Source organism: Thamnophis sirtalis, unplaced genomic scaffold (genome assembly GCF_051295495.1).
Source record: "Thamnophis sirtalis isolate CommonGarterSnake01/CBP01778 unplaced genomic scaffold, rThaSir2_p1.2 scaffold_4, whole genome shotgun sequence".
In the NCBI taxonomy this organism is placed as follows: domain Eukaryota; kingdom Metazoa; phylum Chordata; class Lepidosauria; order Squamata; family Natricidae; genus Thamnophis; species Thamnophis sirtalis.
Genome location: NW_028261384.1, coordinates 125,167,559 through 125,288,517, shown reverse-complemented (window position 1 = coordinate 125,288,517; position 120,959 = coordinate 125,167,559). Strand labels below are relative to the sequence as shown.

General features: G+C 42.3%; 5 protein-coding genes and 4 non-coding genes across 12 annotated transcripts in view; 7 read left to right on the top strand and 2 right to left on the bottom strand.

Annotated features, from left to right (window-relative positions):
* Positions 1-9,168: 9,168 nt before the first annotated feature.
* TRNAP-AGG (transfer RNA proline (anticodon AGG)) lies at positions 9,169-9,240 on the top strand. The gene has a single exon. It is a non-coding gene; the product is annotated as a tRNA-Pro (tRNA).
* Positions 9,241-22,719: 13,479 nt separating this feature from the next.
* On the top strand, positions 22,720-22,791 carry TRNAP-UGG (transfer RNA proline (anticodon UGG)). Its single transcript has one exon. It is a non-coding gene; the product is annotated as a tRNA-Pro (tRNA).
* Positions 22,792-23,388: 597 nt separating this feature from the next.
* TRNAT-UGU (transfer RNA threonine (anticodon UGU)) lies at positions 23,389-23,461 on the top strand. Its single transcript has one exon. It is a non-coding gene; the product is annotated as a tRNA-Thr (tRNA).
* Positions 23,462-24,959: 1,498 nt separating this feature from the next.
* On the top strand, positions 24,960-25,031 carry TRNAP-AGG (transfer RNA proline (anticodon AGG)). The gene has a single exon. It is a non-coding gene; the product is annotated as a tRNA-Pro (tRNA).
* Positions 25,032-25,328: 297 nt separating this feature from the next.
* Positions 25,329-47,846, bottom strand: LOC106549926 (ribonuclease). Of its 2 annotated transcripts, none has more exons than XM_087714121.1 (3): positions 47,774-47,846; positions 27,087-27,581; positions 25,329-25,423 (listed from the first exon to the last, which is right to left on the bottom strand). In XM_087714121.1, exon 2 carries the CDS (start codon positions 27,555-27,557, stop codon positions 27,108-27,110), a length of 450 nt encoding a protein of 149 aa, XP_087570247.1. In that variant the 5' UTR covers positions 27,558-27,581; positions 47,774-47,846; the 3' UTR covers positions 25,329-25,423; positions 27,087-27,107. The 2 variants fall into 2 exon arrangements, with proteins under 2 accessions (XP_087570247.1, XP_087570246.1); XM_087714120.1 differs by lacking the exon at positions 47,774-47,846 and adding an exon at positions 30,795-30,991.
* Positions 44,086-71,822, bottom strand: LOC148046398 (C-type lectin BpLec-like). Its single transcript, XM_087714716.1, has 6 exons — positions 71,758-71,822; positions 71,618-71,672; positions 70,527-70,615; positions 47,776-47,912; positions 44,950-45,069; positions 44,086-44,328 (listed from the first exon to the last, which is right to left on the bottom strand). Exons 1-6 carry the CDS (start codon positions 71,820-71,822, stop codon positions 44,261-44,263), a joined length of 534 nt encoding a protein of 177 aa, XP_087570842.1. The 3' UTR covers positions 44,086-44,260.
* Positions 71,823-77,701: 5,879 nt separating this feature from the next.
* Positions 77,702-83,926, top strand: LOC148046397 (C-type lectin LmsL-like). 2 transcript variants are annotated; one of them, XM_087714115.1, is made up of 7 exons: positions 77,702-77,858; positions 78,934-79,011; positions 79,178-79,269; positions 79,401-79,541; positions 81,409-81,480; positions 81,832-81,946; positions 83,630-83,926. In XM_087714115.1, exons 1-7 carry the CDS (start codon positions 77,768-77,770, stop codon positions 83,695-83,697), a joined length of 657 nt encoding a protein of 218 aa, XP_087570241.1. In that variant the 5' UTR covers positions 77,702-77,767; the 3' UTR covers positions 83,698-83,926. The 2 variants fall into 2 exon arrangements, with proteins under 2 accessions (XP_087570241.1, XP_087570242.1); XM_087714116.1 differs by lacking the exon at positions 81,409-81,480.
* A 14,454-nt stretch (positions 83,927-98,380) lies between these two features.
* Positions 98,381-104,652, top strand: LOC148046396 (C-type lectin LmsL-like). The gene is made up of 6 exons (XM_087714119.1): positions 98,381-98,537; positions 99,624-99,701; positions 99,868-99,959; positions 100,091-100,231; positions 102,550-102,664; positions 104,351-104,652. The coding sequence occupies exons 1-6, from the start codon at positions 98,447-98,449 to the stop codon at positions 104,416-104,418; spliced, it is 585 nt and encodes a 194-aa protein (XP_087570245.1). The 5' UTR covers positions 98,381-98,446; the 3' UTR covers positions 104,419-104,652.
* A 13,932-nt stretch (positions 104,653-118,584) lies between these two features.
* LOC148046395 (C-type lectin LmsL-like) overlaps positions 118,585-120,959 on the top strand; it is a 6,273-nt gene continuing 3,898 nt past the window's right edge. For both annotated transcript variants that reach the window (XM_087714118.1, XM_087714117.1), the window contains exons 1-4: positions 118,585-118,741; positions 119,832-119,909; positions 120,088-120,179; positions 120,316-120,456. In XM_087714118.1, the coding sequence (XP_087570244.1) occupies positions 118,651-118,741; positions 119,832-119,909; positions 120,088-120,179; positions 120,316-120,456 (402 nt within the window). In that variant the 5' untranslated portion in view covers positions 118,585-118,650. The remainder of the gene's footprint in view (positions 118,742-119,831; positions 119,910-120,087; positions 120,180-120,315; positions 120,457-120,959) is intronic.

The following is a 120,959-nucleotide window of genomic DNA, read 5'->3' as shown; positions in this document are numbered from 1 at the left end:
AGACACTAGAAAGAGTGCAGAGAAGAACAACAAAGAGGATTAGGGGACTGGAGGCTAAAACATGAATGATTGCAGGAACTGGGTATGTCTAGTTTAATAGAAAGAAGGACTAGGGGAGACATGATAGCAGTGTTCCAATATCTCAGGGGCTGCCACAAAGAAGAGGGAGTCAAACTATTCTCCAAGCACCTGAGTGTAGAACAAGAAGCAATGGGTGGAAATTAATCAAGGAGAGAAGCAACTTGGAACTGAGGAGAAATTTCCTGATAGTTAGAACAATTGATCAGTGGAACAACTAGCCTCCAGAAATTGTGGGTGCTCTGATCACTGGAAGTTTTGAAGAAGATGTTGGATAATCATTTGTCTGAAGTGGTGTTGGGTTTCCTGCCTTAAGGTACCTTCCAATTCTGTTATTCTATTCTAAAGAGAGAAAATGGTTGTGAGATTTCCCGAGCAATTTCTCTCCAGGTTTCCAAACTCTCCAACATGTCAGTTCAAGAAAAAAAGGGTTATGTTTGTGTTAATTTGCCAGATTCCATACATAGATAGTCCTCAATGTAGAACCATTTCAGTGGTGGGTTCCTATCAGTTCAAACTGGCAGCGGCCCAGACCTGCCACACCCCTGAACCAATGTTCCCTCTAATTTTTTTTCAGTGTGAGCGGAAAAATATAGTGTTTGAGCGGCATATTTTCATGCCTGAGCACCTGAATTTTTTTCACATATGTCACCTAAGACAACAACAAAATCAGTATTATTTGAAACTCAAAAGTTATGTTTATTCAAGGTACCCGCTTAATTAAAAGTGTTATATAATATCAGTATCACTTAACAACGCTCCTGCTTAGCAACCAAAATGTTGGCTCAGAAAATCTGGCATTTGAAGCACACAAGTCTTAAAGCTGTTGTTACAAGACCCTTGCACCCCTAACCCTTTAGGGGGGAAAAAAACCCAGGGGTCTTCAAACGTGACAGCTTTAAGACTTGTGGACTTCAACTCCCAGAATTCCTCCCTGAGGGGAATTATATATTTGGACTGTTTCATAGTTACATTAGAGAACTACATTGTTAGAACTTAGCACAAAAGATAGCTTTTATCTGAAAATCCAAATAGAGTAAACCTGCTATTATCCCAGAGCACTAATGTCATTTGTCCCAATCTGTTTTACGAGTCTGTATTAAAATAGATAGAAATATTTTCACTAAATTTTATAGATCTATATTTCAGGAACCTATCAGAAGTTAGGGCAAGATAAGAGTAGAAGAATGAATTTTGTTGCAGGTCATGGGGATTTTTTCAGCATCTTAAAAGTGGAGCGCATGTGCATTGAACTAGCAATACCCATTTAATAATAAAAGGAAATGGCTGAATTAAATTTGATAAAGTTGCAAGCGAGCTGTAAAAAGCTTGTGGTTTTTAAAATCATAGAATCAGAAGGGATACTGGAGGTCTTCAAGTCCAGCCCCTTGTCCAAGGCAGGAGTCTTTATATCATCTGAGACAAATGCCCCTCCAGTCTTTTGAAAACCTGTAGCAAATGAATTAAAATTCCATTGATTTTAATTGTTCTTACTGTCAGATTTCTCCTTATTACCAGCTTGAGTCTCTTTCTGACAAGTTTCCATTGGTTCTTGTCCTGTCCTCAGGTGCTATTGCTGCCTCCTCCTCCTCCTCCTCCTCCTCCTCCTCCTCCTCCAACAGCACCAACACATTTGCTTCCCAGCGCTGCGGCTGAGGTGAAGCCGCCAAAGCTCCCGCTGGCACCCCTGCAGCGTTGGGCGGAAATCCAGCAGTGCTGGAGGAGGAGGAGGCGAACCAGCCTGCCACCACTGGCCACTGCCAGCCCCGCCGCTCTTCCCGCACCCTTCCCAGCCCCACAGTCCAGCGGTCGCAGCAGAAGCAGCCCTGGGGCTCCGCTGCCACTCCCCGCATTTTCTGGACGGGGATCCCTTGGAGAGGGGATTCCTTCCTGCAAGACCCCGTCCAGAAAATGCGGGGAGCGGCAGCAGAGACCCGGGGCTGCTTCTGCTGCGACCGCTGGACTGTGGGGCTGAGAAGGAGGCGGGAAGAGCAGCGGGGCTGGCGGTGGGCGGTGGTGGCAGGCTGGTTTGCCGCCTCCTCCTCCAACAGGCAACAGCACTGCTGGATTCAGTTGTAGCCGCCTGCAAAGGACTTCCACACGTTTCCTTAAGAAATCTCTGCGCGGCAGATAAAAACTGCTGCGCGGGATTTTCTTGCAACGTGCGCGGCCACACAGGCGTGCACCTTAGAGGGAACAGTGCCCTGAACCGGTTCTCGCGTAGGCGGCACCATCTTGTTTTTTTGCTTCTGCACATGCACAGAGCAATTTTAGTTGTGCTGCACATGCGCACTCAGTGCAAATCAAGCACACACGTGTGGTGAAACAGCAGTAGTCTCTGCCAGAACCCACCCCTGAATCATTTGTTTAGTTGCAACGGCATTTTTTCACACTTAACAACCATTGCAGAATTCCCACGGTCATGTGATCTAATTTCTTGGCAACTAGCTTATATTTATTTATATTTATGACGGTTGCAGTGTCCCAGGGTCATGTGATCACCTTTCGTGGCCTTCTGACAAGCAAGGTCAAAGCCAGATTCCCTTAACAACCTTGTTATTAACAACTGCAGTGATTTACTTAACAGCTATGGTAACAAAGGTTGTAAAATGGGGCTAAACTTACTTAACAAACTGGCTGAGCAACATAAATTAGTTTACTTTATGGTCACTGGACCGCGTGCAACTAAATTAAATGCCATCTTCAGTGTACATTATAACTATAAAAATCAAACACAAACACACATCCTTCACATACTATACAATTGAAACCCGATATTGCATTAATATTGCACCGTACCGTAGAATTCAATATGGTTACTGCCCTGGGATAGAAGCTGTTTTTCAGCCTATTTGTCCTTGTTTTTATTATCCTGTACCGTCTGCCAGATGGTAATAGTTAAAAAAAAAGGGTGGCCAGGATGAGATGGCTCTTTAAGAATGCTTTGAACTTTCTTAAGGCAGCGGGAGTTATAAAGCTCTGCCAAGGGGAGGAGAGGGCAACCAATGATCCTCTGGGCAATGACGACCCTCTGGAGTGCTGTCCTATCTGCCACTGTGCAATTGGCAAACCCTACGCAGATGCAATAAGTTAAAATACTCTCGATGGTGCAGCGGTAGAAGGTCACCAGCAGTTTTCCATTCAGTTTCTGTTTCCTGAGAAGTCTCAGATAGTATAATCTCTGCTGGGCCCTTTTGACTAGTGATGCAATGTGAGGTCAGCTCCTCTTTTATGATAACACCCAGAAACTTAAAACTGGCCACTTGCTCCACTCGGTCTCCATTGATTAGCAAGGCCTGGATGTCTGATCTGTAGTCCACTATAAGCTCCTGAGTCTTATTGGTGTTAAGGACCAAGTTATTGGGGTTTTTTTGCACTTAATTGTGGTCATATGTCAAGGACATCCTATATTTAAGAGCTTCAACCACTTTCTCCTCCTCCCCTTCTTCAAATAAGGAATTATTCTCTCTGCAAGCTCTTGCATGTTGGACAATAATTCAAAAATTGCCCCTCACTTCCCTGAGGTTTTCCAATAAGAGTTATTTATTTTTTAATCTTTTAACTTGAGAGGTGCTAATCAGGAGCAGTGGCTCAGTGGCTAAAGTCGCTGAGCTTGTCGATCAGAAAGGTCGGCAGTTCAGCTGTTCGAATCCCTAGCGCCGCATAATGGAGTGAGCTCCTGTTACTTGTCCCAGCTTCTGCCAACCTAGCAGTTCGAAAGCATGTAAAAATGCAAGTAGAAAAATAGGGACCACCTTTGGTGGGAAGATAACAGCGTTCTGTGTGCCTTCGGCGTTTAGTCATGCTGGTCACATGACCACAGAGTTGTCTTTGGACAGCGCTGGCTCTTCGGCTTTAAAGTGGAGGTGTCTGGAATGACTTGCACATATGTGCGAGGGGAACCTTTACCTTTACGTAATCAGAATGAAGGGATCCATAAGGAACCAGTCTAGAGGAAGTCATCCCATGTAGGGTGATACACCTTTCCTTTTTTCAGATCCTGATTGATAGATGTTTTCCCCAACTGCTGGGCTTGTAAGGCAGGATGCTAAAGAATGAAACCTTGTTTAGAAGCCTACAAAAGCTTATTCAGTCAGAACCCACCTTTCAACTGAGACTTGGGGGAGATCCGTGGGTTGGCAAGGGGAATTAACATTTCATACCATCTGACTTGGGCGGAAAGTAGAGTTTTCTGAGATGCATCCATACTGCAATCCTCTGATTTGTGGCTAATAATAATAGCTTGGTTTGTCCAACCTGTGAAATCAAACCCTGGTTTATACTATGCTCTACTGGCTCCGTTGTTACTTCCTCTAACCCCCCCTAGCTTTAACCTTAACTGATTATCGCGGACCTCACACCATTCCTAAGAGATCCGTAAAGGGAGCGTGCATAAGTGCACCAGCATGCCTATCGTCCCTGTCCTACTGTCCCCATTTATTTGCACACATTTCATGTGCTCATGTCCATGTTTATACTTATACCTTGTTATCTCATTCATGTTTGACAAAATAAACTAACTAACTAACTAACTAACTAACTAACTAACTAACAATAGCAATAGCACTTAGATCTATACTGTATATGCAGTCCTTTACAACCCTCACTAAGCAGTTTACAGAGTCAGCATCTTGCCCCCAACAATCTGGGTCCTCATTTTACCCACCTCGGAAGGATGGAAAGCTGAGTCAACCTTAGCCCGTTGCTGGCAGAACAAGCCTGCAATACTGCATTCTAACCACTGCACCACCATGGTTCTTACAAACCATAATGTTGCAGTCTCAAAGCTAAACGAGACCTACAACAGTTTAACAGGGTCAGCTAAGCTTCAGAAAACCTCACCTGTCAGATTTGTCCCTATTCTTCCCCTTTCTGAGAGCATGAACCCCCCATTGAATTGTCCCCTGGAATGATGAGACTTGCAAACTGAGCTCGAAGAAGCTTTCTTTGATGTAATGTTTGTTTATTAAATCAACGGACATGGCTGTTCACTGACACATGACTGAGAGCAGCATTCACAAATGAAAGCAATACAGAATCAATAGACCGTATTTTTCAGAGTATGACATACCTTTTTCTCTCAAAAAAAGAGGCTGAAAATCTGGGTGCATCTTATATGCTAAAGACAGCATTTTTTTGCCTACTGAAACCTCACTCTCTTTGCAAAACTGGCCATGCATAGCCTTTAGGAGACTTCCAGTGTGCTCCTGGGAGCTGGGAAGGTCAAAAACGAGTGAAAAACTGGCTGTTTTTGGCTCATTTGTGCCGCCCCAGCCCTCAGAAGCACTCTATAAGCCTCATAAAGGCTATACGTGCCCCCGCTTTTTTTTGACAAAAAACGTTTTGGGGAAATCAGCAGAGAGCAAAAACTTTTTAAAAATTTTTGCCTCTTCAAAATCTTGGTCCATCTTATAATCCGGTGCATTTTATACTCTGAAAAATATGGTATATATAAGTGTGTGTGTGTGTGTTTGTGTGTGTGTGTATGTGTGTGTGTGTGTGTTCCAGCATAACTCTGGAATACCTCAGGCAATTTTAACCAAACTTACACAGATGATTTACTCTCTGGGAAAAAAATACTATGGGGATAAGATACCACCCCCCTAACAACCCTCAGGGTGTGTGTTCTGTTAAGATACAGCCTGTTGTGCCTTAAAATGGCTTCTACTGTACTGCCATCAAATGGCTTCTACTACACAGTGCAGTGGAGTTGCCATGTTAATGGCTTCACAGTACTCCACAAGCGGGCTCCATCTGGTAAGAGGGGAAATCCAATGTGAGAAATTATGCTTCTGGGGACACAGAAGAGACACCTGAAGGAAGTTCTTGTAATAATGTTCAACTTTCTGAATTTCCATTCAGAAAATGGAGTTGAATTTATTCTCTGCCCTAGAACCAATGAATCATTAAGTCTGGTTAGATAGTTAGAGAAAATTCCTGATTGTGTCAATTGAGGAACTTGAAGAGTTGATGAAATTGAAAACTTCAGGACCTAGCTCCAGGCTTAATTCATCACTGAGACTTCCTTGTGGGGCACAGGACCATATAGACACCTGGAGGGATGTCATCCAACTACTGAAATCCAGTCTTTAAGAGAAGATCCCAAAGGTACTTTTTTCAGGAGACAACTTTTTTTTGAAGACATTTTACTTCTCACTCAAGAAGCTTCTTCAGCTCTGGCTGGATGGTGGGGAATGGAAGGATTCATATTCCTTACAGACAGATGGTATTTGCATTCTCCACTATCCTGTCAGAGCTGAAGAAGCTCCTTGGATGAGAAGCGAAATGTCTTCAAAAGAAAAACAAGAAATTCCAGTTGCCTCCTGGAAAAAGCACCTTTGGGACAGCCATAACCTGGATGACTGAGAATCTCTACAGACTTTTAAGCTATGCAATTTGGGATGAACACCCTTTGAATGGTGTGGGAGTAGGAATAATGGATTTCCAGAGGAAAAATTGCAGACTACAGGAATTACAGGCAACTACTCAGGTGACCCTGAGGACAGAGATAAACCTCCAAGTGCTTCAAGGACCCTCTAAAAGGATGCAAATGACCAGCTGTCTGCAAGGAATATAAATCCTTCCATTCCCTACTATCCTGTCAGAGCTGAAGAAGCTTCTTGGATGAGAAGCAAAACATCTGCAAAAGAAAAACAAGAAAGTCCAGTTGCCTCCTGAAAAAGCACCTTTGGGACAACCATGACCTGGATGACTGAGAATCTTCCCAGGTAGTGGAGATTTATCAGTGTGATGACTCCAAGATTTTTAAGAAGGATGGTTTGTCCAAGTAAGAATTATTTTGGAAGCTGCACCATGCCCAACACCAAGAGCACTATATCAAACTTCATCCCACCCATCACCGCTTTCTGACAGACCAGCCTCTAAAGTGGAGATACCACCCCAAAATAAAGACCCATTATAAACCAGCCTAAAGTCTACAAATCTTGGGCCACAGAAATCTCCATAAACACCATTACATTCCTGGGTAATGGTGTTGTCACTGGCAAATCCTTTCAACCCAGAAGCAACTTTTGGTTAACTTTGTTGGTGCTTCTGACACAAATACAGACAATTGCTATTCTAGTAACTGGGTGTGAGAGTGGATAGACCTGTTTTAGGCCGGGAAGGATACCGAAGTCATGATTTTTATAGTACTCACTTGCTTCCCAAAACTCAACAGCTGATCAAGACACTATGAGTACAAAATGCTGTTTACCACAGGCCCCACAGACATTATTGAACGTTTATTTTCCCCCAGTGGACATTTTTTTACTGGGCAGGGTATGGTGGGATAGGATTGAAAATATAAGATTCTATGACCTTTGCCATAATATGGGAAATGGAGAGCAATCACAAACATCTTAGGATCTACCCAAAGCAATACAGAATTGGCTGGAAAGATTGCTGGGAAAGCCTGCCTTGGCCCAGAAAATGAAATATTTTGGGGGATATTAAAAGAGGCAGAATATTATATTTCTCAAGCAGCCTCAAGCGAAGTCTTTAGAGAGGGACATTTTGTGCCCATTAAGAAATCAGGGTCAGCCTATTCATAAACAAAAGCTCCCACAGAAGGCTGGAGCTGATGGGATTTAAAATTTACATCCCCACCCCACCCAAATTCTAAGGACAAGACATGTCCTTTATGACATAATAGGATTAACCCACCACCATTGAAATAGTAAAAGACACAAGGCTCACTTCATTGCACAACCCCCCTGGAGCATCTCAAACCTCAGAACCATATAAAAACCCATCCAATTACTCAGCTATTTTGTCAACCACCCCAGAAACATTCTGCTGTCACTGAAGATTCTGGAAACCAAATAAACAGAGACCTTATTTCCTTGTAGCCAACCTGATTTTTTTTAATTTCCCCCATCTTGGAACCAGACTGGATTTTTTTCCCCCCACGAGATCATCTGGTCCAACGATCAGCAATTTTCAGGAAAACCAATATCCTTTTGAGGTGGCTATCCAACTTCTCTTGAAACACCCCGGAGATGGAAGTATCTAGAACATCACAAGACTGTTCCACTGCTTTATGGGTCATATAATGAGAAAGTTTTTCCTTATATTTAAGTAAAATTAGGGAACAATTCAAATTCTACCCTATTTCTCTGAAAATAAGACCTCCCTGGATAATAAGCTCAATTGGGCTTTTGAGTGCATGCACCAAAATAAGCCCTCCCCAAAAATATTGCAACTCAGCAGCAGCCATGAGGTGACCACGCTGGCTGCCTCCTGCACCTCAAAAATAATAAGACCTCCCCGAAAATAAGGCCAAGTGCTTACTTTGGATATCAAAAGAAAATAAGACCCTGTCTTATTTATGGGGAAACAGATACTATAATTTTTGCCATCATGGAAAATAGTTCCTGACCATCTTTGGTATGACGCTGATATCATGTCCTTGTTCTCTTTCTTTCCCTTCAGCGTGAACATCCCCAGGTCCTTGAATTGGTCCTCATAGCTCATGTTTTCAAGTTTTTCTATCCTCTTTGTTGACATTCTCTACAGCTTTTCTAACCTTTCAAAGTTTTGCTGGAAATACAGTATTGAACGGAGAATTCTGGGAGTTGAAGTCCACATATCTTCAAGCTCCAGAGGCTGAAGAGCACGAAGCACTAAGATAGTGGTGTGGTTCACTCAAAGTGAATGACAAGCCTGAACATGGTTTGAGTCAGGAGATAACCCCTTCCTTCACTCATCAAATCTGATTCGGCCAAGTATAAGCAGTAATAAGCAACATTGGACTGGCAACATTGTTGCTCTCCAATTGCAGAAGTAACCCATATATCTTTAATATACTTTAATGAGTAGAGAAAGAAGGAATTTGGAGTCGTGGAATTTAGAAGCTGTAAGGAGTATGCCCCAAAAGTAAACAATTTTAAAAAATGATTCGAGGTACCATTAGAATAGATCATGATTGAATGGGAGAAAAAGCAAATTCTATGCAATAATGCATTTGTACCACTAGGTGGTGTAACTATCTGCTACCTACAGAATGCTTGTTCTACATCCCAACGTGGCATATAGTGATTATTTAATGTACAGTAGAGAGTTGTATGAAAACTTTTTTTAGTGTCAGCTGGCTCGTTGGTCTAGGGGTATGATTCTCGCTTAGGGTGCGAGAGGTCCCGGGTTCAAATCCCGGACGAGCCCTTTTTGAAACGGCAATACAAATAAATAAATGAATAAAATGCTGTAATCCCATTCAGATTTTGAAACAACCTTACATAAACACAGCTGTTTTACAGAACTTTTCCTCCCCACTTAAGGATCTACATTTTATATTTTGTATTATCATTTTCTTTTAAAATTTGCAAGTTTGGGGACAGCTTGACAGGAAGCGCATTCAGCATTCATCCCACTTATTTGGATAGATTCAAGTGTGGATTCAGCTGGTTCAGATTGGTTCACCAGTTCGGTAGTTGCAAGGACAGGCTGGCCGCACCTACCCCACCCCCCACCTTCTCAGGAGTCTCCATGTGGCCCATTTTGTAAGCCAGGTAACTGCAGGACCCACGTGGATGCTCTGGGAGGGCGAAAAATGGGCCTCCTGAAAACGGGCCTGTTTCTGGCCTCCCGAGGGCTTCTGGAGCCAGAGGGAGCTGTTTTCACCACCTCGGAGCCTCAAGGAAAGCTTCCGGAGCTTGGGGAGGGCAAAAAACGGGCCTCCTGGGAGTTCTGGAAGTCTGGAAATGGGCCTGTTTCTGGCCTCCAGAGTCCGGGGGAGCCATTTTCTCGAGGAACGCCTCTGGAGCCTGGGGAGGGTGAAAACTCTCCCCCCCCCCAGCATGGTGCAGGAGGCCGAGTAGGCCACGCCCAACCAGCAACTGGGCAGAGAACCGGTTGCTGAAATTTTTGAATCCCATTGTTGTTGTGTCCAGGCTCTGAAGACGTGATGCTGCAAGCTGTGGTGATTGGCTGGAGGCATATCACCAGAAACGGGAAATAAAGAACTCCCATTGGCTGCCCGTTTGACAGCCAGCGTATAAAAGAGCTGTGAAATGGGCGGCGTGTTCGTTGCCGTTTCAGAGCTGCTGTTAGCTTGTTACTTGTTGTGTTAATAAACGAAGCTGCATTAGATCCGTGTTGCCTCAGTCCTGTTGCCTCAGTCACCCTTCAGAACACCCAAACCTGGATCAATTCCAATCTGTTGTGTACCCTTCAAAGGCAGACGTTTTAAAATGCTGTACATTCACCTCCTGCTATCGGAAAAGCATCAAAAAGCAAGCCAGTTCCAGTTGTCACTTCTTCAACAAACCATTGAACAGTGAACATATGCCGAGTGCTTTCCTACTGAATTCAAGTCTAAAAAAAACACCCCAAAACCAAGAAATTAAAGATTCTCTGTCAGTCATCTTTACAGGATTGGAAAAACTCTCGTGTAGCATAGACCGTCCGCTGTTTAAATAAAAATATATCCTCAAAATGGATGGGTAGAAGTCATGGTTTAATTTAAAAGCTGTAATACAACACACACACACACACACACACTTAATATGCACTTTGAATTGTTATTCTTAGACTTCCCACTAAATGCTAGTATCATTATTGGGGGAAATGTCCATCTGGGTTCAGCTCCAAGTGGGGAGAAAGACACTGGAAAATTGGAAGCTGTTTGGAAAGATGGTTTAATGGTGGACAGGACCACATGGGTTTGAGGCCCTGGGCAATCGAGCACATGGGAGAGAGATCGAGAGATCTATACCCGCTCTTGGGCTTTGAAATTGCTTCCTGTTCCTGTGAAAGTAATGTATTCTGATTGGCTGTCAGACTCCCATGGGGCCATGCTGGGGTAACTTTGTAGGTTGTTTTGAATCCCAGTCTTGGTTGAATCTTGCTGGGTGATGATGATGAAGGGGCTTTGGGCAATTCCTACTATGCCTTAATGGCTTTGTCCTGGCTTGGATCTTGAGTGAGGGCTAATCCTATCATCTCCTGAGGGTGAAGTTCTTCTGTTTTGTAGATAAGATGGCCCAGCCTTTTGTATTGTAGATAGGTTGGCATCAGTCTTTCTGGGGCTATTAAACAAAGATGGGGACTGCTTTCCAAGAGCATGTTTCTCTTTTTCCAATTCAGGGAGGTATAATATTCTGCCTTTTTAATATTTCCTAGAATATTTCATTCTTCTGGGAGAAGGGTGGATGCTAACTTCCTACATTATTAAAGCAATTCAGAAGTAGAAATTTTAATAACTTTCTCTTCGGATGAGTTAGCCTGAGGAAAAAGGCTTTTTTCCTGTTTCCCCAAAAATAAGACCTCACTGGATAATAAGCCCAATTGGGCTTTTGAGAGCATGCGCTAAAATAAGCCTTCCCCCCCCAAAATAAGCCCTCCCCAAAATATTGCAACACAGCAGCAGCCATGAGGTGACCAAGCTCACCGCCTCCTGCACCTCAAAAATAATAAGACCTCCCTGAAAATAAGGCCAAGTGCTTATTTCGGGGGGGGGGTGTTTCGAAAGAATATGATCCTGTCTTATTTTTGAGGAAACACGGTTCTAATAGAAAGAAAGAGAGAAAAAATGTTTGCTTTTCTTTGTTGTGTGGGAACACTTAGAAGGGAAATCCAGTCACCATGTTAGTAGGAATGATTACATGATCATCTTTTCTAGTGCTCCCTGCTGACTTCCTATAAGTAAATCAATGGGGAAGCCAGCAGGAAATCAGAAGTGCTCATGCTTCTATTGCTCTTTTGCCTACCTGTAGTCATTCTGTTTCTTTGTTTAGGTAAAGAAATATCTCTGAAACGATTTACCCTATGAATCATGGGCTAACTAGTTACAAATAAAACCAGACACTTTTAAAAGTACTTCGGTTTAACAGATTAGGATAGTGTTTCTCTATCTTGACAACTTGAACAGAGGTTGTATTCTGTCGGTTCTGACTGGATTGCCTGAACCGGTAGCGGAAATAACGGGTGACCCCACCCATGGACCATGGCTCTAAGGCATCCCATTTAGGTCCTTTTTTTAGGCATGCACGGAGGTGGCCGTGCGAGTGATGTGAGGGCGCGCACATGCTCATATTTGTGAATCGGTAGGGAAGGTGAGCCAATACCACTCCTGAAGATGAATGGACTTCAACTCCCAGCATGCTGACTGGTGAATTCTGGGAATTGAAGTCTAGGCATCTTCAAGTTGCCACTGAAAGGCTGGTTCAGGAGAGCCTCAGCTGTATAAACAAGCAGCCATGTGTGTTTGAATCACCCTGAGGGCTGATACTGTTGCTTCGCTTTTGCACTTAGAAAGTTTCTTTCTCTCTCTCAAGAGAGGCTTCCCATGGGGCCTACTCCAACTTTCCCTTGACCAACAACTGAGCAATTCAATTGCAGCTCAGCCGTGCCATTAGTCCAATTGGAGATGTTTCGTGCTCGGCTGAGGAGGACGTCAGACTGCTGAGGGAGTTGATTTGGCACCAAGGCTGCAGCCCAGAAAGTGCACAATGCTTGAAACTTTTGCAGGACTTGTCTAGGCCTGCCTGCCGTGAGTCCCCAGAGTCCGTGACGCAGGTGAAGACACGCATACACACAAAATTGTCTCTCTGCTTGCATCCACATTAGGTCTGCTAAATGGCAGCTCCATGATTGAATGGGAAAAGAATCTGAGCCCATTCTGAGGATCTTTTTCTGTACTAAGCTGGACTATCTTCTCTAGAAGTATATTCCTTCCTCTTGTTAAAGTCGTGGCTCGAATAAACCACAGTGGGGTGGATTCACAAAGGTGACTGCAACAGCCTTGTGTTTTACAATTCACCGTGTCTTGGGGGAAATAACATCATCACCTTCACCTCTATGACACATCTTAGGACTCATTTCTCCTTGTTTATTTATGGCATATTTACCGTATTTAGTTATGGTTTAATGCGTCTGAGAGCTCAGCCTTTCAGCACTGAAAGTGGAGCTTAAGCACATAGTTTACCTCTGTTAAATAAGAGGTGAATCTTTTCTCATTCACGCAACCTTCACATCCAGGACGCTGTACATTTTAATACCCCCCAAATCATAACAATACTCAAAGGGCCCCCTTCCAGTGGTGGAATTCTGCCAGTTTGCACCAGTTTGGGTGAACCAGTAGTTGTTAGGACCCACTGCCCCCTCCTGCCCCTCCCAGGAGTCTCCAAATGGCCTATTTCCAGCTTCCGGAGAGCCTCCAGAACCGGGGGGGGGGAGGCCGTTTTCACCCCCCTAGTGGCTTGGGGAAGTCTCCAGAGCCTCCAGAAGGTGAAAATCAGACCTACTGGAAGTCCAGAAATAGGCCCGTTTCTGGCTTCGGAGTCCGGGGATGCCGTTTTCATCCTCCCAGAGGCTCAGGGAAAGCCTCCGGAGCCTTGGGACAGTGAAACCCCCCTCCCACCGTGGTGCAGGAGGCTGAGTAGGCCACACCCACCCAACAACCGGGCAGAAAACTGGTTGCTAACACTATAGAATCCCACCACTGTCCCTCTCCCTAAATTGCAACAGCTGGCCACCCAGAGCTATAGCAATGAGTACAAAAAAGATGTGATTAAACTGGAGAGTTTTAAATAATAATAATAATAATAATAATAATAATAATAATAATAATAATAATAAATAAATAAATACGTTACGACGTCCTAGGCCCCTGGGTGGGGCCCGACTAGTAACCAATGCCAAGTCCGGCGAAACAACTGGCCGCTGTGATACAATTGTATAATAATAAATTATAATAATAATAATTTGTGCAAATTATTTGTGCAAAAATTATAATATTAAAACAGCAACAAACTGGTGGGAACATCAGCCTGAAAAAGTCACCGAAAATCAGATGGTCAAGATCTTGTGGGATTTCCGTATACAAACCGACAAAATACTGGTGCATAATACACCAGACATCACACTGGTTGAGAAAAATAAGGTCACAATCATAGACATCGCAATACCAGGTGATAGCAGGGTCGCCGAGAAGGAACATGAAAAAATCGCAAGATACCAGGACTTAAAAATCGAAATTCAACGACTATGGCACAAACCAGCAGTGGTAATTCCAGTGGTAATTGGCACACTGGGTGCTATTCCAAAAGCACTGGAATTACATTTAAAACAGTTAAAAATTGACAAAATCACCATCAGTCAAATGCAAAAAGCCGCACTGCTTGGATCTGCACGCATATTAAGAAAATACATTACGACGTCCTAGGCCCCTGGGTGGGGCCCGACTAGTAACCAATGCCAAATCCGGCGAAACAACTGGCTGCTGTGATACAATTGTACAACAACAACAACAACAACAACAACAACAACAACAACAACAACAACAATAATAATAATAATCTACACGGCTATGGATGAAGCATGTAACAGTGATACCCATTGTCAATGGGGCACTTGGCACCATGTCCAAGAATTTTACAAGATACATCAACAAATTGCAACTTCCTACAATAACACCAGCGGAACTGCAAAAAATTGCACTACTTGGAACATCTTATAGTTTAATAAGGTACTTGGTTGATACCTAGGATGCTGGCAGCAAACCGTATCAAACATTAGTACCAGTCACTGGTATTGATAATGCATTTTTGAATGTTCAGTTGGCTGAGTTTCATGTTTAATGAATAAAGTATACAATAATAATAATGCAAGTAAAGATTTCAAACCCCAGATGGCAGAATTAAGATAGGGCAAATCATTACAATGAGAACAAAACCTCAAATTGATTTTATCCGGGCTCAGAATCTTGCTAGTTTGTATTCAGATCAGAAAAGCAAAGATGGTTATAATTACAAAGAAGCTATTACGCCACACTAATGAGTTCTCCAGGGATTCCTGGGAACTGAATTTCTTTGAAAAAGATTGGTCTCTACCAAGGTATTCTGAACGCCATTGCTAAGTTACCGAAAAATTCCCACGGTTCCTCTGGGAGAAAGGAACCATGGCAGCGGAGTTTTTTGTTTTTGTTTTGTAATGCCAGGCACACGTAAAAAACATTGTGTTAACAAACTATCTGATACACCCTGCATTGTTTAAATTACACGGTAACTAATAACGCAAATATTTTATTCACAGTACATTCCACAAGAAGTATTTTATTCTTCCTCGCAGATGCAAAAGGGAAAGGAATGTTTTCAACAAATAAACACATGACATTTTGAAGATGAATGTAGACAGATCCTGTCCGATTGCAGCCATCCTTTGCATCTGCATTAAAAATAAATCATAAGGGCTGCACTGACGTTGCTCTGAAACTTGGTGCCCTAGTAAATAGTGTGTGCAACAAATCCCATAATTCCTTGCCCAAAGCCATGATGGCTGCACGGGATGTTTGCTTAAATGTATTTCACTGCAAAAAAAAACCTCTGTGTTGAATTCACACCATCCATGATGTCTTGGATTCCTGGCATGTTAAATCATAAACCGTGATTTAAAAATCACAATGATTGAATTAACCCATCATGCCGTCCCAGAATCAAGCAAATCATTAATCTAGTTCACATCAGGAATGCTAAATTGGTCAACAGTTTGAAATTAGGTAACATTTATGTCCAAAATATTTCCTGAAGACAATTCTGTTCTACATTACCTCCCCACACCAACATGAATTTTCCTAAAGTCGTCTTAGGCAGGGACAGTCCTACCTTGTGGCAGGAAGTTCCCCAAGCTAATAATATTGGATTTCATAAAATGATTGGTTTGTTTGTCTCTGATTTATTGGCTCATTCCAGTAAATGTAACATCAGTGAGTCAGAGAAAATAATCCATTCCTTCTTTCTCCCCCACCCCAACGTGTGTGTGTGTGTATGTGTGTGTGTGTGTGTGTATGCATGCATACATACATACATACATACATACATACATACATACATACATACATATATATATATATATATAAGATAATTACAACCCCCGGTATGCCCAAATATGGGAGGAAGATCACTACTTCCATTCTCTGTCCTTCGGCTCGTTACAAGAGACCATCCAGGCAGAAACCCAATATTTTTACTGTTGCCTTTTTGTTACATTTTGTTGTATTTATGCTGATAAATAAATAAAGGGAGACTAGTATAGATCTATTTCAAGCTATTTAGCTCTCATCAGCTAGCCATACCCAATATATATATATATATATATATATATATATATATATATATATATATATGTGTGTGTGTGTGTGTGTGTGTGTGTGTGTGTGTGTGTGTGTGTGTGTGTGTGTGTGTGTGTGTGTGTGTGTGTGTGTGTGTATGTATGTATGTATGTATTTATTTATTTAAAAATTCTACGCCTGTTGGTTAATTTTTTTCTTGCTTTTGATTGTCAGGCACATAGCTCTATAACTGATTGAAAAGGGAATGTCAGATTTGTGTGTATGCAGATGCATAGATGAACTCCCTGGCAAAGTGATAATTTATTCTCTGTTCAAATCCTGACCCTGAAGGATTGAGCTACTAAAAAACTGCAGCCTGACATGTGAACTTCAACAATTGTGATTTATACCACAAAGCACCCTTAAGCCAAATAAAATTTACCATGATGCTCAATGTCATTTATTCTGTGCCCAAAGGCTTCTTTAAAAAAAAAAATCTATAGCTTGCACTCGTTTTATTTGACTATGTTTCCCTGTGTCAAAAATGATTTTTTTTAAAAAAAAAAGTTGTTTCCATCACTGCTTGAAGGCTCCTCGGGCCGCCTTTTTATAATAAAGAAGTTTACTGTTCGTATTTTCAATTAAAAAATAGCCAGGTTTATCACACTTTGGGATACAATCGGCAATCACTTGAAAAGTGTTAAGAGCTGCAGTTGTTGGCAAATAGTGAAAGCCCTTTCCGTGCTCTGAAAAGCTTGATCTGCTCTGTGTGCTTGTGTGTATTTGTGTGTGTGTGTGTGTGTGTGTGTGTATGTGTGTTTAAAACAGAAAATGAGTCAGATTCAGATTTAGTCCATTTACAGCCAGGGAAAATCGCTGATTGTTTTTGTTATTATTTTTCCTCATCTTCCTCTCCATCTATAATTAGTTTGTTCTGTTAATACTAGAATATTCTTGCTGGGCTTGGTTATTTAATCCAGCAGTCCCCAACCAGTGGTCCGTGGTGGTGCGTGAGAAAAGTTTGGTGAGCCGCAGAACAATTATTTGCATTTTTTAATATTGCACTAAATACTATTTATCTTTTTTTTTTAAAAAAAAAATCATATTAGTGGTCCGCAGGATTTAAAATTATGAATTTAGTGGTCCCTGAGATCTGAAAGATTGGCAACCCCTGATTTAATCTACGGGTAGTTCTCAACTTACAACAGTTCATTTAATGACATTTGAAGTTACAAAAAAACAGTGAAAACAGTGACTTATGGCCAATTCTCACTCTTACAACCATTGCAGCATCCCCATGGTCACATGATCAAAATTCAAACCAGAGGTGGGTTCCTATAAGTTCGGACTGGTTCAGCTGAGTAGGGAGTCACTCGGCCTGCCACGCCCGTGAACTGGTTCTCTCAGTGGCGCCACCTTGTTTTTTTGCTTCTGTGCATAAGCATTTTTTTAGTACTGCGCATGCACACGTAGTGCACATCAAGTGCGCATACATGCACAGCACTTCCCTGAGCGAACCTGAAGTAGCAGCACCTGGAACCCACTCCTGATCCAAATGCTTGGCAACTAATTCATATTTATGATGGTTGCAGTGTCGTGGGGGGTCACCTCTTCCCCTTTTGCGCCTTCCTAACAACCGAAGTCAATGGGAAATCCAGATTCACTTAGCAACCTTGTTGCTAGCTTAACAACTGCAGTGATTCACTTAGCAATGGTGGCAAGGAAGGTCGTAAAATGGGGCAAAATTCGCTTAACAAATGTGTCACTTAGCAACATAAATTTTGGGCTCCATTGAGGTGGTAAGTCCTATGCTCCTTCTCCATGCCTCAGATATATGAACTAGGAGAGAATGCAGGAGGAAAAAGAATAGATAAAAATAAACAAGACATGTTTGTTTGAGAGTCAAAACCAAATTTTATGAAAGATGCAATTCTCAGCTGATTTTTTTAAAAGTTCTCCATAAAGCAAAGGGATATGACCAGATGTTGTCATTGTGTAAGTTTTAAATTATCTTGCCAACTAACTTGACACTGTGCTGTTCCAGCTTGCCATTAACAATGAATCAAAACAAGAGAATTATTCTATAATACATTTTAAATTGGGTATATGTTTATATTTAAGTGCAGCACAAAACCTTTCTCCCTCTCCACAACAGCCCTGAAAGGTAGGCTAGGCTGAAAGGATCAGCCTCCAGTGAGCTGCTGTTGTTAAAAGGGTCCAGAATTGGGTCTCCACAATAACACCCCATTGGTGCTCCTGAGGCACAGGAGCCAGGTGCTAAATTCCATTAGAATTAGAAATCCATCTCTGTCTCTCTCTCTCTCTCTGCAACATGATTAAAGTTCTTGCTTGCTTCGACAGTGAGTCATTAACGCTTGCCTGGATGGGCTGTCCCTGGTGGCCTGCAACCTGTCATTGTGGTTGAGCCATAAAACTTTTGCACACAGAACCCACACGCCTCCTCGCTCCTCCTGAAAATATCCCCAGCGCGGCAAAGTTTCCTGCTAAACTTTGCAAGATTTAATGAGGTCTCCAGGTAGGCATCGAAGTGCCTGCTCAGAGGGAGGAGTAACGAGAGGGGAGCTGATGTTTCCCTTGGGAAGGTGGCCAAAGAGGATGCTCTTAATTGGAAGGCCAATTATCCTCCCGCAACTGCACTCCAGGGATGTCATTAAAACCACCCGGTGTCTCATCTTGTCTCGTGAGGAATGAGGCGACTTGGCAAAGGAGCAGGTGCAATTATGAACTACACAGCTGAGTCTCCGCTGAGCGTACGGTAGTCCTCTGGGGTGGGCAAAAATCTCAGCAGCAGCAAACGAATTGCGATGCAGCTAATGCTGGATACAGAAAAGGGGATTTATCTAGAACCAGGGCCACAGTCGGTGTGGTTCACTTGAATTTGAATCTAGGCCCAGTTTTACCACAGGGAGCACTGGGGGCTTGTTTGTTTGTTTGTGTCAGAAGCATCACAGTTAAAATAAGGCATACTATAGATATGCTACATATGTATATATAGAAAGAGACCCAATATAATTATTATTATTATTATTATTCTGTTGTTTTGCGTGTAGACTGAGTGCTTATGCACCAGAGACAAATTCCTTGTGTGTCCAATAACACTTATAAAGGCCAATAAATAATATTCTATTCTATTCTATTCTATTCTATTCTATTCTATTCCTATATTTTCCAATCTCTGTTCTGTTCTATTCTTATTCCTATTCTTTCCAATCTCTATTCTGTTCTGTTCTATTCCCTTTTGTCCTTTTCTGTTCAGTTCCATTCCATTCTATTTCCATTTGCTATCTATGCCATGCTATGCTATACTCATTCTCAGTTCTATTCTGTTCTGTTCCGTTCCTATTACTATTCTTTCCAATCTCTGTTCTGTTCTGTTCCATTTGCTATCTATGCTATGCTATGCTATGCTGTGCCATGCTATGCCATGCTATACTCATTCTCAGTTCTATTCTGTTCTGTTCCGTTCCTATTACTATTCTTTCCAATCCCTGTTCTGTTCCGTTCCGTTCTGTTCTACTCTATTCCCTTTCATATTTTCTATTCTATTCTGTTCTATTCTATTACCTTTCATTCCAATCTATTCCATTCCATTCGATTCCCTTTCATTCCATATTTTCTATTCTATTCTATTCTGTTCTGTTCTATTCTATTCCATTCCATTCTATTCCCTTTCATTCCATTCCATTTTTCTTTTCTATTCCCTTTCATTCCATTCCATATTTTCTTTTCTTTTCTTCTTTTCTATTCCCTTTCATTCCATTCCATATTTTCTATTCTATTCTATTCTATTCTATTCTATTCCATCTATTCTATCCTATTCTACTCTATTCTATTCTGTTCTATTCTATTCCCTTTCATTCCAATCTATTCCATTCCCTTTCATTCCATTCCATATTTTCTATTCTATTCTATTCTATTCTATTCTATTCTATTCTATTCTACTCTATTCCATTCCCTTTCATTCCAATCCATATTTTCTATTCTATTCTGTTCTATTCTATTCCCTTTCATTCCATTCCATCTATTCTATTCTATTCTATTCTATTCTATTCTATTCTATTCTATTCTATTCTATTCTATCCTATTCTGTTCTATTCTATTCCCTTTCATTCCATTCCATATTTTCTATTCTATTCTGTTCTATTCTATTACCTTTCATTCCAATCTATTCCATTCCATTCGATTCCCTTTCATTCCATATTTTCTATTCTATTCTGTTCTATTCCATTCCATTCTATTCTACTCTATTCCCTTTCATTCAATTCCATCTATTCTATTCTATCTTATCTTATCCTATCCTATCCCATCCCATCCATTCTATTCTATTCTATTCCATTCCATTCCATTCCATTCCATACTTTCTTTTCCATTCCATTCTATTCTATTCTCTTTCATCCCATTCCATTCTATTATATTCCCTTTCATTGCATTCCATATATTCTATTTTATTCCCTTTCACCCCATTCCATTCCATTTCATATATTCTATTCTAATTATCTTCTATTCTATTCCCTTTCATTCCATTCCATATTTTCTTTTCTTTTCTTTTCTATTTATTCTATTCTATTCATTCCATTCCATATTTTCTATTCTATTCTATTTTCTTTTCTTTTCTATTCTACTCTACTCTATTCCCTTTCATTCCATTCCATACTTTCTATTCTATTCTATTCCCTTTCATTCCATTCCATATTTTCTATTCTATTCTATTCTATTCATTCCATATTTTCTATTCTATTCCATTCCATTCTATTCCCTTTCATTCCATTCCATCTATTCTATTCTATCTTATCCTATTTTATTCTACTCTATTCTATTCTATTCCCTTTCATTCCAATCCATATTTTCTATTCTATTCTGTTCTATTCTATTCCCTTTCATTCCATTCCATCTATTCTATTCTATCCTATCCTATTCTACACTATTCTGTTCTATTCTATTCACTTTCATTCCATTCCATATTTTCTATTCTATTCTGTTCTATTCTATTCCCTTTCATTCCAATCTATTCCATTCCATTCTATTCCCTTCCATTCCATATTTTCTATTCTATTCTATTCTATTCCATTTTATTCTACTCTACTCTATTCCCTTTCATTCAATTCCATCTATTCTATTCTATCTTATCTTATCCTATTCTATTCTATTCCATTTCATTCCATTCCATATTTTCTATTCTATTCTGTTCTATTCTATTCCCTTTCATTCCAATTGATTCCTTTCCATTCCAATCTATTCCATTCCATTCCATATATTCTATTCTATTCTATTCTATTCTATTCTATTCCATTCCATACTTTCTTTTCCATTCCATTCTGTTCTATTCTCTTTCATTCCATTCCATTCCATTCTATTATATTCCCTTTCATTGCATTCCATATATTCTATTTTATTCCCTTTCACCCCATTCTATTCTATTCCATTTCATATATTCTATTCTAATTATCTTCTATTCTATTCCCTTTCATTCCATTCCATATTTCCTTTTCTATTCCCTTTCATTCCATTACATCTTTTCTTTTCTTTTCTATTTTTTTCTATTCTATCCATTCCATACCATATTTTCTATTCTATTCTATTCTATTCTATTCTATTCTATTCTATTCTATTCTATATTTTCTTTTCTTTTCTTTTTTCTCTATTCTATTCTCTTCCATTCTATTGTATTCTGGCTGGGGAATTCTGGGATTTGAAGTTTACAGTTCTTAAAATTGCCAAGGTTGGACACCCTTGATTTAGGACTTCTCCAGAGAGCTAAATCTTCGCTTAATGTGTCCGAAATATTATTCTCCCGTCCTCCCGCACTAGTCTTTCCTGCCTAAACAGCGGGTTGGACTAGAAGACCTCCAAGGTCCCTTCCAACTCTTGTTATTCTGTCTCTTGCTCCAAAGGGCGGGATTTCCATCCGATCCCGCCCCTCTCCTCCCCGATTCCTGGCGCAGAAAGATCACAGCTCTTCTTATCGGCATCCTTGCACGGGCAGCAATAGGATTATTGGAAGCGTCCCGAGGCCATCCTCAGCCTGCCAACGTTCACGTCGGGAAAACAGCTTTTGATGCTGCGGGGAATGAAGCAATTGCCCACCTGCCTTTCCCAGATGTTTGGATCTGCGCTTCTTCCTTCTCTTTTGCAAGGGATCCCGGAATGTTCCACTATTTCCTCGGATCACGTTTCTTTGCCTAAAAATGCGATTTCTGCCTGCTTTCCTCATGTGTTTCTGCGGAACTGGAGGCCATCTGCTAGTTTCCTCTCGCTCTCTTTTTTGTAAAAGTAGGATCTTGTTCACTCGTGGAGTAAATAAATAGAGCGCGGAGTTTGCACGTTCTTGGTTTGGAATGGCACGTTCAGACAACTCGATCCAGGTTTTCATTTTCCCAGTTTCTCAGCGGCAGCCAAGAACAGCATTTCAAATGTTATTACCGAGAGGGACAAAATTAAATGTAGTTTTTTCCCCCTCCTCTAAAAATAAAACAAAACGCGAAGCAGCTCATGTTTTCAAACTTGGATAAAGTTGCCAGAATACCGTCCGTTTTCCGCATTCAAAGAAAGCTTGGGAAAAACTTTGCACAGCTGGCTCGTTGGTCTAGGGGTATGATTCTCGCTTTGGGTGCGAGAGGTCCCGGGTTCAAATCCCGGACGAGCCCTTCTTTTTAATACTTAAAATATGTATTAAATGTGAAAAGAACATTAAAGGTCTTTTTTTTTTGCTTGCTTATAAGATTATGGCTGCAACCGTATAGAACGGTAAGATATTTTGAATGAAAAGGACTTGACTAAATTTGGGAATTAAAAAATATTTCCATGCAAAGAAAGGAGCATTAAAACATGTCAAAGGTGTTAATTTGCTTGATTTTCTTTATTTTAGCTTGGTTTGCTATTTCATTTTCGTCCTTTCTTTTCTTTTGATTTTTTTCTTTGAGAAAAGAGCACCTGGAAATATATTTAAGTGAAAACCCCTAACTTCCCCCAATACATTAATATTAGGTAATAATTAATACATTTAGATTAGGCATGTTGCCTACCTTGAGTTAGATATTTAAAAAGGCAGGATGATGATGATGATGCATGAATGTTAGGAGCATCACCATTAAAATAAGGCATATGACATGACATATAAAATTTAAAATCCAAAGCGTGGTAAGATGAAGAGAGCAATAAATACTGTAAGGCGGTACTGAGAAGGTGCGATTTGCCTAGGTAGTTTCTACGCCACTGACTGCAACTTGTATTGAATCAAGCAGGGCTCCATAGCTCAGAGGGCAGAGCACTGGTCTTGTAAACCAGGGGTCGCGAGTTCAAATCTCGCTGGGGCCTTTGTTATGTTGGATCCAGCAAATAGCCTAACCTTAGTTTACCTGAAGTCTTGTTGGATTAAATAAAGGGGTATTTTGCAATTCTCCCAAACGGTTAGGAACCTTTCCAAGCGCTTCAATTGGAACCGGTTACAAAAGGCATCCAAAAGCGGAAGGGGCCTGGGAAAATAATTAATTTGCCTCTTTTCTTTTCCTTTCCTTTTCCTTTCCTTCTTTTCTTTTTTCCCTTTTCCCTTTCCTTTCCTTCTTTCTTTTCCTTCTTTCCTTTATTTCTTCTCTTTCCTTTACTTCTTTTCTTTCCCCTCCTTTCCCTTCCTTTCCTTCCCTTTCAATTCCTTAAGAGAAGCTGGTGCCAAAAGAACTGAGAATCCGAAAGGAAGAATGACGTTTTGTATCCAGATCCCCAGACACTTGGGCTGCGCGATGCCAGGAGACTCTTCCTGACAGGATCGGAACCATCCCTGCCGGGACCGGCTGGAGATGCCAGCCTGACGATGCCAGGGACCGGAGTGACTGCACTGACAACTCTCTTAAAAGTCTCGCTTTGAGGAACCCCCAAACCCCCAGTTATTTTATTTCACCAATGGGGGGAGTCGTCTGGTTCGAAAATCAAGAAGGAGATTATCCGTCACAAGAGAAAAGTCTTTTTTTCTTTTGCTAGATTCCAGGAAACGAGGCTTGGGAAGTCTTTCTTTCTTTCTTTCTTTCTTTCTTTCTTTCTTTCTTTCTTTCTTTCTTTCTTTCTTTCTTTCTTTCTTTCTTTCTTTCTTTCTTTCTTTCTTTCTTTCTTTCTTTCTTTCTTTCTTTCTTTCTTTCCTTCTTCCTTCCTTTTCTCCCATCCATCCATCCTTCCTCCTTCCCTCCCTCCTTCCCTCCTTTTTGTCTTTCCTCCCTCCCTCCCTCTCTCTTTCCTTCCTTCGTTCCTCCCCCCTTCTTTCCTTTGTTCCTCCCTCCCTCCTTTTTTGTCTTGTCTTCCTTCCTTTTCCCCTCCCTCCATTATGTCTTTCCTTCCTTTCTTCCTCCTTCCCTCTCTTTCCTTCCTTCGTTCCTCCCTCTTTCCTTCGCTCCTCCAACCTTCCCTCCCTCCTTTTATCTTTCCTTCCTCCCACCCTCCCTCTTTCGTTCCTTCGTTTCTCTCTCCCTCCCTCCTAGTTCTCTTTCCCACTCGTTCCAATATGTCAAGATTTTTTCCCCTTTCCCCTTCCTTACGGGATTATGGAAGAAGGCAAGGAAAGAGCTTTCGATAAATGCCCAGAAATATATTCTGCTGGAAAGAGATGAATTCAAACTAGAAGGCAGAGATAGTTAAAAAAAACGAACAAACACCTTTTTACTTTGGAAGATGTGAGATTGGTTTTCATGCCACTCCCCTTCTTCTTTCTTTGAGGACGGACAAACAGAAAGGTTTTAATCCCCACTTTTAAATCATGGTAGACATGTTTACCACTAGGTGGCCCTAAAACTAAAAAATGGTGCTGAAGAAAGTTGGTAACGGCGCAGGCTCGTTGGTCTAGGGGTATGATTCTCGCTTAGGGTGCGAGAGGTCCCGGGTTCAAATCCCGGACGAGCCCTTCTTTTGTACTTTGTTTTGAAGAACAATTCTGTTTGCTACTTCAGAAGGATTCTTTCAGCAACAGGAATTGTTCACCTGGGAAAAATAATCAACTCAATTGTTAAAACTGCAGGTTGAAAGAATACAAATGTTGGACCTACATACTAAATATTTCTGGACGTTTTTGCATTTGCAAGTCAAATCAAATCTTTATAACAGTCAGAGACCAGCATATTACCATTCACATTTTTTTTTTAAAAAAAATAGTATTAATGAATAAGAAACAACTCCAAAGCATGCAAAAAAACCCCACCAGTTTTAAGCACAGTTGGTTTTTATTTCCAAGAGAAAAGCAGAGAGACAGATTTTCTTCTTCATGATGAAGTGAGCACAGATGGGAGAGTTGAAACACTGAAGATTGGGAGAGATTGACATGGATATAATCTAAGTATGGCGTCATGAAGAGTTGAAAATAACTTGATGGCATAGAATCAACCAAACAACCTATCAATTAATCATCAACTCTAATAAACAATCATCTACGTACAACTATAATGGAGCCCAAAATGATAGAAATGTTAAGTGACTTTTGTTTGTTAAGTGAGTTTTGCTCCATTTTATGACCATTCTTGCTTACAGTCGTGAAGTGAATCACTGCAACTGTTAAGTCAGTGTTTCTCAACCTTGGCAACTTGAAGATGTCCGGACTTCAACTCCCAGAATTCCCCAGCCAGCATTCGCTGGCTGGGGAATTCTGGGAGTTGAAGTCCGGACATCTTCAAGTTGCTAAGGTTGAGAAACACTGTGTTAAGTTCATAACATGATTGCTAAGTGAATCTGGCTTCCCCATTGACTTTGCTTGTCAGAAGGTCGCAAAAGGAGATCAACGGTCATAAATATGAACCAGTTGCCAAGCCTCTGAATTGATCACGTGACCATGGGGATACTGCAACGGTCATAAGTGTGAAAAGCATCACTTTTTTTTTTCCAGTGTTACTTTTTCCCCCCAAGTCAAGCGACTATCAGGTTTCCAAGTGATGAAAGTGTGGCCTAATTCCAGTTTGTGCCAGATCCAGAATTATAACAGACTTTGCCAATTTGATGTCCACCTGAATAAATTTGAGATTTGTTTTCGAAAATTGGACTCTGCTAATTTCATTTTTTGAATGTTAGGTTTCCAAGTGATGAAACCCATTCAAAAAAGAAATGCGCAAAGTCCATCTTCGAAAACAAATTTCTTTTATTTAGGTAGACATCAAATTGGCGATGTCTGTTCTAATTCAGGACCTGACACAAACCGGAGTTACATCACATAATATTGTAAGTTAGAAACATCCCTCAAAAGTCACCTTCTCCAATAAACCCGCCATCCACATTGCCCGGTGCAGGGGTGGGTTTAAACCGGTTCACGGCGGTCCCTGCGAACCGGTTGGTCGGCGAACCCAGAAGTAAGTAACTTCCGGGAACGGCAAAGGGCGCACCCGCCCGCCCGCGCTCCTTACCCGGTTTTGACGAGTTCTGCGCTTCCACGCATGCGCAGGACGCATACAGCACCTGCGCGATCTTCCAGGAGCAGCTGGAGCATCGCACAGATGCTAGTACGCATGCGTGCACTGCGCGTGTGCACGAGGACGCCGCCGGCCCCGTTCCAACCGAACGGGTTGGAACGGGGCGAGAAACCCACCCCTGGCCCGGTGTCTTCAAACTCCTTCTTCCGTTCTTAGCAGGAGCAGCCTCTGTTCCCACGGGAAAAAAGTTCACCTAGCCAAAACAATCCTCACTATCTATTTGCTCCTTCCCTCCACCTTAAGAATGTGGCAAGCCCCCCAAAAAACCCTTACTTGGTAAAGAGAAAGAAAAAGGAATAAATGAGTATAATAGAGAGCTAAATAAAATGGCTACACATAGGTCAAATTCGGACAGTCACTCGACAGTGACTTTTTTCTAGAGATTTTTTTCAATGCCGTTGTAACTTGGAGCAGTCACTAAATGGATGGTTGTGAGTCGAGGTCTACTTGTAGAAGCAAAGAGGGAGAGAAAAGGCAGATGGCTGAAATGGTTACTTTGGACCCACATTTTTTCATAACTCTTCCAGCTACATATAATCTGGAACTTCGGTTTCCAAGTGGACGGGGCAGCCATCTTCGCAAGCGATGATAATCCTATCGACAGCGCTGGTTCCTACGTAGTTGCAATCTGGAGCCCAAGAGCCCCTCTGAAGCTTGCACAACGTCAAGGGGAAGCTGGAGTTACTTTCCCGGAGGTCTCCTGTGGTTGGTTCTCCTGCCGGACCACAGACAGCTTGGATCTGAGGGACTTCCATGTGGACAAATGTGTTGAGATGTTTACAGTATTTATTGGTCGCCAGGTGCCGGCGTTTCATCATGAGGTTGCAGTACTGTTGGGCATCCGTGACTTCGGTCATTGGGTAGTCCACGTGCTGTCGCAGGAACTTCTCAAAAGTGGCGGCATTGATCATGGCCAACCAAGCCATCAACAGGAGGAGGATTGTGGTTAGCCCAGGAGTTAGGCTCTTGTTGGTCATTCTTGTCTTGGTCTTCCTCAGTAACTTCTCAAGAGAAAGGAAAAGAGAAGAGGGAATGAAATCAGGTGGGCTGTAGAAGGAGGAGGTTGGACGTCCAAAGCAGAAAAACAAAATGGCTTCCTCAGGAAAGGTCAAAGCATAGGCTATTGTCCCTATCTGCACCTAACACAGGACAAATATTTCTAAATTGTTTCAACTCCTACCCTCAAAACGACCCTACAGAGCACTGCACACCCGAACAACTAGACACAAGAACAACTAGACGCCATCATTCTGCTAAACAAATAACTCCCTCAATACTGTTACTAAGTCTGCATTACTATTACTACTAGTCTTCTCATTGTTCCTATCACCCATCTCCTCCCACTTATGACTGTATGTAATTTTGTTGTGTGTATCCCTACAATTTATTTTGATTGTTTCCTAGTATGATTTGATTGCTTAATTGTGCCCTATGACTATCATTAAGTGTTGCACCTTATGATTCGTGATGAATGTATCTTTTCTTTTATGTACATTGAGAGCATATGCACCAAAGATAAATTCCTTGTATGTCCAATCACACAGCCAATAAAGAATTCTATTCTATTCTATTCTATTCTATTCTATTCTATTCTATTCTATTCTACTCTACTCTACTCTACTCTACTCTACTCTACTCTACTCTACTCTACTCTACTCTACTCCCTATTCCCTATTCCCTATTCCCTATTCCCTATTCCCTATTCCCTATTCCCTATTCCCTATTCCCTATTCCCTATTCCCTATTCCCTATTCCCTATTCCCTTTCCTTCTCTATTCTCTATTCTCTATTCTCTATTCTCTATTCTCTATTCTCTATTCTCTATTCTCTATTCTCTATTCTCTATTCTCTATTCTCTATTCTCTATTCTCTATTCTCTATTCTCTATTCTCTATTCTCTATTCTCTATTCTCTATTCTCTATTCTCTATTCTTCTCTTCCCTTCCATTCTCTCCCCTCCCCTCTTCTCTTCCCTTCCATTTTCTTCTCTCTTCTCTCTTCTCTCTTCTCTCTTCTCTTCTCTTCTCTTCTCTTCTCTTCTCTTCTCTTCTCTTCTCTTCTCTTCTCTTCTCTTCTCTTCTCTTTCCTTCTCTTCCCTTCCCCTCCCTCCCCCCTCCCCCTCCCCCTCCCCCTCCCCCTTCCCTTCCCTTCCCTTCCCTTTCCACTCCACTCCACTCCACTCCACTCCACTCCATTCCATTCTATTCTATTCTATTCTATTCTATTCTCATTGATGTTGTCTTCATCTCTGGCTTGCCTAGGCATGAATCAGGTTTAGGTTGTCCCTAGTTTGACTAATTTATGTGACAAACCAACATAATATCTGGCATTGCTTTTTTGGAAAAGAGGAAGAAGTCCATATATTGCCTGGCCCAGAAAGTTTTGACAAGTTTGGGACATTGGCCTTCTTTGCTGTGGCACCGACATTATGGATCATTCTCTCTTGGATATTAGCTCCATCATTTCTGATGTTCTGGAAGTCCCTCAAGAGCTGGTTATGCCATCAGATCTGGGGGTCCCAGGGAAATGGAGACTTGTTTAGATGGTTCCACTATTGAGGTGGATTTATTCCCACCCTCTCTTTTTTAGATCTGTATACATTTTTAGTTAATTTTCTTCATTTTAATGCTGATTTTTCTATTTTTAAATGTCTGTTTTTAGATATGTACTCTTTTTAAATTGACTAGTATACACTGTTCCAGAGTCACCTTTTGTGAGGTGGGTGACTATATAAATTTGAGAAAGAAGAAAAGAAGGAAGGAAGGAGGGAAGGAAGAAAGAAAGAAAGAAATGAGACAAGAAAGAAAAAAGAACTGTAATCATGGGTAACAATAGAGGGATGGGCAGTATTCATACAATCTTGATTTAACTCTTCAAGTTCACACCCCATACCATAAACGAATGGCTGAATTCATACTATGCTAAAGTTAGCACTAGTCAAATTTAGTACTTTCTGTGAAGGCATCCTCTGATCTCTCATCTCTAAGTAAGCTTCTGGTATTTTATTTATTTATTCCTGAAAATGTTCTTTTTTCCCTATCTGCCCTTATATTTAAATATCCCAACATTCTGATTGTCTGTCGTTCTCTCTCTCATCCATCTCTCTCTCTGTCTCTCTCTCTCTCTCTCGCTAGCTATCATTCTCTCTCTCAACTATATCTTTATCTCCATCCATCCATGCATCCATCCATTATCAATCCATCATCTGTCTGTCTGTCTGTCTATCATATCTATCTATCTATCTATCTATCTATCTATCTATCTATCTATCTATCTATCTATCTATCTATCTATCTATCTATCATTTCTTTATCTCCATCCATCCATGCATCCATTATCAATCCATCATCCATCTCTCTGTCTGTCTATCTATCTATCATATTTGTCTGTGTCTATCTATCTATCATCTATCTATCTATCCATCTATCTATCTATCTATCATCTATATTCTCTCATCTCTCTCTCTCTCCATCCATCCATCCATCCATCCATCCATCCATCCATCCATCCATCTACAATCTCATCTCTCTCTCTCTCTCCATCCATCCATGCATCCATCCATGCATCCATGCATCCATCCATGCATCCATGCATCCATGCATCCATCATCTCTCTCTCTTATTTGCATCTCTCACCATCCATGCGTCCATGCGTCCATGCATCCATGCATCCATGCGTCCATCTATCCATTTATCTATCTTATCTATATCTATCTATCACCTATCATTCTCTCGCTCATCTCTCTATATCCATCCATCCATCCATCCATCCATCCATCCATCCATCCATCCATCCATCCATTTATCCATCCATCATGTATCTATCCATTATCTATCTATCTATCTATCTATCTATCTATCTATCTATCTATCTATCTATCTATCTATCTATCTATCTATCTATCTATCTATCTATCTATCTCTACCTACCAACCTACCTACCTACCTACCTACCTACCTATCATCTATCACATATCTCTATATCTCTATATCACTATTGTTAAGCAGGGAAAATCCACAGTGGTTTTCAATTATTTGTTTTAAAAGCTTCTACACTTTAGGTTCTTTAGAAAAAGATGAATTGGAGAAAGAATGTTAATTCTCTTTTTTCCTCCCTAAAGGTCTACTGCCATCTCTTATTCATCCCTTCCACCAAAGGATGGAAACACTACAAATTTACACCTTTAAACAATCCAGACAAATCTCATAACCCACCTTGTGTTAAAATGCTCCTGTCTCCTCTGGCACCTTCTCTGAATATCAATTAAGGAAGCCAAGCGTCCAAAGGGAGATGAAGGGGTGTTTGTTACCAGCAGGAAAGAAAACAACAGGAAATACCAGAAGGGCTTCCATTCAGTGGTAAAGAACTTCCAGAAACTGCTAGAGGCTTTCACACATTGCCAAGTGTCTGTGTCAGCATGAGGACTAGGAGCTTTTTTTTTTTTGTTAAATGACAGCTGGCAAATTCCATTCTGTTCAGTTGTGGGTGATGGCTGAAAAGAGTGACATATTTCCTCCCCCCCCTCAACTTCCAATATGTTTCTGTGGTGGCTCTAATCCAAATTGTTGCTGTAAGGAATAGACTTAATCATTGTGGGCCAACGTTCTCATTGTGAGGTTGAGCTGACTTCACAGCTATGCTGGTGTTGGATGAAATTCCTCCCTGTGCCACGTTGTTTTAGCATGGCATCTTAAACACACTACCAGCAATCAAGCATTGCTGCTTAATGAGCAACCCAAGGTCATACTGTAGTCTTAACGTGCGAGCAATTCATAGATGCACTTTATTAAAGGTTGACTTTGGCAGTGGTTGGCTCTTCAAATTTCAATTTAGTTTCTGAACGTTTCATTACCAGACTACGTAACATCATCAGCAGGACTTTCATGTCCTATTCTCCTTAGCTTATAAACGTCTTGTGTGCCAATGTGGTCAGTTGGTCATGTGACCAACCGGACCTATATTTGAATTCTGAGCAGCTGATTGGTTCTCTTGTTGAATGGTTTCTTATGTATAGATATGCTTCGATCAAGATCAATTGTTCAGGTCAGATAGATACAGGTTAACAGAGTTGGAAGGGACCTTGTAGGTCATCTAGTCCAACCTCCTGCCCAAGTAGGAGGCCCTACACCAGGGATGGTTAACCTTTTCAGCACCAAGTGCCGAAATTGGATCCCGCCTGCATGCATGTTGGACAGCTGGTCCGGTGTCCTTGTGTACCAAGCAGCTGCTTCCTTTAGGATGTCCGTGCCAGCCAGCTGGTCTTCATGCGAATATCTATATATTAAATTTTTGTATTTTATTCCAATTTCATTTTAAACTGTGTTTTGTTCCAATTTCATTTTAAATCGTATTTTATTACAATTTCATTTTAAATCGTATTTTATCCAATCCCACTTTAAATTGTCTTTATCAGATTTTAGTAATAATTTGTGTCCGGAACAGGGGGGATATTCAGCTTGTTCTCTCCAATTTGGGTAAACTAGTAGCGGTGGCTGTGGCTCCGCCCACCTGGCCCGATGTAATGTGTGAGCACTGCACATGCGCAGAAGTGAAGCGAGCATGCGTGCGCGTGCACTCACATTTACGAAGCGGTAGGGAAGGCAAGTGAATCCCACCTCTTGTCTAGAACTCTGCACTTGGATAGGGCCCAAGGGCTAATCAATAAAGTAAACTCATAAACAGAACACAGAACCATCCCATTTCCCCTCCCTCTGGCCAAGCCGGGAAGGTTGTGGATCACTGATTTAGTGAATCCAGCTTCCCCCATTGACTGATTTTGTTGCCCCTGCGAAGATTGTAAATAGTGAACACGTGACCCTGGGGCACTGCAAGCATTGTAAATACATGCCAGTTGCCAAGTGCCTGAATTTTGAGCACATGACACCAGGGAGGTCGTAACGGTCGTAAGTGGAAGCACCAGTCCTAAGTCATTTTTTTTTAGCGCTGTAATAACTTTTGAACGGCTGTTAAAGGAATGGTTGTAAGACAAGAACCACCTGTATTGTGCATAGTTGGTGAAGATGGCAGAATTTCCTGAGATGGCAAAATTGACTTGTTTGATTAGGGAGAAGACAATAAGTACAATTATTAGCTACAGGAAACCCTTTATGGACTTTTTGCTGAAAATGGGAAAAAAAAACCTGAAGTGGTAATTTATGGATCTGATTATTAGAAAGGATAAAAGAGAGGAAGAAGGCAAATATGTGACCTTGACAAGAATAAATGATAAATTTATTTTTAATTGCTCTAAAGATTGGATGCTGCTTCTTTATTTTTTTCCCTTCCCCCATTTTTGTTTCTTTATCTATTTACTATTGTTCTTTTCTCTTTATCTTAAATTTGTATTGCTTTTACTATTGTGTAAATTTTTCATTTCTTTTAATAAAAAAGACCTAGATAACCAAGTTAGAGACAAATCACCATGGAAAAAAAATCAATTCTTTGTGGTTACCAACAGTCAATATTGCTTGATGGCATGCAATAAGTCAATCAATCAATCAATCAATCAATCAATCAATCAATCAATCAATTGTATTTATATGGAGGTAGATAGTTTCTCCTGTTTGATTGATTATTGTGAAGTAGCACATTAGTAGCAGGTACATATCTTTGTAATAAAGATCATGAAAATATACTGTTGAGAATGAACAACAGAATACATAGTTGAATCTTTAGCAGGGGTGAAATGCTACCGGTTTGGATTGGTTTGCTCGAACTGGTAGTAAAATAAAATGCTACTGGTTGGGAGGAATTGGTATTTCTGACTGTCAGCTGTGATATGCGATTTATATTAGCTGGAATTGTTGGATTTCCTGCTTTCTAGCTAATTTAAATTGTGCGTCACAGCTGATCATCGAAAATAGCAGGTCCTGCGCATGCGCAGAGGTTATCCTGCACATGTGTGCGCTCACATTGCCTGAACCAGTAGCGAAGGTAAGTTGGTCTTTAGCTATGTTTTTGTGGTGAGAGCAGCAGGAAGTCTTGTGACAACATGTGCTCCTGAGCCTATGCTGAGTGCTAAAAGGATAGTGAGTCATTGGATAGCATCAGGTCCAATTCAGGATGAAAATTGCTCATAATATTGCTGACTAGGATACAGAGTATGGGCTTAGCATAGCTAAGCAAAGAATATGTATTTTAAGTGAGATAATTAGATCTGTTAAGGAATGTACAGGTAGTTCCTGACTTACCACCACAATTGAGCCAAAAATTTCCATTGTTAAATTCTGCCCATTTTACGACCTTCCTTGCCACGTTGTTAAGCAAGATGTTAAATTAGTACCAAAGACAAATCTGGCTTCCCCATTAACATTGCTTATCAGAAGGTCACAAAAGGTGATCACAGGGTCCTGGGACACTGTGACCGTCATAAATATGAATCTGTTGCCAACCCTCAGAACCACATGACCATGGGGATGCTGCAAAGGTTGTAACTGTGAAAAATGGTCATAAGTCACTTTTTTCAGTCCTGTTGTAACTTTGAACATTTGTTCTTTTCTTTATTTATTCCTGCAAATAAGTTCTTATTTTTCCAACTGCACTTACACTTAACTGTTCCAACATTCTGATAGTATATCTAGGTATCTTCTCTCTCTCTCTCTCTCTCTCTCTCTCTCTCTCTCTCTCTCTCTCTCTCTCTCTCTCTCTCCCTCCCTCCCTCCCTCCCTCCCTCCCTCCCTCCCATCCATCATCTGTCTGTCTGTCTGTCTGTCTTTCTGTCTGTCTGTCTGTCTGTCCAGCTATCTATCTATCTATCTATCTATCTATCTATCTATCTATCTATCTATCTATCTATCTATCTATCTATCTATCTATCATCTATCTATCATCTATCTATCTATCTATCTATCTATCTATCTATCTATCTATCTATCTATCTATCTATCTATCTATCTATCTATCTATCTAGCTATCTATCTATCTAGCTATCTAGCTATCTAGCTATCTAGCTATCTAGCTATCTAGCTATCTAGCTATCTAGCTATCTAGCTAGCTCTCTAGTTATCTATCTAGCTATCTTATATCACTCTGTCACTCCTCCATCTCTCTTTCACATGCACAAACGAAAGTGAAGGATTTTGTTGTGTTGGATCAACTGAATGATGAACCATAAGTTGATTGATGGCCTTGTTGCCTATTATGTTGTGGGCTGAGAGAATGTGATTGACCCAAAGTCACTCAGCTGGCTAAAGCAAGATAAGATAATCTGCTAGTTTTCTAGCCTGGTGCCTTAACCTCTAGGCAAACTAACTCTTTGCACTTTATTTCACAACAGATACCAAGAGTTACACTTGCTTAGCCGGCCAAGAAGGCGATGAAGCCATTTCCCAGAGAAGGTTCACTATGAAGAGTCATGATCTCTATAATTATAGGTTTGGTTGTTAGTATTTTCTGATTAATATAATTTTGGTTAAACAGATGCATGTGAAGATGAAGATGAATTGTTTAGAACCACTTACTGACTATGCAAAATGTTGAAATTTGGGGTTTATTATTTCAGCTCACTTAGTAGAAAAGAACTAGACCTCAGAATCTCAAGAAGGAAGCAGGTGAGATGTCTCATTTTCCTCCACTTCAAGGAGGAAGGAAATATGAATTGCAGACTCAGAGTGGGATTCATGTAATGTCCCCTTGCAAGAGCAGTATATTGATGTATCAGAAACAAATATCAGTTAAAGGTATAAAAACCTTTATTTTCCTGGGATCAATCCTGAGCTATAAATATTCTCCTCTGTTGTGAAGAATATTTATATAGTTCTGGAAGATACCAGGAAAATAAATATTTCCCACCCATCTCCAAATATTACCTGTTAATGGAGGTAGGGTAGGATTGTCTTCCAAGTTGCATTTTCTAAAAAGGAGGGAACATGTCTAAAAACAGCATCAATTGCCTACCTTTAAAGATAAAAATGTCATCACTGGGTCTTTTGGGAAAAGTTCTTCATGAACCCACTGTTTTGTCTCACATAAGTTAGAAAACTTCCCTATGGCCTTTGGGTACCACTTTTAAAAAAGCTCTTAGATAGTCTGGAATTGATTCAGGAAATTAGCTTCAATCAAACTTTTGTGAAATCTTCCCTTTTGATTTTGGGTGACATTCTCCAATCATTCTTTTAATTCTAGCTAGATTTCTGGTTTCCACCCATGGATAAATCAAACATTTCTTTGGAAATGGGTGTTTAAGGCTTGAATGTTTCCTGAAAATGTGCACCCTCTGTGTATATATACTTACCACTGCTGGTCAACATTGGGGGCTTTTAGAGAGGATGCTGATGCTGCGATGACATGACATGTGATCATGGAGCTCCAAGATCACAGTTGATACTTTTGCCGCTGGGCGGTCCTTTTGGACCTAAACCGTCCCGAAGAGACAGTGATAGGGAAGAGTACGTCCTACTGATCTCAGGGACACGGCTAAGTCCCTGATTGATCCAGGAGAATATATTTTTGTCAGTGACAGAAGCAAACCATTGAAGCTGCTGAAGTTGGGACAGCTCCAGAACAGGAGGAAAATGGAAAGAGAAAGTGTGTCCATCTGGTGAGGAAATCCTTTTGTTATAAAAGACTCTTCCACCCCAAAAAATGAAAGCTAAATTAAATTTGAAAACAGAATAAGCGGTGAAATTAAGCCACATTAGACAGTTTGTTATCCTTTTTCCCCCTCTTTTACGGATGGAACTTCTGCAAATGTTTCCTATTCCTTAGGTTGAACGGATTAGTTTTTCTTCTTCTACTTTTTATATTCTTTCTTTTACCTATGGATTAAAATCTTTTTCTTTATTTTTATAATGCTGGATTGGATGGGGTTTTTTTCTTTTTTCTTTGTTCCACTTAGAATTTTTGTTTTCTTTAAGTCCAGAATATACAGAAGATATAAAAGGAATACAAAGAGGGCTGTAATAACAGAGGGAAAGGAAGTAACACTGCCCTTGGAGGCTGGAGGCTTGAATCTTGGAAATATTGTCCTTTCCTTTTTCTCTTTGATCCTTTGACTTTGTATTTCAAGGTTTTTCTGCTTGTTTACAGAGGGTGATAGTGAGAAGAGCATGGGTTGTTTATACAGGTGCTCTTTGGGAACATCATTGGTCGCTGGAGTGGAATGAAAACAAAGCCTTGTCTTGAAAGATTATAAATGAACTTGCTTTAAACCTAATAAAAAGTTTTGAATGCCAGAGTGGCAGTGTTTACAAGTTGGAAGAATGGTGCAACATGAAAAAGAAACCTTAACATTGCAAAAGATTATGTTTGAAATTCAAAAATTATTAGAAGTAACAGAGAAAATTGAGACGAGATTGGAGATCATAGATTGTAGAACCGTAAAATTTGATGGAAAAATTGAGGATGTTCATCAAATGAAGAAAGTGGAGGTCAGAGCTCTAAAAACTGAAGGAAGAAATAAACAAAGAGATAAGAAAATTGTTGATACCGACAGTGAACTGAGCATGGTTGGAAATGGAAAGAGTGGAATATGGAAAGGGGAGAAAGATGGACTGGAGCATTACCCCAGATTTCAAGGCATAGAAGAAGAAAAGAGAGAAGAATTTATGGAACCAATGAGATAAATTTTGTTAGAAGTACTAGTGATAACCAAAGATAAGCTGATTGAAGAAGCAGATAGAGGGTTTTGAACCTATACAAGATATGCAACAAGCAACAAGTTGCGAAGAGAAGTACATACAAAATTGACTAAGGAATTAACCAGAATACTAATGCCACAAATGGCAAGAGATGTAACACTGCACTATTACTGGAAAGACACAGGTTGATATATGAAAGCTTATTATAAAAATTAAGCCAAACTTAGTTAAATTTAGAGCATTATGTAAAAAATGAAGTGATAATGGATATAGTTAAGTAAATGATTGATAATGAGAATAATGTATACATATGCATTGGTTTGATAAGAGGAAATTTGATATAAATTGCAAATGGTGACTACGAAAGGAGGTTTAGAAACTCTGTTATTAAATATAACCATTTTTTATTTAGAACATGTTATAAAGATGTAATGTTATTGGATGATATTTGGAAGAGTTAATGGAATGCCATTATGTGGTTTTGCTTTAAATCTGGAATATTTTAGGTAAAAGGACGTAAAATAACACACACACATATACAAATATATTTGATGTAAAATATATGATTTGACATGAATTGTAGGTGACGATGGTGGAAGGGATGCACCAATTGACACACTTTCTGCAATTTGTAATGGAAGATGGTTTTGTGGGTTTTTTGTTTGTTTTGTCTGTTTGTGTTTATTCAAAAATGTTTTTAAAAACCAGTGGGAGCTTTTAGATAATTGAGCTGGAGATAAAACCAGTTATAAATGAAATTAATTAGAGAGCCCTGCTCTGAAGGACACGAGCAATTAAAAAATGAAAAACATCAATCAATCAGTCAGTGAATCAATCAATCATCCAGTTTTCCATTACAATATGTGCATTCTACCTTCATTGGTAAATTTTAAAGAAATAAATCTTGGTTTTACTAACAATGGTCTCAAACAGGCAAGGAAATTTCTTTAGAGTGACTTGTGAATTAATCACCTGATATACAAAGGGAGTAAGTGCTGAGTAAATAAACATTTGTGATCTAGATTTGGAAATATTACATAGGCTATCTTTGTTTATGATTTTGACCGAGCCGTATGATTGAATTAATGGTCATGAGCCAGTTTTGATAAAATACCTAGCACTGCTATTGGGTCATAATTTAGAAGCTTCCTTGGTATCACTACAGTCAGTGAGTGCAAGATGTAGAGTAGGAGGGCCCCTAAGCTAAAGAAAGCTTGGAGGGCCCATTAATAAAGAAATGTACCAGAAATGCACCTGAAGTATAGCTAAACATATACACATACAAAAGTATATATACATACACACATAAACGCATACATGCATGAATATAAATATAAACTTTGTGTGTAGGTGTGTGTGTTTTCTTTTTGAATAAGGGATCACTTTATCTTGACAATATAATAAAAAAAGTTCATTGCAAGCAGCCTCCCAATTCTATTTTTATGGTAAATACGAATGGTGGGGAAAGAATGGTTGTAATAACCTGGGTTTTTAAAAACCAAAATGCAGTTTTGTAGTCCAAATTTTAAACAGCTGAATCTTATATTCTGCTACTATATACATAAAATTTCTACTGCACTCATTCCCATAAATTGCGTATGATATGATGTCTTGCAATTTTTTAAAAATTTAATTTAATTTAATTTTGTAGCAGTGAGCTACAAAAATTTTCACTTGACCATTTGAGGGAAATTGCTTGAACTTGTTAATCACAGCCAGTATCTAAGAACTGCCCACTTCTAAACTCTTCCAGCTAATCTGTATAGTTTGTCATCCCAAGAGGTTACTTAACTTTTTAACATATGTTCATGTGTTTTGTCAACAGAAAAGGCGATGGAGATGGGTTGATGATTCTGCCTTCAATTACAATATGTGGAGGGCAGGTGAGCCAAATAACGCATATGAGGAAGAGCACTGTGTGGAGCTAACATCTGATACTAGTAAACCAACACTTTCTGGTGGTTCTTGATGAACCATGTTTTCAAGCCAGGGCCATCAGGAAAACAAGGTTTTGTTCATTTAACTTTGAGTTATCCCATAAGTCAGAGGAATGGAGCTCATATATTTCATGGAGTTTTCCATAATTAGCTTTCATTGAAGGCAAAGCTGGATAACTATTCTCCAGATGCAATTTAATCTTTCCAAAACTGGTACCCACCAGATGCATTAGAGTATACCTTTCAACATCAATGGAGTACTGAGAGTGGATGTCCAACAAACCTGGAAAGCAACGGAATGGAGAAGACTGGAGAAAGATCCCACTCCTCCACTCATCTCCTCTTCCCTGAATCTTAGATCTCTTTCTATAATGAACTTTACAATGACAATTCATTTTTGGGAAGTGGCAGGAGGGAGAATATCAATAACTGTGTTCAGTTCTCAATTTATTATCCAGATGTCAGTTGCTTTGCTTTTCATGGGAAAATCCATTGGAGCCAGTGGAAATTTCTCATGCAATTTAAAGAATGGTAATATTCTCCAAATTGCTGTTGAAGGAATTAAGGAGTTACTTCCGTCATCCTTGGCATTTTAGGTTTAAAAAAGTGGAATGGTTGGTCCTGTGACAGATTGAATGCCTACATCTGTAAGTACCAGCTGTAGAACCATCTGGAAAAACAGCGGCTGGGATGCAACTAGAATCAGCTACGAAATGCCTGCAGATTTGATTGACACCCTGTTGATTTTACTGCCTCTGAATCATTCAGAATGAAAGATCAGATCTCCCTTCCTATCCACATTTCCTCTTAGAATAGACAACTTCACCATGATGCTCTTCTCCTGATTTTTTTCAATAGCAAATGTAATATGAATAAATTTTTAATGCATCTTTTAGAGTCTTGATGGCAAACCTATGGCACGTGTGCCAGAGATGGCATGCAGAGCCCTCTCTGTGGGCACACGCACCATTGTCCACTGCTTTTCTGGTTTCCGGTGCACTCATATTTACTGGCCACCTGGTCTTCACAGGCACTGGAGCATTAGAAAGCTTCCCCAAAACAGCCTGAAAACAGCCAAAAAATAGGAGAGAATGACAGAGAGGGAAAAGAGAGAGAAACAAATCAGAGAGGGAGAAGGGAAAGAGAGAGAGAAATGAAAGAGCTGGAGGGAGAGAATGAGAGAGAGGGAAAAGAGAGGGAAACAAATCAAAGAGAGAAAGAGAGAGGAAGGAAGAGAAAGAAAGAGAAAGAAAGAAAACTTATGACCACAATTATACAAGAACATTGTTAACTGAGTTTCACAACATTTTACAAGTTGGCCATGCCCATCTGGTCACATGACCACCAGTCCACACCCACCAGTATGTGGTAGGGAATTTTTTTGGATTTCACCACTGATCATACGTAAGTCACTGTTTTCAGTGCTATCGTAACTTTGAATGATCACTAAAACAAATGGTTACAAGCTGAGAATTACCTGTAGCATATTTCTTTCTTTAAAAAAACATTTTATTAGGTTATAAGATAAGATACAAAATACAAAATAGGAAGGCACAGTGGGAAGAGAAGTGAGAAAGGGCCGTGAAAATGATAAAAAGTGTTGACTTCAAATTCCCCTCTGTTACAGTTCAGTAAAGCATTAAAATCAAACCACAACGCTTTGCTTTTTCATAATAATATCAATTAGCCATTTCTATAAGCATCTATCAATCTAACTGGTAAAACTCAAAATCACAGTTTCATTTTTTTCCCCACCTCAAGCACAAAGTTCAGAAGCGGTCTCCATGTGGAAACAAATGTACTAATATTCTTTTCTTTAATCAAAATGATCAATTTGGATATTTCAGCAAACTCCATCAGCTTCTGCAGCCATCCGTCCATGTTGGGAATTGAAATGTCCTTCCATTTTTCTGCATACAGTAGTCTTACTGCTGTTAACATATATAAGATCAAAGTTTCAATTTTTTTCTCTAAGTCTATTTTTTTAAATTAAAGCCAAAAGAAAAGTTTCTGCTTTCAACTTTAACTTTGTTTTAAGAAATTTCTGTATTAAAATATGAATCTTACTCCAAAATTTCTTTGCTTTGTCACATGTCTACCACTGTAGGATATTTCTTAAAAGGGATACAGCAGGAGGCACAGAAAAACCTCAGCCTGGCCACAAATAGCCTAAAAATTTTCGCTCTTCTGGAAGACACTTAAACCTCCTTGGGATATCAGAGATCCCATTTAGCCATCTATGAAATATTTCCTTTTGGGTTTGGATGATAGACACCGACTGAATGGAGATTTATACAGCCTTACATTTTTGAGGAGTTTTTGAAATTCTCCTCCCGTTCATTTAATAATAGCTATGTGCCTGGGTCTTCATCCATGGATGAATACAATGTTTCTTTGGAAATAGGTGTTTTGTTTTATGGCTTGGATGCCTCCTGAGAATCTACATTCTCTATGCATATATATGCTTTACTAGCTTGATACCCATGCTTCGTGATGTGATCAGGCAATGCAGGAGAAATCCGCTTCACTCAGGTTACAATCTCTTGGCTCAGTGATAGTCAATTGGAACACATAAGGGAATATTAATCTTGCCACCTTGAGTCCAGAAGCAGTTCCATAGGTGGAAGGTGTAAACATTTTGGTAAAGTGCTGATGTTTAGTACTGTTAGGAGCCCCAGACTGTTCCTGAGCGAAGGAGTGGAATGCCTGCCAGTTTGAACTGAGGTAACGGAATGTGCAGCAACTGGCAGTTGGAACAAAGTTCTTTTCAGGTGGGGAGGAGGAGCAGAACTGCTTAGCATCAGAACGTGTTAATTACTGTATAAGAAATACTAATAATCAGATGGTCATTTTAAAAAATCTTTCCTTAGGGAGCACCTAAAAGCCAAGAGGAACATATGTGCCAAATTTCAAATTTGTAGGCTTTAGTGATGAGTGAGTGGTATTTGACACGCACACACACACACACACACACACACACACACACACACACACACACAGACACAGACACAGACACACACACACGGCTTGTGTGAATAATGAATGAGTAAAGTCTCATCATTGGAGGTTTTTAAGAAGAAATTGGACAGTCACTTGTCTGAAATCTCCTGCTTGAGTAGGAGGATGGACTAAATGACTTCCAGCTCTAGTCTGATTTATCTGGACTCTTAGTCCACTTGAAACTTTCCAGAATCAAAGTAGTAATAACCCTTTTGCTGTTTATTCAAAAATATTGTAGATTAGATTTAACACTTATCTGGTTAAGAATTGAAGGACCTTCACCTTATGCAGTAAACCCCGCTGATGCAAAGATTCCTAATAGCTGAAAGCAGTTAACAAACCATTTGTGGAAATGATTAGAAAAGGAAATCGGTGTCGTTAAAAGTACATATTGTTGCTTGATTGACATGGTTATTCCTCATCTCCAAGAACTCTAAACTTTCCCAGAGACCACAGTTTATGATCGCCCCACAAGAAGTAAGAAAAACTATCTGGAGCACTTGTCTGGACTGGAATTCTGTCTGGAGAGGAATTATGAATAGCTGGTGTTTCCTTGTCAGCACTTCATTTTACCGCTGTCAACTCTGTTTTTAGCCAAGTCATCTTCAGTTCACCTTTTGTTCCCCAGAAACCAATGCTCTTTGCTTTTCATGAAAAATTCAATGGAACCAGTGGAGATGTTCCATGCAGACTGAACTGGTAAGAAGAGAATGATTTATGATAATGGCTTCCTGAAGTGATGCTTTACTCCTGGGGACTATATGAACAAGTCCATATACTTTTCCAAAAACATTTCAGAAGTAATTTGCCATTTATTTTCTTTCTCGATTTTTGACTTCCCAAATTAATGGACCTTCCTAATCAGGCCAGATTTTGTTTAGTTTTTCAGGATAAGTCAAATTCAGGATACTCCCCAATGGAACTAATCCCTGTAATGCTATCACTATAGGTCACTCTTTCTATGGCATGCTAATTTTTTGTAACTTAATTGAGCTTGTCCTGCAAGGACAATTAATAGAATGAATTGAAACTTTATTTCAAAACAAAGCAGCTAATCTATTAGCCACATGGCACTCTGCTTCTGGCACTCTGCTTCTCATTTGTCCTTGAAATATATTAGGTGCCAAACTTTGAAGTCAATCCTAAAAGTTTTCCAAAAACTCAGAGTTAGAATTAAAGAGAAATTGTTGAGAAATGAATAGAATAGAATAACAGAGTTGGAAGGGATCTTGAAGGTCTTTTAGTCCAACCCCCCGCTAAGGCAGGAAACCCTACACCGATCAGACAAATGGATATCTAAAATCTTCTTAAAAATGGTTGAGAAATGAACAAATTTTATAGGAGGTGACCTGATTCTTTTATTGCCTTTCATATAAGTTAGAATCACAGAATCAGAAGGATGGAAGGGACCTTAGAGGTCTTTTAGTCCAACACCCAGCCCAAGGCAGGAGTCCTTGTACCATCCTGGACAAATGGTTTGTTAGAATATTCATGACTGGGAGAGACATGGGAACAAGGTCAGCCAATGAATAGGCATAGCAAATAAGTCAGCCAATGGGAACTTAAACAGATATGAGTCTGTGCACAGAATTGAAGCAGAAACTTAAGAAAGCAGTCTGCTGCTCGGAGAAGTAAACTAGCAGTCTGTCTGGGCTTGTGTGCTGAAATGAAACTAACTGCTTGTGTTTGCCTGTAACTCTCCTGCCTTGTGTTTACTTAGCAGAACCACCTGTTGTTATTGTCATCTTGACATTTTTGGACCCCCTTCTGCCATGATGCCCCTGGGGACCAACATGTGTTTTCTCCCCTCTCTTCCATTCATTCCTTTTATTCCTTTCTCCTGAAACACTGGATGAAACTCTTAGATTCGATGCAACCAGTATAACTGCTTCCACCCTCTTGAATGATAGAAATACACCCAGAAATGTAGTATATATGTGTTGCATAAAATTTATTCATATTGCATTTGCTACTGAGAAAAGTCAGGAGACGAGCATCGTGGTGAAGTTGTCTATTCTAAGGGGAAATGTGGATAGGAATGGAGAAGATCTGATCTTTCATTCCGAATGATTCAGAGGCAGTAAAATAAACAGGGTGTCAGTCAAATCTGAAAGTATTTCGTAGCTGATTCTAGTTGCATCCCAGCTGCTGTTTTTCCAGATGGCTCTACATCTGGTACTTACAGATGTAGGCATTCAACAGGTCACAGGACAAATCATTCCACTTTCTAAAATCTAAAACACCAAAGATAAGAGAGAAGTTACTTCTTAATTCCTTCAACAGCAGTCTGGAGAATATTGCCATTCTTTATATTGCATGGAAAATTTCCACTGGTTCCAATGGAATTTCCCATGAAAAGCAAAGCAAATGTTAACTTCTGGAGAATAAATGGAGAACTGAACACAGTTATTGAGCGGCCCTCCTGCTACGCCTCAAAAATGGATTGTCATTGTAAAGTTCATCACAGAAAGAGATCTAGGATTCAGGGAAGAGGAGATGAGGGGAGGGGAGGGAAAAGGAGAGCAGGGGAGGGGAACTTTTTCTAGACTTCTCCATTCTGCTGCTTTCCAGGTTTGCTTGACATCCACTCTCAGTATTCCGTTGATGTTGGAAGGCATACTCTGATGCATCTGGTGGGTACCAGTTTTGGAAATATTAAATTGTATCTGGAGAACAGTTATCCAGCTTTTCCCTCATGAAAAGCTAATTATGGAAAACTCCACGAAATATATGGGCTCCATTCCTCTGATTTATTGGATCACTTGAAGTTAAACAAACAAAACCTTGTTTTCCTGATGGCCCTAGCTTAAAAACATGGTTCATCAAAAACCACCAGGTAAGAAGTGTTGGCTTACCAGTACCAGATGTCAGCTCCACACAGTACTCCTCATATTTGTTATTTGGCTCGCCTGCATTCCACGTATTGTAATTGAAGGCAGAATCATCAGCCCATCTCCATTGCCCTTTCTGTTGACAAAAGACAGACTGTGAGCACATGTTAAGAAGTTAAGCAACCTTTTACAAACTATACAGATTAGCTGGAAGAGTTGAGGAGTGGGCAGTTCTTAGATACTGGCTGTGATTAACAAGTCCAAGCAATTCTCCTCAATTGTCAAGTGACAAAATTTTATAGCTCATATGCATTATTTAAAAAAAAAATGCAAAACATCATATCATACTCAGTTTATGACAATGAGTGCAGTAGAAATTATATATACATATACGTATATAGTAGTAGAATATAAGATTCAGATGTTTAAAATATGGACTGCAGAACTGCATTTTGGGTAAAAAACCCCAGGTTATTACATCCACTCTTCTCCCACCATAACAAATAGAAATGGAAGGCTGCCTACAATGAACATTTATTGTACTGTCAAGATAAAGTTGTTCCTTCTTCAAAAAGAAAACACACAAAGTGTATGTATACATTTATGTGTGTAGGTATATATACAGTACTTGTACATATGTATGTAGATGTGTTTGTTTAGCTATACTTTAAATGCATTTCTGGTGCATCTCTTTATTATTATTTTCCCAAGGTTTTTATTTTTAATACAAATTATACATTTTGTAGGAACAAAGAGTTTTCTGGGTCTTTTCTTTTACACCCTCTCAATTACATAGTCCTTTTTACGTCATAGTTTTGTTTTCACTTTCTCTTCCATTATTTTCCATCTTTATAGCTATTTTTCTTAATACATAAACAATATCTTCAATTTGCCCCTTTGAAGTTACACCAAATTTTCATTTCTCCATTGGTATATTTTGCTATAAACAGCATATACTCTCTAATTCAATTTAAGCATGGAGAACATTTATTTCAATTTTTTCTATCATTAAATATACAATCATTTCTTTATTTCTTAATTAGTTACATAACAATAACAATCTTACTACTATTCTCTTTAGTTTACTAATGAAACTCTTTTCCCCTTCCTCTTCCTCTTCCCCTTCTAACCATTTTCTCTTGGGCTCCCAAAATCCATTTTAATTCTTTTCCTTCTTCTCCCCCTTTCCCCTAATTTATTCCCCCCCCCACTATTTTTGTAGTGATTGTATCTTTTTTTCAGAGTATTTACATTTATTTTTCTACCAACTTTCCCCAGAGTTTTCCCTGTTCTATTCCTTTCCTTATTATTTTGTGGTTTCTTTTTTGGGAGATCTCCCCCTTTATCTACTTTTCCTGTGACTATAAATCCCAGTGAAATAATCTATCTGCATTTTATTTTCAATTCTTATTTTTTCCACCTTATCTTCCTGTATTTCATTTGTGTCCACTTTTACCCCCTCTTTTCCTATGATTTGTTCTGTATGTTCCCTTTAATTTCCTAGCTTTCCTTTTCCAAATAAAGTTTCACACACACTTTTCAACATCACAAATAATTCATCATACATCCAAATCTCCATTATGCAAGTTTGATTATTTTAACATATTTTTAAATTTTGGTGTTATACCACATTTAGTTGCAAATTTAGGATCTTCCAGATTTTGTGGCTCAATTTTAAAATTAAATTAATTTATGGTGCATTTCTTAATTAATGGGCCCCCTCCAAGCTTTCTTTAGCTTAAGGGCGTTCCTACTCTACATCTTGCACTGACTACAGTGATACCAAGGAAGCTTCTAAATTATGACCAAATAGCAGTGCTAGGTATTTTATCTCTCTCTCTCTCTCTCACACACACACACCCTTTTTTCTGGAAGGAAGGAATCATTCTGACAATATAATAAGAAATATATAAAGAAACACACCTGTACTTTAATAGTTAGAAACATAAAGTAAAAAATACATTTTTTAAATAAAGGCATAGGCTGATTATATATTTTTAATTTAGCTGTCTTGATCTCTCTCATAGATTACAATAGTACACTCCAAAAGCAATTTAAAAGTTATCTTTAATGCTATGTTATGTTATGCTATGCTATGTTATTTTATGCTATGCTATGATATGTCATGTCATGTCATGTCATGCCATGTCATGTCATGACAGGATGTGATGTATTGTATTGTTCTATATTCTACTAGATCATTGGTTTTCATATATATATAAATGTGTAAATAGATATACGGTATATTATACACTCATGTATACACCAATACATAGGGCTGACAGAATAAGTAATAAGGATTAATTTATTTGTATAAATAATAAGGAATGCATTTGCTAAATCAAAGAATTGATATCACTAAACAATTTTAGTAACTTATCACCTTTTCTAACAAGACAACTTAAAATCACTTAATCCCATATTTCATCCTGTATCTTTTAGCAAATAACAAATCTTCCTTACTCAATCTTAACACACTGACATTTTAAAAAATCTATTTTTAAACTTTATTAAAATATTATTTAAACAATGATTACACAAGATTTTTTATCACCTACATGATGTATAAAATGCCACATGAACCAGGAAGCCAGAAAGAACAAATGCTGAAATTTCTTCAGATTGTTCAGGCCTCAACTGTAGTTGGTTTAGCTTATGTTTAAATCCAGCTCTGACTGAATTTATGAGCATCAACAAAATATCCCAGGTTCATAGCTGTATTTTGCCCTCAGCAGTTGACTCATCAAAAATAACAGGAGTCTGTGCATAAAATTACCGAGTGAAGAAAGTAACATGTAGGCAGGATATTTCTTAAAAAAAAAATGAAATGAAAAAAAGTCAGACTCACCTCATTTTCGTCACTGAGGCCTATCCAGACTGAGCTACCACTCTTCTGTTTGTTTTTGATGTATTGAGCCACTAACTTGGACTCTTGGTTGTTGAGAAGAGAGGGGAGATGACAACCCTTGTTGTAGCTCTGGCACTTAGTCTAGGAATGAAATGAAATAAAATTTAAAAAAGACCCCAGAAACACCACGGAGCATCATCCAGACATCATTAAGTGATTCCTATTTGTCTTTGATTTATACAGATACCACCTGGGACTCTTGTCAGTTGGAGGATAGAGGCGAGATGATATCTGGGGCCAAAACTCGTTCCCTCAAGCTAGAAACAGAGGCAGAACAAGAGCGTTCTGACCCAGTCTTTATTCACACTGGATAGACAAAACTAAAAATAATTAGTCACAAATGAAAGTCTTTCCCTCTTATTAAACAGGGCAAGAACAGTCTCTGTTCACATGAGAAATCAAGATAAAAAGTCCTTCAATGATTAAGCCAAGCAAAAACCATTCCTGTTCACACTGGCTGAGGCAAATGCACTAACTATTGTTTCCACCTCAACGACAGAGCAATTAGTCATGACAAACCTGCTTCTGGCCAAGGAATCCGACTTGATTGAGGTACACTGGGAAACAAACGGTTGTCTGTGACAACAGGCCACTTCCAAACCCCTACTATTTATTTCCCAGGCAGGAAGGGGCTGGCTAATGTCTACGACTTCTTTTCCCTCAGAACCGGATTATTGCTTTCCTTTGTTCTCCTCTCCTCTTGTCAAGCCGGCCTCCCTCAGCAACCAAGAAAGAAACCACTTAACTCCATTTCACAGAATTAAGAGTACTTTTACTGGTTATGAAAAGATAGCAGCTAAGCAAAGCAAGATCTGAGGCAAAAGCACACAAAATCATACCTATCAATATGTGACCAAATCCCCTTTCCCTGGTAACCCTCATCCCACTGTCCAATCTGCAAATCCCTTAGGTGTCATGTGAGTTCCATCTTCAAAGAGCATCATCAGGTTGGTATGCATAGGGTGACCAGACGTCCCGCATTTGGAGGGACAGGCACGCTTTATCATAATTTTTCCCGCATCCTGGGCCGTTCCCAAAAGATACCGCTTTTTAATTTTGGCGCCTTCTTTGATCGTTCGCTCCCCCGCCCATCCACTGCTGCTCTCATGGGCAGGGTAGCGTAGCGAGTGAGCGGGCGGATGGGCGGGGGAGCCTGCTCACCTTTCCAGCCCCACTTCCGGACAAGCCATGGAAAAGTCTCCGCCTCGCCCAAAGAGCCACCTGTGTGTGTGGCCCTCCGCAGGGTCTGGAAGCGGTGCCTCTCCGCCAAAGCATCCCTCGCGCACTTCGGGGCCAGCGGGCGAGGCGAGCGCAGCGGCCAGAGACTCCTCTGTGGGACCCCTTCCGGCTCCGTCCGCTTCCCAGCCTGTCCCGGCTCTCCTGACTCCTGGGGCCGCCGCTTCTCCGAACTCACCCAGAGTAAGTGACGGGCGGGGTAGTGTAGCGAGTGAGTGGGCGGATGGGGTGGCCACCACCGGCTGCACTGCAGCTGACTCGTCCCGGGTGGGCTGGGAGGCTTTGGGCATCCGGGCGGGAAGAACCACAAGCAGATGGTGATGGGATCACCGCCCGGGAACCGCTAGAAGCCTTCCTGCCCAACACTTACACTCCCTGGACTTGTTTTGATGAGCATGGGGTGACTGACGGTAGTTTGCGCCGGCCGCACTCGCTCAAACTATCGTCAGTCGCCCCGTGTTATAATCTGGCCATCTTAGGCAGGCAGCTTCTGCCTCGGACCAGAAAAACTGCAACAGCAGCAACATCAAACAGCCTTCACCACCGTAAGTGCCAGGGGAGGGGGAGGGACAGCATTTACTGCCCACATTCCTGCAGAAAAGAGCATATAGGATTCCTACCAATGCCCCCCTCCCCCCGGCGTTTTATCGCCCCAACTTCTTCCACTTCTTTTCGATGCAGGGGTTGGCGAGCCTTGGAAGGAGGAGATCGTGTCGATCTGGGGACGGGCATCGTCGGCCTGCCGCTTTTCTTTGCCACGTTTTTGCAAGCCTCAGCTTTTAAGTCTGGAGATTCTCAGATGGCCCTGAGCTTTGTGTGGTATGTGCACCACTTTTGTGCACTTAAAAGAAAGCGGGGTTTCCTTCCCCGGTGTATGCCTGCCGCCACTTTCCCCGCCTCTGTACGTTCATCGCGTGTGCGCTACAATGCTTTCTTTGAGCGTACTTGCAAATGTGCATGACCCGGAGCTCCCTGTGCCTAGCTGCGTGGCACACAGGCGCAGGCATTCAAGGAATCCGGTGGGTTGTTTTTTTTAAAAAAATGCCGGATTCCTTGAATGCCTGCACATGTGCGCAATGCAGCTAGGCTGGGGGAGCTCCACTTGGGATGACCCGGCTATGGAGGGGCAGCGTCAGCAGCAGCAGCAGTTAGCGTAGCAACCCTGCATTGCTCGTAATCTTGAGGCTCCATGCGAAAGGGCCGAACGCAGAGGCGAGGAGAAGGAGGAGGAAGGGGAGGAAAAAGGTGAGGGTGGAGAGAAGCAGGCAGAAGCAGCCGCAGCAGCAACAACCATGCTGCCCGGGGTGGGCGTGTTTGGCACCAGCCTGACCGCCCGGGTCATCATCCCGCTTCTAAAGGATGAGGGCTTCGCGGTGAAGGCGCTCTGGGGTCGCACTCAGGAAGAGGCGGAAGAACTGGCCAAGGAGATGAGCGTCCCCTTCTATACCAGCCGGATAGATGAGGTCCTGCTGCACCAGGATGTGGATTTGGTCTGCATCAACCTGCCGCCTCCCCTCACCAGGCAAATCGCAGTGAAAATTCTGGGTGAGTCTCCGCAGAGAGCTTGGTGGGCAGCTGGCTGGACTTCTAAGAGGTGGGGGGGAGGAGGGGAAGAACGCGAGTGTGTATATTCCCTCCTTCCTTCAGCCCAACACTCTCGCTGGCATTCTGGCCAGATGAGAGGGACTGCAGAGGGTCTAGGGCAGCATCTTTCCTGCCTCTTCACTTTTCCGTTTGGTCGTTGAAAGTGGGAGCCAAGCTGGGTCATTCCTTCCAAGAGGCAAGTTTCCCATCAAATGGCAAATCCAAGCAGCCGCTGCTGGAAGCCCATCCCATGCCTTCTCCCAACCCCTGCACCCGTTCTCTTAGCTACTTTCTGCCTTGTGATTGCTGTCTCTAGGCTGTCTCTCCTCTCCTATTATTGTGGAAGGTGCCTCATTTGGGGGGGGGGGCAGGCCTTTCTCTATTCAACAGATCCAATATATAGAGTTTTATTTTTTGGCCCTAAAACTATTGTCACTGAGGATGACAGAAATTTCTTCATCATTGCTATTGGCCTCAAGTAGCAAATAATTAAACATGGTTTTAGTGTACTTAGTTAGCCATCTGCTTTTTAACATTACATGGTATCAGTTTCAAGAATGCATGCATTCCTGAAAACTTATAACAAACTTGTTGAAGGGCCTATGAAATATTTTCTAGTTTAATATAGAATAAGTATTCTTAATAAAAGAAAAAGTCATTTTTATTTAATCAATTGCATTCCTTTTTATAATGACATTAATTAACTAAACTGGAAATAAATCTATGTTTTGCTAGAGTTTTAAAATTAAAAAACCTTACATTTTGTTGCTATTATTTTAATCAGAGTTTTGCCAAGTGAAATTATATAATGGTTCCTCATGTCTCTGTAATTTTCTAAATTTCATCCAGAAGTACCACAGAATCTGGCATTTTCAGCAGAATGATGCTGATGCTAATAAAACATCCTGATTTTTGGTGAAAGGATGGAAAGAGGAAGGAAGGAGGAAGAGAGATCTAAAGAGCAGAAAGACAGAAGGTAGATAGGCAAGAGGAAGGAAGGAAGGAGAAAGAATGGAAAGGGAGGAAGGCTAGAAGGAAGAAAGAGGGAGGGAGGGAAGGAAAGAAGGAAGGTGAAAGGAGGAAGGAAGGAAGGAAGGAAGGGGTACTTCCACTTGTAGGCCTGGGACTGAATGCAGGAGAAGTCTCTCCATAGGATCAACTGCTCCTCTGATGACCTTGCCTTTCGGAGAAAGTATGTTATTATGGCTATATATCACTCACACTCTGTATAATTCCCCCTTCCTTATTCCCACAGTAGGATATGTGGGAGGCCTGAAGTTCCAAGGTAAAAGATGGCTTCCAGGTCTGACAGGCTTTTTCCCCCTCAGGAGAAAAACATATCCTGTAACGAGAGTAATGCAGGTTTAAGATTATTCAACTAACCACCTCTCTCCCCCGCCCCTGGGGGGGACCCTTTGGCTTGTCAGGATATTTGTCATGGAACTAAATGTCTGCTTTCACATCCCAACTCTGGACCCTGATAGCTCCAGACCAATGCTGAATGTTTATTCCAATGAACTATATATTGCAAACGGCCCCTATACAGTCTAGAATCTAAAGTTTTCTTCATTTCATATTGGGTTTCTCCTTGCACAATTATATAAGGAGGAAATGGCTGGGTCTGAGGTCTTAACCTAGACCCAAAGGCTGGTTTTAGCCGGCTGCAATGAAAATGGGGTGTATTTTCCCTAAATTGCGGGGGAGGCTTAGCTGAACTGTCACTGGGTTAATTACTTTCACTATTGGGAATGGTCCCAAGAACTTAGGTCCTAGTTTCTTGCTAGGCGGTCTCAACCATATGTATTTGGTTGACAGGAAAACTTTCTTGCACACACGGAAGGGAGGTTGAAGCGAGTGGTGTTGGTCGGCCTACTTTTTATATTCTTCCGCAGCTTCTGGTAGTGCTTTCTTGGTATTCTCCCACCTTTTTTCCAGAGAATCCATCCACTCTGTTAAAGACATTGAGGAGGGGGGTTTTCTCTGGACAGTTCAGGCATGGGGACAAATTCCATGCCACTGGTAACTTGGAAAGGTGTCAATCAATATTCCCTCTAATTTTTTTTCAGTGTGAGTGGAAAAGTATAGTGTTTGAGCGGCACATTTTCATGCCTGAGCACCTGAATTTTTTTCACAGATGTCACCCAAGACAACAATGGCGCCAATGTGTATTTCAACCACCCCAGATTTTTTGGTAGGGGGCACAATGAGGACATCTAGACTGAAACTCCTGGGGTCTCCCAGCCCACCACCTCCAACCTTCCCTGGGTCGCCGCAACTTTTCTTCTTCCCCCTAATCTTCAGCCCAACTCCCTCCCTTGGGAGGATTCTCAGGGATCACACCTGTTTCCCCTCCCCCTTCCCCAAAACACCCCCTGCAGCCTCTCAAGATCCCTTCAAAGGAAGGGTCTCCAGCCCCCTTCACAAAGGGACCCAGTTCCTTCTCTCTCTGTTTCCCTCTCCTCCAGGTTCCGATAGAACAAGAGGGATTATGGTGGGGAGGGGGGCTCTTGGTTTCCTCACCAAATTCAGGGGCTCCCCCATAAGGGACGGAAGCTCCCCTCTTACCTGACCTTCAAAGCCTCAAATTTGAGATTCAGAAGAAAAAGTGAAGTTTCTGAAGAAGCCAAAATCATTTTGCTCAAATGCATTCTTTTCCACCTGGGAACTATCTTTCCTTTATGCTTTCTCACATTTCTTATAATATGTGACTTCAGTATCTTCTTTATCAGCAATTCCTGCAATCTTTCTCACTGTTTTTAGGCTGATGAAATTGTAAACTTTAACAAAATCTAAAATACTGCAGTGTGTTCATCCCTGAGAATGAATGTGTATACAAGTGTATGCATGTATGTGTGTGTGTGTGTGTGTATGTGTGTGTGTGTGTATGTGTGTATATGTATATGTATATGTATACTATATACACACACACACACAACACACACAACACACACAACACACACACACACACACACACACACACACACACACACACACACATATATATGTTATATTTATGCTGATAAATAAATAAAGGGAGACTAGTATAGATCTATTTCAAGCTATTTAGCTCTCATCAGCTAGCCATACCCATGTTGGGAATCGAACCTGTGCTCTATGGGTTTCTGTCTGGATGGTCTCTTGTGACGAGCCAAAGACAGAGAGTGGAAGTGTGACCTTCCTCCCATATTTGGGCATACCAGGGGTTGTGACTTTATATATATATATATATTCGGAGACTTCAGCTTGTCCAGATATATATATATGTAGGTCTCTAGTTGTTCGGGTTTTCTCCCGCGTAGAATTGGAGATGTCTTGGCGACATTTTAAATAACTATCGTCCAGTCTCCAACCTCCCCTTTGTTGGAAAGGTTGTTGAGAAAGTGGTGGCCTCTCAGCTCCGGCGGTCCTTGGATGAAACCGATTATCTAGACTCCTTTCAGTCTGGATTCAGGCCTGGCTACAGCACGGAAACTGCTTTGGTCGCACTGACCGATGATCTCTGGAGAGCCATCCTAGTGCTCCTTGACCTCTCAGCAGCCTTCGATACCATCAACCATGGTATCCTTCTGCGACGGTTGCGAGAGGTGGGGGTGGGAGGCACCATTCTTCGGTGGTTCTCCTCCTACCTCTCGGACAGGTCGCAGTCGGTGTTGGTTGGAGGGCAGAGGTCGACCCCTAGGCCCCTTAAGTATGGGGTGCCACAGGGTTCGGTCCTGTCCCCCCTCCTGTTTAACATCTACATGAAGCTGCTGGGTGAGATCATTCGGCGGCACGGGATAAAATATCATCAGTACGTGGACGATACACAGTTGTATCTATCCGCCACGTGCCAACTCAGTGAAGTGGTTGACGTGATGTATCAGTGCCTGGAGGCTGTCAGGGTCTGGATGGGGGTAAACAAACTTGCTCTCAATCCTGACAAGACCGAGTGCCTTGTGTTTTTCCCTCCCAATAATTGGCCATGTATTCCAACTCTCAGGCTGGGGGGTGAAATTATACGCCCCTCAGACAGGGTTCGCAATTTGGGTGTCCTCCTGGATCCACAGCTGACTTTAGATCACCATTTGTCAGCTATGACCAGGGGGACATTTGCCCAGGTCTGCCTGGTGCACCAATTGCGTCCCTACCTGAACCGGGAGGCCCTCACAACAGTCACTCACGCCCTTGTGACCTCAGGACTGGACTACTGCAACACGCTCTACATGGGGCATCCCTTGAAGAGTGTTCGGAGACTTCAGCTTGTCCAGAATGCAGCCGTGCGAGCGATCGTGGGTGCGCCTCAGTACACCCACGTTACACCTATCCTCCGCGAGCTGCACTGGTTGCCTATTGGTCTCCGGATATGCTTCAAGTTGCTAGTTGTCATTTATAAAGCCCTACATGGTATTGGACCTGGGTACTTGAGAGACCGCCTCCTGCCGATTACCTCCCAAAGACCCATTAGATCCCACAGACTAGGCCTCCTCTGAATTCCATCTGCTGGCCAATGCCGGCTGTCAACTACCCAGAGGAGGGCCTTCTCTGTGGCTGCTTCGGCCCTCTGGAACGATCTCCCTGTGGAGATTCGGACCCTCACCACCCTTTAGGCTTTCCATAAAGCCGTTAAGACCTGGCTGTTCCAGCAGGCCTGGGGCTGCTGAGTTCCATCCCCACTCGAACTGGGTGCTTGTTGAGACCTTTTAAATTGCTTCCGTATTGTTGTTTGTTTTTGTTTCCTTTCCTTTTGTATTGTTCCCCTTCCCTTTCGGTTTTGTTAGCCGCCCTGAGTCCCTTGGGAATAGGGCGGCATACAAGTTGAATAACACCTCTAAACCTCTACTGAATAATTTATTGTTATTTATGATTTCAATAAAGAGATGGTGGGAAAGCTGAACAAAGGGGAAGAGGACCCACATGGTGGATGGGAAAGCAGATAAGGCCTAGAAGTTGTAAATGAAACTCAAAATGATCTCCATGAAATGTGATGAAAGTAACAAAACATACTTTAATAGAAACTTTGCAATATTTTCCCTTAGGAAACAAAATACACAAGTAGAGGTAACTGTGTTTGTGAATAAGGTTGGAATAGCTGATTACAAACCGAGTGTAATCAGTAGTGTGGTTGGGGACAAAGAGCAACACCATTTTTAGTTGTATCGCAACAATAATCATTTCCAAATAATGACAATTTCTTTTCCCTTTTTATTTGGCTTTGAAGAAATCCTGTATTGACCACTAGGCTCCTGTTGTGAGCACTACATTTTAAAAAGGATTTAGATAGACTGGAAAATAACACAATCACAGAATAACAGATAAGGAAGGGTCCTTGCAGGTCTTCTAGTTCAACCCTCTGCTTAAGCAGGAAACCCTATATAATTTCAGACAAATAGTTGCCCAATCTCTTCTTAAAAACCTGTTGGAGCACCTACAACTTCTGGAAGCAAGTCATTACACTGATTAATTGTTCTAATTGTCAGGACATTTCTCCTTAGTTCTAGGTTGCTTCTCTCCTTGGCTAGTTTCCATCTATTGCTTCTTGTCCTACCCTCAGATGCTTTGGAGAATAGGTTGACCCTCTCTTCTTTGTGGCCCCTATTGAGCCCTACTGAGCCCCTACTGAGGATCATCAGTGGACTAAAAAACTAACTTTATGGAGAAAGTTTAAAGGAGATGTCATATTTAGTCTTTAGACAAGAAGACTACAAAGGGCAGAATTTTTCAAATAACTGAATCACATATAGGACACTAAGACATGTTCATTCTCATTTCAGAGTGTAACTGAAGGTAGGCCCCAATTCAATGTTAGGAAAAACTTCCTAACAGAGGAGTTAGACATGAGTGCCCATGTCCCAGGACTATCACAGAAAGATTGTGGATTCTGTTTAATTGAGTGATTCTGATTGACAGAGTTGTATTCATTTTGATTCTTGCACTGAGTAGAAAGTTGGAGTTTATAGGATCAAAAATTGGTTGGAAGAAATAACAAAGGTCAAGTTAGATTGGAAACCTGAACTCTTTTTATTATTTTTTATTAGGAATCATACCGATGAAATACAAAAAAGAAATACAATATCTAATATTACATATACTTACAGCAGCAAGAATCGCTTTCACCCAGAAGTGGAAAAATAAACTAACTCCAAATGAAGATGAAATAATAAAAAAAATTATGGACTGTGCCGAAATGGATAAATTAACGAAAGAAATACAGGGGAAAGAAGAATCAGAATTTTATCGGATATGGCATAATTGGTATAGTTGGATGGAGCAAAGGAATAAAATGAAAAAAATAGAATACTCAAAAATAATAATTATGAGTAAAACAAGGGGGCCAAGATTTGTGAATTCAAATCAGGACGATAGTTGGAAAATAGACTGTAGAATCCTAAAGAAAAAAAGGAAAGGATATGAAACAAAGTTGGGTGTGTGGAAACACCATCCCCAAGAAAACAGGAACTGGGATCCGAAAGAGACACCTATAACAATAGAAAAAGAAAGGAAGGGAAGAAGGAAGGAAAGGAGGGAAGGAAGGAAGTAGAGAATGGAAGGACGAAGGAAAGGAAAGGAGTGGACGGTAGAAGAGAGAGGAAGAGAAGGAGAGAAAGTAGGAGAAGAAGAAGTGTGGTGGAGAGGTAAGGGAAGAAGAATGAGGTAAGGGAAGGTGGGTAGAGGTGAGAGAAAAAGAAGAAGAGGAGGGAGGAAGAGAAAGAAAGAGAGGGAGAGAAGGTAGGAAGGAGAAGAAAAAGGGTAGGAGTAGGGAAGAGATAGGGGAAAGAAGAAGGGGATGGAGACTAGAAAAGAAGGAAGTAGAGAAGGAAGGGAGGGAGAAAAGAAAAGAAAGAGAAAACAAGGTGGTGTCTTAGCAGGTGCGAAGGATGGTAAACAAAGCATTCTAAACTATACCTTATAATCTTCCAAATGGGATAATAATTACATAAGAGTGGCAAAGAAAAAGAATAATTATGTGAATGTATATCTATAATCTGTATGTAAGAGAACAAATGACAGTAAAAATATATAGCATAATATAGGTAAATAATATCTGGTCATAAGTAGCTAAGTTTAAATAAATAAAGAAATGTACATACAAATGGATAATGAATAAGGAGATTATGAATGAAAGATAGAAATGTATAGTAGGGAAAACACTAACTGCAAAGAAACCGATTTGGAACTGCTGTATGATATACGATGGAACTTATTGTTCCTATGTTGTTTTTAAGTTATGTGTTTGTTTTTGTTGATGTGTTTATGTGTTTAAAATAAAAAAAAATATTCAAAAGAAAGTTGGAGTTTATGGCTTCAGGGATAAGAACTGATCTGACAAACCGATGATGCAACAACAGTATTGTACAATACACTAACACACCTCCTTCAGTGTTGGCATTTTACTATATTGTGTATATTAAAATAGCAGAAACATAAATTGGATATACCAACGTTGTATATGAGCTATGGCCGTGGAGATCTTCTCGCCTCCATCCTCACCAAAGCTGAGACTCTTCTAGTGGCTGAGCATATTCCCAATTACCAGCAGAACCTAAACAATGTCTGAATTGATCTTCATGATGTCCACCTGGTAACTTTCTCTTCCCTTTTAAACAGTGTGTGACTGTGCCATTCCAATTTTTCTTAACCACTTCTCTGATTAAATTCCAATAATTTTTCAAATTAATTAGTAGTTTCTATAAGTGGGGTAGGAAGAAAAAATATAGAAGCATAGAAATAATCTGTAACAGTAGACAATAACTGTGGCCACATGGATGCTTTTGTGTCTGCAATAGTGGTGACTAAATGGCATTGAGAAAATTTGGGAATAAGAGGAAATATTTATTTCAATTGAATACAGTACATGCATTTTTCAGGCGACGTCTTAGACAGCCCAGTGAATATTCAAGGAAATTGTTCTGCTTCTAAATGTTCATCTCTGGGACATTCCATACACATATTTTCAAAAATGAATGGCTAGGGCGGAGAAATTTGAGCAGAATCTGAAGATTTCTTTCCTCTTTTTTTTAAAAGAGTTGGTCATTTCTTTAAATCAAGTAACCCTTTGCAAGATGATTTGGATATTACGAAGTTCACTGCTAGAGCACTTGTGGGAACCATTGTCTACTCGTTACATCATAGTCACTACAGAGGCATTGCTTACTAATCAACCACTCTAGTAGAGCAATCTTTGTAGCTTTTATGATGATGATCAATGGAATCCCAGGGACTATTTACTTCCTTGTCCATGTCATCTGATCTGTGTTTGTTCAACAGATTGGAAAATGGAGGTGGACTGATGAATCACCTTACAACTACAAGGCCCGGATGAAAAATGAGCCAGGTAATTATGGTAATGCTGAGCACTTTGTGGCAATGACAGGAAGGTCAATGATTCTCATCCAGGCTTCTCACTGAATTTCCTGATAGGTAAGCCCATCATGGTTCTCATCCAAGTTCAAAAACTTAGTTATGAACGTATCAGTTTAATAAACAGGATGCCACTTGATTAGTTTGGAGATGTCTTACAAGTTAGTGAACCATTGCTCAGATTCATAAGATTCAAATTAATTAATCTTTTTCTTTTGCTGAATATTGTAGCTATCAGGTTTCTACATGAAAAAGTCTTTTTTCTTTCTTCCCACGAAGTATTTGGTAATATATCAGTGGGATTTTTTTGCTTCAGTGAAAAAATAATTAACCTTGCCTTCGAATACATGAGTTGAACATGTATTTTTCAGATGATGTCATAGACAGAACAATGAATATTCAAGGAAGTTGTTCAGGGGTGGGCTTCAAAAATTTTAGCAAGGGGTTCTCTGCCCAGTTGCTGGGTAGGCATGGCCATGGTGGATGTGGCATAGTCAGCCTCCTGCACTAGGAGAGGGGGTGTTTTTGCCCTCCCTGAGCTCCGGAGGCTTTATGAACCAGGTCGAAGTGGTAGGAGCCCACCTCTGAGCTGCTCCCAGTGTGCGCAGAGCTGCCATGAGAAGGGAACAGCTAAGGAGCAAGGGTTGACTTGTAAAGAGTAAAGCCACAGGTGGACGGTGAATGGCCCCTCGCATCGGGAATAAAGAGGAACGAACGGGGAGGGGAGTTTGCAGGAGACAATTAGTTCAATTCATTAAAGTGAAGATTTGTTCCTGACTTCTTGCCAAGTATTGTCTGTTACAGAGTGGCATTTGGAAGATATTGGCCTGGCAGCTCTCCAAGCCTAATAAAGGTATGTAGTTGTGAAATCTCTTGAAAGACTTTTGGCCGAGACTTTGCTGGAAAGGAATTCATTTTGTACCATCTGCCAGATGGTAATAGTTTAAAAAAAAGTGCCCAGGAGGAGATGGATCTTTAAGAACATTTTGAACTTTCTTAAGGCAGCGGGAGCTATAGAGCTCTGCCAAGGAGAGGAGAGGGCAACTGATGATCCTCTGGGCAATAATGTTGACCCTCTGGAGAGCTGTCCTATCTACCACTGTGCAATTGGCAAACCACACACAGATGCAGTAAGTTAAAATACTCTCTATGGTGCAGCGGTAGAAGGTCACCAGCAGTTTTTCATTCAGTTTCTGTTTCCTGAGGAGTCTCAGGTAGTATAATCTCTGCTGGGCCCTTTTGACTAGTGATGCAATGTGAGAGCCCCAGGTCAGGTCCTCTTTTGTGATAACACCCAGAAACCTGAAACTGGCCACTCGCTCCACTCGGTCTTACAGTACTAAATATTGGTATCTCACCAAAATGTCTCGCCTTCCGCCTATGAAACTGCTTCCGGACTTAAGGTGGCGGAAGCGATATTCCCTTATGTGTTTCAATCACCGACCATCACCGAGCCAACAGATTGAACCGGAGTGAACCGGAGTTCTCCTGCATTGCCCAATCTCATAGTTTCATCACGAAGTATGTATCCAGTTAGTATGCAATATATTCATTTTCCAGGTTCAGATACATTTTAGAATCCTTAACCAATAAAATTTGTTACATTTTCAAATCAGCTTATAAATTCATACATTGACAGTTCTTAGGTATTAAGCAGGCAAGAAACCTATCTTTCTGACTCAAATTCTTCTTTTGTATTCAGCTTAAGTCACCCTTCCCAAGTTAACTCAACAAATTAAAATCTTTCTCCTCCTCCAAAAATCTATTCAGCATAACAAAAATGTGTCTTTCTTTCAAGGTCTTCACAGATTTTTTTCCCAGGAAATTTGCGTTCATACTGTCTATCTTTGATTCACATTTCAAATTCTTGAGATCCAGAGCTTTTTTTCTTATGCCTTGGGATCCCCCATCGTAGTTCTTTTAATTCCACTCAATCATTTTTTTTAAAATTTAAGTCAGGGGTAGTCAACCTTTTTATACCTACCACCCACTTTTGTATCTCTGTTAGTAGTAAAATTTTCTAACCGCCCACTGGTTCCACAGTAATTGTGATTTTATGAAAAGCTAATGAAAATTTTCAAATAATGCTATGAAATTTTTCTAAAAAGTCAATTAAATTAAAAAAAAGGAAAGTGCTTCAGTATCGGACAAAACCCCTACCGCCCACCGTGAAAGCTGGAACGCCCTCTAGTGGGCGGTAGGGACCAGGTTGACTACCACTGGGTTAAGTCACCAGCATATCAAACAATCTTACTGTCTTTTGAAAAGTTGAATAATAATTTTTAGGGAAATATTTTATTTCTATTGCTCAGATTATTTTGTCTGAACGTTACTCAAATAGCTTCTTACAATATCCAGGTGGGTTGGCTACATTATTTATCATTTGATATTCATTTTGCTTCTTGAAAGCAAATCCAGCTTTTCCACTGTTTTTTATGGTTTGTGACTCCCTCTTGTGGACAAAGAGCAAAACTTTTAGATGGCAAACCTACAAATCTGAAGTATTTTAGCTAATTGGATGCCTCAAAGTCACAACTTATAAATTCCAATATCAAATGAGCATGGCAAAATCAAGGAAATGTCATAGCTGTACCTTAACTTTTTAAATCATTTTGTATCTCAAAGATAGATTAAAGTAAACAAAAATATCCCACACTTCCTTTGTTTGTGAAGGTTTGGTTATTTTTATTGTTGATTCCTTTTAATAGGGACGTTGTCAACCAGTATTTTTTCAGCAATCATTCTTACCCCATTGCAGTCAAGGGCTGCAGAATTGGGTGTTTCACCTGTCAATCTTAACCTTGAGTTGCAGAACTGAAGAAAAGTGAATAGGATTTCCTGGAAGAATTCAGATCATAGTGGTGTTACACCTGTATCTGCCTATGGTCTATGTAAAGATTTCTCAGAAAACAAGGGAGCATTCAAGAGGGATATAGCTAAGTCCATGATGGCAAACAGGTGGCATGCAGAGCCCTGTCTGCGGGCATGCAATCTGTCGCCCCAGTTCAGCTCCATCGCGCTTCCGCATGTTGTTCAATGTTCAATGTTTATTACACTTGTATGCCGCCCTATTCCCGGGGGACTCAGGGCGGCTAACAAACAAGGAGGGGGGAATACAACAACAAAGACAAAAACAAATACAAAAAACAGCTTAAAAACAACGCAACAGTCACAACAGTTCAAGTGGGGCTGGGAACTCATCAGCCCCAGGCCTGCCGGAACAGCCAGGTCTTAATAGCTTTGCGGAAAGCCTGAAGGGTGGTGAGGGTCCGAATCTCCACGGGGAGATTGTTCCAGAGGACCGGAGCAGCCACAGACAAGGCCCTCCCCCGAGGGGTCGACAGTCAACATTGGCTAGCGGATGGTATTCGGAGGAGGCCTAATCTGTGGGATCTAATTGGTCGTAGGGAGGTAATTGGCAGGAGGCGGTCTCTCAAGTACCCAGGTCCAATACCATGTAGGGCTTTAAAAGTAACGACTAGCACCTTGAAGCGTGTCCGGAGCCCAACAGGCAGCCCATACAGCTCGTGGAGGATAGGTGTAACGTGGGTGTACTGAGGTGCACCCACAATCGCTCACGCGGCTGCATTCTGAATAAGCTGAAGTCTCTGAATGCTCTTCAAAGGCTGCCCCATGTAGAGTGCATTATAGCATGCGCCTCCTGATGGCCAGCTGATTTTCGGGTCTCTGCTGTGCATGCACAGGGGGTGGAGCACATATGGGAGATGTGTCTGCATGCATGGGGGGGCTGGGGGAATTGTGTTTGCATGTTCAGGGGGAGGGTATGCGGGGGTGATGATGCTGTGCGCCTCCCCCTGCAGCCCGTTTTTGGTCCGAAGAGGGTACAGGAAGGCTTACTAGGCCCAAAATGAGGCAATGGGGGGGGGTATCACACACACATGCACAGGAGGATGGGGGGAGTGGGGTGGGCGTCGCACATGGATGTGTGCGCGAGTGTCACAAGCACATTGCATTATAGATATAAGCAACATGTCTGCACTGTTGTGCGTACACACACTTTTTGCACGCAGTAGCCATCATTGAGGTAAGTTGTTCACCCCTTCTATCCATCCAGGAAAAAACCTTCATGAGATGAATGGCTGAAGAACTGATTCGCAAGAGAGCTTCTGCAGGCCATTAAGGGCGGAGAACATTAGGAAGACCAGACCAGCTAATCAGAGAAGAAATAATTTCTAAGCAGGTTTTGGATTACCTTAATCAAAAATATATAGTAGGATAAATAAAGTCATAAATCATATATAATTTAATATGTGTAATCTTGTTAATGTCTTCAAAGTAGTTATTACTGATTTTTCTTTTATCCTGATTTCCAAACTATTTTACCCCAGTTTCCTTGATGGTCTCTCACACATCCTAAATCATTCGAACCTTGCTTAGCTTTTGAGATTAGCCAAGATGGGTCAGAATTAATAAACATTCCAAGAGAGGCCAAAATTAGTAAATATGCTGCAATGAGTGTGAATTTATTGATCTTTTCCTGCAGATCTGAAATATGACCACCGTAACTAGTGAGTTGTAGTATGAAACAGGTATGAAATAGTGGGTTTGCCTATACACATAACATAATTTTAATATACCCCTAACACAGTAACATTAGGCGCATACTGAAATTATACACCTAATCACACAGTGATTAGATCCCTTATTATGAAATGCCATATTTCCCAGGTGAAAACTTCATGACAAATCTTGCTTTCGCACAATATAATATGTGAACGTTCCTTTGCTAAAATGTTAACAGTAAACGACACATTTCTGTGATCTTATCTATTCCAATCAAATGTAGCATAGAGTTCACCTCACCAGTAATTTTTCTACTTAGGCAACATGATATTAGATGAATGTAGCTGTTGAATTTACTGGTGTTTCCTCTTTGAAGGTCAACCAGAAGATGGGACTCTACCTACTTCAGCCTTTTCTTCCTTGGACTCTTGATTGCCAATCCTTTCTTGAAAGATGAGTCTCTGGAGCCAATTCAACTTTGTATTCAGAGCAAATAGACTATATGAGGAATAGTGGTCTGTAGACAGTGGTGGGATCCTGCCGGTTTAACAACCGGTTCGGTGATCGCGCTTTGGGAGTGTGCAGAGTTTTGAGAAAACTTACGTACCTTCTACATTACTTGTCGGGGAAGAAACAGCTGAGGCGCAGCAATCTGCTCTGCCGCGTGTCTCGGCTGAGAGGATATAGGTCATTAAAATGCAAGAGCGGGTGGGCAGACTCAGCTGATCCTTGGAATGAACCTGTTCACTCCCAGCTGATCGTAGGAGCTATTGGTTCGCCTGAACCAGTGGGAACCAGTAGAATCCCACACCTGTCTGTAGTCACTTCCAAACTATATGGTCAAATAACATTTTCTTTCTTTAAGAGAAGCTAATGAAAAATACTCATCAAATGCCCTTTTTCTCTATCTTTGTGCCAACTGAAAACATTAAATGCCTGTTTTGTTTATTCTTTTGTCTCCATGAAGTTGACACTTGTGCCAGGGAATGGCTGAAAAATAAGAGGTAACTGTTAGGCATATTTTAATAATAAATTGACCTGGCAAGAAGCTGAGGTAAGAAGCATTTCTCATCAGTTGTGTTTTCTTCCATTTCTCTCACTGGTAGAGAGCAAACAACTCAAATATTGACCCTTATGCATACATCATTGCTGAATGATCTTGGAGCGATGAGCCACTAGAACAGGGGCCCTCAAACTCGAACAGGGAGTCAATTCACCATACCTCAGATTGTTGGGGGGGGGCAGGACTGGATGAGGTGTATATGTGTGTGCTTGGGGGCGCGCGCTAGGTGGTCATGTGACTGGTGGGTGTGGCCAGGTCATGTGACTAGGTGGGTGTGACCATGTGACCATTGAACAGTCTATCGAACAATGCAAGCAAATTAAACTTTAATTTGTTTTGCTCCAGGGGGGGGGGGCTTTTATTTACTTTTGTTTTCATGTTGCTCTTTTGGTTGCTTATTTTTTCAGTTGTTTAGGAGTTTAGTGGTCCATTTTAGGAAACTCAGTTTTGCAGCAATTCTTCTCAGCCCCAAGAAGCTTGAGAAATCTCGGTCTGTCTGTCTGTCTGCCTGCCTGCCTGCCTCTCTCTCTCTCTCTCTCTCTCTCTCTCTCTCTCTCTCTCTCTCTCTCTCTCTTTCTTTTTGCCTCTCTTTCCCTCCCTCTGTCTCTCTGTCTGTCTCTATCTCTCTTTATCTATCTTCTGAAGATGGGGGAGGTGAAAAACAGGCTTTTTTCGCTTGGGTTTCTTTGCCTCCTGGGGTGTTTTTCAACCCCCACCTCCAGAAGTATTCTGCAGGCCAAAACCAGACAGAAATGACTCACTTCTTTGGCAAAAATGGCTATTTTTTTTTTGCAAAAATGGGCCATATTTACCCATTTTTGGTCCCTTGGGGCACCTGTGTGCCCTGTTTTTCATCTCCTCCACCTCCAGAATGCTTCTGCAGGCCAAAATTGTTGGTCTTGTCTTTCAGTTCCAGCCCATGGGGCTCGCGAAGGTAAATCCAGTGCTTGGCCGAAGGGTGGGTGGAGCAGCCTTGTGGTCCTATGCAGGCTAGATTAATGGTTTCAGTGGGCTACATATGGACCCATGCATAGAGACCTAAGATTTCATTGTGACATCCCCAGATCTTTAATTGGGTTAATGGAAGACTTTTAGAGTCATCTCTCCCACATTTTTGGATGGTTGGAAGTGAAGAAAGTTAGCACCTACCCCTCTCCTAGAAGAATGAAATATTGTAGGAAACATTAAATAGTCAGAATATTTTCCTAAAAGAGAAATAAAAATCTTAAAGGAAACAGAAACTCAGTCCCAGCTTTCTGCCCCCAGCAGATGTTTTGGTGCCATCTTATCTATAAGACAAAAGACCTTAGCTCCAGGCTGATGGGATTAAGACATGACCCTCAGGACATAATAGGATTAGCCCTCTACCCATCTAGCAACAGAACTCACCACACGGCATCTGGGGATATTACATCAGTCCAAGGTTCAACCACTCTTAATTCAGACAAACATGACTCCACATGCAACCAATAGGATACATGCCTTTGCCACAGGAACAGGAAGCTCAAGGTCAAAGCCAAGATAGGGTATAAATAATGCTCACTTCCCACTCCACGTGGTCAACTACCCAGGACTTCAAACCCATGTGGACCTGTTCCCCATTAAACCATCTTTCCAAGCAGCCTCCATGTTTCCAGTGTCTTTCTCCCCACTTGGAACTGAACCAGATAGACATTTCTTCCAACAGAGGTGATAAGGACATGATGGTATAGAGAGGGGCTGAACAGAGGGGGATTGGGGAAAGCATAGCTTGGCTGCTTTCTTTCCAATTCTAATGTTCAATCAAGCATACTTGGACACTTTTCCTTTCATCTGGTAATACAAGTATCCATGAGATGGTGTCAACAGAGATAAAAGGTGGCTGCAAGGATGAGTTCAAAGCTCTGTCTCTTTCTATGTGCAACATGTGTGTGTGTGATGCATGTAAAAAAAAGAACAAGGCTTTGACTGCACAATTACGTGTGTGATACATGTAAAATTATGTGTCTGATACGTTAAAAAGAAAGAGCAAGACTTTGTTTGGATGATGATGATGATGATGATTATGATTTTGTCAATGCTCCTGGCCAGCAGTGGGAAATTCTAGATAATTGAGCTGGAGATAAAACAATTTATAAACTCATAGCCACTCTCTGAAATAGATAGGTGGTTAAAAAATGGAAAATATAAATAAATAAACAAATAAACAGTCTCATTAGTAAATCATCCAGGCTTCCATTACCATATATGCATTCTACCTGGGTCGCGTAAACCGCCAGCATATGCATGCTTGCATGCATGCAATTATCCTCACTTGCATGAGCAGTGGGCAAGCGTGTCCATGTGTGCATTCCGTTTCCATGAGTGGCAGGCACACATGCATACTGCTCGCACAAATGGACCAGTGCATGAATCCACCTTCAATTACAAAGCCTGGGTGGCACACCAGCCAGACAACACTAATAAGAATGAACACTGTGTGGAGGTGACATATTCATCAAGTAAGTCTTACCTGGTGGTCCCTGATGAACCATGTACTCAAGCCAGGCCTTCAGTAAAACAAGGGTTGGTTTGTTTAACTTGGAGTTATCCTATAAACCAGAGGAATGGAAACCATATATTTTCCATAATTCAAAACTAAAGATATCCTCACTCTCAATATCTCCTTCCTTCCTTCCTTCCTTCCTTCCTTCCTTCCTTCCTTCCTTCCTTCCTTCCTTCCTTCCTTCCTTCCATCCATCCATCCATCCATCCATCCATCCATCCATCCATCCATCCATCCATAAAAGCCTTTAGGAGAAATGGTTAGCTTTGCATGAGAGCAAAGATAGATGACTTTTCAGCACTTCCCCAACTGTTTCCTCTCCCCTCCCCTCCTCTCCCCCTCTCCCCTGCTGTCCTCTCCACCCCTCTCCACCCCTCCCCATCTCCTCCCCTCCTTTCTCCCTCTCCTCTCCTCCAGTCTTCTCTTCCTCTCCTCTGCTCTCCTCTCCACTCCTCGCCATCTCCTTCTCTCTCCTCTACCCTCCTCCCCTCCTCCCCTCCCCTCCCCTCCCCTGCCCTCTCTTCTCATTTCCTCCCCTCTCCCGCTCCTCCTCCCCTCCTTCTCCTTCTCCTCCCATTCCTCCCCTCTCCCCTCCCCACTTCTTCCCTCCCCTCCTCTTTTATGAATACTAGCACTCTTTCTGTGATGAAGTGAGGGAGGTTTATTTTTATAATGACATTTCAATTTTGGGGGAAGGGGTGGAATATTAGTAACTGTTCAGTTCTTCATTTATTCTCTGCAGGTCAGCATTCACTTTGCCTTAAGTGGGTAGTTCCATTGGGACCAGTGAAAAACTTTCATGCAATAAAAAGCTTCCATGTTTTTGTTTGACAAATTCTAATAAATAAATAAAATAAACAAAGAATGACAAAGTTTTCCAGACTGCTGTTGAACGAATTAAGAATTAACTTCTGTCCTATCTTTTACATTTTAGATTTTAGAATGTGGAATGATGGGGTATGTAGCAACCTAAATGCTTATATCTGCAAGTACCAGCTGTAAAGCCACCTGGATGAAAGCAGCTGGGATGCAGCCAGAACCAGCTGCAAAACACCTGCAAATGCGATCGGCATACAGTTGATATTACTGCCTCTGATCAGATCTTCTCCCTTTCTATCTAACCTTTCCTCTTAGAATACATAACTTCACCATTACCCTATTCTCCTGACTTTTTCTCAATGGAAATACAATATGAATAAACTCCCGGTAGCATATACAAAGTTTTTGTGGATATTTCTGTCATTTAAGAACAGGGGATGGTCATGGCAACATTGAGCAGGGTTGGGAGGGGCGGAATCAGTTGTATTGGTTCCATCAAATCCAAGAGTTTCATCCAGTATTTCAGGAGAAAGGAACAAAAGGAATGAATGGAAGAGAGAGGAGAAAACACACGTTGGTCCCCATCTTGACCTGTATAACTTACCTGTGGACGCCCCTTTTGCCTACATTGCTTGCTTCCCCCCACCTTATACATGTTCCTATAATAGGGACATGGTGACTCAGTGGCTAAGATGCTGAGCTTATCGATGAGGAAGGTCAGCAGTTCAGCGGTTCAATTCCCTAGTGCCCCGAAATGGAGTGAGCTCCTGTTACCTTTGCCCAGGTTTGCCTAGTGCACCAGTTGCAGCCCTATTTGGACCGGGAGGCACTTCAAACAGTCACTCATGCCCTCATCATCTCAAGACTTGACTACTGTAATGCGCTCTACTTGGGGCTGCCCCTGAAAAGTGTTCGGAGACTACAATTAGTCCAGAATGCAGCTGCGCGAGCACCTATCCTCCACGAGCTGCACTGGCTTCCATTGGTCTCTGAGCACAATTCAAGGTACTGGTTATCACCTTTAAAGCCCTACATGGCCTAGGACCCGGATACCTACGAGACCGTCTTCTGCCACATACCACCCTAAGACCAATAAGATCACACAGGATGGGCCTTCTCCAGGTGCCTTCAGCTGGACAATGCTGGCTGGCAATGCCTCAGAGTAGGGCCTTCTCTGTTGCTGCTCCGACCCTATGGAACGAGCTACCCCCAGAGATCCGGACCCTACCTACTCTCATGGCCTTCCGAAAAGCTATCAAAACCTGGGTTTTCCGGCAGGCCTGGGGCTGTTGAGCTCTTGATTGAGGTCCAGCCCCGCTTAGACTGGGTGTATGTTGTGCTGCTTCTTAATCTTGTTGTGTCTTATTGTTTTAACCCCTTCTCAATATTTCTCATTTCTGTAAGCCGCCTGGAGTCCTCTGGGATTGGGCGGCCTATAAATTCAATAAATGAAATGAAATGAAACTTGTCCCAACTTCTGCCAACCCAGCAGTTCAAAAATGAAAGTAGAAAAATAGGGACCACCTTTGGTGGGAAGGTCACAGCGTTTTGTGTGCCTTCAGTGTTTAGTCATGCTGGCCACATGACCATGGAGATATCTTTGGACAGCACTGGCTCTTTGGCTTTGCAATGGAGATGAATACCACCACCCAGAGTTGGGAATGATTAGCACATATATGCAAGGGGAACCTTTACATTTAACCTGTAGAAGAATATACTTACATATTGCTTCATAGAGCTTTAGAACCCCCTCTAAGCGGTTTATGAAGTCCATATCTTGCTCCCCAAAATCTGGGTCCTCATATTACCTACCTCGGAAGGATGGAAGATTGAATCAACTTTGAGCAAATCAGAATTGAACTCCTGGCCATGAACAGAGGTAGCCTGGAACATTGCATTCTAACCATTAGGCCACCATGGTTCTGGAACAGTTATTCAACTGAGTCCTCATGGAAAGTTAACCATTTCTCTTAAACGCTATTACAAAAAAAAAAAAAGATTATACTTGGATAACAGTTTTCCAAATTTTTTCCTTGTGGAAAGTTAGCCATTTCTTCTTATAAAAAAAGAAAGAGGGAAGTGGAGGGAGGGAGGGAGACAGACAGCCTGAAGCCACATGAGAGACAGCGCTGTAAATTAAGTTCTGGCAAGCAGTCTCTGAGGCACAAACCATGATGACCAAATCTTCTGAAAGAAATCCAAATGGTTATCTCCTATAACCATCATTCCCCATTCCTTCTATTTATTCCCCAGCCAGGAAGGGGCCGTTCAGTGCCCATGTGTGCCTTTGTTCCCAAGTCAGCTCCTTGTCCTCACTTGTTCTCCTCTCCTAACAGCTCTGCGCATACGTGCATCTGGAACAGACACCAGCTGTTCTTGCTCCCCAACTTATCTCTGATTCTGAAGGCAGCTGGGAAATGTCAGATGGCCCTGGCTCTATCTCTGCTTCCGATGCAGAGCCCTTATCAGAGCCTTCCCCAGATTCCAGGACTGGCCCAAGGTGCACCCTAACCTCCTCCTCATCCAAGTCACCCAGCTTCACTAGCGGATGGAACATCTTCCTAAGAAACATTTCGCCTTACCTGAACTGGTGAAAAAGAGTTCTTATCTCAGCTTTGTTCCAACTTAGTTTATCATCAAAATATTCACAGCAGTTTCCCTGTTCCTGCGACCAGTCTCTGGGGCAGGACGCAGCCTAGGCTGCAAAAAGACAAAAGGATAAAAAATAGTAGGCCAATGGAATAGTTTCCAGATTTTTCTGAATGAATTTTCTTCAGATTGGAATGGTTGGAGGCTGCAGCTCAGCCTTTCACTCTTTCAAGGGTGGAAGGAGACTATCTGCTGAATTGGTGGAGTCACCAATTATGAAGGCAAAGACTTTCTCTGGTTTGGGGGATAGGATTTGAAGGGGGAGCAAAAAGACCCAGTGACACAAAATACTTCCACTTCCTCCGTTCCAAGCCTGAACTTGATCCAGGATCTATTTTCCAGACCAAGATACTGGCTTGGGAAAACTTCTGTGTCCAAAAGATCTCCTAGCCCAATCCTCTGCTTTAACATTTTGGAAAAATCTCAAATGGACAACCCCAAATGACTAAAACTGTAGGATATTGGAGTCATTGTGTCAAGCATGCTTCCTTCAATATCCAAGAAAGGAAAACCTCAACTCCATGTTAATGGAGATAAAGTACTTTTACTAGATATGACGGGAAAGCAGCAAAAGGAAAGCAAGATCTGAGCCAGAAAGGCGTGAACAAGTACATATCAAATTATTACCCAGCACCTTTCCCCCAATTCCCCAACCCATTGTCCAATCTGCAACTCCCTAAGGTGCTAATGTGGGGTGCATCTTCAAACAGACTCATTAAGTTGGTATGTGAAATGGTTGGCCTTGACCAAGTCCAAACATCAGCCACCAGCTTGCACGGAAGATGGTGAGAACAAGACTTCTCCAGTACAATATAATTCCCTTCCCCATTACTATGCCTCCCACTACACCCCGTTCCTATGGCAGCCAATAGCAAGCAAGCGTAGCAAGCAAAACAGAGGCTGACACATTGGGGAAGGTTGCAATGTCTGGGGGAGAGCATTACTCCTCCTCCTCTTCTGCTTCATGTGGAAAGTTAAATTAAAATGTTGAATCTGAGAAATCACCCTGCTGAAATATATTGACTTTATTAGTGCATCTCAGCAGTACATTTTCAGAATGCTTTGGGCAACATAAAATCCTTTGCATGAAAATTTTATCTGGCCTGTATAGGACACACTGTCTGCAGAAAGAGCTTATTTTTCTCATTTGCTTTGTTTCCCATATCAACATGCATTTCTGGTGCTTACCTCCTAAAAGGATTGGTGATCAAAATTTCAAGGCAACAGAGGACAATGTACATGGAGAGTCCCATCTTTTGGTTGCCGTTTAGGAGAAAAGAAAAGTAGATGTGATAGAATAATTAATAGAGTGGCATTTGTATTAGCTTACTAAGAAAGAAAGGCAATTTTGGAGTTCCATTATTTAATGTTGAACTCATGAAAAGCTCTATTGCTACTTCCAAAAGCTGATTTCTTATTTTGAAGCCAGATCACTGTACTGATAGCAGAGAGTACCTAACCAACACTTACCAAGAATTCCTTCAGCCTCACACCTTGGAGCATTCTTCAATTGGGTACGTTGAGTTGATGAACAATTGGATTGGTGGACTCATATGGTCTGAGCAGCTATCTGAGTCTCCAGGTTGAGTAAACTTGAACATTCGGCACTATCTAATAAAATGAAATTCAATGGCAAAAGAGCAAGACTCTACATTTAGGCAAGAAAAACGAAATGGACAGGTACAAGTATAGGTGGTACCTTGCTCAATAGTAGTAACTGTGAGAGGGATCTTGGAGTCCTTAAATGGACAACCATTTAAATATGAGCCAGGAGTGTGCAGCAGCTGCCAAAAAAGCCAACACAGTTCTAGGCTGCATAAACAGAGGGATAGAATCAAGAAGATATGAAGTATTAATACCACCTTATAATGCTTTGGTAAAGCCACACTTGGAATACTGCATACAGTTCGGGTTGCCACGATGTAGAAAAGATGTGGCGGCTCTAGAAAGAGTGCAGAGAAGAGCAATAAAGATGATTAGGGGACTGGAGATTAAAACATATTGATGCAGGAGGGGGTGCACAGGTAAACCCACCAGTGGCTGGCCAGGTTAGGTGGTCTTAATAGAATGGACCTTATAAATTCATATTAGCTTGGCTTTTCATTCTAGTGCCCTGGAGTTCCAAAGTTGACTTTTAGCTGGAGTGAACTTTCTCTCCAACTTCCTCATAAGTATTAAAAATAGGGCTGAACAGTGTGGCAAGACCCTGTAAAGGAGGGGCACAGGAAGCCAGGCATGGGTGAGAGATAGAACAGAGGTAAAAACTGCTGACAGTTTAAGACATTATAGGAACTTCTCTTTTTTGTATTTCTCCTATGTACTTTGCTGTAACATTCCAAATGAACTTCTCTTTTTCGAAATGTCATGCTTGTCTCGTGTATGGAAACGCCTTGAGAATGCACAGTGTGGAACACGGCATAAAAGTAGCATCCTGGGCAGAGCCCAGGCAGTTCAGATTTTGGTGTGTGAACACGCTGAATTCGATGCATCAAATAACCTGTTTCTCTCACCTTTGTGGTATCGAGTCCTGGTCTTTCGTAAGTAGATTACAAACCTCAATCTGCTGCAACAATATGAAGAACGGTTGCAGGAACTGGGTATGTCTAGTTTAAGAGAAAGAAGGACTAGGGGAGACATGATAGCAGTCTTCCAATATCTCAGGGGCTGCCACAAAGAAGAAGGAGTAAAAATATTCTCCAAGGCACCTGAGAGTAGAACAAGAAGCAATGGGTGGAAACTAATCAAGGAGAGAAGCAACTTAGAACTGAGGAGAAATTTCCTGACAGTTAGAACAATGAATCAGTGGAACAGCTTGCCTCCAGAAGTTGTGAATGCTCCATCAGTGGAAGTCTTTAAGAAGATGTTGAATAGTCATCAGTCTGAAACGGTATAGGGTTTCCTGCCTAGGCAGGGAGTTGGACTGGAAGATCTCCAAGGTCCCTTCCAACTCTGCTATTGTATTTTTTTTTGTATTGGCCTGGCACAAGATCAAGAGGGACAAGGATATTCTTCAAGGATTTCCTGGTACACCCTCTTCTTTTCCCATAACTGAAAGAAAGGAAGTAAAGTTCAAATTGAATATAATTGGCTACTATTTCTTAGGTGAAGAAAGGTGTTACAAAATATATGCTACTTGACTATGGGAAGCAAATACAATGACATTAATCATTTATCACACTTATGGGGCAGGGAATTTCTGGGTGGGTGGGGGTGTGTTTGGAGTTAGTCATTTGTGTTGGGCCTGGTCTCTGGGTGTTATGTGAATTTCATTGTATATGTATACTGTGTATATACATACAATGACAATGTTTATATGTTCCTTTATTCTATTGATTTTAAGTGTGGTGGTTTCTAGCTTATGTTATGTCAGATATTAACAGGAAGATAATTTCTTGCAGAAACGCCAATCCTTTCCTCAGATTTCCTGAGTAAAATACACAATTTTAAGTGTTTTTTCTAATTTTATTAATTTTTTTACAAGACTATAAAAACTAACGCAAGCTAATGAAGAACAAATGAACAAAGATAAAAGAAGGAAAAGAAAAAGAAAGGGAAGACAAACAATGCAGAAAGACAGAACAAGAAGAGAATGAAGAAAGAAGTTTACAATTTCTTCATCAGAAAACGTTATGTTTACAATTTTGACTCTTACTTTATGATCATTTTTTCCTACAATCTAGGTTTTTTTAAACATCAAAACTACCATAAGATCCATAAATTCATTTTCCCCTCTTTTATGCAAAATGTCTATGGGAGCATTCCAGTCAACTATAATTATAGTTTTGTTTTTTTTCTCAGATCAAAGAAGTTAGTTTAATCATCTCTGGTGAATCATTGTTGGCTTTATTATCGAATTTAGAACTACGGACCATCTGATGCTCAAAATATCGATTTTATCAAAAATGATGATCTGACAGTCATTTGTGACCATAATGACAACATGTGATACATAGATTATCCTGATATATAAAAACAACTTAATTTTATTAAACTGAGAAAGAATTCTGTGGCAATTCTTAGGCAAGAAACCCTATACCCTGCGATGGCGAACTTATGGCATGCGTGCTGCCCTGTCAATTGGCCAGCGCACATGCGTGCACTGGCCAGCTGATTTTGGCCTTCTTTTGAGGCCATTTTTTGCCCTCCCCAGACTCCAGGGGCTTTATAGGAACCTGGGGAGAGCGAAAACAGCCTCTCCCGCCCCTCCGGAGGCTTCAGGAGCTTCCCTGAAGCCTCCAGTGCACAAAAAAGGCCCTATGGGCAAACCAGAAGTTTAGGAATGGACTTCTAGTTTGCTCGTAGGACTGGTTTTAGCCCTCTGGAGCCTTCAGGGGCCTTCCGGAGGCTTTCCTGAAGGCTCTGGAGGGCAAAAAACGACCCTATGAGCAAAAGTGGTTTGCCTGTAGGGCCATTTTTTTTGTGGCTGTTTTCACCCTCCCCAGGCTCCTATAAAGTCTCTGGAGCCTGGGGAGGGCGACAAAAACATGAACACGTGCAACATGCGTGCACACGTACGTAGCGTACGCATGCATCTTACCGTCCACTGCTCGGTGGAGTGTCACGCAGGCACTGTACACTCCATGTGTTTTCATGGAAGTGCCCAAGAGCTTAAAGACTGGTAAGGAGTGCGGGCGGGCCCTCCGTAGCACTGTACTGGAATGGTACCAGGTACTCCGGGCAGGCTCCAGTACACCCGTACTGGTGTCACTGGTGTCTCCCCTGTAATCAGTCCCATATATCCAGATCTCAACCGAACTATTTTGTTTAAGTACTCTGCTGTGTTAAATGTTATTTTCCGGTTCTGGCCACACATAAGGTAAGTTGTTTTGATATGGGGATTCCAGTGGGTCATTTGTTTGGTATATAGAGCAAGGTACCTGTCTCTCACCCCCTTATATGAGCAACAATCAAATAGGATGTGAGCCAGGTCTTCTTCCTCTGCTGTTCCGCAAATGCAGACACGCTCATTGTCGGGTATAGAATGGAATCTCCCATATCTGATCATTGTGTCAAGCTGTTCAAATCTCCCTCGCTTAAATATCTACCTGAGATGTTTTGGCAGTCGTAACTTCAAATAGCTGTCTACTTGAAATGTACATTTGCATTTGATCAGCCATTTCAGGTTACCCATCTTACTAAGGATATATCATTTTGTGCTTCTATATCCTTAATTCTTTGGGCAGCTCTGTTTCTGAGTTGTTCTCCTGTTACACAAGAGACAGGAAGCTTCTGACAATTTTTTTTTTAACAATACAACATCAACATCTGTTTTGCTTTACATTTGACTACATTTCGAGGCATTTCCATAATGACAAAATCATTTTAAACATCAAAAACTACAGTCATCTTCTTCCCTCCCTCCCTCTTTCCTTCCCTCGTTTCTTCTCTGCTACTCCCCTTCCTTCCCTACCTCCTTCTCTCCTTCCCTCCTTCCTTCCCTCCTTTCTTTTCTCCTTCTCTCCTTCCTTTCCCCCTTCCTTTCCTCCTTCCTTCCCCCTTCCTTCTCTCCTACATTCCCTCCTTCCTTCCCTCCTTTCTTCTCTCCTTTCTTCCCTCCTTCCTTCCCTCCATTCTTCTCTCCTTCTCTCCTTCCTTCCCTCCTTGCTTCCCTCCCTCCTTCCCTCCTTCCTTCCTACCCCCCTTTCTTCTCCTTCTCTCCTTCCTTCTTTCCTCCTCTCCTTTCCCTTCTCTCCTTCCCCTTCCTCCCCTTTAACCTTCCCCTCTTCTTCCCATTCCTCCCCTCTTTCCTACTCTTACATTCCCTCCCATTCTTCCTCTGCCTTTCCCTTTCTCCTATTCCTCTCCTTTCTCCTCTCCTTCCTGTCTTTCCTTCTACTCCTCCCTCCATCCACTCTAATCGTTGTTGTATTTACATATTCTCCTCTTCAGAAGATGACCTGGTTCTCTTTTTCTTTTCTTTTTTTCCCTTATTTGAAAGTTATATAAAAAAGGCAAGATTTACAAAATACAAGATGCAAACATAGATAAAGTTCTTTACATATTTTCATCTCCCATAGCTCATCTCGCCTTACCTAGTATGAAACTAGGTTGCTAATTCCATGCAGGTAGTTATAACGGATTACCTATCAGCTTTTCAAGTTATTCCAACGTTGTGGTCTAATGGTGTTACTCAACGGTGAATTCTCACCTCTAATACATTTCTACTCTCATTTGTCCCTCTGTCTTTGTATATTGTTTATTTAAGTTGTTGCTTAGATCGTTTTAAGTTAGTCAGCTATCTCCTTTTATATCTGAATTTTCACTGTCTCATCAAGCCATTTGTACAATTTCTCCCAGACTTTATAAAAGTCTGTATCTTCTTTATCGTTAATCCGCATTGTCAATTTGTTCATTTCTGCTAATTCTAAGATTTTGTTCATCACCATTGTGCTAGTGGGGGCATTTTCACTCTTCCAGCACTGCGCATAAGCGATCCTTGCCGCCATCAAGATGTGGACGAGAAGGTATTGATTGGTTTTACATATTTTTTGATCTGTTATCCCTAATAGAAAGATTTCCGGCTTAAGACTTAATTTAGTTGACATGATTTCATTCAGCCATCTTAGCGTTCGCTTCCAATACGTCTTAGCAACCGGACACGTCCACCACATGTGGAAGTACGTGCCCAGCGTTGTTTTAAATTTCCATCATTTGGCCGATAATTTTGAGGAAATTTTTGCCAGTCTTGTCGGAGGGAGATGCCAGCGGTAGAACATTTTGTATATATTTTCTTTATAGGCCGTCGATTTGCTTCTGACAAAATTTGTTAGTTTGGTGATCCAGGAGATTTGCAATTGTAATTTTATTTGCTCTAGTAGACATAACTTGGGGAGTCTATCAAACACACACACACACACACAGAGGAAGCAAAGTGTGTTTTTCTCAGGGCAAATCTGACGGAAGGATTGGTGCTTCTGCAAGTGTGTTAAAGTTTGATATAATACAAGCTGAAAACCATGAAACCTAAACCAATAGAATAAAGTAAACAAGTGAAGGTGACAAATGATTAATAATCATTTGTGTTTGTTTCCCACTAGAGTTAATGGGTGTATATTTTGATAACTCTTTCTTCACCTAAGGAAATATTAGCCAACTGTCTTTCAAACTAGGCTTCACTTGCTTTTATCTCAGTTATGGGAAAAAGAAGATAGTGGACCAGGAAATCCTTGAAGAAATTTGTAAATCTAGAGACTATTTAATGGTTGCTCAGGAAGTGAGAGTCCACCAGTCCACCAGCACAACGTCCCCAGTTGAACAACTTTGCAAAGTGCGAGGCCGAAACATCCTTGGTAAGTATTGATGAGATATGTTCCCATATCTCAGGGGCTGCCACAAAGAAAAGGGAGTCAAGCTATTCTCAAAAAAACATCTGAGGGCAGGGCAAGAAGCAATGGGCGGAAACTAATCAAGGGGAGAAGCAACTTAGAACTAAAGAAAAATTCCTGACAGTTAGAACAATTAATCAGTGGAACAGCTTGCCTCCAGAAGTTGTGAATGCCCCAACACTGGAAGTTTATAAGAAGAGACTGATTAACTGTTTGTCTGGAAAAGTTTATGGTTTCTTGCCAGAGCAGGGGGTTGGATTGGAAGACCTCCAAGGTACCTTCCAACTCTGTTATTTTGTTCTGTTAATATCACTTGTTATGAATTTGCTCAGGGATTTATCTAAACTGCAGAAAAACACCCTTCTGTTTCAATATTTTCTCCTCTCTGTGCAGTGATTTGGCATTGCTGTAAGGAGAGAATTTTTTGAAGTAAAACTCCTAAAACTTTAACCTTAAACTGTCTACTATTGACCTCACCCTATTCTTAAGAGGTCCGTAAGGGGCGTGCATAAGCACACATCGTGCCTACCGTCCCTGTCCTATTGTCCCCATTTATTCATACCCATTTCATTCATACTCATGTTTAATCTTATAGCTATTATCTTAATAGCCGAGGTGGCGCAGTGGTTAGGGTGCAGTACTGCAGGCCACTTCAACTGACTGTTATCTGCAGTTCAGCGATTCTAATCTCACCGGCTCAAGGTTGACTCAGCCTTCCATCCTTCCGAGGTGGGTGAAATGAGGACCCAGATTGTTGGGGGCGATATGCTGACTCTGTAAACCGCTTAGAGAGGGCTGAAAGCCCTATGAAGCGGTATATAAGTCTAGCTGCTATTGCTGTTGCTAAATCAAATAAATAAAAATAAAAAGTAGCAATAATGTTTTCCTTGGGTTGTATTGTATGCTAGGCACCGCAACCGCAAAGTTTGCCAGTGGACTTGATCCAGAATTCAATGATGGAACTCCAAAATAAGCAAGCTAATATGAAGGCTACTCTATTAATTCTTCTATTACAACTACTTCTTTTTGCTCCTAAAAGGCATCCAGAAGATGGGATTCTCTTTCTACATCGGCCTCTACTGCCTTGGAATCTTGATCACCAATCCTTTTTGGGGAGGTGAGGACCCAAATTTAATCACGATATGGAAAATTTAGCAAATTAAACAATTTAGATAAGTAAGACGGTTTTTTTGTATCCTCCTATATAGACCAAGGATCCTGAAACTGTACTGCTGAGTTGGTCCAATGAAATGAATATGCTTGTCCTTTTGTCTCCTTTGCAGCAAAGGCTTCAAAATGCCCCAATGACTGGTTGAAGAAACAGGGAAACTGCTACGGATATTTTGATGCAAAACTAAGTTGGGATGATGCTGAGGTAAGGACCATTTTTTTCCCCTCAGTCCTGGTGCGGTGAAAGGGTTGTTGAGAAACCAATATGGCAATATTGTTTGAATTCTGAGACAATTTCACGCATGAGCCGTCTTCTTGTCCTTTATTTGCTCCTAGATGGAGTGCCAGAGCTATGGCCCTGGATATCATCTGGCCTCTATTCTCAGCCGCCAAGAAGCTGCACTAGTGTCTGTATACACCAAAGACAAACAGAATTTAGCTAGCAATGTCTGGATAGGGCTCCGTGATGTCTCCGAGGTGAGTCTGACATGTTTCATTTCATTGGTATGGATATGTATGTATGTATGTGCATGTGTGTGTGTGTGTGTGTATGTATGTATATGTATGTGTACACACACACACATACATACATATACACATGCATACATATATACACACACACACCACATTTTTCGCAGTATAAGACGCACCAGAATATAAGACGCACCAAGGTTTTGAAGAGGCAAATAAAATAAAAAAAGATTTTGCGCTTTGCAAACCTCCCAAAAACGGCCCGATTTTTGTGAAAACAGGCCTGTTTTTTGTTTTTTTTTAAAGGGCATGAATAGCCTTTGGGAGGCTTGTAGCATGCTCCTGGAGGGTGGGGTGGGGTAAAAATTGAGCAAAAAACAGCCCATTTTTTGCTCACTTCTGCCTTCCCCAGCCCCTAGGAGCTCTCTGAAAGCTTCCTAGAGGCTATGCACAGCCATTTTGGTGAAGGGAGCAGGGTTTCCGGATGCAAAAACGTGCTGTATTCCATGTATAAGATGCACCAAGATTTTCACCCTCTTTTTTTGAGAGAGAAAAAGGTGTGTCTTATACTACAAAAATACGGTATATATACACATACATACACATACCTGGTCTACATATTGCATTTTTCATTGCAATTTTCTTCTTCTTCTTCTTGTGCCATACCTGTCATTGGACATTGGGGATCCTATTCAACAACATGATGACCACTGTCCGATGGCAGATCCATAATAAATTTGGTTATTTTGCTTGCTGTGGTTAATGTATTGCTAGAATCTGAGATTATTTGTTGATGCTTATAAATGCAGTCAGTGCTGGATTTAGGCGCAAACTAAATAAGCTACAGTTCACGCCAGCATCATCTGGACAACCTTCCGAATTTGTTCTTTTTGGGTTTCAGAAATTTAGGTGGTGCTACTGTTGGTATTAAATTCTTGTGTAGTCAAAATTATTTAAATAATTTTTTTGCTGATGTTTAAAAATAGAAGTAAAAAAAATTATGAACTCATTAAGATGGGGTTGACACAAAAAAGAGGGAGGCAAGCTATTATCCAAGGCACCTGGGGCTAGGACAAGAAGCAATGGGTGGAAACTAATCAAGGAGAGAAGCAACTTAGAACTCAGGAGAGATTTCCTGAAAGTTAGAACAATTAATCAGTGGAACAACTTGCCTCCAGAAGTTGTGAATGTTCCAACTCTGGATGTTTTTAAGAAGATGTTGGATAACCATTTGTCTGAAGTGGTGTAGGGTTTCCTGCCTAAGCAGTGAACTGGACTGCAACCCTTCTAACTCAGTTGTTCCTATCTGTTCTGTTCTGTTCTGTTCTGCTCTGCTCTGCTCTGCTCTAATTATGAAGCTTTATTATTTCCTGAGATATGAGATGAAGACATTTATTTATTTATTTTTCCTTTTTTCTCTTATGCATACTTTTTTCTTATTTATATGGTATCTATTTGCAAAGTATACTATTATAATCTATGAGAGTTATCCAGCAAGACAAATGAAAAATATATAATCAGCATACACCTTCTTTTGAAAATAATTTATATTTTTCACTTACCATTACTTACTATTAAAGTCTGTGTGTTCATAGATATTAACTATGGGATAACACAAAACACACATAAAACACACACACAAATGTGCGTGTGTGTGTGTGTGCTGTGTTGTCCCACAGTCCTGTTTAGCTACATTTTAGATTTCAGATACATTTCTGACACATAACATATCTCTAAAAAATTGCCCCTCTGAGCTTCCTTTAGCTTAGGTCCTCACTAGTCTACATCCTGCACTGATTGCAATGATACCAAGAATAGTCTAAATTATGACAAAATAGCAGTGCTAGGTATTTCACACACCCTTTTTTTGAAGGAAAGACCATCTCATCCTGAAGGTATAATAACAAAAGTTCATTGCAAGCGGCATTCCACTTCTACTTTTAAGGTAAATATGAATGGTGGGGGAAGAATGGTAGCCCAAAATATTTAACAAAGTTCAGCTCTGCACACTAAAATTTCATAGAGCTGAATGTCAGATGCAACATATATAAATTTCCACCACATTCACTGTCATGAATTGGTCATGATATGATGCCTTGTTATTTTTTTTATCTTAATGGAAGTGTGCTACAAATTTGTCACTTTATCGCTGGGAAGATTGCTTGAACTTGTTCATCATAGCTAGTATCTAAGAACTGCCCATCACTCAACTCTTTTGGCTAATCTGTGTAGTTTATCATCCCAGGTGGTTACTTACCTTCTTAATATGTGATCTTGGTCTGTCCTTCATCAACAGAAAGGGCGATGGAGATGGGCTGATGAATCCACTTTCAATTACAAATCCTGGGCAGGATTACAGCCAGACCACACTTATGGGAATGAACATTGTGTGGAGCTGTTACATTCGACAAGTAAGTTAACGCATCTTAGTTGGTGGTCCCTGATGAACCATGTACTCAGGGCCTTCAGGAAAACAAGGGTTGGTTTGTTTAACTTGGAGTTATCCTATAAGCCAGAGGAATGGAAACCATATGTTTCATGGAGTTTTCCATAATTCAAAACTAAAGATATCCTCACTCTCAATATCTCATTTTTTAAATAAAAGCGTTTAGGAGAAATGGCTAGCTTTCCATGAGGGCAAAGCTACATAACTGTTCCACAGTTCCCCAACTGTTTCCTCTCCCTTCTCCTCCCTCCACCCCTCCCCTCCTTCTCCTCTTTCATTCCTCCCCTCCCATCTTCTCCCTTCCCCTCCCCTACTCTCCTCTGATGAGCCAAGTTTTCAAATCAGAGCCAATCAGAAAAATTATTTTTTTAAACAGCATGGACTCATCTCATAAGTCAGAGGAATAATTCAAAACTAAAGATGTCCCTCCCTCTCTCTTATAATAGCCTTTAAGAATAATGGTTAGCTATCCATGAGGAAAAAGCGGAATTACTGTTTTCCAGATATAATGTAGTCTGTTTTTTCTCTAATAGCCTTTAGGGGAAATGGTTAGCATTCCATGTGGACAAAGCTGGATAACTCTTCTCCAGATATAATTCAGCCTTTCCAAAACTGGTACCCACTAGATGCATCGGAGTAATCTTTTCACCACAAATGGAGGTCCAACAGATCTTGAAAGCAGTGAGATGGAGAAAACTGGTCTAAATACTTTGAAATAACATGATATGTCCTATTAAATGCTCAAAACTGGCCCTCTTGTTAGTAAAAGTATGATAGGCACCAGAGGTGGATTCCTATCGGTTTGGACCAGTTCAGCCGAGTAGTAACTCGGCCTGCCATGCCCCTGAAACCGCTTCCATCTGCGGCGCCATTGGCACTACCATCTTGTTTTTTTGCTTCTGCCCATGTGCAGAAGCAATTTTTTTTTTAGTACTAAGCATGCACATCGTCCCTGAGTAAACTGGCAGTAGCAGCAGCCAGAACCCACCCCTGATAGGCAGGACAATTATTCCTCAGAGCAGGTCCGAAGTGTAATGAAAGGGCAGGACAATTATTAGTTAAATGATTTTTTGTTTGTAATTTTTACTGTGCAAGACCTTAGTGGGATCTTTCCTGCCCTTGCGTAAATGTTTTGGATCAATTCAGCTCTTCACTTACTTTCACTTATTTAGGCGTTCATTGGTGTATCTGTAGTGAATGTATTCCATATTCTATTTTTACCTCAGGAAATTTCTTCAGCTAGTTTAATAATCAGGGGCAATTAAGGTCAGGAACTACATCTCTCACTTCTAAATAAAAAAGTGGTTTGGAATTGTGAGATCAGGGAAAAAAGATTTATAGGAATTCCTCTCCTCTCCTCCGCCTTCCCTTCCTCTTCCCTTTGTCCTGATTCCTGTATCTCTTTCTGCCATAAGAAGGGGTACTTTTACTTTTACAATGACAATTCAATTTTTTTTTAGGGGGAATATCAATAATTGTCTCCAGTTCTCCATTTATTTTCTGGAAAGCAACATTCTTTTTGCTCTTCCTAGGAAATTATCCTGGGGTCAATGGAGATTTTTTCATGAAATTTAAAGGCCGACAATATTTTCTAGGTCATGGTTGAAGGAATTAAGAAGCAACTTCTGACCTGTCTTTTGCATTGCAGATTTTAAAGAGTGGAATGATAGGGCATGTGAAGCTCTTAACGCTTACATCTGTAAGTATCAGCAGTAGAGCCCTTTGGACGACAGCAGCTGTGACGTGACCAGTACCAACTATGAAATACTTGGAAATTTGATCAACACCCTGTTGATTTTACTGCCTCTGAATCATCAAGAATGACATGCCAGATCTTCTCTCTTCCCTATCCACATTTCCTGTTAGAATAGACAACTTTACCATTACCCTGTTCTCCTGATTTTTCTCGGCGGCAATACAATACAAATAAACTCTCTACAGCACATTTATACATTTCTGAGTATATTTTATGCCATTCGAGAACATGGTATGGCAACATTTGGTGGGATAGGTGGAGTGGAAGCTGTTTTTTGGCTGCCACAAATCCAAGTGTTTCCTCCAGTGGTGGGTTGCCAATTCTTTTACTATCGTTTGGGCGAGCTCGTGTGACACTTCTGTGCATGCACAGAAGCATCCAGGTGGGTGGCCTCCTGCTGCTGCTTCTGCTGCTACCGGTTCACCAGATCCAGGCCGAACCCAGAACAATCCACCTCTGGTTTCAACCCAATGTTACAGTAGAAAGATACAAAAGGAATGAATGAAAGAGAGAGGAGAAAACACAAATTGGCTCCCAAGGGTAGCCAATGGTAGCAATGTCCCAAAAGTGGTTTATCAAGAGGCAACTGGACTTTCTGGTTTTTCTTCGAAGATGTTTTGCTTCTCATCCAAGAAGCTTCTTCAGCTCTGACTGGATGGTGGGGAATGGAAGGATTTGTATTCCTTGCAGCCAGCTGGTCATTTGCATCCTTTTAGTAGGCCGTTAAGGCCCCCTGGAGGTTTATCTGTGGTCATCAAGGTCACCCGAGTGGTGCAAATGGGTTTGGAGCCTTCTTGGAACTGTTGAAAGGACTGTGTTGTAGATTGGAGATACAGTAGATGATGTTGCATTCCTTCTCTGTTGAGAGACGACTGATCAATTTTGACATAGATGGCCTTTTTGACCCTTCTTTCAAATCTGCAGTCTTCTCTGTCCAAAATATGGACTTTGCTGTCTTCAGAAAAGTGGCCATTGGTTTTTTTTAAATGCAGGTGGACAGCTTAATCTTGTTCTGATGGGTTTGTTCTCCTATGTTGTGCCACGCGTTTATGAAAGTGGTTGCTTTCTTTCCCTAACATGCAGATATGAATATGGCTCACTGCATTGTACTGGATATAACTGTGATGGAGAACCTATGGAACACGTGCTACAAGTGGCATGCAGAGCCCTCTCTGCGGGCATGCGAGCTGTCGCCAAGCTCAGCTCCACTGCACATATGTGCACGCCTCCCACTGGCCAGCTGATTTTTGAGTCCCCGCCGCACATGCACGGGGGAGGGGCGCATGTGACAGAGAACTCACACGCGTGGGGTGGGGATGGGGGTTGAGAGAGCATGCATGGGGAGGGGGAAGCTCAGGGGATTCACTGTGCCCTCCCCACTGCCCATTTTTGCTCCCAGGAGGCTGCAGGGACGCCCACTAGGCCCAAACGGGGCACAAGGGGGGGGGTCACAGGCACATATGCAGGGGGGCTGAGGGAGGACAGGGGGGTTGTGCATGCATGCACAGAGAGGAGGGGCACACGTGTGTGTGTGTATGTGTTGCATTATGGCTATGGGTGCACATTATGGGTGTGGACGCAACAACAAAAATGTTAGCCGTCACTGGCATATACCATGCTGCTCACTTTGTTTCTGGGTGTTTTATCTAGGGGTGGGACAAGCATCTGCCTTAGTGTATCCTTGGGTTTGAAGTGTAGATGTTTGTTGTATTGGCTGAAGAGCCTCCTGAGCTTTTTTGATATTCCTACAACATATGGAATGATAACGTTGCTTCTTTTATTGTTCTCTTCAGTGTCTGTTATGGGAGGACTCCTGTTGGCTTTTTTTCTTTTTTTTAAGATTTGATGAAGGCTCACTTGGGATGGCCACACATTCTGAGGGCTTCCTTGGTGTGTTTTAGTTGGATTTGGATTTGGATTTAACTTTATTTGTATGCTGCCCTTTTCCCTGAGGGGACTCAGGGCGGCTCACAATTCAGGGGGAGGGAAGTACAAAACAAGTTATACACATGAAGACAATACATCGTTAAAAAGCACAACAGTCATACTATTCGGGTGGGGTTGAAGTCTTTAGCCCCAGGCCTGTCGGGACAGCCAGGTTTTAAGGGTTACGCGGAAGGTCTGAAGGGTGGTGAGGGTACGAATCTCCACGGGGAGTTCGTTCCATAGGGTCGGAGCAGCCACCGAGAAGGCTCTCCTCCGGGTAGTTGCCAGTCGACATTGACCGGCTGATGGAATTCGGAGGAGGCCTAATCTATGGGATCTTATTGGCCTAGTGGAGGTAATTGGCAGTAGGCGGTCTCTCAAGTGCAGTAGGCGGTCTCTCAAGTTCCTTTCCTTTCCCATCTTTGCTGATAGGCAGGCCTTCAGCATGGTGGTGTAGGGTTCTGATGACTCCCTTTTTATGCTCCAGTGGGTGGTGAGAATCAAAATGTAAATATTGCTCTCTGCGTACGGATTTTCTGTAAATGTCCAATGTTAAGGCTTCTGTTTTCCTCAATGTGTACTGCATGGTCCAGGAAGGCTAGACTATTTTCCTTAACATCTTCTTGTGTGAATTTGATCTATCTGTCCACAGAGTTGGTATGTTTGGTAAATGCTTCTAATTCCTCCATTTTGATCTTGACCCAAGTATTGTCCACATACCTAAACCAGTGAGTGAATGGAATTCTGTAAAGGAATCTAGGGCTTTGGTTTCAACCAAATAGTAAATTATAAAGGTAAAGGTTCCCCTCACATGTGCTAGTTGTCCCCAACTCTAAGGGGTAGTGCTCATCTCTGTTTCAAAGCCGAAGAGCCAGCGTTGTCCAAAGACGTCTCTGGGGTCATGTAGCCAGCTTGACTAAATGCCGAAAGCGCGCACAACGCTGTTACCTTCCCACCAAAGGTGGTCCCTATTTTTCTACTTGCATTTTTATATTCTTTCGAACTGCTAGGTTGGCAGAAGCTGGGGCAAGTAACAGGAGCTCACTCTGTTATGCAGAGCTATGGATTTGAACCGCCAAACTCACAACCTTTCTGATCGACACGTTCAACATCTTAGCCACTGTAGGAGCAATGGTTAAAAAAAAAAACCCATCAAGATGGCCATCATGACTAAAACCGAAGCACCAACCTGCTTTTTCAACTTACAAATTGTTGAAGGGCAGAGCTACTAGTGAATCCCACATAACCACAATATTTACAAAAAGTTGGCATAGGTCGGTGATGGCAAACCCCTCTCTGTGGGCACCCGAGCCCAGCTCCACCATGCATACACATGCACCTCCCACCAGCCAACTGCTCTTCGAGTCTCTGCTGTGCATGCACGGGGGGGAGGGGGGGCACATGCAAGGGGTGGGTGGGTGGAAACATGGGAAGTCACACTTTTGGCACGTGATGACAAAGAGGTTAGCCATCACTAACATAGGTAAAGTCCCGTAGAAGGAAATTCTGAATCAAGAATCAACCAAAAAAAGTCACATCTTAAGTTTAAAACAGAAGAGATGTTATCAAAGGGGAAGGAAAAAGATTGTACACATCACTTCCTAGATCAAACCTGTCCTGCTAGTTCCTGTTTTACCTGCATCCCTTTTATATCTCTGCCTCTGAAAAAGGTTAATGGCGTGCTGAATGAGATTGAGACAGGTTTGGACTTAAGAGTCTTTACTTTCCCTTATCCTGCTTGCCTCTACTCCCCTTTCTGTGCCCTGTCCTTTAATCAGGTCCCTGAACTTTGCAATCACTGACCTGTCTTTAATTTTGTAAACGCTTACCCAATTTTTGATGCCCCATTTTTTTAAGCAAGTGGTGAGCTAGAAGCAGAAGAAACATTATCTTCCCTTCTATACAAATACCAATAACATTAGCACCTGGACTCTTACTGTATATCACTTCATAGTGCTTTACAGCCCACTCTAAGTGATTTGCAGAGTGAGGATATTTTCCCCAATGATGTGGGTCCTCATTTTACCAACCTTAGAAGGATGGAAGTTTGAGTCAACTGGTCGGAACCGAACTCCTGGGTGTGGGCAGAGTCGGCTTGCAATATTGCATTCTAACCACTACACCATGTTGTCCCCAATTAGTGTCTGAACCTGGTGCTGAAGTCAATGAAGCACACCAGACACGATGTGCAGGTTTTGTTTCTTTTTATTGAAGTGCTTCAGCAAAAGGGCTCCCAGCCAGCAAAACGCCAGAACAAAGGATCAAGAAAAACTTTATACAATTTTACTAAAGCAGAAGATGGGACAAGGAGGGATATATAATAAATATCATCTAATAAACATTTTAGGAAATCTAAAAATGTGTCTTGTTGGTCTCTAGCCATCTCTATTCCTAAGCCTTTGGTAATGAATGCTCCAGGAATTATCTAATACACATTCTGTTCTTCAAATCAGTGGTGGGTTCCGGATCCCGTCGCAACCGGTATGCTGTGACGGGGCCGAGCATCCACCTCAGGCACGTGCGCTGCGCACCTACGCACACCCACTGCCCTGCGATGCTCTAGCTGCTCGGCAGAGGTCGCGGAGGTGCCATACGCTACACATGTGTGCATAAATGACCCGGTTGGCTTAAAAGCAGATAAGGAACGTAGGCGGGGGGTGGGCCCACGAAAACACCATTCCGGTATGGTGGCTGCTGCTCCCAGCTCCAACTGGTAGACCTTTTCCGGGGCGTACCGGCTGAAACTCATGCTGCCAACCCTATTTCTGACTTCTAGCTGAGGTATGCAGGAGGTCTAACTCTTTGTTACTGCTGTCAGTTCTCTAACCACCTAGAACAGGTAGAAGTGCTACAGGTGAATATTCTCTGTGAATAAACACTCTTTGTTTTTGCCAGGCAGACTGCACAAATATAGGTTTCCCGATTTTCTTTCAAGTATGTGCCATAGCCTTGCTTTGTTTTAAATCAGACAACCCTTATTATTGCTGTCAATAATAAGTCCTGAAGTTATGCAACTGAACCAATCAGGGGCCAGAAGATCATTAACCTTCTCTATCACATTTACTAATTCCCAGAAAGGGGCAGAAAGTTATCAATTCCCCAGCGATATTGAATAGCTGAAAAGCAGCTAACAGGCCATTTATGAAAATGATTAGAGAAGGAAGCAGGCGAACTCAGTTTTCTTAAAGGTTCCCCTTGCGCATATGTGCTAGTTGTTCCTGACTCTAAGGGGTGGTGCTCATCTCCGTTTCAAAGCCGAACAGCCAGCGCTGCCCAAAGACGTCTCTGTGATCATGTGGAATGAAACAGTGAAACAGTGCATGGAGCACTGTTTCATTCCCACCAAAGGTGGTTTCTTATTTTTTCTACTTGCATTTTTTACATGCTTTCGAACTGCTAGAATGGCAGAAGCTGGGATAAGTAATGGGAGCTCACTCCGTTATGCAGCACTAGGGATTCGAACTGCCAAACTGCCAACCTTTCTGATCGATAAACTCAGCGTCTTCACCATTGAGCGACTGTGTCCCCCAGTTTCCTTAAAAGCAGCTTAAAAGACTTGTATATTGAGTGTCCTTAAAAGTACAGACTGTGGTCTTAATGATGTAGTTATTTTATCATTTCGCAGAACTCTTAGCAGATATGTTAGGACATCATTTTTCAGTAGTCTGTTTGTGGTGACAGGTTTGTTCTGAGGCATCTGGTGAGTAACAGTTTTGGAAAGATTAATCCGTGATGGCAAACCTATGGAGCCCTTCTGTGAGCATGTGATCCATCGCACCAGCTCAGCTCCACTGCACATGCATGCACGTCTCCCACTGGCCAGCTGATTTTTGGGTCTTTGCTGTGCATGCGTCCCGTTTTTGGTTCCAGGAGGCTTTAGGAAGGCCTGCTAGGCCCACAAAGGGTTGCAGGTGGGATGTGGTGTGCCCGCCCCCCTGGGGCCCATTTTTGGTTCCAGGAGGCTTCTGGGAGGCCTGCTAGGCCCAAAACATGTTGCAGATGGGATGTGGTGTGCCGCCCCCTGGTGCACATTTTTGGTTCCAGGAGGCTTCAGGGCGGGCTGCTAGACCCAAAATGGTTTGCAGGTGGGATGTGGTGTGCCCACCAACCCTGGGGCCCATTTTTGGTTCCAGAAGGCTTCTGGGAGGCCTGGGAGGCCCAAAATGGGGCATGTGGTGGGGATGTCATGTGTGCATGCATGTGGAGCACAGGGGTGTGTCACACATATGTGCAGGGAGTGGAGTGCACAGTGGGGGTGTCGCACACACATTGAATTATGGGTTTGGGCACATGCACATGCTCTGTCATGAGCATGTGCATGCTTTTGGCACGCGAGGGCAAAAAGGTTAGCCATCACTGGATTAGATTACAACTGGAGAACGGTTATGCAACATTGCCTTCCTGGAAAGCTAACCATTTTTCCTAAAGGGTATAACAGGTGAGAAAAAAAAATATTAAATAATATGCTGGAGAACAGTTATCCAGCTTTTTCCTTATGGAAAGCTAACCATTTCTCCTAAAGGCTATTATAAAAAAAAACACAGATACAGAAACAAAGACAGAGAGGACGCCTGCAGTTTTGAATGAGGAAAACTCTATGGAACCTATGGGCTCCATTCCTCTGTCTTATGGGGTGACTCTAAATTAAAAACAAACAAACAACCCAACCCTTATTTTCCTGATAGTCCTGGCTGGTTCATCAAGGATGAAGGCTTGATTCATCAAGGACACTAGGTAAGAAGAGTTGACTTACCTGAGAAATATGTCAGCTCTACACATTGCTCCACTTGATTTGTTCTCATTGTAATGCCAGCCCTATCTTAATTCTGCTATCTGGGGATTGAAATCTTTACTTGCATTATTATTATTATTATTATTGTATACTTTATTCATTAAACATGAAACTCAGCCAACTGAACATTCAAAAATGCATTATCAATACCAGTGACTGGTGCTAATGGTTGATACGATTTGCTGCCAGCGTCCTAGGTATGAACCAAGTACCTTTTTAAATTTAAGATGTTCGGAGTAGCTCAATTTTTTGCAGTTCCGCTGGTGTTATTGCAGGAAGCTGCAATTTGTTGATGTATCTTGTAAAATTCTTGGACATGGTGTCAAGTGCCCCGATGACAATGTTACATGCTTCATCCATAGCCGTGTAGATGATGATGATGATGATGATGATGATGATGATGATGATGATGATGATGATGATGAACAGCCCGTTGCTGTTAAGAGACTCCGTCTTAGCCCCTTTGGTGCTCCTATCCCAAGACTACTTACACCATTTTTACCATCTATTACACAAGAAGAGGGAAGACAAAATCTTTCCCCCTCTTTATATCTCTGCGAATCCACCGGACTGGACTTCATACGAACCCATCCACAGACTTTACCCGAACTTGCACACTTTTTACATCTTTTAATACCTGCGCAATTATTCTTGTATGGGGAGTGTATTGGATATGCATGTGATTGAGTGAATGATCCCACTTTTATTATCCTATTATTGCTGTATTTTCTGTGTTTTTAATTACTACGTGGGGACTGCTTGGGTGAACGAATGAGTGTGTTTGATTCGGAGGGCCTGTCGAGGAATGCGGGAGCCATAGGGGTGGTTGGTGGAACTATGGACACGGGAGTGGGCCGGAGCATTACGGTCTTAACAGGGAGGGGCAGATACGGCGGGACTTTAGGGCTGGCCATTGCTGGGGAAGGAGGGCTCGCTACGTTACAGAGATCCCTCCTTCCAGCCCTATGAGTCCCACTCCAAGGCCAGATGGTGTGAGTAATCAGGACCCTGGTCTCAGGCTGCTGTCGCTAAATGCCAGGTCTGTAGTTCATAAGGCTCCTCTCGTCCGGGACTTAATTTTAGACGAGAGGGCAGACCTGGCATGTATTACTGAAACCTGGCTGGGCCCGGAGGGAGGAGTCCCCCTCGTAGAGATGTGCCCAGAGGGTTTTCAGGTGCTTCATCAGCCGAGAGCTCAGGAAAGGGGTGGGGGTGTGGCCATTGTTATCCGAGAGTCTCGGATAGTTCCTCGTAGGATCCCTGCTCCGGAGCTTGTCGGGTGTGAGTCCCTGCTGGTGAAGTTGGACCTCAAGGGTCAAGTACGTTTGCTGCTAACGTACCTGCCTCCCAACTGCGTTGCAGCAGCCCTCCCCTCGCTCCTCGAATCGGTAGCCGAGCTGGCAGTTGAGTTCCCCAGGCTTATGGTTCAATTTGCCTTCGCTCGATGAACACTCTGATGGAGCTCAGGAGTTCATGGCTTCCATGACAACCATGGGCTTGACCCAAGTAATCCGGGGACCAACTCACTCAGCGGGTCACACACTTGACCTCGTATTCCTCTCGGAGCAGTGGAATTGCGATCTTGGTCTGAGGGGTAGTGAGATCTTACCCCTGTCATGGTCGGACCACTACCTACTGAGGCTTGACTTCCGGAGACCAAACCCCCACTGTAGGGAGGAGGAACCGACCAGGTGGTTCCGCCCCAGGCGACTTATGGACCCTTTGGGGTTCCAGACGGAGCTTAGGGTTATTCCTGATACTCTCGCCCGCAGTCCGGCGGAGACTCTGGTTGCTGCCTGGAATTCGGCAGCGACAGAGTCTCTAAACCAGATTGCGCCTCTACGGCCGCTCCGAGACAGTGGATCCAGGAGGGCCCCTTGGTTTACTGAGGAACTCCGGGAGATGAAGCGCTGAAAGAGATGCCTAGAGCACAAATGGAGATCCAGTAAATCCGAATCGAACCGAGCACTCTTAACAGCTTGCATCAGAGAGTACATCAGGGCAATCAGGACGTCAAAGAGAACACATATTGCCTCTCTGATTGCGTCCGCCGAGTCGCGCCCAGCCGCCCTGTTCAGGGTAACCCGTTCCCTCCTAAATAGGAGGGATACGGGGGATCCTTTGCAGGGTAGGGCTGAGGATTACGTCCAATTCCTCGCGGACAAAGTTGCTCGGTTTCGGGCGGACCTGGACTCCAATCCTGCAGAACCACCTGAGGCACTAAGGGATAATCTGGCAAACCATCGCTGGATTGATTTTCAAGCTGTTACCCCTGAGGACGTGGACAAGGTGATGAGAGCTGTAAGTGCCTCCACATGCGTGCTGGACCCGTGCCCCTCCTGGCTGGTTGTTAACAGCAGGGAGGTGACACGGGGCTGGATCCAGGTGGTTGTTGCCACCTCCTTACGGGAGGGGGTCTTTCCCCCCGCATTAAAGGCGGTGGTGGTGAGACCCCTCCTGAAGAAACCATCCTTGGATCCAGCCGTACTAAACAACTATCGTCCAGTCTCCAACCTCCCCTTTGTGGGGAAGGTTGTTGAGAAGGTGGTGGCCTTTCAGCTCCAGCGGTCCTTGGAGGAAGCCAGTTATCTTGATCCATTCCAGTCAGGCTTCAGGCCTGGCTACAGCACAGAAACCGCTTTGGTCGCATTGACCAATGATCTCTGGAGAGCCAGGGATGGAGGCCACGCCTCCATCCTGGTACTCCTTGACCTCTCGGCGGCTTTCGATACCATCGACCATGGTATCCTTCTGCGACGACTGCGGGAGGTGGGGGTGGGAGGCACTGTCCTACGGTGGTTCTCCTCTTACCTCTCGGACAGGTCGTAGTCGGTGTTAGTCGGAGGGCAGAGATCGACCCCTAGGCCCCTAACGTATGGGGTGCTGCAGGGTTCGGTCCTGTCCCCCTTTCTTTTTAATATCTACATGAAACCGCTGGGAGAGATCATCCGATGGCATGGGATAAAATACCACCAATATGCGGACGATACACAGCTGTATCTGTCTGCCCCGTGCCAACTCAATGAAGCGATGAGCCAGGGCCTTGAAGCTGTTAGAGACTGGATGGGGGTTAACAAGCTTGTACTCAATCCAGATAAGACCGAGTGGCTGTTGTGCTTCCCTCCCACTAATTGGCCAAGTGTTCCATCTCTCAGGCTGGGGGGTCAAATTGTACGCCCCTCAGAGAGGGTCCGCAACTTGGGAGTCCTCCTGGACCCACAGCTGACTTTTGAACACCATTTGTCAGCTGTGACCAGGGGGGCATTTGCCCAGATTCGCCTGGTGCACCAGTTGCACCCCTACCTGAACCGGGAGGCTCTCACAACAGTCACTCGTGCCCTTGTGACCTCTAGGCTGGAGTACTGCAATGTGCTCTACATGGGGCAGCCCTTGAAGAGCATTCGGCGACTTCAGCTGGTCCAGAATGCGGCCGCGCGAGCGATCGTGGGTGCACCTCGTTTCACCCACGTAACACCTATCCTCCGTGAGCTGCACTGGCTGCCTGTTGATCTCCGGGTGCGCTTCAAGGTGCTACTTGTCACCTACAAAGCCCTTCATGGTATTGGATCTGGGTACTTGAGAGACCGCCTGCTGCCAATTATCTCCACTAGACCAATAAGATCGCATAGACTAGGCCTCCTCCGAATTCCATCAGCCAGCCAATGTCGATTGGCAACTACCCGGAGGAGAGCCTTCTCGGTGGCTGCTCCGTCCCTCTGGAACGAACTCCCCGTGGAGATCCGGAACCTCACCACCCTCCAGACCTTCCGCGCTGCCCTTAAAATCTGGCTGTCCCAGCAGGCCTGAGTCTAATGATTTTAACCCCACCCGAATGGTATGACTGTTGTGCTTTTCTCTCTTTTTTTTTTTTAACAATGTACTGTCTTCTTGTTGTAACTTATTTGTCTTCCCCTCCCCCTGAAATGTGAGCCGCCCTGAGTCCCCTCAGGGAAAAGGGTGACATACAAATAAAGTATACAAGTATACAAATCATCATCATCATCATCATCATCATCATCATCATCATCATCATCATCATCTTTGGTGAGATTCCTAGCCTTTGGGGCTGGTTGGTAGCTCAACTGCTTGAGTCTCAACCAAGGACCTAGGTGGTGGTGGTGGTGGTGGTGGTATTGTTATTGTTATTGTTATTGTTATTGTTATTGTTATTGTTATTGTTATTGTTATTGTTATTGTTATTGTTATTGTTATTGTTATTGTTATTGTTATTGTTATTGTTATTGTTATTGTTATTGTTATTGTTATTGTTATTGTTATTGTTATTGTTATTGTTATTGTTATTGTTATTGTTATTGTTATTGTTATTGTTATGATAATCTTTGGTGAGATTCACAGTCTTTGGGGCTGGTTGGTAGCTCAACAGCTCGAGTCCTAACCAAGGACCTAGGAACTGTTAAGGTAACGTTGGAGGATATAAGGTGTTCCAAGTAGGGTGGTTTTTTGTAGAATCAGAATGTTTAAGTCTGATAAATTTAAAATTTCCAAATACCGAGGTAGCCCTTTAGGTATTGCTCCAAGGGCTCCAATTACAATCGGGACAACACACAATTTTTTTTCCCACAGTCGCTCAACTTCAATTTGCAAGTCCCGGTACTTTGTGATTTTTTCTTGCTGATTATCTTCAATTCATGCATCTCCAGGTATTGCAATGTCAATGAACCATACTCCCCCCCCCCCAACTATTGTTATGTCAGGTGTGTTGTGAGCCAAGTGCCTGTCAGTCTGGATTCTGAAGTCCCACAAGATCTTGACTTTCTCATTCTCTAAAACCTTCTCAACCTGATGGTCCCAGTGGTTTTTGCTGTTCTCAAATCCAAACTTTTGGCACAATTTCCAGTGAATGATCTTAGCAACACGGTCATGGTGTTGCAGGTAGTCAGTTTGTGAAATTTTGCTGCACCCACTGATCAAGTGGTCGACTGTCTCATCTTTCTCATTACAGAGGCGACATTTGCTGAATGTTGAATTTTTGCCTTCATGTAGTTTGTGGCTAAGGCTTGTTCTTGAGCTGCCTTAAGTTTAGGAATGGACTTCTAGTTTGCTCGTAGGACTGGTTTTAGCCCTTTGGAGCCTTCAGGGGCCTTCCGGAGGCTTTCCTGAAGGCTCTGGAGGGCAAAAAAAACGACCCTACGAGCAAAAGTGGTTTGCCTGTAGGGCCATTTTTTTTGTGGCTGTTTTCACCCTCCCCAGGCTCCTATAAAGCCTCTGGAGCCTGGGGAGGGCGAAAAAAACATGAACACGTGCAACATGCGTGCACACGTACGTAGCGTACGCGTGCATCTTACCGTCCAGTGACGCCTCTGTGATGCTCCAGCTGCTCGGTGGAGTGTCACGCAGGCACTGTACACTCCATGTGTCTTCATGGAAGCGCCCAAGAGCTTAAAGACTGGTAAGGAGTGTGGGCGGGCCCTCCGTAGCACTGTACTGGAATGGTACCAGGTACTCCGGGCAGGCTCCAGTACACCCGTACTGGTGTCACTGGTGTCTCCCCTGTAATCAGTCCCATATATCCAGATCTCAACCGAACCATTTTGTTTAAGTACTCTGCTGTGTTAAATGTTATTTTCCAGTTCTGGCCGCACATAAGGTAAGTTGTTTTGATATGGGGATTCCAGTGGGTCATTTGTTTGGTATATAGAGCAAGGTACCTGTCTCTCACCCCCTTATATGAGCAACAATCAAATAGGATGTGAGCCAGGTCTTCTTCCTCTGCCGTTCCGCAAATGCAGACACGCTCATTGTCGGGTATAGAATGGAATCTCCCATATCTGATCATGGTGTCAAGCTGTTCAAATCTCCCTCGCTTAAATATCTCCCTGAGATGTTTTGGCAGTCGTAACTTCAAATAGCTGTCTACTTGAAATGTACATTTGCATTTGCTCAGCCATTTCAGGTTACCCATCTTACTAAGGATATATCATTTTGTGCTTCTATATCCTTAATTCTTTGGGCAGCTCTGTTTCTGAGTTGTTCTCCTGTTACACAAGAGACAGGAAGCTTCTGACAATTTTTTTTTTTAACAATACAACATCAACATCTGTTTTGCTTTACATTTGACTACATTTCGAGGCATTTCCATAATGACAAAATCATTTTAAACATCAAAAACTACAGTCATCTTCTTCCCTCCCTCCCTCTTTCCTTCCCTCGTTTCTTCTCTGCTACTCCCCTTCCTTCCCTACCTCCTTCTCTCCTTCCCTCCTTCCTTCCCTCCTTTCTTTTCTCCTTCTCTCCTTCCTTTCCCCCTTCCTTTCCTCCTTCCTTCCCCCTTCCTTCTCTCCTACATTCCCTCCTTCCTTCCCTCCTTTCTTCTCTCCTTTCTTCCCTCCTTCCTTCCCTCCATTCTTCTCTCCTTCTCTCCTTCCTTCCCTCCTTGCTTCCCTCCCTCCTTCCCTCCTTCCTTCCTACCCCCCTTTCTTCTCCTTCTCTCCTTCCTTCTTTCCTCCTCTCCTTTCCCTTCTCTTCTTCCCCTTCCTCCCCTTTAACCTTCCCCTCTTCTTCCCATTCCTCCCCTCTTTCCTACTCTTACATTCCCTCCCATTCTTCCTCTGCCTTTCCCTTTCTCCTATTCCTCTCCTTTCTCCTCTCCTTCCTGTCTTTCCTTCTACTCCTCCCTCCATCCACTCTAATCGTTGTTGTATTTACATATTCTCCTCTTCAGAGGATGACCTGGTTCTCTTTTTCTTTTCTTTTTTTCCCTTATTTGAAAGTTATATAAAAAAGGCAAGATTTACAAAATACAAGATGCAAACATAGATAAAGCTCTTTACATATTTTCATCTCCCATTGCTCATCTCGCCTTACCTAGTATGAAACTAGGTTGCTAATTCCATGCAGGTAGTTATAACGGATTTCCTGTCAGCTTTTCAAGTTATTCCAACGTTGTGGTCTAATGGTGTTACTCAACGGTGAATTCTCACCTCTAATACATTTCTACTCTCATTTGTCCCTCTGTCTTTGTATATTGTTTATTTAAGTTGTTGCTTAGATCGTTTTAAGTTAGTCAGCTATCTCCTTTTATATCTGAATTTTCACTGTCTCATCAAGCCATTTGTACAATTTCTCCCAGACTTTATAAAAGTCTGTATCTTCTTTATCGTTAATCCGCATTGTCAATTTGTTCATTTCTGCTAATTCTAAGATTTTGTTCATCACCATTGTGCTAGTGGGGGCATTTTCACTCTTCCAGCACTGCGCATAAGCGATTCTTGCCGCCATCAAGATGTGGACGAGAAGGTATTGATTGGTTTTACATATTTTTTGATCTGTTATCCCTAATAGAAAGATTTCCGGCTTAAGACTTAATTTAGTTGACATGATTTCATTCAGCCATCTTAGCGTTCGCTTCCAATACGTCTTAGCAACCGGACACGTCCACCACATGTGGAAGTACGTGCCCAGCGTTGTTTTAAATTTCCATCATTTGGCCGATAATTTTGAGGAAATTTTTGCCAGTCTTGTCGGAGGGAGATGCCAGCGGTAGAACATTTTGTATATATTTTCTTTATAGGCCGTCGATTTGCTTCTGACAAAATTTGTTAGTTTGGTGATCCAGGAGATTTGCAATTGTAATTTTATTTGCTCTAGTAGACATAACTTGGGGAGTCTATCAAACACACACACACACACCCAGAGGAAGCAAAGTGTGTTTTTCTCAGGTCAAATCTGACGGAAGGATTGGTGCTTCTGCAAGTGTGTTAAAGTTTGATATAATACAAGCTGAAAACCATGAAACCTAAACCAATAGAATAAAGTAAACAAGTGAAGGTGACAAATGATTAATAAGTCATAGTGTTTGTTTCCCACTAGAGTTAATGGGTGTATATTTTGATAACTCTTTCTTCACCTAAGGAAATATTAGCCAACTGTCTTTCAAACTAGGCTTCACTTGCTTTTATCTCAGTTATGGGAAAAAGAAGATAGTGGACCAGGAAATCCTTGAAGAAATTTGTAAATCTAGAGACTATTTAATGGTTGCTCAGGAAGTGAGAGTCCACCAGTCCACCAGCACAACGTCCCCAGTTGAACAACTTTGCAAAGTGCGAGGCCGAAACATCCTTGGTAAGTATTGATGAGATATGTTCCCATATCTCAGGGGCTGCCACAAAGAAAAGGGAGTCAAGCTATTCTCAAAAAAACATCTGAGGGCAGGGCAAGAAGCAATGGGCGGAAACTAATCAAGGGGAGAAGCAACTTAGAACTAAAGAAAAATTCCTGACAGTTAGAACAATTAATCAGTGGAACAGCTTGCCTCCAGAAGTTGTGAATGCCCCAACACTGGAAGTTTATAAGAAGAGACTGATTAACTGTTTGTCTGGAAAAGTTTATGGTTTCTTGCCAGAGCAGGGGGTTGGATTGGAAGACCTCCAAGGTCCCTTCCAACTCTGTTATTTTGTTCTGTTAATATCACTTAAGTTATGAATTTGCTCAGGGATTTATCTAAATTGCAGAAAAACACCCTTCTGTTTCAATATTTTCTGCTCTCTGTGCAGTGATCTGGCATTGCTGTAAGGAGAGAATTTTTTGAAGTAAAACTCCTAAAACTTTAACCTTAAACTGTCTACTATTGACCTCACCCTATTCTTAAGAGGTCCGTAAGGGGCGTGCATAAGCGCACAACGTGCCTACCGTCCCTGTCCTACTGTCCCCATTTATTCATACCCATTTCATTCATACTCATGTTTAATCTTATAGTTATTATCTTGTAAACAATAATAGCCGAGGTGGCACAGTGGTTAGGGTGCAGTACTGCAGGCCACTTCAGCTGACTGTTATCTGCAGTTCAGCAGTTCAAATCTCACCGGCTCAAGGTTGACTCAGCCTTCCATCCTTCCGAGGTGGGTGAAATGAGGACCCAGATTGTTGGGGGCGATATGCTGACTCTGTAAACCGCTTAGAGAGGGCTGAAAGCCCTATGAAGCGGTATATAAGTCTAACTGCTATTGCTGTTGCTAAATCAAATAAATAAAAACAAAAAGTAGCAATAATGTTTTCCTTGGGTTGTATTGTATGCTAGGCACCGCAACCGCAAAGTTTGCCAGTGGACTTGATCCAGAATTCAATGATGGAACTCCAAAATAAGCAAGCTAATATGAAGGCTACTCTATTAATTCTTCTATTACAACTACTTCTTTTTGCTCCTAAAAGGCATCCAGAAGATGGGATTCTCTTTCTACATCGGCCTCTACTGCCTTGGAATCTTGATCACCAATCCTTTTTGGGGAGGTGAGGACCCAAATTTAATCACGATATGGAAAATTTAGCAAATTAAACAATTTAGATAAGTAAGACGGTTTTTTTGTATCCTCCTATATAGACCAAGGATCCTGAAACTGTACTGCTGAGTTGGTCCAATGAAATGAATATGCTTGTCCTTTTGTCTCCTTTGCAGCAAAGGCTTCAAAATGCCCCAATGACTGGTTGAAGAAACAGGGAAACTGCTACGGATATTTTGATGCAAAACTAAGTTGGGATGATGCTGAGGTAAGGACCATTTTTTTCCCCTCAGTCCTGGTGCGGTGAAAGGGTTGTTGAGAAACCAATATGGCAATATTGTTTGAATTCTGAGACAATTTCACGCATGAGCCGTCTTCTTGTCCTTTATTTGCTCCTAGATGGAGTGCCAGAGCTATGGCCCTGGATATCATCTGGCCTCTATTCTCAGCCGCCAAGAAGCTGCACTAGTGTCTGTATACACCAAAGACAAACAGAATTTAGCTAGCAATGTCTGGATAGGGCTCCGTGATGTCTCCGAGGTGAGTCTGACATGTTTCATTTCATTGGTATGGATATGTATGTATGTATGTGCATGTGTGTGTGTGTGTGTGTATGTATGTATATGTATGTGTACACACACACACATACAAACATATACACATGCATACATATATACACACACACACCACATTTTTCGCAGTATAAGACGCACCAGAATATAAGACGCACCAAGGTTTTGAAGAGGCAAATAAAATAAAAAAAGATTTTGCGCTTTGCAAACCTCCCAAAAACGGCCCGATTTTTGTGAAAACAGGCCTGTTTTTTGTTTTTTTTAAAGGGCATGAATAGCCTTTGGGAGGCTTGTAGCATGCTCCTGGAGGGTGGGGTGGGGTAAAAATTGAGCAAAAAACAGCCCATTTTTTGCTCACTTCTGCCTTCCCCAGCCCCTAGGAGCTCTCTGAAAGCTTCCTAGAGGCTATGCACAGCCATTTTGGTGAAGGGAGCAGGGTTTCCGGATGCAAAAAAGTGCTGTATTCCGTGTATAAGATGCACCAAGATTTTCACCCTCTTTTTTTGAGAGAGAAAAAGGTGCGTCTTATACTACAAAAATACGGTATATATACACATACATACACATACCTGGTCTACATATTGCATTTTTCACTGCAATTTTCTTCTTCTTCTTCTTGTGCCATACCTGTCATTGGACATTGGGGATCCTATTCAACAACATGATGACCACTGTCCGATGGCAGATCCATAATAAATTTGGTTATTTTGCTTGCTGTGGTTAATGTATTGCTAGAATCTGAGATTATTTGTTGATGCTTTTAAATGCAGTCAGTGCTGGATTTAGGCGCAAACTAAATAAGCTACAGTTCAGGCCAGCATCATCTGGACAACCTTCCGAATTTGTTCTTTTTGGGTTTCAGAAATTTAGGTGGTGCTACTGTTGGTATTAAATTCTTGTGTAGTCAAAATTATTTAAATAATTTTTTTGCTGATGTTTAAAAATAGAAGTAAAAAAAATTATGAACTCATTAAGATGGGGTTGACACAAAAAAGAGGGAGGCAAGCTATTATCCAAGGCACCTGGGGCTAGGACAAGAAGCAATGGGTGGAAACTAATCAAGGAGAGAAGCAACTTAGAACTCAGGAGAGATTTCCTGAAAGTTAGAACAATTAATCAGTGGAACAACTTGCCTCCAGAAGTTGTGAATGTTCCAACTCTGGATGTTTTTAAGAAGATGTTGGATAACCATTTGTCTGAAGTGGTGTAGGGTTTCCTGCCTAAGCAGTGAACTGGACTACAACCCTTCTAACTCAGTTGTTCCTATCTGTTCTGTTCTGTTCTGTTCTGTTCTGTTCTGCTCTGCTCTGCTCTGCTCTGCTCTGCTCTGCTCTAATTATGAAGCTTTATTATGTCCTGAGATATGAGATGAAGACATTTATTTATTTATTTATTTTTCCTTTTTTCTCTTATGCATACTTTTTTCTTATTTATATGGTATCTATTTGCAAAGTATACTATTATAATCTATGAGAGTTATCCAGCAAGACAAATGAAAAATATATAATCAGCATACACTTTCTTTTGAAAATAATTTGTATTTTTCACTTACCATTACTTACTATTAAAGTCTGTGTGTTCATAGATATTAACTATGGGATAACACAAAACACGCACAACACACACACACACAAATGTGCATGTGTGTGTGTGCTGTGTTGTCCCACAGTCCTGTTTAGCTACATTTTAGATTTCAGATACATTTCTGACACATAACATATCTCTAAAAAATTGCCCCTCTGAGCTTCCCTTAGCTTAGGTCCTCACTAGTCTACATCCTGCACTGATTGCAATGATACCAAGAATAGTCTAAATTATGACAAAATAGCAGTGCTAGGTATTTCACACACCCTTTTTTTGAAGGAAAGACCATCTCATCCTGAAGGTATAATAACAAAAGTTCATTGCAAGCGGCTTTCCACTTCTACTTTTAAGGTAAATATGAATGGTGGGGGAAGAATGGTAGCCCAAAATATTTAACAAAGTTCAGCTCTGCACACTAAAATTTCATAGAGCTGAATGTCAGATGCAACATATATAAATTTCCACCACATTCACTGTCATGAATTGGTCATGATATGATGCCTTGTTATTTTTTTTATCTTAATGGATGTGTGCTACAAATTTGTCACTTTATCGCTGGGAAGATTGCTTGAACTTGTTCATCATAGCTAGTATCTAAGAACTGCCCATCACTCAACTCTTTTGGCTAATCTGTGTAGTTTATCATCCCAGGTGGTTACTTACCTTCTTAATATGTGATCTTGGTCTGTCCTTCATCAACAGAAAGGGCGATGGAGATGGGCTGATGAATCCACTTTCAATTACAAATCCTGGGCAGGATTACAGCCAGACCACACTAATGGGAATGAACATTGTGTGGAGATGTTTCATTCGACAAGTAAGTTAACGCATCTTAGTTGGTGGTCCCTGATGAACCATGTACTCAGGGCCTTCAGGAAAACAAGGGTTGGTTTGTTTAACTTGGAGTTATCCTATAAGCCAGAGGAATGGAAACCATATGTTTCATGGAGTTTTCCATAATTCAAAACTAAAGATATCCTCACTCTCAATATCTCATTTTTTAAATAAAAGCGTTTAGGAGAAATGGCTAGCTTTCCATGAGGGCAAAGCTACATAAACTGTTCCACAGTTCCCCAACTGTTTCCTCTCCCTTCCCCTCCCTCCGCCCCTCCCCTCCTTCTCCTCTTTCATTCCTCCCCTCCCATCTTCTCCCTTCCCCTCCCCTACTCTCCTCTGATGAGCCAAGTTTTCAAATCAGAGCCAATCAGAAAAATTAAAGTTTTTTTTTAAACAGCATGGACTCATCTCATAAGTCAGAGGAATAATTCAAAACTAAAGATGTCCCTCCCTCTCTCTTATAATAGCCTTTAAGAATAATGGTTAGCTATCCATGAGGAAAAAGCGGAATTAATGTTTTCCAGATATAATGTAGTCTGTTTTTTCTCTAATAGCCTTTAGGGGAAATGGTTAGCATTCCATGTGGGCAAAGCTGGATAACTCTTCTCCAGATATAATTCAGCCTTTCCAAAACTGGTACCCACTAGATGCATCGGAGTAATCTTTTCACCACAAATGGAGGTTCAACAGATCTTGAAAGCAGTGAGATGGAGAAAACTGGTCTAAATACTTTGAAATAACATGATATGTCCTATTAAATGTTCAAAACTGGCCCTCTTGTTAGTAAAAGTATGATAGGCACCAGAGGTGGATTCCTATCGGTTTGGACCAGTTCAGCCGAGTAGTAACTCAGCCTGCCATGCCCCTGAAACCGCTTCTATCTGAGGCGCCATTGGCGCTACCATCTTGTTTTTTGCTTCTGCCCATGTGCAGAAACATTTTTTTTAGTATTGAGCATGCACATCGTCCCTGAGTAAACTGGCAGTAGCAGCAGCCAGAACCCATCCCTGATAGGCAGGACAATTATTCCTCAGAGCAGGTCCGAAGTGTAATGAAAGGGCAGGACAATTATTAGTTAAATGATTTTTTTGTTTGTAATTTTTACTGTGCAAGACCTTAGTGGGATCTTTCCTGCCCTTGCGTAAATGTTTTGGATCAATTCAGCTCTTCACTTACTTTCACTTATTTAGGCGTTCATTGGTGTATCTGTAGTGAATGTATTCCATATTCTATTTTTACCTCAGGAAATTTCTTCAGCTAGTTTAATAATCAGGGGCAATTAAGGTCAGGAACTACATCTCTCACTTCTAAATAAAAAAGTGGTTTGGAATTGTGAGATCAGGGAAAAAAGATTTATAGGAATTCCTCTCCTCTCCTCTACCTTCCCTTCCTCTTCCCTTTGTCCTGATTCCTGTATCTCTTTCTGCCATAAGAAGGGGTACTTTTACTTTTACAATGACAATTCAATTTTTTTTTAGGGGGGATATCAATAATTGTCTCCAGTTCTCCATTTATTTTCTGGAAAGCAACATTCTTTTTGCTCTTCCTAGGAAATTATCCTGGGGTCAATGGAGATTTTTTCATGAAATTTAAAGGCCGACAATATTTTCTAGGTCATGGTTGAAGGAATTAAGAAGCAACTTCTGACCTGTCTTTTGCATTGCAGATTTTAAAGAGTGGAATGATAGGGCATGTGAAGCTCTTAACGCTTACATCTGTAAGTATCAGCAGTAGAGCCCTTTGGACGACAGCAGCTGTGACGTGACCAGTACCAACTATGAAATACTTGGAAATTTGATCGACACCCTGTTGATTTTTACTGCCTCTGAATCATCAAGAATGACATGCCAGATCTTCTCTCTTCCCTATCCACATTTCCTGTTAGAATAGACAACTTTACCATTACCCTGTTCTCCTGATTTTTCTCGGCGGCAATACAATACAAATAAACTCTCTACAGCACATGTATACATTTCTGAGTATATTTTATGCCATTCGAGTCATGGTATGGCAACATTTGGTGGGATAGATGGAGTGGAAGCTGTTTTTTGGCTGCCACAAATCCAAGTGTTTCCTCCAGTGGTGGGTCTCCGCCGCACATGCACAGGGGAGGGGCGCATGTGACAGAGAACTCACACGCGTGGGGTGGGGATGGGGGTTGAGAGAGCATGCATGGGGAGGGGGAAGCTCAGGGGATTCACTGTGCCCCCCCCACTGCCCATTTTTGCTCCCAGGAGGCTGCAGGGAGGCCCACTAGGCCCAAAGGGGGCACAAGGGGGGGTCACAGGCACATATGCAGGGGGGCTGAGGGAGGACAGGGGGGTTGTGCATGCATGCATAGAGGGGAGGGGCACACGTGTGTGTGTGTGTGTATGTGTTGCATTATGGCTGTGGGTGCACATTATGGGTGTGGACGCAACAACAAAAATGTTAGCTGTCACTGGCATATACCATTCTGCTCACTTTGTTTCTGGGTGTTTTATCTAGGGGTGGGACAAGCATCTGCCTTAGTGTATCCTTGGGTTTGAAGTGTACATGTATGTTGCATTGGCTGAAGAGCTTCCTGAGCTTTTCTGATATTCCTGCAACATATGGAATGATAACGTTGCTTCTTTTATTGTTCTCTTCAGTGTCTGTTATGGGAGGACTCCTGTTGGTTTTTTTTCTTTTTTTTTTAGATTTGATGAAGGCTCACTTGGGATGGCCACACATTCTGAGGGCTTCCTTGGTGTGTTTTAGTTCCTTTCCTTTCCCATCTTTGCTGATAGGCAGGCCTTCAGCATGGTGGTGTAGGGTTCTGATGACTCCCTTTTTATGCTCCAGTGGGTGGTGAGAATCAAAATGTAAATATTGCTCTCTGTGTACGGATTTTCTGTAAACGTCCAACGTTAAGGCTTCTGTTTTCCTCAATGTGTACTGCATGGTCCAGGAAGGCTAGACTATTTTCCTTAACATCTTCTTGTGTGAATTTGATGAATCTGTCCACAGAGTTGGTATGTTTGGTAAATGCTTCTAATTCCTCTGTTTTGATCTTGACCCAAGTATTGTCCACATACCTAAACCAGTGAGTGAGTGGAATTCTGTAAATGAATCTAGGGCTTTGGTTTCAACCAAATAGTAAATTATAAAGGTAAAGGTTCCCCTCACCTGTGCTAGTCATCCCCAACTCTAAGGGGTAGTGCTCATCTCTGTTTCAAAGCCGAAGAGCCAGCGTTGTCCAAAGACGTCTCTGGGGTCATGTAGCCAGCTTGACTAAATGCCGAAAGCGCGCACAACGCTGTTACCTTCCCACCAAAGGTGGTCCCTATTTTTCTACTTGCATTTTTATATTCTTTCAAACTGCTAGGTTGGCAGAAGCTGGGGCAAGTAACAGGAGCTCACTCTGTTATGCAGAGCTATGGATTTGAACCGCCAAACTCACAACCTTTCTGATCGACAAGTTCAACATCTTAGCCACTGTAGGAGCAATGGTTTAAAAAAAAACCCCATCAAGATGGCCATCATGACTAAAACCGAAGCACCAACCTGCTTTTCCAACTTACAAATTGTTGAAGGGCAGAGCTACTAGTGAATCCCACATAACCACAATATTTACAAAAAGTTGGCATAGGTCGGTGATGGCAAACCCCTCTCTGTGGGCACCCGAGCCCAGCTCCACCATGCATACACATGCACCTCCCACCAGCCAACTGCTCTTCAAGTCTCTGCTGTGCATGCACGTGGGGAGGGGGGCACATGCAAGGGGTGGGTGGGTGGAAACATGGGGGAGTCACACTTTTGGCACGTGATGACAAAGAGGTTAGCCATCATTAACATAGGTAAAGTCCCGTAGAAGGAAATTCTGAATCAAGAATCAACCAAAAAAAGTCACATCTTAAGTTTAAAACAGAAGAGATGTTATCAAAGGGGAAGGAAAAAGATTGTACACATCACTTCCTAGATCAAACCTGCCCTGCTAGTTCCTGTTTTACCTGCATCCCTTTTATATCTCTGCCTCTGAAAAAGGTTAATGGCGTGCTGAATGAGATTGAGACAGGTTGGGACTTAAGAGTCTTTACTTTCCCTTATCCTGCTTGCCTCTACTCCCCTTTCTGTGCCCTGTCCTTTAATCAGGTCCCTGAACTTTGCAATCATGACCTGTCTTTAATTTTGTAAACGCTTACCCAATTTTTGATGCCCCATTTTTTAAGCAAGTGGTGAGCTAGAAGCAGAAGAAACATTATCTTCCCTTCTATACAAATACCAATAACATTAGCACCCGGACTCTTACTGTATATCACTTCATAGTGCTTTACAGCCCACTCTAAGTGATTTGCAGAGTGAGGATATTTCCCCCAATGATGTGGGTCCTCATTTTACCAACCTTAGAAGTATGGAAAGCTGAGCCAACTGGTCAGAACCGAACTCCTGGGTGTGGGCAGAGTCGGCCTGCAATACTGCATTCTAACCACTACACCATGTTGTCCCCAATTAGTGTCTGAACCTGGTGCTGAAGCCAATGAAGCATACCAGACACGATGTGCAGGTTTTGTTTCTTTTTATTGAAGTGCTTCAGCAAAAGGGCTCCCAGCCAGCAAAACGCCAGAATAAAAGATCAAGAAAAACTTTATACAATTTTACTAAAGCAGAAGATGGAACAAGGAGGGATATATAATAAATATCATCTAATAAACATTTTAGGAAATCTAAAAATGTGTCTTGTTGGTCTCTAGCCATCCCTATTCCTAAGCCTTTGGTAATGAATGCTCCAGGAATTATCTAATACACATTCTGTTCTTACAATCAGTGGTGGGTTCCGGATCCCGTTGCACCAGTATGCTGTGACGGGACCAGGCGTCCACCTCGGGCACGTGCGCTGCGCACCTATGCACACCCACCGTCCTGCGACGCTCTAGCTGCTCGGCGGAGGTCGCGGAGGTGCCAAATGCTACGCATGTGTGAATAAATGACCCGGTTGACTTAAAAGCAGATAAGGAATGCAGGCGGGGGGTGGGCCCACGAAAACACCATTCCAGTATGGTGGCTGCTGCTCCCAGCTCCAACTGGTAGACCTTTTCCGGGGCGTACCGGCTGAAACTCATGCTGCCAACCCTATTTCTGACTTCTAGCTGAGGTATGCAGGAGGTCTAACTCTTTGTTACTGCTGTCAGTTCTCTAACCACCTAGAACAGGTAGAAGTGCTACAGGTGAATATTCTCTGTGAATAAACACTTTTTGTTTTTGCCAGGCAGACTGCACAAATATAGGTTTCCCGATTTTCTTTCAAGTGTGTGCCATAGCCTTGCTTTGTTTTTAATCAGACAACCCTTATTATTGCTGTCAATAATAAGTCCTGAAGTTATGCAACTGAACCAATCAGGGGCCAGAAGATCATTAACCTTCTCTATCAGTAAATTCCCTGGAATCAGACATTTACTGATTCCCAGAAAGGGGCAGAAAGTTATCAATTCTCCAGCGATATTGAATAGCTGAAAAGCAGCTAACAGACCATTTATGAAAATGATTAGAGAAGGAAGCAGGCGAACTCAGTTTTCTTAAAGGTTCCCCTTGTGCATATGTGCTAGTTGTTCCTGACTCTAGGGGGCGGTGCTCATCTCCGTTTCAAAGCCGAACAGCCAGCGCTGCCCAAAGACGTCTCTGTAGTCATGTGGAATGAAACAGTGAAACAGTGCATGGAGCACTGTTTCATTCCCACCAAAGGTGGTTTCTTATTTTTTCTACTTGCATTTTTACATGCTTTCGAACTGCTAGATAGGCAGAAGCCGGGACAAGTAATGGGAGCTCACTCCGTTATGCAGCACTAGGGATTCGAACTGCCAAACTGCCAACTTTTCTGATCAATAAACTCAGCGTCTTCACCATTGAGCCACCGTGTCCCCCAGTTTCCTTAAAAGCAGCTTAAAAGACTTGTATATTGAGTGTCCTTAAAAGTACAGACTGTGGTCTTAATGATGTAGTTATTTCATCATTTCGCAGAACTCTAAATCTGCCAGGGACTGCTATCTTGTGGTCTCCTCACAAGGAGCAAGAGAAATTCTCTGGACCGCTTGCTGGACTGGAATTCTGTCTTGAGAGGAATGGCATTTTCTACATCTTGCTGCTTAGCAGATATGTTAGAACATCACCTTTCAGTAGTCTGTTTGTGGTGACAGGTTTGTTGTGAGGCATCTGGTGAGTAACAGTTTTGGAAAGACTAAATCCGTGATGGCAAACCTATGGAGCCCTTCTGTGAACATGTGATCCATCGCACCAGCTCAGCTCCACTGCACATGTATGCACGCCTCCCACTGGCCAGCTGATTTTTGGGTCTTTGCTGTGCATGCGTCCCGTTTTTGGTTCCAGGAGGCTTTAGGAAGGCCTGCTAGGCCCACAAAGGGTTGCAGGTGGGATGTGGTGTGCCCGCCCCCCTGGGGCCCATTTTTGGTTCCAGGAGGCTTCTGGGAGGCCTGCTAGGCCCAAAACATGTTGCAGATGGGATGTGGTGTGCCGTCCCGTGGTGCACATTTTTGGTTCCAGGAGGCTTCAGGGAGGGCTGCTAGACCCAAAATGGTTTGCAGGTGGGATGTGGTGTGCCCACCAACCCTGGGGCCCATTTTTGGTTCCAGAAGGCTTCTGGGAGGCCTGGGAGGCCCAAAATGGGGAATGTGGGGGGGGTGTCATGTGTGCATGCACGTGGAGCACAGAGGTGTGTCTCACACAAATGTGAAGGGAGTGGAGTGCACAGTGGGGGTGTCGCACACACATTGAATTATGGGTTTGGGCACATGCACATGCTCTGTCATGAGCATGTGCATGCTTTTGGCACGCGAGGGCAAAAAGGTTAGCTATCACTGGATTAAATTACAACTGGAGAACGGTTATGCAACATTGCCTTCCTGGAAAGCTAACCATTTTTCCTAAAGGGTATAACAGGTGAGAAAAAAAAATTAAATAATATACTGGAGAACAGTTATCCAGCTTTTTCCTTATGGAAAGCTAACCATTTCTCCTAAAGGCTATTATAAAAAAAACACAGATACAGAAACAAAGACAGAGAGGACGCCTGCAGTTTTGAATGAGGAAAACTCTATGGAACCTATGGGCTCCATTCCTCTGTCTTATGGGGTGACTCTAAATTAAAAACAAACAAACAACCCAACCCTTATTTTCCTGATAGTCCTGGCTGGTTCATCAAGGATGAAGGCTTGATTCATCAAGGACACTAGGTAAGAAGAGTTGACTTACCTGAGAAATATGTCAGCTCTACACATTGCTCCCCTTGATTTGTTCTCATTGTAATGCCAGCCCTATCTTAATTCTGCTATCTGGGGATTGAAATCTTTACTTGCATTATTATTATTATTATTATTGTATACTTTATTCATTAAACATGAAACTCAGCCAACTGAACATTCAAAAATGCATTATCAATACCAGTGACTGGTGCTAATGGTTGATACGATTTGCTGCCAGCGTCCTAGGTATGAACCAAGTACCTTTTTAAATTTAAGATGTTCGGAGTAGCTCAATTTTTTGCAGTTCCGCTGGTGTTATTGCAGGAAGCTGCAATTTGTTGATGTATCTTGTAAAATTCTTGGACATGGTGTCAAGTGCCCCGATGCCAATGTTACATGCTTCATCCATAGCCGTGTAGATGATGATGATGATGATGATGATGATGATGATGATGATGATGATGATGATGAACAGCCCGTTGCTGTTAAGAGACTCCGTCTTAGCCCCTTTGGTGCTCCTATCCCAAGACTACTTACACCATTTTTACCATCTATTACGCAAGAAGAGGGAAGACAAAATCTTTCCCCCTCTTTATATCTCTGCGAATCCACCGGACTGGACTTCATACGAACCCATCCACAGACTTTACCCGAACTTGCACACTTTTTACATCTTTTAATACCTGCGCAATTATTCTTGTATGGTGAGTGTATTGGATATGCATGTGATTGAGTGAATGATCCCACTTTTATTATCCTATTATTGCTGTATTTTCCGTGTTTTTAATTACTACGTGGGGACTGCTTGGGTGAACGAATGAGTGTGTTTGATTCGGAGGGCCTGTCGAGGAATGCGGGAGCCATAGGGGTGGTTGGTGGAACTACGGACATGGGAGTGGGCTGGAGCATTACGGTCTTAACAGGGAGGGGCAGATACGGCGGGACTTTAGGGCTGGCCATTACCGGGGAAGGAGGGCTCGCTACGTTACAGAGATCCCTCCTTCCAGCCCTATGAGTCCCACTCCAAGGCCAGATGGTGTGAGTAATCAGGACCCTGGTCTCAGGCTGCTGTCGCTAAATGCCAGGTCTGTAGTTCATAAGGCTCCTCTCGTCCGGGACTTAATTTTAGACGAGAGGGCAGACCTGGCATGTATTACTGAAACCTGGCTGGGCCCGGAGGGAGGAGTCCCCCTCGTAGAGATGTGCCCAGAGGGTTTTCAGGTGCTTCATCAGCCGAGAGCTCAGGAAAGGGGTGGGGGTGTGGCCATTTGTTATCCGAGAGTCTCGGATAGTTCCTCGTAGGATCCCTGCTCCGGAGCTTGTCGGGTGTGAGTCCCTGCTGGTGAAGTTGGACCTCAAGGTTCAAGTACGTTTGCTGCTAACGTACCTGCCTCCCAACTGCGTTGCAGCAGCCCTCCCCTCGCTCCTCGAATCGGTAGCCGAGCTGACAGTTGAGTTCCCCAGGCTTATGGTTCAATTTGCTTTCGCTCGATGAACACTCTGATGGAGCGCAGGAGTTCATGGCTTCCATGACAACCATGGGCTTGACCCAAGTAATCCGGGGACCAACTCACTCAGCGGGTCACACACTTGACCTCGTATTTCTCTCGGAGCAGTGGAATTGCGATCTTGGTCTGAGGGGTAGTGAGATCTTACCCCTGTCATGGTCGGACCACTACCTACTGAGGCTTGACTTCCGGAGACCAAACCCCCACTGTAGGGAGGAGGAACCGACCAGGTGGTTCCGCCCCAGGAGACTTATGGACCCTTTGGGGTTCCAGACGGAGCTTGGGGTTATTCCTGATACTCTCGCCTGCAGTCCGGCGAAGACTCTGGTTGCTGCCTGGAATTCGGCAGCGACAGAGTCTCTACACTGGATTGCGCCTCTACGGCCGCTCCGAGGCAGTGGATCCAGGAGGGCCCCTTGGTTTACTGAGGAACTCCGGGAGATGAAGCGCCGAAAGAGACGCCTAGAGCACAAATGGAGATCCAGTAAATCCGAATCAAACCGAGCACTCTTAACAGCTTGCATCAGAGAGTACATCAGGGCAATCAGGACGTCAAAGAGAACACATATTGCCTCTCTGATTGCGTCTGCCGAGTCGCGCCCAGCCGCCCTGTTCAGGATAACCTGTTCCCTCCTAAATAGGAGGGATACGGGGGATCCTTTGCAGGGTAGGGCTGAGGATAACGTCCAATTCCTCGCGGACAAAGTTGCTCGGTTTCGGGCAGACCTGGACTCCAATCCTGCAGAACCACCTGAGGCACTAAGAGATAATCTGGCAAACCATCGCTGGATTGATTTTCAAGCTGTTACCTCTGAGGATGTGGACAAGGTGATGAGAGCTGTAAGTGCCTCCACATGCGTGCTGGACCCGTGCCCCTCCTGGCTGGTTGTTAACAGCAGGGAGGTGACACGGGGCTGGATCCAGGCGGTTGTTGCCGCCTCCTTACGGGAGGGGGTCTTTCCCCCCACATTAAAGGCGGTGGTGGTGAGACCCCTCCTGAAGAAACCATCCTTGGATCCAGCCGTACTAAACAACTATCGTCCAGTCTCCAACCTCCCCTTTGTGGGGAAGGTTGTTGAGAAGGTGGTGGCCTTTCAGCTCCAGCGGTCCTTGGAGGAAGCCAGTTATCTTGATCCATTCCAGTCAGGCTTCAGGCCTGGCTACAGCACAGAAACCGCTTTGGTCGCATTGACCAATGATCTCTGGAGAGCCAGGGATGGAGGCCACGCCTCCATCCTGGTACTCCTTGACCTCTCGGCGGCTTTCGATACCATCGACCATGGTATCCTTCTGCGACGACTGCGGGAGGTGGGGGTGGGAGGCACTGTCCTACGGTGGTTCTCCTCTTACCTCTTGGACAGGTCGTAGTCGGTGTTAGTCGGAGGGCAGAGATTGACCCCTAGGCCCCTAACGTATGGGGTGCTGCAGGGTTCGGTCCTGTCCCCCCTTCTTTTTAATATCTACATGAAACCGCTGGGAGAGATCATCCGATGGCATGGGATAAAATACCACCAATATGCGGACGATACACAGCTGTATCTGTCCGCCCCGTGCCAACTCAATGAAGCGATGAGCCAGGGCCTTGAAGCTGTTAGAGACTGGATGGGGGTTAACAAGCTTGTACTCAATCCAGATAAGACCGAGTGGCTGTTGTGCTTCCCTCCCACTAATTGGCCAAGTGTTCCATCTCTCAGGCTGGGGGGTCAAATTGTACGCCCCTCAGACAGGGTCCGCAACTTGGGAGTCCTCCTGGACCCACAGCTGACTTTTGAACACCATTTGTCAGCTGTGACCAGGGGGGCATTTGCCCAGATTCGCCTGGTGCACCAGTTGCACCCCTACCTGAACCGGGAGGCTCTCACAACAGTCACTCGTGCCCTTGTGACCTCTAGGCTGGAGTACTGCAATGTGCTCTACATGGGGCAGCCCTTGAAGAGCATTCGGCGACTTCAGCTGGTCCAGAATGCGGCCGCGCGAGCGATCGTGGGTGCACCTCGTTTCACCCACGTAACACCTATCCTCCGTGAGCTGCACTGGCTGCCTGTTGATCTCCGGGTGCGCTTCAAGGTGCTACTTGTCACCTACAAAGCCCTTCATGGTATTGGATCTGGGTACTTGAGAGACCGCCTGCTGCCAATTATCTCCACTAGACCAATAAGATCGCATAGACTAGGCCTCCTCCGAATTCCATCAACTACCCGGAGGAGAGCCTTCTCGGTGGCTGCTCCGTCCCTCTGGAACGAACTCCCCGTGGAGATCCGGACCCTCACCACCCTCCAGACCTTCCGCGCTGCCCTTAAAATCTGGCTGTCCCAGCAGGCCTGAGGCTAATGACTTTAACCCCACCCGAATGGTATGACTGTTGTGCTTTTCTCTCTCTTTTTTTAACAATGTACTGTCTTCTTGTTGTAACTTGTTTGTCTTCCCCTCTCCCTGAAATGTGAGCCGCCCTGAGTCCCCTCAGGGAAAAGGGTGGCATACAAATAAAGTATACAAGTATACAAATCATCATCATCATCATCATCATCATCATCATCATCATCATCATCATCATCATCATCACCATCATCATCTTTGGGGAGATTCCTAGCCTTTGGGGCTGGTTGGTAGCTCAACTGCTTGAGTTTCAACCAAGGACCTAGGTGGTGGTGGTGGTGGTATTATTATTATTATTATTATTATTATTATTATTATTATTATTATTATTATTATTATTATTATTATTATTATTATTATTATTATTATTATTATTATTATACAATTGTATCACAGCGGCCAGTTGTTTCGCCGGATTTGGCATTGGTTACTAGTCGGGCCCCACCCAGGGGCCTAGGACGTCGTAACGTATTTTCGTAATATGCGTGCAGATCCAAGCAGTGCGGCTTTTTGCATTTGACTGATGGTGATTTTGTCAATTTTTAACTGTTTTAAATGTAATTCCAGTGCTTTTGGAATAGCACCCAGTGCGCCAATTACCACTGGAATTACCACTGCTGGTTTGTGCCATAGTCGTTGAATTTCAATTTTTAAGTCCTGGTATCTTGCGATTTTTTCATGTTCCTTCTCGGCGACCCTGCTATCACCTGGTATTGCGATGTCTATGATTGTGACCTTATTTTTCTCAACCAGTGTGATGTCTGGTGTATTATGCGCCAGTATTTTGTCGGTTTGTATACGGAAATCCCACAAGATCTTGACCATCTGATTTTCGGTGACTTTTTCAGGCTGATGTTCCCACCAGTTTGTTGCTGTTTTAATATTATAATTTTTACACAAATTCCAATGGATTATTTGTGCTACTGAATTGTGCCGTAATTTGATGATGATGATGATGATGATGATGATGATGATGATGATGATGATTATTGTTATTGTTGTTGCTGTTGCTGTTGCTGTTGCTGTTGCTGTTGCTGTTGCTGTTGCTGTTGCTGTTGCTGTTGCTGTTGCTGTTATTGTTATTGTTATTGTTATTGTTATTGTTATGAGGACCCAGATTGTTGGGGGCAATATGCTGACTCTCTGTAAACCGCTTAGAGAGGCCTGAAAGGCCTATGAAGCGGTATATAAGTCTACTGCTATTGCTATTGCTATTGCTATTATGTTAATCTTTGGTGAGATTCACAGTCTTTGGGGCTCATTGGTAACTCAACAGCTCGAGTCCTAACCAAGGACCTAGGAACTGTTAAGGTAACGTTGGAGGATATAAGGTGTTCCAAGTAGGGTGGTTTTTTGTAGAATCAGAATGTTTAAGTCTCATAAATTTAAAATTTCCAAATACCGAGGTAGCCCTTTAGGTATTGCTCCAAGGGCTCCAATTACAATCGGGACAACACACAATTTCTTTTTCCACAGTCGCTCAACTTCAATTTGCAAGTCCCGGTACTTTGTGATTTTTTCTTGCTGATTATCTTCAATTCATGCATCTCCAGGTATTGCAATGTCAATGAACCATACTTCCCCCCCCCCAACTATTGTTATGTCAGGTGTGTTGTGAGCCAAGTGCCTGTCAGTCTGGATTCTGAAGTCCCACAAGATCTTGACTTTCTCATTCTCTAAAACCTTCTCAACCTGATGGTCCCAGTGGTTTTTGCTGTTCTCAAATCCAAACTTTTGGCACAATTTCCAGTGAATGATCTTAGCAACACGGTCATGGCGTTGCAGGTAGTCAGTTTGTGAAATTTTGCTGCACCCACTGATCAAGTGGTCGACTGTCTCGTCTTTCTCATTACAGAGGCGACATTTGCTGAATGTTGAATTTTTGCCTTCATGTAGTTTGTGGCTAAGGCTTGTTCTTGAGCTGCCTTAAGTTTAGGAATGGACTTCTAGTTTACTCGTAGGACTGGTTTTAGCCCTTTGGAGCCTTCAGGGGCCTTCCGGAGGCTTTCCTGAAGGCTCTGGAGGGCAAAAAACGACCCTACGAGCAAAAGTGGTTTGCCTGTAGGGCCATTTTTTTTGTGGCTGTTTTCACCCTCCCCAGGCTCCTATAAAGCCTCTGGAGCCTGGGGAGGGCAATAAAAACATGAACACATGCAACATGCGTGCACACGTACGTAGCGTACGCATGCATCTTACCGTCCAGTGACGCCTCTGCGACGCTCCAGCTGCTCGGTGGAGTGTCACGCAGGCACTGTACACTCCATGTGTCTTCATGGAAGCGCCCAAGAGCTTAAAGACTGGTAAGGAGTGCGGGCGGGCCCTCCGTAGCACTGTACTGGAATGGTACCAGGTACTCCGGGCAGGCTCCAGTACACCCGTACTGGTGTCACTGGTGTCTCCCCTGTAATCAGTCCCATATATCCAGATCTCAACCGAACCATTTTGTTTAAGTACTCTGCTGTGTTAAATGTTATTTTCCGGTTCTGGCCGCACATAAGGTAAGTTGTTTTGATATGGGGATTCCAGTGGGTCATTTGTTTGGTATATAGAGCAAGGTACCTGTCTCTCACCCCCTTATATGAGCAACAATCAAATAGGATGTGAGCCAGGTCTTCTTCCTCTGCCGTTCCGCAAATGCAGACACGCTCATTGTCGGGTATAGAATGGAATCTCCCATATCTGATCATTGTGTCAAGCTGTTCAAATCTCCCTCGCTTAAATATCTCCCTGAGATGTTTTGGCAGTCGTAACTTCAAATAGCTGTCTACTTGAAATGTACATTTGCATTTGCTCAGCCATTTCAGGCTACCCATCTTACTAAGGATATATCATTTTGTGCTTCTATATCCTTAATTCTTTGGGCAGCTCTGTTTCTGAGTTGTTCTCCTGTTACACAAGAGACAGGAAGCTTCTGACAATTTTTTTTTTTAACAATACAACATCAACATCTGTTTTGCTTTACATTTGACTACATTTTGAGGCATTTCCATAATGACAAAATCATTTTAAACATCAAAAACTACAGTCATCTTCTTCCCTCCCTCCCTCTTTCCTTCCCTCGTTTCTTCTCTGCTACTCCCCTTCCTTCCCTACCTCCTTCTCTTCTTCCCTCCTTCCTTCCCTCCTTTCTTTTCTCATTCTCTCCTTCCTTTCCCCCTTCCTTCTCTCCTACATTCCCTCCTTCCTTCCTTCCCTCCTTCCTTCCCTCCTTTCTTCTCTCCTTTCTTCCCTCCTTCCTTCCCTCCATTCTTCTCTCCTTCTCTCCTTCCTTCCCTCCTTGCTTCCCTCCCTCCTTCCTTCCTACCCCCCTTTCTTCTCCTTCTCTCCTTCCTTCTTTCCTCCTCTCCTTTCCCTTCTCTCCTTCCTCTTCCTCCCCTTTAACCTTCCCCTCTTCTTCCCATTCCTCCCCTCTTTCCTACTCTTACATTCCCTCCCATTCTTCCTCTGCCTTTCCCTTTCTCCTATTCCTCTCCTTTCTCCTCTCCTTCCTGTCTTTCCTTCTACTCCTCCCTCCATCCACTCTAATCGTTGTTGTATTTACATATTCTCCTCTTCAGAGGATGACCTGGTTCTCTTTTTCTTTTCTTTTTTTCCCTTATTTGAAAGTTATATAAAAAAGGCAAGATTTACAAAATACAAGATGCAAACATAGATAAAGCTCTTTACATATTTTCATCTCCCATTGCTCATCTCGCCTTACCTAGTATGAAACTAGGTTGCTAATTCCATGCAGGTAGTTATAACGGATTACCTATCAGCTTTTCAAGTTATTCCAACGTTGTGATCTAATGGTGTTACTCAATGGTGAATTCTCACCTCTAATACATTTCTACTCTCATTTGTCCCTCTGTCTTTGTATATTGTTTATTTAAGTTGTTGCTTAGATCGTTTTAAGTTAGTCAGCTATCTCCTTTTATATCTGAATCTTCACTGTCTCATCAAGCCATTTGTACAATTTCTCCCAGACTTTATAAAAGTCTGTATCTTCTTTATCGTTAATCCGCATTGTCAATTTGTTCATTTCTGAACTAATTCTAAGATTTTGTTCATCACCATTGTGCTAGTGGGGGCATTTTCACTCTTCCAGCACTGCGCATAAACGATCCTTGCCGCCATCAAGATGTGGACGAGAAGGTATTGATTGGTTTTACATATTTTTTGATCTCTTATCCCTAATAGAAAGATTTCCGGCTTAAGACTTAATTTAATTGACATGATTTCATTCAGCCATCTTAGCGTTTGCTTCCAATATGTCTTAGCCACTGGACACGTCCACCACATGTGGTAGTACGTGCCCAGTGTTGTTTTACATTTCCAGCATTTGGCCGATAATTTTGAGGAAATTTTTGCCAGTCTTGTCGGAGGGAGATGCCAGCGGTAGAACATTTTGTATATATTTTCTTTATAGGCCGTCGATTTGCTTCTGACAAAATTTGTTAGTTTGGTGATCCAGGAGATTTGCAATTGTAATTTTATTTGCTCTAGTAGACATAACTTGGGGAGTCTATCAAACACACACACACACACCCAGAGGAAGCAAAGTGTGTTTTTCTCAGGGCAAATCTGACTGAACGATTGGTGCTTCTGCAAGTGTGTTAAAGTTTGATATAATACAAGCTGAAAACCATGAAACCTAAACCAATAGAATAAAGTAAACAAGTGAAGGTGACAAATGATTAATAAGTCATAGTGTTTGTTTCCCACTAGAGTTAATGGGTGTATATTTTGATAACTCTTTCTTCACCTAAGGAAATATTAGCCAACTGTCTTTCAAACTAGGCTTCACTTGCTTTTATCTCAGTTATGGGAAAAAGAAGATAGTGGACCAGGAAATCCTTGAAGAAATTTGTAAATCTAGAGACTATTTAATGGTTGCTCAGGAAGTGAGAGTCCACCAGTCCACCAGCACAACGTCCCCAGTTGAACAACTTTGCAAAGTGCGAGGCCGAAACATCCTTGGTAAGTATTGATGAGATATGTTCCCATATCTCAGGGGCTGCCACAAAGAAAAGGGAGTCAAGCTATTCTCAAAAAAACATCTGAGGGCAGGGCAAGAAGCAATGGGCGGAAACTAATCAAGGGGAGAAGCAACTTAGAACTAAAGAAAAATTCCTGACAGTTAGAACAATTAATCAGTGGAACAATTAATCAGTGGAACAGCTTGCCTCCAGAAGTTGTGAATGCCCCAACACTGGAAGTTTATAAGAAGAGACTCATTAACTGTTTGTCTGGAAAAGTTTATGGTTTCTTGCCCGAGCAGGGGGTTGGATTGGAAGACCTCCAAGGTACCTTCCAACTCTGTTATTTTGTTCTGTTAATATCACTTGTTATGAATTTGCTCAGGGATTTATCTAAACTGCAGAAAAACATCCTTCTGTTTCAATATTTTCTCCTCTCTGTGCAGTGATCTGGCATTGCTGTAAGGAGAGAATTTTTTGAAGTAAAACTCCTAAAACTTTAACCTTAAACTGTCTACTATTGACCTCACCCTATTCTTAAGAGGTCCGTAAGGGGCGTGCATAAGCACACATCATGCCTACCGTCCCTGTCTTATTGTCCCCATTTATTCATACCCATTTCATTCATACTCATGTTTAATCTTATAGCTATTATCTTAATAGCCGAGGTGGTGTAGTGGTTAGGGTGCAGTACTGCAGGCCACTTCAACTGACTGTTATCTGCAGTTCAGTGGTTCTAATCTCACCGGCTCAAGGTTGACTCAGCCTTCCATCCTTCCGAGGTGGGTGAAATGAGGACCCAGACTGTGGGGGCGATATGCTGACTCTGTAAACCGCTTAGAGAGGGCTGAAAGCCCTATGAAGCGGTATACAAGTCTAACTGCTATTGCTGTTGCTAAATCAAATAAATAAAAATAAAAAGTAGCAATAATGTTTTCCTTGGGTTGTATTGTATGCTAGGCACCGCAACCGCAAAGTTTGCCGGTGGACTTGATCCAGAATTCAATGATGGAACTCCAAAATAAGCAAGCTAATATGAAGGCTACTCTATTAATTCTTCTATTACAACTACTTCTTTTTGCTCCTAAAAGGCATCCAGAAGATGGGATTCTCTTTCTACATCGGCCTCTACTGCCTTGGAATCTTGATCACCAATCCTTTTTGGGGAGGTGAGGACCCAAATTTAATCACGATATGGAAAATTTAGCAAATTAAACAATTTAGATAAGTAAGCTCCATCTTCAGATGGTTTTTTTGTGTCCTCCTATATAGACCAGGGATCCTGAAACTGTACTGCTGAGTTGGTCCAATGAAATGAATATGCTTCTCCTTTTGTCTCCTTTGCAGCAAAGGCTTCAAAATGCCCCAATGACTGGTTGAAGAAACAGGGAAACTGCTACGGATATTTTGATGCAAAACTAAGTTGGGATGATGCTGAGGTAAGGACCATTTTTTTCCTCCAGTCCTGGTGCGGTGAAAGGGTTGTTGAGAAACCAATATTGCACAAATTGGGATGTTTGAATTCTGAGACAATTTCACGCATGAGCCGTCTTCTTGTCCTTTATTTGCTCCTAGATGGAGTGCCAGAGCTATGGCCCTGGATATCATCTGGCCTCTATTCTCAGCCGCCAAGAAGCTGCACTAGTGTCTGTATACACCAAAGACAAACAGAATTCAGCTAGCAATGTCTGGATAGGGCTCCGTGATGTCTCCGAGGTGAGTCTGACATGTTTCATTTCATTGGTATGGATATGTATGTATGTATGTGCATGTGTGTGTGTGTGTGTGTGTGTATGTATGTATATGTATGTGTACACACACACACATACATACATATACACATGCATATATATATACACACACACACCACATTTTTTGCAGTATAAGATGCACCAGAATATAAGACGCACCAAGGTTTTGAAGAGGCAAATAAAATTAAAAAAGATTTTGCGCTTTGCAAACCTCCCAAAAACGGCCCAATTTTTGTGAAAACAGACCTGGTTTTTGTTTTTTTTAAAGGGCATGAATAGCCTTTGGGAGGCTTGTAGCATGCTCCTGGAGGGTGGGGTGGGGGAAAAATTGAGCAAAAAACAGCCCATTTTTTGCTCACTTCTGCCTTCCCCAGCCCCTAGAAGCTCTCTGAAAGCTTCCTAGAGGCTATGCACAGCCATTTTGGTGAAGGGAGCAGGGTTTCCGGAGGCAAAAAAGTGCTGTATTCC

Excerpts from the sequence above, each read along its gene's own strand:
- LOC106549926 (XM_087714121.1), bottom strand. The coding sequence starts at position 27,557 with ATGACCAACAAGAGCCTAACTCCTGGGCTAACCACAATCCTCCTCCTG.
- LOC148046398 (XM_087714716.1), bottom strand. The coding sequence starts at position 71,822 with ATGGGACTCTCCATGTACATTGTCCTCTGTTGCCTTGAAATTTTGATC. Across the intron at positions 71,673-71,757 it reads ATCACCAATCCTTTTAGGAG|GCCAGATAAAATTTTCATGC; the intron begins GTAAGCACCAGA and ends TGTCCTATACAG. Across the intron at positions 70,616-71,617 it reads GCCCAAAGCATTCTGAAAAT|GCTGCGTCCTGCCCCAGAGA; the intron begins GTACTGCTGAGA and ends TTTGCAGCCTAG.
- LOC148046397 (XM_087714115.1), top strand. The coding sequence starts at position 77,768 with ATGGTTGCTCAGGAAGTGAGAGTCCACCAGTCCACCAGCACAACGTCC. Across the intron at positions 77,859-78,933 it reads GCGAGGCCGAAACATCCTTG|GCATCCAGAAGATGGGATTC; the intron begins GTAAGTATTGAT and ends TGCTCCTAAAAG. Across the intron at positions 79,012-79,177 it reads CACCAATCCTTTTTGGGGAG|CAAAGGCTTCAAAATGCCCC; the intron begins GTGAGGACCCAA and ends TCTCCTTTGCAG.
- LOC148046396 (XM_087714119.1), top strand. The coding sequence starts at position 98,447 with ATGGTTGCTCAGGAAGTGAGAGTCCACCAGTCCACCAGCACAACGTCC. Across the intron at positions 99,960-100,090 it reads TAAGTTGGGATGATGCTGAG|ATGGAGTGCCAGAGCTATGG; the intron begins GTAAGGACCATT and ends ATTTGCTCCTAG. Across the intron at positions 102,665-104,350 it reads GGAGATGTTTCATTCGACAA|ATTTTAAAGAGTGGAATGAT; the intron begins GTAAGTTAACGC and ends TTTGCATTGCAG.